General features: G+C 42.2%; 1 protein-coding gene across 2 annotated transcripts; it reads left to right on the top strand.

Moving 5' to 3' along the window:
• Positions 1 to 48,926: 48,926 nt before the first annotated feature.
• LOC128693890 (uncharacterized) lies at positions 48,927 to 140,738 on the top strand. Of its 2 annotated transcripts, none has more exons than XM_053783754.2 (2): positions 48,927 to 49,042; positions 132,502 to 140,738. In XM_053783754.2, exon 2 carries the CDS (start codon positions 133,199 to 133,201, stop codon positions 136,697 to 136,699), a length of 3,501 nt encoding a protein of 1,166 aa, XP_053639729.2. In that variant the 5' UTR covers positions 48,927 to 49,042; positions 132,502 to 133,198; the 3' UTR covers positions 136,700 to 140,738. The 2 variants fall into 2 exon arrangements, with proteins under 2 accessions (XP_053639729.2, XP_069935968.1); XM_070079867.1 differs by lacking the exon at positions 48,927 to 49,042 and adding an exon at positions 78,453 to 78,684.
• The last annotated feature ends 3,441 nt before the right edge of the window (positions 140,739 to 144,179 follow it).

The following is a 144,179-nucleotide window of genomic DNA, read 5'->3' as shown; positions in this document are numbered from 1 at the left end:
CTGGGGAACTATCCTGGGTACTCTCTTGTGAACTATCCAAGGTACTATCTGGGGAGCTATCCTGGGTACTCTTTGAGGAACTATCCTGGGAACTGTCTGGGAACTATCCTGAGTACTCTCTGGGGAACTATCCTGGATACTCTCTGAGGAACATCCTGGGTATTCTCTGGGGAACTATCCTGGATACTCTCTGAGGAACATCCTGGGTATTCTCTGGTGAACTATCCTGGGTACTCTCTGGGGAACTCTCCTGGGTACTCTCTCGGAAACTCTCCTTGGTACTCTCTGGGGAACTATCCTGGGTACTCTCTGGGGAACTATCCTGGGTTCTCTCTGGGGAACTATCCTTTTTGCTATCTGGGGAACTATCCTGGGTACTCTCTGGGGAACTATACTGGGTACTCTCTGGGGAACTATCCTGAGAACTCTCTGGGGAACTATCCTGGGTACTCTCTTGTGAACTATCCAAGGTACTATCTGGGGAGCTATCCTGGGTACTCTTTGAGGAACTATCCTGGGAACTCTCTGGGAACTATCCTGAGTACTCTCTGGTGAACTATCCTGGGTACTCTATTGGGAACTATCCTGGGTGCTGTCTGGGGAACTATCCTTGGTACACTCTTGGAAACTATCCTGGGTACTCTCTTGGAAACTATCCTGATTATTCTCTTGTAAGCTACCCTGGGGACTATCCAGGATACTCTCCTGGGTACCATTCTGGGAACTATGCTTGGTACTATTTTGGGAACTATGCTTGGTACTATTTTGGGTTCTATCCTCTGTAACATTATGGGTAATATTTACCTGGAGTTTACCTGGAGAGAGTTCCGGGGGTCAACGCCCCCGCGGCCCGGTCTGTGACCAGGCCTCCTGGTGGATCAGAGCCTGATCAACCAGGCTGTTGCTGCTGGCTGCACGCAAACCAACGTACGAGCCACAGCCCGGCTGGTCATTAACCGACTTTAGGTGCTTGTCCAGTGCCAGCTTGAAGACTGCCAGGGGTCTGTTGGTAATCCCCCTTATGTATGCTGGGAGGCAGTTGAACAGTCTCGGGCCCCTGACACTTATTGTATGGTCTCTTAACGTGCTAGTGACATCCCTGCTTTTCATTGGGGGGATGTTGCATCGTCTGCCAAGTCTTTTGCTTTCGTAGTGAGTGATTTTCGTGTGCAAGTTCGGTACTAGTCCCTCTAGGATTTTCCAGGTGTATATAATCATGTATCTATCCCGCCTGCGTTCCAGGGAATACAGGTTCAGGAACCTCAAGCGCTCCCAGTAATTGAGGTGTTTTATCTCCGTTATGTGCGCTGTGAAGGTTCTCTGTACATTTTCTAGGTCGGCAATTTCACCTGCCTTGAAAGGTGCTGTTAGTGTGCAGCAATATTCCAGCCTAGATAGAACAAGTGACCTGAAGAGTGTCATCATGGGTTTGGCATCCCTAGTTTTATTATTCTGGGTAATATCGTATGTACTATTCTGGGTACTATTCTGGGTAATAACCATGGTTCTATTCTGTGTACTATCCTATGACTATCTTGGATATCATCCACGGTACTATCCTAGATGCAATATACCATGTTAGGTACTATCATGGGTACCACCCGGGGAACTATCTTGGGCGCTACGTTGGGCACAATTTTAGTACTATTCTGAGGATTATCCATGGTACCATTCTATCTACTATCCCCCCCAGTATTATCCAAGGTACTAGACTCTATAATGAGCACTATCCTGGGTATTATGCAAGTCATTTGTGGGTATTGTTCTCTGAACTATATTGGATACTGTCCTGGTACCAACTAGACTTTTATTCTGATATGCAAATGTTACTACAAAGGATAGTACTCAGGATAATTCTCTGGATCCTGCCCAAGATAACGCACAGGACTACGTAGAATAGATAATACCTTGTTGAGTATATTTGCCCGTGTCTCAGACTGCTGCATTGTCTAAAGCCAGCCAGCCAGCCAGCCAGCCAGCCAGATAGCCAGCCAACAAGCCAGCAAGCCAGCTAGCCATCCAGCCAGCTAGCCAGTCAGTCAGCCAACCAGCCAGCCAATCAGCCAACCAATCAGCCAGCCAATCAGCCAGCCAATCAGCCAACCAATCAGCCAGCCAATCAGCCAGCCAGCCAGCCAGCCAGTCAGCGAGCCAGCCAGCCACCCAGCCACCCAGCCAGCCAACCAGCCAACCAGCCAACCAGCCAACCAGCCAACTAGCCAACCAGCCAAACAGCCAAACAGCCAACTAAGCTTGTGTCAAAGATGAGCTTGTAAATAACTAAGCTTGTGTCAAATATGAGCTTGTAAATAACTAAGCTTTTGTCAAAGATGAGCTTGTAAATAATTAAGCTTGTGTCAAAGATGAGCTTGTAAATAACTAAGCTTGTGTCAAAGCAGAGCTTGTAAATAACTAAGCTTGTGTCAAAGCAGAGCTTGTAAATAACTAAGCTTGTGTCAAAGCAGAGCTTGTGTCGAAGGTGAGCTTGTAAATAACTAAGCTTGTGTCAAAGAAGAGCTTGTAAATAACTAAGCTTGTGTCAAAGATGAGCTTGTAAATAACTAAGCTTGTGTCAAAGCAGAGCTTGTAAATAACAAAGCTTGTGTCAAAGATGAGCTTATAAATAACTAAGCTTGTGTCAAAGGTGAGCTTGTAAATAACTAAGCTTGTGTCACAGATGAGCTTGTAAATAACTGAGCTTGTGTCAAAGCAGAGCTTGTAAATAACTAAGCTTGTGTCAAAGATCAGCTTGTAAATAACTAAGCTTGTGTCCAAGATGAGCTCGTAAATAACTAAGCTTGTGTCGAAGGTGAGCTTGTAAATAACTAAGCTTGTGTCAAAGATCAGCTTGTAAATAACTAAGCTTGTGTCAAAGATCAGCTTGTAAATAACTAAGCTTGTGTCAAAGATGAGCTCGTAAATAACTAAGCTTGTGTCAAAGATCAGCTTGTAAATAACTAAGCTTGTGTCAAAGATCAGCTTGTAAATAACTAAGCTTGTGTCAAAGATCAGCTTGTAAATAACTAAGCTTGTGTCAAAGATCAGCTTGTAAATAACTAAGCTTGTGTCAAAGATCAGCTTGTAAATAACTAAGCTTGTGTCAAAGATCAGCTTGTAAATAACTAAGCTTGTGTCAAAGATCAGCTTGTAAATAACTAAGCTTGTGTCAAAGATCAGCTTGTAAATAACTAAGCTTGTGTCAAAGATCAGCTTGTAAATAACTAAGCTTGTGTCAAAGATCAGCTTGTAAATAACTAAGCTTGTGTCAAAGATCAGCTTGTAAATAACTAAGCTTGTGTCAAAGATCAGCTTGTAAATAACTAAGCTTGTGTCAAAGATTAGCTTGTAAATAACTAAGTTTGTGTCAAAGATCAGCTTGTAAATAACTAAGCTTGTTCAAAGTTAAGCTTGTAAATAACTAAGCTTGTGTCAAAGATCAGCTTGTAAATAACTAAGCTTGTGTCAAAGATCAGCTTGTAAATAACTAAGCTTGTGTCAAAGATCAGCTTGTAAATAACTAAGCTTGTGTCAAAGATCAGCTTGTAAATAACTAAGTTTGTGTCAAAGATCAGCTTGTAAATAACTAAGCTTGTGTCAAAGATCAGCTTGTAAATAACTAAGTTTGTGTCAAAGATCAGCTTGTAAATAACTAAGTTTGTGTCAAAGATCAGCTTGTAAATAACTAAGTTTGTGTCAAAGATCAGCTTGTAAATAACTAAGCTTGTGTCAAAGATCAGTTTGTAAATAACTAAGCTTGTGTCAAAGATCAGCTTGTAAATAACTAAGTTTGTGTCAAAGATCAGCTTGTAAATAACTAAGCTTGTGTCAAAGATCAGCTTGTAAATAACAAAGCTTGTGTCAAAGATCAGCTTGTAAATAACTAAGTTTGTGTCAAAGATCAGCTTGTAAATAACTAAGCTTGTGTCAAAGATCAGCTTGTAAATAACTAAGCTTGTGTCAAAGATCAGCTTGTAAATAACTAAGCTTGTGTCAAAGATCAGCTTGTAAATAACAAAGCTTGTGTCAAAGATCAGCTTGTAAATAACTAAGTTTGTGTCAAAGATCAGCTTGTAAATAACTAAGCTTGTGTCAAAGATCAGCTTGTAAATAACTAAGGAACTTCAAAATAGGTTAATAAAAAGAATAAAGAATTTAGCATAAAATACCTCAGTAGAGTCAAGCAATAAATGACTCACGATATTGTACTATCCTGGGTACTCTCTGGGGAACTATCCTGGGAACTCTCTGGGGAACTATCCTGGGTACTCTCTGGGGAACTATCCTGGGTACTCTCTGGGGAACTATCCTGGGTACTCTCTGGGGAACTATCCTGGGTACTCTCTGGGGAACTATCCTGGGTACTCTCTGGGGAACTATCCTGGGTACTCTCTGGGGAACTATCCTGGGTACTCTCTGGGGAACTATCCTGGGTACTCTCTGGGGAACTATCCTGGGTACTCTCTGGGGAACTATCCTGGGTACTCTCTGGGGAACTATCCTGGGTACTCTCTGGGGAACTATCCTGGGTACTCTCTGGGGAACTATCCTGGGTACTCTCTGGGGAACTATCCTGGGTACTCTCTGGGGAACTATCCTGGGTACTCTCTGGGGAACTATCCTGGGTACTCTCTGGGAACTATCCTGGGTACTCTCTGGGGAACTATCCTGAGTACTCTCTGAGGAAATATCCTGGGTACTCTCTGGGGATCTATCCTGGGTACTCTCTGGGGAACTATCCTGGGTACTCTCTGGGGAACTATCCAGGGTACTCTCTGGGGAACTATCCTGGGTACTCTCTGGGGATCTATCCTGGGTACTCTCTGGGGAACTATCCTGGGTACTCTCTGGGGAACTATCCTGGGTACTCTCTGGGGAACTATCCAGGGTACTCTCTGGGGAACTATCCTGGGTACTCTCTGGGGAACTGTCCTGGGTACTCTCTGGGGAACTATCCAGGGTACTCTCTGGGGAACTATCCTGGGTACTCTCTGGGGAACTATCCAGGGTACTCTCTGGGGAACTATCCTGGGTACTCTCTGGGGAACTATCCTGGGTACTCTCTGGGGAACTCTCCTTGGTACTCTCTGGGGAACTATCTTGGGTACTCTCTGGGGAACTCTCCTAGGTACTCTCTGGGGAACTATCCTGGGTACTCTCTGGGGAACTCTCCTGGGTACTCTCTGGGGAACTATCCTGGGTACTCTCTGGGGAACTATCCTGGGTACTCTCTGGGGAACTATCCTGGGTACTCTCTGGGGAACTATCCTGGGTACTCTCTGGGGAACTCTCCTGGGTACTCTCTGGGGAACTCTCCTGGGTACTCTCTGGGGAACTATCCTGGTTACTATCTGGGGAACTCTCCTAGGAACTCTCTTGTTAACTCTTTTTGTACTCTCTGGGGAACTATCATGGGTACTCTCTGAGGAACTATCCTGGGTACTCTCTGGGGAACTCTCCTGGGTACTCGCTTGTGAACTATCCTGGGTACTCTCTGGGGAACTATCCTGGGTACTCTCTGGGGAACTATCCTGGGAACTCACTGGGGAACTCTTTTTGCACTCTCTGGGGAACTATCCTGCGTACTCTCTGGGGAACTCTCCTGGGTACTCCCTTGTGAACTATCCTGGGTACTCTCTGGGGAACTCTCCTGGGTACTCTATTGGGAACTTTCATGGGTAATCTCTGGGGAACTATCCTGGACACTCTCTGGGGAACTCTCCTGGGTACTCTCTGGGTAACTATCCTGGGTACTCTCTGGGGAAATATCCTGGGTCCTCTCTGGGGAACTATCGTGGATACTCTCTTGGGAACTGTCGTGGGTACTCTCTGGGGAACTGTCCTGGGTTCTCTCTGTGGAACTATCCTGGGTACTCTCCTGGGGAACTATCCTGGGTACTCTCTGGGTAACTATCATGGGAACTTTCTGGGGTACTATCATGGGTACTCTCTGGATAACTATCCTGGGTACTCTCTGGGGAACTATCCTGGGTACTCTCTGGGGAACTATCCTTTTTGCTATCTGGGGAACTATCCTGGGTGCTCTCTGGGGAACTGTCCTGGGTACTCTCTGGGGAACTATCCTGGGAATTCTCTGGGGAACTATCCTGGGTACTCTCTGGGGACTATCTGGGGAGCTATCCTGGGTACTCTATTGGGAACTTTCATGGGTAATCTCTGGGGAACTATCCTGGACACTCTCTGGGGAACTCTCCTGGGTACTCCCTGGGGAACTCTACTGGGTACTCTATGAGGACCTCTCCTGGGTACTATCTGGGAACTCTCCTGGGTACTCTCTGGGTAACTATCCTGGGTACTCTCTGGGGAACTATCCTGGGTACTCTGTCGGAAACTCTCCTGGGTACTCTCTGGAGAATTCTCCTCGGAACTCTCTGGGGAACTATCCTGGGTACTCTCTGGGGAACTATCCTGGGTACTCTCTGGGGAACTATCCTGGGTACTCTCTTGGGAACTATCCTGGGTACTGTCTGGGAACTTTCCTGGTTACTCTCTGGGGAACTATCCTGGGTACTCTCTGGGGAACTATCCTGGGTACTCTCTCTGGGGAACTATCCTGGGTACTCTCTGGGGAACATCCTGGGTATTCTCTGGGAACTATCCTGGGTACTCTCTGGGGAACTCTCCTGGGTACTCTCTCGGAAACTCTCCTGGGTACTCTCTGGGGAACTATCCTGGGTACTCTCTGGGGAACTATCCTGGGTACTCTCTGGGGAACTATCCTTTTTGCTATCTGGGGAACTATCCTGGGTGCTCTCTGGGGAACTGTCCTGGGTACTCTCTGGGGAACTATCCTGGGAATTCTCTGGGGAACTATCCTGGGTACTCCCTTGTGAACTATCCAAGGTACTATCTGGGGAGCTATCCTGGGTACTCTTTGAGGAACTATCCTGGGAACTCTCTGGGAACTACCCTAGGAACTCACTGGGGAACTATCCTGGATACTCTCTGAGGCACATCCTAGGTATTCTCTTGGGAACTACCGTGGGTACTCTCTGGGGAAGTATAATGGATACTCTCTTGGGAACTATTCTAGGTACTCTCTGGGGAATTATCCTCGGTACTCTCTTGGAAACTATCCTGGATACTCCCTGGGGAACTATCCTGGGAAGTCTCTGGGAACTTTCCTGGGTACTCTCTGGGGAACTATCCTGGGTACTCTCTGGTGAACTATCCTGGGTACTCTCTTGGGAACTATCCTGGGTACTGTCTGGGGAACTATCCTTGGTACACTCTTGGAAACTATCCTGGGTACTCTCTGGGAAACTATCCTGGGTACTCCCTGGGGAACTATCCTGATTATTCTCTTGTAAGCTACCCTGGGGACTATCCAGGATACTCTCCTGGGTACCATTCTGGGAACTATGCTTGGTACTATTTTGGGAATTATGCTTGGTACTATTTTGGGTTCTATCCTCTGTAACATCATGGGTAATATTTACATGGAGTTTACCTGGAGAGAGTTCCGGGGGTCAACGCCCCCGCGGCCCGGTCTGTGACCAGGCCTCCTGGTGGATCAGAGCCTGATCAACCAGGCTGTTGCTGCTGGCTGCACGCAAACCAACGTACGAGCCACAGCCCGGCTGGTCAGGAACCGACTTTAGGTGCTTGTCCAGTGCCAGCTTGAAGACTGCCAGGGGTCTGTTGGTAATCCCCCTTATGTATGCTGGGAGGCAGTTGAACAGTCTCGGGCCCCTGACACTTATTGTATGGTCTCTTAACGTGCTAGTGACACCCCTGCTTTTCATTGGGGGGATGTTGCATCGTCTGCCAAGTCTTTTGCTTTCGTAGTGAGTGATTTTCGTGTGCAAGTTCGGTACTAGTCCCTCTAGGATTTTCCAGGTGTATATAATCATGTATCTCTCCCGCCTGCGTTCCAGGGAATACAGGTTTAGGAACCTCAAGCGCTCCCAGTAATTGAGGTGTTTTATCTCCGTTATGCGCGCCGTGAAAGTTCTCTGTACATTTTCTAGGTCAGCAATTTCACCTGCCTTGAAAGGTGCTGTTAGTGTGCAGCAATATTCCAGCCTAGATAGAACAAGTGACCTGAAGAGTGTCATCATGGGCTTGGCCTCCCTAGTTTTATTATTCTGGGTAATATCGTATGTACTATTCCGGGTACTATTCTGGGTAATAACCATGGTTCTATTCTGTGTACTATCCTATGACTATCTTGGATATCATCCACGGTACTATCCTAGATGCAATATACCATGTTAGGTACTATCATGGGTACCACCCGGGAACTATCTTGGGCGCTACGTTGGGCACTATTTTAGTACTATTCTGAGGATTATCCATGGTACCATTCTATCTACTATCCCCCCCCCAGTATTATCCAAGGTACAAGATTCTAAAATGAGCACTATCCTGGGTATTATGCAAGTCATTTGTGGGTATTGTTCTGTGAACTATATTGGATACTGCCCTGGTACCAACTAGACTATTATTCTGATATGCAAATGTTAGTACAAAGGATAGTACTCAGGATAATTCTCTGGATCCTGCCCAAGATAACGCACAGGACTACGTAGAATAGATAATACCTTGTTGAGTATATTTGCCCGTGTCTCAGACTGCTGCATTGTCTAAAGCCAGCCAGCCAGCCAGCCAGCCAGCCAGCCAGCCAGATAGCCAGCCAACAAGCCAGCAAGCCAGCTAGCCATCCAGCCAGCTAGCCAGCCAGCCAGCCAGCTAGCCAGCCAGCCAGCCAGCTAGCCAGCCAATCATACAGCCAATCAGCCAGCCAATCAGCCAGCCAATCAGCCAACCAATCAGCCAGCCAATCAGCCAGCCAGCCAGCCAGCCAGCCAGTCAGCGAGCCAGCCAGCCAGCCAGCCAGCCAGCCAGCCAACCAGCCAACCAGCCAACCAGCCAACCAGCCAACTAGCCAACCAGCCAAACAGCCAAACAGCCAACTAAGCTTATGTCAAAGATGAGCTTGCAAATAACTAAGCTTGTGTCAAAGATGAGTTTGCAAATAACTAAGCTTTTGGCAAAGATGAGCATGTAAATAACTAAGCTTGTGTCAAATATGAGCTTGTAAATAACTAAGCTTGTGTCAAAGCAGAGCTTGTAAATAACTAAGCTTGTGTCAAAGCAGAGCTTGTAAATAACTAAGCTTGTGTCAAACCAGAGCTTATGTCAAAGATAAGCTTGTAAATAACTAAGCTTGTGTCAAAGATGAGTTTGTAAATAACTAAGCTTTTGGCAAAGATGAGCATGCAAATAACTAAGCTTGTGTCAAACCAGAGCTTGTAAATAACTAAGCTTGTGTCAAAGATGAGCTTGTAAATAGCTAAGCTTGTGTCAAAAAAGAGCTTGTAAATAACTAAGCTTGGGTCAAAGATGAGCTCGTAAATACTTAAGCTTGTCTCAAAGATGAGCTTGTAAATAACTAAGCTTGTGTCAAAGCAGAGCTTGTAAATAACTAAGCTTGTGTCAAAGCAGAGCTTGTAAATAACTAAGCTTGTGTCAAAGATGAGCTTGTAAATAACTAAGCTTGTGTCAAAGATGAGCTTGTAAATAACTAAGCTTGTGTCAAAGATGAGCTTGTAAATAACTAAGCTTGTGTCAAAGATGAGCTTGTAAATAACTAAGCTTGTGTCAAAGATGAGCTTGTAAATAACTAAGCTTGTGTCAAAGCAGAGCTTGTAAATAACTAAGCTTGTCTCAAAGCAGAGCTAGTAAATAACTAAGCTTGTCTCAAAGCAGAGCTTGTAAATAACTAAGCTTGTGTCAAATATGAGCTTGTAAATAACTAAGCTTGTGTCAAAGATGAGCTTGTAAATAACTAAGCTTGTCTTAAAGCAGAGCTTGTAAATAACTAAGCTTGTGTCAAATCAGAGCTTGTAAATAACTAAACTTGAGTGAAAGCAGAGCTTGTAAATAACTAAGCTTGTGTCAAAGCAGAGCTTGTAAATAACTAAGCTTGTGTCAAAGCAAAGCTTGTGTCAAAGTAGAGCTTGAAAATAACTAAGCTTGTGTCAAAGATGAGCTTGTAAATAACTAAGCTTGTGTCAAAGCAGAGCTTGTAAATAACTAATCTTGTGTCAAAGCAGAGCTTGTAAATAACTAAGCTTGTGTCAAAGATGAGCTTGTAAATAACTAAGCTTGTTTCAAAGATGAGCTTGTAAATAACTATGCTTGTGTCAAAGCAGACCTTGTAAATAATTAAGCGTGTGTCAAAGCAGAGCTTGGGTCAAAGATGAACTTGTAAATAACTAAGCTTGTGTCGAAGATGAGGTTGTAAATAACTAAGCTTGTGTCAAAGATGAGCTTGTAAATAACTAAGCTTGTGTCAAAGCAGAGCTTGTAAATAACTAAGCTTGTGTCAAAGATGAGCTTGTAAATAACTAAGCTTGTGTCAAAGATGAGCTTGTAAATAACTAAGCTTGTGTCAAAGATGAGGTTGTAAATAACTAAGCTTGTGTCAAAGATGAGCTTTTAAATAACTAAGCTTGTGTCAAAGATGAGGTTGTAAATAACTAAGCTTGTGTCAAAGATGAGCTTGTAAATAACTAAGCTTGTGTCAAAAATGAGCTTGTAAATAACTAAGCTTGTGTCAAAGATGAGCTTGTAAATAACTAAGCTTGTGTCAAAGATGAGCTTGTAAATAACTAAGCTTGTGTCAAAGATGAGCTTATAAATAACTAAGCATGTGTCAAAGGTGAGCTTGTAAATAACTAAGCTTGTGTCAAAGATGAGGTTGTAAATATCTAAGCTTGTGTCAAAGATGAGGTTGTAAATAACTAAGCTTGTGTCAAAGATGAGCTTGTAAATAACTAAGCTTGTGTCAAAGATGAGCTTGTAAATAACTAAGCTTGTGTCGAAGGTGAGCTTGTAAATAACTAAGTTTGTGTCAAAGCAGAGCTTGTAAATAACTAAGCTTGTGTCAAAGATCAGCTTGTAAATAACTAAGCTTGTGTCAAAGATCAGCTTGTAAATAACTAAGCTTGTGTCAAAGATCAGCTTGTAAATAACTAAGCTTGTGTCAAAGATCAGCTTGTAAATAACTAAGCTTGTGTCAAAGATCAGCTTGTAAATAACAAAGCTTGTGTCAAAGATCAGCTTGTAAATAACTAAGCTTGTGTCAAAGATCAGCTTGTAAATAACTAAGCTTGTGTCAAAGATCAGCTTGTAAATAACTAAGCTTGTGTCAAAGATCAGCTTGTAAATAACTAAGCTTGTGTCAAAGATCAGCTTGTAAATAACTAAGCTTGTGTCAAAGATCAGCTTGTAAATAACTAAGCTTGTGTCAAAGATCAGCTTGTAAATAACTAAGCTTGTGTCAAAGATCAGCTTGTAAATAACTAAGCTTGTGTCAAAGATCAGCTTGTAAATAACTAAGGAACTTCAAAATAGGTTAATAAAAAGAATAAAGAATTTAGCATAAAATACCTCAGTAGTGTCAAGCAATAAATGACTCACGATATTGTACTATCCTGGGTACTCTCTGGGGAACTATCCTGGGTACTCTCTGGGGAACTATCCTGGGTACTCTCTGGGGAACTATCCTGGGTACTCTCTGGGGAACTATCCTGGGTACTCTCTGGGGAACTATCCTGGGTACTCTCTGGGGAACTATCCTGGGTACTCTCTGGTGAACTATCCTGGGTACTCTCTGGGGAACTATCCTGGGTACTCTCTGGGGAACTATCCTGGGTACTCTCTGGGGAACTATCCTGGGTACTCTCTGGGGAACTATCCTGGGTACTCTCTGGGGAACTATCCTGGGTACTCTCTGGGGAACTATCCTGGGTACTCTCTGGGGAACTATCCTGGGTACTCTCTGGGGAACTATCCTGGGTACTCTCTGGGGAACTATCCTGGGTACTCTCTGGGGAACTATCCTGGGTACTCTCTGGGGAACTATCCTGGGTACTCTCTGGGGAACTATCCTGGGTACTCTCTGGGGAACTATCCTGGGTACTCTCTGGGGAACTATCCTGGGTACTCTCTGGGGAACTATCCTGGGTACTCTCTGGGGAACTATCCTGGGTACTCTCTGGGGAACTATCCTGGGTACTCTCTGGGGAACTATCCTGGGTACTCTCTGGGGAACTATCCTGGGTACTCTCTGGGGAACTATCCTGGGTACTCTCTGGGGAACTATCCTGGGTACTCTCTGGGGAACTATCCTGGGTACTCTCTGGGGAACTATCCTGGGTACTCTCTGGGGAACTATCCTGGGTACTCTCTGGGGAACTATCCTGGGTACTCTCTGGGGAACTCTCCTGGGTACTCTCTGGGGAACTATCCTGGGTACTCTCTGGGGAACTATCCTGGGTACTCCCTGGGGAACTCTCCTTGGTACTCTCTTGGGAACTATCCTGGGTGCTCTCTGGGGAACTATCCTGGGTACTCTCTGGGGAACTATCCTGGGTACTCTCTGGGGAACTATCCTGGGTACTCTCTGGGGAACTATCCTGGGTACTCTCTGGGGAACTATCCTGGGTACTCTCTGGGGAACTATCCTGGCTACTCTCTGGGGAACTATCCCGGGTACTCTCTGGGGAACTATCCTGGGTACTCTCTGGGGAACTATCCTGGGTACTCTCTGGGGAACTATCCTGGGTACTCTCTGGGGAACTATCCTGGGTACTCTCTGGGGAACTATCCTGGGTACTCTCTGGGGAACTATCCTGGGTACTCTCTGGGGAACTATCCTGGGTACTCTCTGGGGAACTATCCTGGGTACTCTCTGGGGAACTATCCTGGGTACTCTCTGGGGAACTATCCTGGGTACTCTCTGGGGAACTATCCTGGGTACTCTCTGGGGAACTATCCTGGGTACTCTCTGGGGAACTATCCTGGGTACTCTCTGGGGAACTATCCTGGGTACTCTCTGGGGAACTATCCTGGGTACTCTCTGGGGAACTATCCTGGGTACTCTCTGGGGAACTATCCTGGGTACTCTCTGGGGAACTATCCTGGGTACTCTCTGGGGAACTATCCTGGGTACTCTCTGGGGAACTATCCTGGGTACTCTCTGGGGAACTATCCTGGGTACTCTCTGGGGAACTATCCTGGGTACTCCCTGGGTAACTATCCTGGGTACTCTCTGGGGAACTATCCTGGGTACTCTCTGGGGAACTATCCTGGGTACTCTCTGGGGAACTATCCTGGGTACTCTCTGGGGAACTATCCTGGGTACTCTCTGGGGAACTATCCTGGGTACTCTCTGGGGAACTATCCTGGGTACTCTCTGGGGAACTATCCTGGGTACTCTCTGGGGAACTATCCTGGGTACTCTCTGGGGAACTATCCTGGGTACTCTCTGGGGAACTATCCTGGGTACTCTCTGGGTATCTGGGTACTCTCTGGGGAACTATCCAGGGTACTCTCTGGGGAACTATCCTGGGTACTCTCTGGGGAACTATCCTGGGTACTCTCTGGGGAACTATCCTGGGTACTCTCTGGGGAACTATCCTGGGTACTCTCTGGGGAACTATCCTGGGTACTCTCTGGGGAACTCTCCTGGGTACTCTCTGGGGAACTCTCCTGGGTACTCTCTGGGGAACTCTCCTGGGTACTCTCTCCTGGGTACTCTCTGGGGAACTCTCCTGGGTACTCTCTGGGGAACTATCCTGGGTACTCTCTGGGGAACTCTCCTGGGTACTCTCTGGGGAACTATCCTGGGTACTCTCTGGGGAACTATCCTGGGTACTCTCTGGGGAACTATCCTGGGTACTCTCTGGGGAACTCTCCTGGGTACTCTCTGGGGAACTATCCTGGGTACTCTCTGGGGAACTATCCTGGGTACTCTCTGGGGAACTCTCCTGGGTACTCTCTGGGGAACTCTCCTGGGTACTCTCTGGGGAACTCTCCTGGGTACTCTCTGGGGAACTCTCCTGGGTACTCTCTGGGGAACTATCCTGGGTACTCTCTGGGGAACTATCCTGGGTACTCTCTGGGGAACTCTCCTGGGTACTCTCTGGGGAACTCTCCTGGGTACTCTCTGGGGAACTCTCCTGGGTACTCTCTGGGGAACTATCCTGGGTACTCTCTGGGGAACTATCCTGGGTACTCTCTGGGGAACTCTCCTGGGTACTCTCTGGGGAACTCTCCTGGGTACTCTCTGGGGAACTATCCTGGGTACTCTCTGGGGAACTCTCCTGGGTACTCTCTGGGGAACTCTCCTGGGTACTCTCTGGGGAACTATCCTGGGTACTCTCTGGGGAACTATCCTGGGTACTCTCTGGGGAACTATCCTGGGTACTCTCTGGGGAACTATCCTGGGTACTCTCTGGGGAACTATCCTGGGTACTCTCTGGGGAACTATCCTGGGTACTCTCTGGGGAACTATCCTGGGTACTCTCTGGGGAACTATCCTGGGTACTCTCTGGGGAACTATCCTGGGTACTCTCTGGGGAACTATCCTGGGTACTCTCTGGGGAACTATCCTGGGTACTCTCTGGTTAACTATCCTGGGTACTCTCTGGGGAACTATCCTGGGTACTCTCTGGGGAACTATCCTGGGTACTCTCTGGTGAACTATCCTGGGTACTCTCTGGGGAACTATCCTGGGTACTCTCTGGGGAACTATCCTGGGTACTCTCTGGGGAACTATCCTTGGTACTCTCTGGGGAACTATCCTGGGTACTCTCTGGGGAACTATCCTGGGTACTCTCTGGTGAACTATCCTGGGTACTCTCTGGGGAACTCTCCTGGGAACTCTCTGGTGAACTATCCTGGGTACTCTCTGGGGAACTATCCTGGGTACTCTCTGGTGAACTATCCTGGGTACTCTCTGGGGAACTATCCTGGGTACTCTCTGGGGAACTATCCTGGGTACTCTCTGGGGAACTATCCTGGGTACTCTCTGGGGAACTATCCTGGGTACTCTCTGGGGAACTATCCTGGGTACTCTCTGGGGAACTATCCTGGGTACTCTCTGGGGAACTATCCTGGGTACTCTCTGGGGAACTATCCTGGGTACTCTCTGGGGAACTATCCTGGGTACTCTCTGGGGAACTATCCTGGGTACTCTCTGGGGAACTATCCTGGGTACTCTCTGGGGAACTATCCTGGGTACTCTCTGGGGAACTATCCTGGGTACTCTCTGGGGAACTATCCTGGGTACTCTCTGGGGAACTATCCTGGGTACTCTCTGGGGAACTCTCCTGGGTACTCTCTGGGGAACTATCCTGGGTACTCTCTGGGGAACTATCCTGGGTACTCTCTGGGGAACTATCCTGGGTACTCTCTAGGGAACTATCCTGGGTACTCTCTGGGGAACTCTCCTGGGTACTCTCTGGTGAACTATCCTGGGTACTCTCTGGGGAGCTCTCCTGGGTACTCTCTGGGGAACTATCCTGGGTACTCTCTGGGGAACTATCCTGGGTACTCTCTAGGGAACTATCCTGGGTACTCTCTGGGGAACTATCCTGGGTACTCTCTGGGGAACTATCCTGGGTACTCTCTGGGGAACTATCCTGGGTACTCTCTGGAAAACTATCCTGGGTACTCTCTGGGGAACTATCCTGGGTACTCTCTCGGGAACTCTCCTAGGTACTCTCTGGGGAACTATCCTGGGTACTCTCTGGGGAACTCTCCTGGGTACTCTCTGGGGAACTATCCTTGGTACTCTCTGGGGAACTATCCTGGGTACTCTCTTGGAACTATCCTGGGTACTCTCTGGGGAACTCTCCTGGGTACTCTCTGGGGAACTATCCTTGGTACTCTCTGGGGAACTATCCTGGGTACTCTCTGGGGAACTATCCTGGGTACTCTCTGGGGAACTATCCTGGGTACTCTCTGGGGAACTATCCTGGGTACTCTCTGGGGAACTCTCCTGGGTACTCTCTGGGGAACTATCCTGGGTACTCTCTGGGGAGCTCTCCTGGGTACTCGGGAACTATCCAGAGTACTCGGGAACTATCCAGAGTACTCGGGAACTATCCAGAGTACTCGGGAACTATCCTGAGTACTCGGGAACTATCCAGAGTACTCGGGAACTATCCAGAGTACTCGGGAACTATCCAGAGTACTCGGGAACTATCCTGAGTACTCGGGAACTATCCTGAGTACTCTCTGGGGTACTATCCGGGGTACTCTCTGGGGAACTATCCTGGGTACTCTCTGGGGAACTATCCTGGGTACTCTCTGGGGAACTCTCCTGGGTACTCTCTGGGGAACTATCCTGGGTACTCTCTGGGGAACTCTCCTGGGTACTCTCTGGGGAACTATCCTGGGTACTCTCTGGGGAACTATCCTGGGTACTCTCAGGGAAACTATTCTGCATACTCTCTGGGGAACTCTCCTGGGAACTCTCTGGGGAATTCTCCTTGGAACTCTCTGGGGAACTATCCTGGGTACTCTCTGGGGAACTATCCTGGGTACTCTCTGGGGAACTATCCAGGGTACTCTCTGGGGAACTCTCCTGGGTACTCTCTGGGGAACTCTCCTGGGTACTCTCTGGGGAACTCTTCTGGGTACTCTCTGGGGAACTATCCTGGGTACTCTCTGGGGAACTCTCCTGGGTACTCTCTGGGGAACTGTCCTAGGTACTCTCTGGGGAACTCTCCTGGGTACTCTCTGGGGAACTGTCCTAGGTACTCTCTGGGGAACTCTCCTGGGTACTCTCTGGGGAACTATCCTGGGTACCCTCTGGGGAACTCTTTTGGGTACTCTGGGGAACTATCCTGGGTACTCTCTGGGGAACTATCCTGGGTACTCTCTGGGTAACTCTCCTGGGTACTCTATGGGGAACTCTCCTGGGTACTCTCTGGGGAACTCTCCTGGGTACTCTCTGGGGAACTCTCCTGGGTACTCTCTGGGGATCTATCCTGGGTACTCTCGGGAACTATCCTGGGTACTCTCTGGGGAACTATCCTGGGTACTCTCTGGGGAACTATCCTGGGCACTCTCTGGGGAACTATCCTGGGTACTCTCTGGGGAACTATCCTGGGTACTCTCTGGGGAACTATACTGGGTACTCTCTGGGGAACTATCCTGGGTACTCTCTGGGGAACTATCCTGGGTACTCTCTGGGTAACTCTCCTGGGTACTCTCTGGGGAACTCTCCTGGGTACTCTCTGGGGAACTCTCCTGGGTACTCTCTGGGGAACTCTCCTGGGTACTCTCTGGGGAACTATCCTGGGTACTCTCGGGAACTATCCTGGGTACTCTCTGGGGAACTATCCTGGGTACTCTCTGGGGAACTATCCTGGGCACTCTCTGGGGAACTATCCTGGGTACTCTCTGGGGAACTATCCTGGGTACTCTCTGGGGAACTATACTGGGTACTCTCTGGGGAACTATCCTGGGTACTCTCTGGGGAACTATCCTGGGTACTCTCTGGGGAACTATCCTGGGTACTCTCTGGGGAACTCTCCTGGGTACTCTCTGGGGAACTATCCTGGGTACTCTCTGGGGAACTATCCTGGGTACTCTCTGGGGAGCTATCCTGGGTACTCTCTGGGGAACTATCCTGGGTACTCTCTGGGGAACTATCCTGGGTACTCTCTGGGGAACTATCCTGGGTACTCTCTTGGGAACTCTCCTGGGTACTCTCTGGAGAACTCTCCTGGGTACTCTCTGGGGAACTCTCCTGGGTACTCTCTGGGGAACTCTGCTTGGTACTCTCTGGGGAACTCTCCTGGGTACTCTCTGGGGAACTATCCTGGGTACTCTCTGGGGAACTCTCCTGAGTACTCTCTGGGGAACTGTCCTGGGTACTCTCTGGGGAACTCTCCTGGGTACTCTCTGGGGAACTATCCTGGGTACCCTCTGGGGAACTCTTTTGGGTACTCTGGGGAACTATCCTGGGTACTCTCTGGGGAACTATCCTGGGTACTCTCTGGGGAACTCTCCTGGGTACTCTCTGGGGAACTCTCCTGGGTACTCTCTGGGGAACTCTCCTGGGTACTCTCTGAGGAACTCTCCTGGGTACTCTCTGGGGATCTATCATGGGTACTCTCTCGGGAACTATCCTGGGTACTCTCTGGGGAACTATCCTGGGTACTCTCTGGGGAACTATCCTGGGTACTCTCTGGGGAACTATCCTGGGTACTCTCTGGAGAACTATCCTGGGTACTCTCTGGGGAACTATCCTGGGTAATCTCTGGGGAACCATCCTGGGTACTCTCTGGGGAACTATCCTGGGTACTCTCTGGGGAACTATCCTGGGTACTCTCTGGGGAACTCTCCTGGGTACTCTCTGGGGAACTATCCTGGGTACTCTCTGGGGAACTATCCTGGGTACTCTCTGGGGAGCTATCCTGGGTACTCTCTGGGGAACTATCCTGGGTACTCTCTGGGGAACTCTCCTGGGTACTCTCTGGGGAACTATCCTGGGTACTCTCTGGGGAACTATCCTGGGTACTCTCTGGGGAACTATCCTGGGTACTCTCTGGGGAACTATCCTGGGTACTCTCTGGGGAACTATCCTGGGTACTCTCTGGGGAACTATCCTGGGTACTCTCTGGGGAACTCTCCTGGGTACTCTCTGGGGAACTATCCTGGCTACTCTCTGGGGAACTATCCTGGGTACTCTCTGGGGAACTATCCTGGGGACTCTCTGGGGAACTATCCTGGGTACTCTCTGGGGAACTATCCTGGGTACTCTCTGGGGAACTCTCCTGGGTACTCTCTGGGGAACTATTCTGGGTACTTTCTGGGGAACTATCCTGGGTACTCTCTGGGGAACTATCCTTGGTACTCTCTGGGGAACTCTCCTGGGTACTCTCTGGGGAACTATCCTGGGTACTCTCTGGGGAACAATCCTGGGTACTCTCTGGGGAACTATCCTGGGTACTCTCTGGGGAACTATACTGGGTACTCTCTTGGAACAATCCTTGGTGGTCTCTGGGGAACTATCCTGTGTACTCTCTGGGAACTATCCTGGGTACTCTCTGGGGAACTATCCTGGGTACTCTCTGGGGAACTATACTGGGTACTCTCTGGCGAACTATCCTGGGTACTCTCTCTGGAACTATCCTGGGTACTCTCTGGAGAACTAACCTTGGTACTCTCTGGGGAACTCTCCTGGGTACTCTCTGGGGAACTATCCTGGGTATTTTCTGGGGAATTCTCCTGGGTACTCTCTGGGGAACTATCCTGAGTACTCTCTGGGGAACTCTGCTGGGTACTCTGTGGGGAACTATTCTGGGTACTCTCTGGGGAACTATCCTGGCTCTCTAGTATATTGATGATAAAGTCTAAAGTGTCATTTGAAAACAGCTGAATTTGTAAATGAAGTGATAAGCCTATAGAGGCAGGTGCCAGAAGTCGCCAGAAACTTACCACAGGTCAGCTGTTTTTAATAATCTTCCTGGCCTGCTAGTGTACTCGCATATAATCTAGTGATACCAGTGAATAGCGCAATACAGTGTTGTAGTAGCAACTAACCAGAATTATAATGGTACTTAGTGGAGTGGAGTGACTTTCATTAGTTTCTTTTTTCTTGAAATACCAGACGTATACTGTGAATTTCATATAACCTGTAGTTACCAGCGGTCGCAATATACACAACGAGAAGCAATTATTACTACAGAAAAAGCGTCCTTCCTCCAAAATTTGCACCAGTCAACTATAGTGATAATATAGCATTTATTGTGGTGGAGACGGAAAAAAATAGAAAAGCTAGATACAGCGATTGATAAACAAGGGTGGAGGTCGACCGTTCGTCATTGTAGGAGTTGCCAGCAGTCACCGGCTCTCCAACACGCAAGTTATACTTTTATATCAATCAAATCACAGATTACTCGGGTAGATAATTTCCAGTAGATCCTTCATGTGTTAGCTCAAATCACCGACCAGTATGGTTTAAATAAGTGACCCACTGATCAGATCAGATCGACTGGTCCGAACTCTTGACTGGTCCGAACCCTGGACTGGTCCGAACCCTTGACTGGTCCAAACCCTTGACTGGTTTCAAACGGTTTCGTTGGACAATAAAGCAGATTGTATACGGATGGAGTTGTAGGCGCCCTTATAAACACAAACATTAAATATATACCAGGAACGTGCACGGTAAGCTGTCCAATATACAAGAACAGTTAGAAACAGAAATACAAATAGCTAGATCTTCATTTAAGGAGGTTATTAATAGAATATTCAAGAGGTTGCTAGTAGAATTGCAGTAAATCACCCATTCAAATCATTATGAAGCTGTGTGTAGTCTGTGGTCAGTCAAACAAACGGGCTTCCACATGCATAAATTGTCATTTTTGTGGAAATTGGTGTCACGCCCCTTGTGCAGATATCCAAGAACTAGCTACAAGCAGTATTAAAACAGGGAAGTGTTTTTGGGTATGCCCAAATGAGATAAATCTGTGGACTAAAATCACAAGGGTATTAAAAGAGGTCAACATCAAAGCTGCTTTCATAGAAAACCTGGAAGCTTTCTACAACAGATGGGAACATAAAAAGTCTGGGCTGAATGGTACTGCCCTTGATACTGGCCATGTAGTCAGAAACTGTAAGGCTGGAGATGATGACCTGGTAGTCAGTAAATGTGGGGCTGATAGTGCTGTCCTGGGAGACAGTAATGGTGAAGCTGGAGGTGCTGTCCTGGGAGACAGTAGTGGTGAAGCTGGAGGTGCTGTCCAGGGAGACAGTAATGGTGAAGCTGGAGATGCTGTCCTGGGAGACAGTAATAGTGAAGCTGGAGATGCTGTCCTGGGAGACAGTAATGGTGAAGCTGGAGATTTGGTCCAGGTAGTCGGGAATTATACGCAGGAAGGAATACATATAAATGACCTCATAGGGGACAGGAGCCATAGTAGGGAAACAAGTGTAGTCAAAGATAAGATAAAACCAATATTGCAAACTAGAAATACCGCAGGAAATAGCAAACAAGAGGACTCCACTAGCAATAGTGAGGATATATTACCAAAAACAACTGGTGGGAGCTCCATTGTTGGTGCTAGGGAGGATAGAAGTAAGACAGGGAAACATGCACCAACAGGGAATACAGTCACAGAAACCCAAGGCAAACGGAAACCAAGCCTGTGCACATACTATGCACTTGGCATCTGCTGGCATGGGAAATCTGGAAAAACAGATGGGACGTGCAACTATGACCACCCTAGAAAATGCCATGCCCATATGACAAAAGGAAAATGCAAACTCCCTTCCTGTAAGCTTTTTCACCCTGAACTGTGTACCTCTTCAGTACAGGAAAGACTGTGCTATAACTTAAATTGCCAGGCATACCATCTAAAGGGGACAAAAAGATACAAAACATCCAGGCCATGGGAAAACCTGGGTAGCCACAGCCACTCAAGAGGGAGAGGTTTTTTAGTGCCAGGAAGGAAAAAAAACTGGCAGGAAATGGCAGAAATCGTACACCAAATCCAGTCATTCCTGGAGTGGAACCACAGTCGATGGCCTCCACTCCAAACCAACAGATACAGATACTAATGCCGGAAAAAAAATCCCCCCCCAGTACCAACAATACCACCAGTCCGATAACATTCTTCTTGGCAAATATACAGGGTCTAAAGCCAGCAACAAACAACAAAATACCTTTCACCCGTGGACTGCTTGCAGAGGCAAAGGCAATGTTCGCGGCTTTCACTGAGACCCACATAAAGGATCACTTGCACAACGAAATATGGATCCCAGGTTACAACCTATACAGATGTGACAGAGTGAACAAGCAAAAGGGGGGGGGGGTTGGCCTGTACATTGCAGAGTCACTTGTTTGCACAGAACTGCTAAATGCCTCAAATGATGTAGTGGAAGTTTTAGCAGTAAAGGTCGAGAACCAAAACCTAGTCATTGTGGTAGTCTACAAGCCTCCGGATGCAACATCCCAGCAATTCCAGGAACAGCTGTTAAAAATTGACCACTGTCTGGAAAATCTTCCAGCTCCTGCACCCAACATCTTGCTCCTGGGGGATTTCAACTTAAGGCACCTAAAATGGAGGAATATAGCAAATAATATTGTTGCAGTAATAACACCAGGAGGCAGCTCTGATGAAAACTCACACTCACGCGAGCTTTTAAATCTCTGCACAAAATTCAATTTAAACCAGCAAATAATAGAGCCTACTAGACTGGAGAATACACTAGACCTCATCTTCCCTAACAATGATGATCTGATAAGAAATGTCACCATATCAAAAACAATATACTCAGATCACAACATAACTGAGGTTCAGTCATGTATGCGCGGAGCCCCAGACCGACATAATGAGATTAGTCACGAGGGAGCATTCACCAAATTCAACTTCAATAACAAAAACATAAAGTGGGACCAAGTAAACCAAGTCTAAACCTCCATAATCTGACACCCAATCAAAACCTATTGGAAAGCAACTGCCTTTATTACACAGCATCACAAGCCACCACTATCCTAAACAATGCTAAAAGTCTATCAGTACTTAACTACAACATCAGGTCCTTAAGCAAACACTATGATGACCTCCTAGCACTCCTTGAATCACTAAAGACACCCTTCTCCTGCATTATTCTTACTGAGACCTGGCTTAAGCAGGACACAATAGATATCTACCCTCTACCAGGATACACAGCAATTCACAACTGCAGAACAAACCAAGTTGGGGGTGGTATTGCAATCTATTACTCTTACCAATTATCTTGTCTTAGCACCACTTGCTTTAGTGATGAATATGGGGAATACATTTTTGCTAATTTTACTGTAAAAAACCTTAAGACGCCTATAACAATCGGTGCCATTTACCGGATACCTCACACAAACATCCCAAATTTCAGTGAGAAATTAAAGTCACTAATAACAAACAGACAAATGAATAAGCACCACCTTCTCTTAGCTGGAGACTTCAACATCAACCTTGGCTTACTAGATGATCAGCCTGTAACTGATTTCATCAACAATATGAACAACACACTTCTCATACCAACAATAACTAAACCAACCAGGCTCACTGAGACAAGTGCAACCATAATAGACCACATATGGACCAATATACTAGCCCCCCTTAAATCAGGGATAATCACAGATAGCACTACAGACCACTACCCTACCTTCCTCCTGACAAACATTAGTAAACCACCACTTGAATACAACAAAGTCTCATTTAGACTCCATGACGAGGCCTCAGTAAGGAAGTTCACAGCTGACCTAGAGACTGTTGAGAGGCCTACAGAATTCTACAAGGCCAATGGTATTGATGACCGGACAGACATCTTTCTTAACAAATTACTTAGACTATACAACAAACATTGTCCTATAAAAACAAAACAGATCACAAACAAACGGCTTGGTTGCCCATGGCTAACCAGCACCATTCTGAAATCCATTGACAAGAAACACCAATATGAAAAGCAATATAGACAGGGCTTAATACACAAAGATACTCTTAAACACTATTCATCAGCTCTCACCAAAGTAATAAAAAAAGCCAAACAACTATACTACTCCAGTAGATTCACAGACACTAGAGGAGATATAAAAAAGACCTGGAAAACACTCTCTCAGATTCTAGGGACCCACAAACTGAGAAAAACCAAGAATATTGTCCTAACTAAACCTAATGAAACACCACTACATCCCTCTGACACAGGTAACAAGATAAACGACTTCTTCTCAAACATAGGATCTAATCTCGCCAGTAAAATCCCACATACCAATGCCCATGCCGGGGACTACCTAGATGGAAATTTCCCTAATTCCTTCTATCTTGCACCAACTGAGCCCACGGAAGTCATTGAGATCATAAAGTCACTTAAAAATAACTCGGGGAATCTGTCTCATGTCCCACCATTACTGTACAAGCAAGCGGCCCATGTCCTTTCGCATGTTATTTCATTACTTTTTAACAAGTCAATAGAGACTAGCACCTTCCCGAAACTACTCAAGATGGCAAGGGTTACACCAATACATAAAGGTGGTGACCCTACAGACTTAAACAACTATTGGCCAATATCTAACTTACCATTGCTATCCAAAATCTTTGAGAAACTCGTGTACAAGAGACTGTATTCATTTATAACGGCTCAAAACATACTCAACCCCTGCCAGTTTGGATTCAGGAAAAATAAAAGCACTAATGATGCAATCATAAAAATGCTAGATCTGCTTTACACAGCATTGGAAAATAAGGAATATCCACTAGGAATTTTTATTGACCTAAGAAAAGCTTTTGACACAGTAGACCACGAAATCCTACTCCACAAACTTGACCACTACGGTATAAGAGGCCATGCGCTTGCTTATTTCAAATCTTACATTACTAATAGGTATCAGTACGTCACCATTAAAGACACAGCATCAGCAACACGGCCACTTGATACAGGAGTTCCGCAGGGAAGTGTCCTTGGTCCCCTGCTCTTCCTCATATACATCAATGACTTTCCAAACGTATCCCAACACCTGAAACCCATTCTCTTTGCTGATGACACGACTTATGTCATCTCTCACCCTAATCTTGCCACCCTCAACACCATTGTGAATGAGGAGCTGATTAAAATATCGACTTGGATGACAGCCAATAAACTTACGCTTAACACTGACAAAACTTACTATATTATGTTTGGTAGCAGAGCAGGAGATGCACAAATTAACATTAAGATTGACAACACTCTAATTACCAGAAATAATGGGGGAAGCGGCCGCAGCCGCAGCAAGCAGCAACAAGGCTGCTCCTACATCTTGCCGTCCCCTGGGCCTATCCGAACTCCAGTGATGGCCAAGTTGGCAAGTACTGCTGCAACAACATGCAAGGAACCTATAGTGACATAAAAACTGACGGTGACGACAACGAAATGGACTAAATATGACAAAAGAGGGACCGGCATTCAAGTACCAGACCTGCTGCCAGACGTGAACCAGACATGAGACGTTTTCCACTACAATGAAATAACTGACCTCCATATCAACTGCACCAGTGTTTAACGGGAAGACAACATGGCAGAAAACCTGATCAACTAAATCTCCAAGGAAATGACAGGTCTGTAGGACTTTTTTCTTCAGTGCCAAACGAGGGAAAGAATTGAGCATTTAAACATGGCTGACCGGCATCCAAACAGCCGCTACTGCCAGACGTACAACTAGCGAAGTGAAATTCTCATCTTTACTGACGTTCATCTGTTGACAGTAGCATCATATCTGTACCACCATCATATCACCTGTACCAGTGCTAACGAGAGGGAAACACAGGAGACATCGTCAAATCAACAGTACAAAACTCCAAGGTTATAGGTCGGATATCCCTCAGTGCCAGTCGTGAGAAAGAAGTGAATAGTTAAACAGTCAAGGTTAATGTTATAGTAGCTGACCTATATTCAGCTGACCAGTGTACAGTGAGAGAATCATAGCAGAAAACGCCAAATATATCTATAAACTCAAGGAAAGTCAGGTTGTAGGTGGCGTTACTCCCCTCAGTGTTTTAAAAATGGCTGAGTCAGCAAAACAGGTCAGGAGACAACAACACCACACAACCCCCGATAAATGGAACTGAGGGGGATTTGGAAGGATAAAACCAGGGAAAAGTGAGCAGTGAAGAGGGTTTTGAAGAGGAAATTTTACTAGTAATTCAGTGGTGATTGCTAAAGCAGATACTAAGTGTACTAGGGAAAGGAAAAGAGAAATAAATATTATTGTATATGAGTAAAAGAGCGAAGAGTGAAAATGGCAGGCATTAGGGGGGTACAGGCTGCCATAATTATATTTATATTTCTTCTTCAATTCCATGAAGAAAGTAATCAGTCATGGGGGCTGGAAAAGATGAATGGAGTAACAGCGCCCTGGACAGTAAAAGCCCAACAGTTGCCATCCTACCAGAAAAGTAAATGTCACTATCGCCGCAAGGTATGGCAACACCGCATACCTAAACAAAAACAGTGGCACACAGCTCTTATTGTAGCGCTCTTAAGTGGTGATATCCAAATTAATCCAGGACCTCAAACTATTGTGCAGAGGCAAAACAGACAGATAAATGACGGCAATAATGACGGTCTAGTAGCTAGGAATGATAACCTTAACTCCATATGTAATGCATACATAGGTCAATGTGAGACAATACAGCCATTATTATCTCAAACACTACCAAACAGGTGCATACACTGTACTAAAGTACGCATGAAAAACAGAAAAGGCACCTTATGTAAAATGTGTAAGGGGTGGGTGCATGATGGATGTATGTACAATTATAGCAACGGTGCCAGAATTCATTTTGTGTGTAACAAATGCACTTTGGCACAGTTACCCTTTAGCAGTGATGACATTGATTTACCTAATTTTAATACAAATGACCCATTGCCATATATTGATGATTATGATTGTTTTATGAAAACAGGCCTTCACTTTATTCATGTCAATGCAAGATCACTTCTTCCTAAATTGGCAGAGATTAGGATTCTAGCTAACAAAATTAGGGCGGCAGTTATAACCATCTCTGAATCTTGGTTGGATGATACGGTGACTGACGACGAGGTCAAAATAGATGGTTACAATATAAAACGCTTAGATAGGAACAGAAAGGGTGGTGGAGTATGTGCCTACATTAGAAATGACTTAGCTTACAACCCAAGACCTGATTTAAATAACAATAAACTGGAGATTCTATGGTTTGAAGTGCTGCTTCCTAAGACCAAACCCATCTTAGTAGGAACTAGTTACCGCCCTCCTACCCAGGACCAGTTCTTAGAAGACTTTTCCAGAGTCTTGTCCGGAGTTGAAAACAATTGCGAGACAATAATACTGGGCGACTTTAATATCTGTTTTCAGCAGCAAAATAACGGGCTATGCAAAAGGTATAAGCAAATTCTAGGATTAAATAGTTACACTCAACTAATTAATACTCCAACCCGGATCACACAGTTCTCAGCCACCCTAATTGACCACATACTTTGTAACCGCTCTGAGAACATTAGTCAGTCAGGCGTCATTACCACAGGTCTTAGTGATCATTTCATCATTTACTGCACCAGGAAAATAACTAGGGATAGGATAGGCCTACACAGGACAATAAAAATGAGGTCAACTAGAAACTACAGTAAAGAAACACTGGTAAATAGGCTACACAATTGTGACTGGACAGAGATAACAAGTTGCACGGACGTAAACGATGCCTGGGAAAAATTCAAAACAATGTTCACTACCATCCTTGATAATATTGCACCAGTTAAAGAGGTTAGGATTAAACGAAGAACTGAACCCTGGATGAATACTGAGATATTAGATAATATGAAATTCAGAGACCAGCTGCTAAAAAGATTTAAAGCAAACAGACAGGATATTGCAGCACTAAATGAATTCCAAAGGGTGAGGAACAGAGTACAGAGACTTATAAAAGGAGCAAAGGCAAAGCACTACTGCTCAAAAATTGAAGAGTATAAGCATAACCCCAGAAAGCTCTGGCAACAACTAAAACAGTTGGGGTATAGCCATAAGCCAGTAGATAGGTCTAACATAGTACTCACTATCGATAATGAGGTATGCCACGAAACATCTAAGGTGGCAAATTGCTTTAATTCCTACTACACATCTGTTGCATCAACACTAGTAAGTAAACTACCAGCTGCATCAAATACCTTTAACACAGACTCTGATAAGTTTCAAACATACTATACCAATAAAGGGGTAACCCCAAACAGTTGTCAACTAGTAAGTGTATCTCATGACTTTATTCAAAAAGAACTAAGCAGGTTAAACCCAACTAAGAGCACAGGCCCTGATAACATCCCGTCTAAGTTCCTAAAAGATGGTGCTTCTGAACTGTCAATCCCTATTGCTCACATAATAAATCTATCAATCACCACTAATACAGTACCGGAGGGGTTCAAGGAGGCCAGAGTCACTCCTATCTTCAAGAAAAATAGTAGGTCTGATGTAAGCAACTATAGGCCTGTTAGTATACTCAGTATAATATCTAAAATTCTAGAGAGGGCGGTGTATTCTCAAGTAGTTAAGTACCTTAATGACAACAACATTCTCCATAGCTATCAATCGGGCTTTAGAAGATCCTACTCAACCGACACCTCCCTTATTAATCTGATGGATTACCTGAGAACTGAAATGTCAAAGGGGAACCTCATAGGCATGGTAACCTTAGACCTGCAAAAGGCCTTCGATACTGTCAACCACAATATATTATGTAATAAACTTCAAGCTATTGGTATAGGTTCTGTAGACTGGTTTAAGTCCTACCTTAGCAACAGGAGACAAATAGTCAAAATCAACAAAACAGAATCAGAACCCCTGCCGATAACATGTGGAGTTCCCCAAGGTAGTATTCTGGGTCCCTTATTATTCTTATGTTATGTCAATGATATGCCTATCAGTGTCAAGTGCAAACTCCTACTGTATGCAGATGACAGTGCTCTGTTAGTGTCAGGTAAAGACCCACAAGATATTGCTAATGTTTTAACACTGGAACTGGAGTCCTGCAGCAAATGGTTAGTAGACAACAAACTATCATTACACCTAGGGAAAACTGAAGCCATTCTCTTTGGCACGAAACATAAACTGAGAAGGGTAAATAATTTTAATGTTCAATGTAATGGGGAGCCCATCACTTTGGTTTCATCAGTAAAATATTTGGGAATCCCCTTTGACCCATGCATGTCAGGAGAATTGATAGGGAACAGTGTAGTAAAGAAAGCGAATGCCAAACTGAAGTTCCTGTATAGACAAGCACAGTGTCTACCTACTGAGGCTCGCAGGACCCTATGTCTAGCCCTTATACAATGCCATATGGATTACGCTTGCTCTTCTTGGTACTCTGCCTTGACAAAAAAACTGAAAGATAGACTGCAAATCACCCAGAACAAAATCGTAAGATTCATCCTGGGGCTGGGACCAAGAGAACATGTAGGCCAGGATGAATTACAGCAGTTGGATATGCTGAATGTTGAAGACAGAGTAAAACAACTGAAGCTAAATCATGTTTATAAAATTGCTCACAAACAATGTCCAGAATATCTTGCTGTCAATTTTGTCAAGGTTGGGAACCAAAGCAATCATAGTACTAGGGGGAGAGAGCACAACTTTGTAGTACCCACAGTCAGTGGCCAGGCTTCAAACACCTTTTATTGTACAGCAATAAAGGAATGGAACAGACTACCCGCACATGTCAAAGCCAGTCATAGCGTGAACCAGTTCAAGAAGAGTGCCAAAAGGTGTCTGATGAATGTAGCTACAGAAAGGGAGGGGAATGATTTTCTATTTTTTAGCTAACATACGTGTAAATTTTACCTTATTCCTTGTAATGACCCTCGTATTGTAGATAGTCTTAATGACCTTGGTGTAGCAGATAGTCTTTTTAGTATGATAATAAGATGTTATCTTCATTGTAGAATAATAAGAAAATATTATAACCTTTATACTATAATAATAAGGTTCATGGAGTGAATGATGGTGAAAGTTTTTCTTTTTCGGGCCACCCTGCCTTGGTGGGAATCGGCCGGTGTGATAATAAAAAAAAAAAAAAAATAAGGTAAAAGGACCCCAATGGAAATAAGTCACTCTGTCTGACTTTTTGGGGTTATCCTAGGTTCCCTACACATATGCTGCTATGTATGATAATTCTATGTAACTGTATTTGTGTATACCTGAATAAACTTACTTACTTACTTACTATTATCTAAACTTACTCCCAGTTCAGTACATCCACACTTACTACTGTGCAATCTATATCTACAGGGCCTTAAACTCTAATATCAACCTTGACTTAAAACGCTTTCTTGATAGTTGTGACAGAACCCACAGGCATAACACCAGACACAAACATCTCTACGACATTCCCCGTGTCCGACTAAACCTTTACAAAAATTCAATGTATGTCAAAGGCCCTAAAATCTGGAATACCCTACCTGAGAACTCTAGAAATGCAGACACATTCATCACCTTCAAAACTACCATTAGAAAACATCTTATCTCCCTGATACACCCCGTCAACTAACTACACAAATACCACCTGGTGGTTCACACTTACACTCGCTCACTCATTTGACCATAAACAGAAATATTAATCTTAGTCTTAAAATAATGAATCCAGTGATACTCCAATACTGAAACTATATACTGTGCCAAAACAAAAGCATTCACATTGCTAAACTCATAAACTAGTATTTAGTCACTTAGCCATAATACCAACTTACCTCATAATTTGTAATATTTTACAATTAAGAATAAAACTAAGTATGCCCGAAATGCCTAGCCATGCTAAGCGTTCTAGTGGTACACTCTGTAATCACAACTTTACTACTTGTAAACCAAACAATAACCAAATTTCTGTAAACTCAGCATTGTAATCCTTATAGAGAATAAACTTTGAATTTGAATTTGAAAAGTCCTAACCGATATAAGCTGGGAAGATATACTAAGCAACACAGACCCCAACTTATGCCTAGAACAGATTAACTCGGTGGCACTCGATGTATGCACAAGGCTTATTCCTCTAAGAAAAAGGAGGAGTAGATGTAAAATGGAAAGAGACAGGCGCTCCCTTTACAGGCGACAGAAAAGAATAACAGAGCGGCTAAAAGAGGTCAATATATCTGAAATGCGTAGGGAGACACTGGTCAGAGAAATAGCAAGCATCGAACTTAAGCTAAAAGAATCCTTTAGGAGTCAGGAATCGCGGGAAGAACTAAAAGCCATAAATGAAATCGAAAGAAACCCAAAGTATTTCTTCTCCTATGCCAAATGAAAATCGAGAACAACGTCCAGTATTGGGCCCCTACTTAAACAAGATGGGACCTACACAGATGACAGCAAGGAAATGAGTGAGCTACTCAAGTCCCAATATGACTCAGTTTTTAGCAAGCCGCTAACCAGACTGAGAGTCGAAGATCAAAATGAATTTTTTTATGAGAGAGCCACAAAATTTGATTAACACAAGCCTATCCGATGTTATCCTGACGCCAAATGACTTCGAACAGGCGATAAATGACATGCCCATGCACTCTGCCCCAGGGCCAGACTCATGGAACTCTATGTTCATCAAGAACTGCAAGAAGCCCCTATCACGAGCCTTTTCCATCCTATGGAGAGGGAGCATGGACACGGGGGTCGTCCCACAGTTACTAAAAACAACAGACATAGCCCCACTCCACAAAGGGGGCAGTAAAGCAACAGCAAAGAACTACAGACCAATAGCACTAACATCCCATATCATAAAAATCTTTGAAAGGGTCCTAAGAAGCAAGATCACCACCCATCTAGAAACCCATCAGTTACACAACCCAAGGCAACATGGGTTTAGAACAGGTCGCTCCTGTCTGTCTCAACTATTGGATCACTACGACAATGTCCTAAATGCACTAGAAGACAAAAAGAATGCAGATGTAATATATATAGACTTTGCAAAAGCCTTCGACAAGTGTGACCATGGCGTAATAGCGCACAAAATGCGTGCTGAAGGAATAACAGGAAAAGTCGGTCGATGGATCTATAATTTCCTCACTAACAGAACACAGAGAGTAGTCGTCAACAGAGTGAAGTCCGAGGCAGCTACGGTGAAAAGCTCTGTTCCACAAGGCACAGTACTCACTCCCATCTTGTTCCTCATCCTCATATCCGACATAGACAAGGATGTCAGCCACAGCACCGTGTCTTCCTTTGCAGATGACACCCGAATCTGCATGACAGTGTCTTCCATTGCAGACACTGCAAAGCTCCAGGCGGACATCAACCAAATCTTTCAGTGGGCTGCAGAAAACAATATGAAGTTCAACGATGAGAAATTTCAATTACTCAGATATGGTAAACATGAGGAAATTAAATCTTCATCAGAGTACAAAACAAATTCTGGCCACAAAATAGAGCGAAACACCAACGTCAAAGACCTGGGAGTGATCATGTCGGAGGATCTCACCTTCAAGGACCATAACATTGTATCAATCGCATCTGCTAGAAAAATGACAGGATGGATAATGAGAACCTTCAAAACTAGGGAGGCCAAGCCCATGATGACACTCTTCAGGTCACTTGTTCTGTTTAGGCTGGAATATTGCTGCACACTAACAGCACCTTTCAAGGCAGGTGAAATTGCCGACCTAGAAAATGTACAGAGAACTTTCACGGCGCGCATAACGGAGATAAAACACCTCAATTATTGGGAGCGCTTGAGGTTCCTAAACCTGTATTCCCTGGAACGCAGGAGGGAGAGATACATGATTATATACACCTGGAAAATCCTAGAGGGACTAGTACCGAACTTGCACACGAAAATCACTCACTACAAAAGCAAAAGACTTGGCAGACGATGCACCATCCCCCCAATGAAAAGCAGGGGTGTCACTAGCACGTTAAGAGACCATACAATAAGTGTCAGGGGCCCGAGACTGTTCAACTGCCTCCCAGCACACATAAGGGGGATTACCAACAGACCCCTGGCAGTCTTCAAGCTGGCACTGGACAAGCACCTAAAGTCAGTTCCTGATCAGCCGGGCTGTGGCTCGTACGTTGGTTTGCGTGCAGCCAGCAGCAACAGCCTGGTTGATCAGGCTCTGATGCACCAGGAGGCCTGGTCACAGACCGGGCCGCGGGGGCGTTGACCCCCGGAACTCTCTCAAGGTAAACTCCAGGTACTCTCTTGGGAACTCTCCTGGGTACTCTCTGGGGAACTATCCTGGGTACTCTCTGGGGAACTATCCTGGATACTCTCTGGGGAACTTTCCTGGGTACTCTCTGGTGAACTATCCTGGGTACTCTCTGGGAAACTATCCTTGGAACTCTCTGGGAAACTATCCTGGGAACTCTCTGGGGAACTATCCTGGGTACTCTCTGGGGAATTCTCCTGGGTACTCTCTAGGGAACTATCCTGTTTACTCTCTGGGGAACTATCCTGGGTACTCTCGGGGGAACTAACCTGGGTACTCTCGGGGGAACTATGCTGTGTGCTCTCTGGGGAACTATCCTGGGAAATCTCTGTGGAACTCTCCTGGGTACTCTCTGGGTAACTCTCCTGGGTACTCTCTGTGGAACTATCCTGGGAACTATCTGGGGAACTATCTTGATTATTCTCTTGTAAGCTACCCTGGGTACTCTCTGGGGAAATATCCTGTGTACTGTTTGGGGAATTATCCTGGGTACTCTCTGGGGAACTATCCTGGGAACGCGCTGGGGAACTATCCTGGGTACTCTCTTTGGAACTATGCAAGATACTCTCTGGGGAACTATCCTGGATACTCTCTGGGGAACTATAATTGGTGCTCTCTTGGGAACTATCCTGGATACTCTCTGGGGAACTTTCCTGGGTACTGTCTTGGAAACTATCCTGGGTACTCTTTGAGGAACCAACCTGGGTACTTTCTTTGGAACTATTCTTGGTACTCTCTGGGGAACTATCCTGGGTACTCTCTGTGGAACTATCTTGGGTACTCTCTGGGGAACTATCCTGGGTACTCTCTGTGGAACTATCCTTGGTACTCTCTGGGAATTATCCTTGGTACACTCTTGGAAACTATCCTGGGTACTCTCTGGTGAGCTGTCCTGGGTTCTCTCTGGGGAACTATTCTGTGTGCTCTCTGGGGAACTATCCTGTGAACTCTCTGGGCACCTGGGTACTCTCTTGGGAACTATCGTGACTATTCTCTTATAAGCTACCCTGGGTACTATCCAGGATACTGTCCTGGGTACTATTCCGGGAACTATGCTTGGTACTATTTTGGGTTCTGTCCTCTATAACATCATGGGTACTATTCTGGGTAATATCGTGTGTACTATTCTGCACAGGATTACGTTGAATAGATAATACCTAGGATAGCATCCGGGACAGTTTCTAGGATAGAATTCAGGATAGTAATCTGGATAGTACAAGGACAGCATCCAAAATAGTTCTCAGAATAGTACCCATAATGTACATAGGTTAGTACCCAGGATAGCATAGAAGTTAAAACCCAGGATAGTAAATACCTGGAGTTTACCTGGAGAGGGCTTCGGGGGTCAACGCCCCGGCGGCTCGGTCTGAGACCAGGCCTCACGGTTGATCAGGGTCTGATCAACCAGGCTGTTATTACTGGCCGCACACAAGCTGACGTACGAACCACAGCCCGGTTGGTCAGATACTGACTTTACGTGCCTGTTCAGTGCCTTCTTGAAGACAGCCAAGTGTCTATTGCTAATCCCCCTTATGTGTGCTGGGAGGCAGTTGAACAGTCTTGGGCCCCGCACACTTATTGTGTTGTCTCTCAGTGTACTCGTGTCACCCCTGCTTTTCATCGGGGGAATGTTGCATCTCCTGCCGAGTCTTTTGCTTTCATAGGGAGTGATTTTCGTGTGCAAGTTTGGTACCAATCAATCCAGGACCTTCCAAGTGTATATTATCATGTATCTCTCTCGCCTGCATTCCAAGGAATACAGATCAAGGACCTTTAACCGTTCCCAGTAATTTAAGTGCCTTATCCTGCTTATATGTGCCGTGAAAGTTCTTTGTACACTCTCCAGATCTGCAAAGTCGCCAGCCTTGAAGGGGGCCGTTAGTGTACAGCAGTATTCCAGCCTAGAGAGCACGAGCGATTTGAAGAGAATCATCATGGGTTTGGCGTCCCTAGTTCTGAAGGTTCTCACTATCCATCCTATCATTTTCTTAGTGGATGAGGTAGATACATTGTTGTGGTCTTTGAAGGTGAGATCCTCTAACATTATCACTCCCAGGTCCTTCACATTACTTTTCCGCTATATTGTATGGTTAGAATTTGTCGTATACCCTGGTACGTTTTTAATTTCTTCAAGTTTTCCATATCTGAGTAGTTGAAATTTCTCCTCGTTGAACTTCATATTGTTTTGAGTGGCCCATTCGAAGATTTGGTTGATGTCCGCTTGGAGTCTCGCAGTGTCTTCGATGGAAGTCACTGTCATGGTGATCCGGGTGTCATCCGCAAACGAAGACACAGAGCTATGGCTTACATCTCTGTCTATGTCAGAAATGAGGATCAGGAATAGAATAGGAGAGAGTACTGTTCCTTGTGGAACAGAGCTTTTTACCATGGCTGCCTGGGACTTAACTCTGTTTACTATTACTCTTTGTGTTCTATTTATCAGGAAGTTGTAGATCCATCTACCAACTTTTCCCGATATTCCTTTATCCCGCATTTTGTGTGCTATTACACCATGGTCACACTTGTCGAAAGTTTTTGCAAAGTCTGTGTATACTACATCTGTATTTTATTTATCCTCTACAGCATCCAGGACCTTGTCATAGTGGTCCAGTAGCTGGGACAGACAGGAGCGACCTGCTCTAAACCCGTGTTGCCCTGGGTTGTGTAATTGATGAGCATCTAGGTGGTTGGCTATCTTGCTTCTTAGAACCCTCTCAAAGATTTTATGATATGGGATGTTAGTGTTATCGGTCTGTAGCTCTTTGCAATTACTTTATTGCCACCTTTTTGTAGTGGGGCTATGTCTGTTGTTTTTAGTGAGTGTGGGATGACCCCTGTGTGCATTCTCCCTCTCCATAAAATGCTGAAGGCACGTGATAGGGGCTTCTCGCAATTTTTGATGAACATGGAGTTCCGTGAGTCTGGGCCTGGGGCAGAGTGCATGGGCATGACATTAATTGCCTCTTCAAAGTCTTGTGGAGTTAGAATAATATCTGAGATTTTTTGGGATGATCAAATTTTGGGCTTCGTTCATAAAGAATTCATTTGGGTTGTCGACCCTTAGTCTGGGCAGCGGCTCGCTGAACACTGAGTCTTATTGTGATTTTAGTAACTCACTCATTTCTTGGCTGTCATCTGTGTATGTCCCATCCCACCTAAGCAGAGGCCCAATACTGGATGTTGTTTTTCCCTTAGATTTCGCATAAAAGAAGAATTTTTATTTTTTTTAAATTTCCTTTATGGCTTTTAGCTCTTCCTGTGATTCTTGTCTACTGTAAGATTCCTTCAGACTAAGTTTGATATTTGTAATTTCATTGACTAGTGCCTCCCTTTGCATTTCCGATATATTGACCCCACTCAGCAGCTCTGTGACTCTTCGCCTTCGTCTGTATAGGGAGCATCTCTCTCTTTCTAGTTTACATCTTCTCTTTCTTTTTCTTAATGGAATGTGTCTTCAGCAGATCTCAAGAACAACAGAATTCATTTTTACAAGGCAAATGTTTGGATCCGTGTTGTTTAGGATATCTTCCCAGCTTGTTTCATTTAGGACATGGTTTACTTGATCCCATTGTATGTTTTTCTTATTGAAATTGAATTTCGTGAAGAGACCTTCATGACTGCTCACATTTTGCTGGTCAGAAGCCCTGTGCATACATGTCTGTACGTCTATGTTGTGATCCCAATGTATTGTCTTTGATACAGTTATATCAAGTATTAGATCGTCGTTGTTAGTGAAGATGAGGTCCAGCGTATTTTCTAATCTTGTAGGCTCTACTATTTGCTGGTTTAAGGTGAATTTGTTGCAGAGATTTAATAGTTCGTGTGTGTGCGAATTTTCATCTGAGCTGCCTCACTGAGTGATCTCTGCTAAAACGTTGTTTGCTGTACTCTTCCATTTTAGGTATCTCAGGTTGAAATCTCCTAGTAGTAAGATGTTTGGGGCAGGAGTTGGGAGATTTTCCAGACAGTGGTGAATTTTCTCAAGCTGCTCCTGGAATTGTTAAGAAGTTGCATCTAGAGGCTTGTATACCACCACAATGACAAGGCTTTGGTTTTCAATCTTTACTGCCAAAACTTCACCCACATCATATGAGGAGTTCAGTAGTTCTGTGCAAATTAGCTACTCTGGTACATACAGTCCAACCCCCCCCCCTCCTTGTTGCCTGTTTAGTCTGTCGCATCAGAATAGGTTATAACCTGGGATCCATATTTCGTTGTCATAATGATCCTTTATGTGGGTCTCTGTGAATGCTGTGAATATTGCATTTGACTCCGTGAGAAGTCCCTTGATGTAAGGAATTTTGTTGTTTTTTGACGGCTTTAGACCCTGTATGTTTGCAAAGACAAATGTCGTTATATTGGTGGAATTTAGGGGGGTTTTATTCACTGGCTCTAATATCTGTTGTTCTGGAGTCGAGGCTCATGTCCGTGCCTCTGCTCCAGAAGTGTTTTCAGTTGGTGTAGGATTATTGTCATTTCTTGCCAATCTTTTTTCCCTCCTGGCCCTAAAAAAAAACCTCTGTCTCTGGAGAGGTTATGGCTCCCCTCTTTTGTTTCCCATAGCCTGGCTGGTCTGCGTCTTATAGTTCCCTTTAGGTTATGTGCCTGGCAGTATGCGTTGTAGCATTTTCTTTCTTGGATTGATGAGTGACACATTTCTGGGTGAAATAAGTTAGAGGAGGGGAAGTTGCACTCTCCTGTTGTCATGTCGGTGCGGCATTTATGGTCAAATGTTTTACCAGATATACCTTGCCTGCAGATACCCAGATATCCAGGACAGTATCCAATATAGTACCCATAATAGTACATAAGTTAGTGCCCAGGATAGTACATAGGTTTGTACCCAGGATAGTGCATAGGATAGTATGGGTACTATTCTGGGTACTATATTGGATACTGTCCTGGTACTCTCTAGACTGCTATCCTGAGTTCTTTCCTAGAAACTATTCCTGGTGCTTTTCTAATTATTATCTATTCTACGTACTGTTCTGCGCACTATCTTGAGTACTATCCAGGGTGCTCTCCTGAATACTGTCCTTGGTGCTAACATATGCACTATCCTGGGTTCTAACATATGCATTATCCTGGGTACTATCATGGAAACTGTTCTGGGTACTATCTACTCTCCTATCCTGAGTTCTGTCATGCATAATATCCTAGGTACTGTATGAGGTACTATCCATATAGGTACTAACTATATAGGGTACTAACCTGAGCACTATTCTGGATACTCTCACAAGTACTGTCCTAGATAATATAGTAGGTATTATCCATGTAATTATCCTGGGTAATTTCGTAAGAACAATCATAAGTACTATCCCGGGTACTTGCCTAGGCACTATCCTGGGTATAAGCTTGGGTACTATCGTGGGTACAGTCTCGGGTACTATATTTGGTATTACCCAGGGTACTTTCCTAGGTACTATTCTGGGTACTATCCATGGAAATATTCTGGGTTCTATCCTAGGTACCATCTTAAGAATTATTCTGGGTAGTATCCTGGATACAATCCATGGAAATATTCTAGGTACTATCTTTGGCTTTATCCTGGGTACTCTCCTAGGTTCTGTGGAGAAATTTTCTCCAGGAGGGGGGTATCAGCCCCCTTCAGCCCCCTTCAGCCCCCTTCAGCCCCCTTCAGCCCCTTTCAGCCCTGAGGGGCCACTCAGAGGGGGCGAGCGTCTTGTTTACTGCTAGAGTGAGTAATTGATCACAGATGTCGTATGCGTAATCAAGTGACCTCTGCTCCTTGCAGGGGTGTTGCAACGTGTATTTTTATAAGAGACAGTACATCTCTTACTTAGCAGGACAATTAAGGAAAATCCTGCTCCCACTTTATTACCATAGTAAAGATAGTGTACATTGTTGTTTATGATTAAGACAGCAAGAAACAAACATTCTGCTTTGCTTCATCGAGGAGGTGACAAGGATGCAAGGTACTAGGTCAGCGTTTTTTTTTTTTTGTGCTGGGGCCACTGACGGGATGGAGCCCTGTAGCGTCGGGCAGATTACTTTTGACTCTAGAGAGAGTCACACTGACGCCAGGATAACCAGCAAAGGACACTGATCTGTGCGTTAGTGTGAATAAAGTGTCTCACACAACACAATAAACACTTAGAGAAGTGTGATCAGCTTCTCTGGTGATACATTGTGAACAATAAAAACAAATCTTGTTGAACATAGTGTACCAGTGTGCGTTTCCTAGACAATGGAAGACGTGGACATCCAAGGACACTTCAGCTTCTATCAAGTCACCGATATCTGTCGAAGGTGTTGAGAACACCATAGCTCACGTTACAAAGAGCAAGGTATGTTACGAATTTCTTGTAGATCGGGGGATTGCGCAATTCTTGAGTCACAAGGAGTTTGTAATCAACCTATAATCGGCAGTAAGGTGTGGACTTTTGAGTCCAAACAAGTAAGTATTATGTCAGCCATCATCGAATGAAATATGCTGACATAACACCCCCTAGGGGTACTATACTTACAAATTGTATCTCTTGACAGCCCACTGTTGTGATGGTTTCGACAGCATCTAGACCTCGTCTGCAGGGACGGCTGTGTAGACGATTTGCTGTCATTTATCAGCTAAGTGTTCATTATATAATTATATCTTAGCTGGTAAGGCCAAATTCTCAACAGAGCTTTGGTCGTGCTCGAACCGGATAAAGACCACACTGTGGTCCAAATATGTTGCACTACAGTGTACAAATAACCTATGAGCCAAGGTCCTTCGAAAAAAGCTGTAAAACTAGCGTTTTACAATATAAATCAGTATAAATGAGTCCCTCCAGACTCAATCACAGAGAATGGGCAGCCAAAAGAAAACGGGCGCTCACCCAGCATTCACCCAAAGGAAAACGGGCGCTCACCCAGCGGACACCCAAAGAAAACGGGAGCTGGGTGACTCACCCACATCCTGCATCCACTGCTCCAATCTGGAGAAAATGCTGACTTAAGACAACACCAAGTGATGATGTTTGTCTGAGTGTATATACACACAGTGTTTATAATGTTTATAGACAGAAATTAAGAGACAAGATTGTGTTAAAGTTTGTTTCTTATAGATCTACCTGTTATATTAAAGGAACTTATATATAAAGTGTAAGCTTTCAAATATATATTAACAGTGAAATTTATATATGTGTAAGTAATATTCAAGTGTGATTACAGTTATACAGTGACATTTATAGTGTATAGTGAATGAAGTGTATAACATCGTTATTTACGATTAATCATCATGGTCAGGCTGACACAGCAAAACTCTAAGCATAAACACCAGACACATGTACCCTGTACCCTCATGGTCATTAACCCTGAGGTTAAGCTTAGTGGGTCAGTAGTGTCTGACTCGATTATTGCTGACTTAAGCATAACAAAAACTCAGCTGTCTATAGCAGTACAGTGTTTTATAAACACTCTAAGTGTGGTGCTAGAATTTTCAGTATACCATTAAAATGGCTTGTTTGAAAACTCAGTTTCAGTCTTTACAGACTAAGATTACACAATTAGAAAATCTAATTTCAGTCTGTCTAGGATTAACTCAAGATACAAACATAGATTTTGATGATCTTGAGGTCAAGTTTGAATTATTTACACAACGTCTGGAAATAATTAATTCAGACTATACACATTATGAAAATAAATTTCTTGAATCAGATCCATCTGAAGATGAAATTAAAAATGTTTTGGATACTTTTAGTGATCAACAATTAAGGTGGACAGGAGTACAGGCTATCTGCCGTAAAACTCTGTCACAGAGACCTACTACTAGTGGTCAAACAACGGTTACACCTGTAACAACAAGTGTCCCATTACCAAGCTTACCTACATTGTCATTACCTATTTTCCAAGGTCATAATTATGAAGAATTCATTAGTGGTTTTCAATCCATAGTAAATTCACGAACTGACATAGATGAGATTGCTAAGTTCAATTACCTTAAATGTCTTGTGAAGGGAGAACCCTATGAACTGATTAAGTCATATCCGGTGGTCAAAGGCAATTATCAACTAGCCTTACGTGTCTTAGCAGACAATTATTTTGATGCTGACAAGGCTAGAGTTAGACATGCAGTCTTAATATCAAGCTTGAAGCCACCCAAACATTGTTATTCAGACTTACAGGCATTTAGAATCACATTAGACAATAGTCTCAGATCTCTAGGTGCTAAATATGACCTAAGACAATGTGATTGGTTTATCAGTGGTATTGTACAAGATAAGTTGTCACCACAAACTATTGAACGATTAAATATTATGTTCAATAAACGCTATTTCACTTGTGAGGAAATTAGCAATGGTTTACAAACAATAGTTTCATGCATGCAAGCAACGAGACAAGATGAAGAATCCACAAATCCCGTGGATAATAAACCTTCAACTCAGTATAAAAAGAGTATACCTACTCCCACTAAACCACATAATGGGAAATCCCATATAGGCATTTATCAAGCTGTGAATACAATAGACAGTAAACAGACTGTCATACATAAACGTACTCCAAAATGTGTACTTTGTGATGGAACACATTGGGCACAGTATTGTAGTCAATACACATCAATGGAGGCACATAAACAACGTGTTCATCAGCTGAAAAGGTGCATCAAGTGTTTAGGTGAACACAAGGGAGGAAAATGCTCACTGAAGAAGTGTTTTAAATGCAAGGGTATGCATCATACAGCATTATGCCCAAATACTTTTGCTGAACAGCAGCAGACTTCCACAGAATCAGGAAGTCAACAAGCAACAGCATTAAATGTGAGAGATAAGTTTAAAGCAACTGCTCTCCCGATAGCTCGAGTTGAGTTATCTAATAAATTACACAAAACCAATGTGCTAACACTATTTGATCAAGGCTCACAAAGGTCCTTCATAAGAAGAACAGTGTTACTGAAACTGAATAAACAACCCTATGCCAAAATACAGTTAGATATAGCTGGTTTTTTCCACAATTCTGGTAAACAGACATATGACCTAGCCAAAATCACTGTTGGTCTAGGAAACAGGAAAAAGACAGTAGAAGCTGTGGTAGTAGATGATTTGCCTAAGTCTGTGCAGATCCAGGGATTAAAAGAAACAGTTGCAGCACTGAAAGCAGCTAAGGTCAAGTTAGCCTGTCCTGACATACAGACGGACACAATTAGTCCAATTGATTTAATCATTGGAAGTGATTATTATCACTGTTTTGTGCAAAATATAGTAAGTAAACATGATGTTCACTTGCTGAAAACAGCAGGAGGCCACATGATATGTGGTCCCATTCCCTCTCAAAGTGGGAAAGAAGCTGATATTGATTCAGTGGAAAATGTACTAGTTACGAGAATAACCGCTGATCATGTACCACAGCAAAAATTATCATTACTGGAAGAAATGAATGAACCAGTTGATAAGTTGTGGGATTTAGATGCGATAGGTATTGATGTAAATAAACCAAGCCCACCAGAGTCTCAGACTTATAACCAATATTTGGACACTGTCAAATATAAAGATGGACAGTATTGGGTTAGGTTACCATGGAAATTAAATCCACCACATCTGCCTAGCAATTATCGCATGGCTTTCGGACAGATGAAAGCACAAATACATGAGCTCAGGAAGAATCCAGAGCTACTGACTGTCTATGATAATATCATACAAGAACAGTTGGACAATAAATTCATTGAGGAAATAGTCGAAGATAAGTTGAAGACAAACGCTCATTATCTCCCGCACCATGGAGTCAGAAAAGATTCTGAAACCACTCCACTACGTGTTGTATATAATTGCAGCGCACGTGCAAATAAAGATGTAGCAAGTCTTAATGACTGTCTGATGACCGGACCCTCACTAACTGAGAAGCTTGGAGACGTGCTTATGAAATTTCGCACAAACCCATATGCCTACACGGCTGATATTTCCAAAGCTTTCTTAAGAGTAGGACTACAAGAAATAGATAGAGATTATACTCGATTCTTGTGGCCTGAAAATCCACATGATCCTCAAAGTCCTGTGAAAACTTATCGTTTCAAATCAGTATTATTTGGTGCAACATCCTCTCCATTCTTACTAGAAGCTACTCTAAATACACATTTGAAGAAATCTGAAAGTCCCTTCAAAGAAATCTTAAAGAAAAGTTTCTATGTGGACAATCTTCAAGGTACTGTGAATAAAGAGGATGATTTGAAATCCTTATACAGAGAAGCTAACAAGGAGATGAAAGAAGCAAATATGCCTCTAAGGATGTGGAATACAAATTCAAAGCAATTAAGGGAACTTATCAAAGAAGATTTCCCTGAAACTGAAATTCCTGATTGCAACAATATGCTGGGACTTAATTGGAACACACAGGAAGATACTTTGAGTCTCAAAAGGATAAACAATAAATCATGCAGTACACTCACTAAACGTAGTTTACTGTCAGAGGTATCACAATGTTTTGATCCTCTAGGACTCGTCTCACCAATTACCATAAAAGGTAAAATGCTTATGCAAGATGCATGGAAACTCAAAATTGGATGGGATGAGAACTTGCCTCTAGAAATGAGTCAAGCATGGGATGAAATATCCAAGGAGTTTAAACAACTTCATCAAATTAAATTTCCCAGACAAATAGGTCAAGAGGGAAACAAGTACACATTACATGTGTTCTGTGATGCGTCAACCAGAGGTTATGGCGCTGTAGCTTACATGAGTAATGCTGAAGGAAGTACACTAATTACTTCAAAGGCCAGGGTAGCACCCTTGAAGGTCAGAACAGTACCACAATTGGAACTGACAGCACTCTATGTAGGTACAAAATTAGCTGTCTATCTCAACAAAGTACTTGATCATCTCACTATTGAGAAAACCGTGATCTGGAGTGATAATGAAGCAGTTCTCCAGTGGTTAAGAAATAATAAGAGTAAGTTGGTCTATGTACAGAACAGAGTAGCAGAAATAAAAGAGATGCAGAGAGATTATCTCTTTCTTCACGTCTCTACCCAAGAGAATCCAGCTGACATGTTGTCACGTGGTGTCCCACGTAAGAAATTTGTGGATAATAAATTATGGCTCCACGGACCGAACTGGCTCTCTGATGAAAATAACTGGCCTCAGCAAAAAGCTCACATTATGCCAGAAGAAACAGTCTGCTTGAACACAGCAGAAATAAGTTGTGTAAATACTGCAGACACAACAGAAATAGTCATTGATGGATCTAAATACTCATCTTTGGGTAAACTATTAAGAGTTACAGCTCTTGTCTTTAAATTCATTAAAGGAATAAAACCTGATTATGAATGTCTTGAACCCATTAAATACTGGGTGAAACTAATACAGAAAGACGTTTTCTCTACAGAATATAAATTTCTAGAAACACAAGACAAATCCCCAAAGAAACCTGTTATGATTAATTCTTTAGGACTTTATCTCGACTCAGAAAAGATTATGAGATGTCGAGGAAGAATTCATAATTCTTCACTACCTAAAGAAGCCATACATCCAATATTGATCCCCAAGAATCATTGGCTAACAAAACTGATTGTGCAAAACGCCCACAGTAACGTGTTACATGGTGGGGTAGCTGACACACTTTGTCATATACGACAATCCTACTGGATACCTCAAGGTCGACAAAGTGTGAAAAAACAAATAAAGGACTGTATTACTTGTCGTCACTACGATATGCGAGTATGTCAGTATCCAGGTCCACCTCCATATCCCTCTGAAAGAGTTTGTCATGTCACTCCATTTGAGGTGACAGGTGTAGATTACACTGGACCAATAATTTTAACCAAAACAGTTGACAAAGTTCCCATCAAGGTGTACATCTGTTTGTTCACTTGTGCTACAACTAGAGCAGTACATCTAGAAGTAGCCACTGACATGTCTGCTGAAACTTTTATCAAATTATTCAGAAGGTTTGCAGCCAGAAGGGCATGTCCCAGACTGATGATTTCAGACAATGCAACGAACTTTGTTGCTGGTGCTGCTTATATAAGCAAGATCTTTGATCAACCAGAAGTACAACAGATGCTGAATCAACGCAGATGTCGTTGGAGATACATTCCTCCTAAATCTCCATGGCACGGCGGATTTTATGAAAGAATGATCGGCATTGTAAAACGTTGTTTAAGGAAGACTCTTCATCGTCAGAGAATAGACTTAGAAGAATTCTGTACAGTTGTGACTGAAATAGAAAATAGAGTCAACAACAGACCTCTAACTTATGTTACCGATGATCTGGACAATTTAGAAGTGTTAAGTCCATCTCATTTACTCCATGGCAGAAGGCTCGAACCTGTTCCTCCCATGAATGATAAAGAAATCATAGAGGATCCTACTTATTTGGAACCTGAGCAACTCAGACGTAAATTCAAACACCTTAATAAAGTGATTGAACGTTGGGAGAAAATTTGGCGAGAAGACTATCTCACCTCATTGAGAGAACACTTCTATGGAGCTGGTGTTCCTGAAAATCATAAGTCCTTAAGACCTGGTGACATAGTGATTATCGACAATGATGGTCCGAGGTCTCAATGGCCACTTGGAAAAATTGTGACCATATATCCTGATGCAAATGGAATCATCAGGACAGTTGATGTTTTGAACAAAGGTGTAGTGAATAAGCGGACAATAAATAAACTAGTGCCGTTAGAATTACACAGTGTTGAAAACAAAATTAGTGATTCTCCAGACACCACACAGACTAAAGCTGTTCAGAAAAGACAAGCAGCAGTGGTGGCGAGTGAGAAAATTAAATTAATGTTAAGTGATGAATAGTTCACCTGCAGCGAACCTCCGCCGCCCCCAGTGTGGAGAAATTTTCTCCAGGAGGGGGGTATCAGCCCCCTTCAGCCCCCTTCAGCCCCCTTCAGCCCCTTTCAGCCCTGAGGGGCCACTCAGAGGGGGCGAGCGTCTTGTTTACTGCTAGAGTGAGTAATTGATCACAGATGTCGTATGCGTAATCAAGTGACCTCTGCTCCTTGCAGGGGTGTTGCAACGTGTATTTTTATAAGAGACAGTACATCTCTTACTTAGCAGGACAATTAAGGAAAATCCTGCTCCCACTTTATTACCATAGTAAAGATAGTGTACATTGTTGTTTATGATTAAGACAGCAAGAAACAAACATTCTGCTTTGCTTCATCGAGGAGGTGACAAGGATGCAAGGTACTAGGTCAGCGTTTTTTTTTTTTTTGTGCTGGGGCCACTGACGGGATGGAGCCCTGTAGCGTCGGGCAGATTACTTTTGACTCTAGAGAGAGTCACACTGACGCCAGGATAACCAGCAAAGGACACTGATCTGTGCGTTAGTGTGAATAAAGTGTCTCACACAACACAATAAACACTTAGAGAAGTGTGATCAGCTTCTCTGGAGTTTACCTGGAGTTTACCTGGAGAGAGTTTCGGGGGTCAACGCCCCCGCGGCCCGGTCTGTGACCAGGCCTCCTGGTGGATCAGCGCCTGATCAACCAGGCTGTTGCTGCTGGCTGCACGCAAACCAACGTACGAGCCACAGCCCGGCTGATCAGGAACTGCCTTTAGGTGCTTGTCCAGTGCCAGCTTGAAGACTGCCAGGGGTCTGTTGGTAATCCCCCTTATGTGTGCTGGGAGGCAGTTGAACAGTCTCGGTCCCCTGACACTTATTGTATGGTCTCTTAACGTGCTAGTGACACCCCTGCTTTTCATTGGGGGGATGGTGCATCGTCTGCCAAGTCTTTTGCTTTCGTAGTGAGTGATTTTCGTGTGCAAGTTCGGTACTAGTCCCTCTAGGATTTTCCAGGTGTATATAATCATGTATCTCTCCCTCCTGCGTTCCAGGGAATACAGGTTTAGAAACCTCAAGCGCTCCCAGTAATTGAGGTGTTTTATCTCCGTTATGCGCGCCGTGAAAGTTCTCTGTACATTTTCTAGGTCGGCAATTTCACCTGCCTTGAAAGGTGCTGTTAGAGTGCAGCAATATTCCAGCCTAGATAGAACAAGTGACCTGAAGAGTGTCATCATGGGCTTGGCCTCCCTAGTTTTGAAGGTTCTCATTATCCATCCTGTCATTTTTCTAGCAGATGCGATTGATACAATGTTATGGTCCTTGAAGGTGAGATCCTCCGACATAATCACTCCCAGGTCTTTGACGTTGGTGTTTCGCTCTATTTTGTGGCCAGAATTTGTTTTGTACTCTGATGAAGATTTAATTTCCTCATGTTTACCATATCTGAGTAATTGAAATTTCTCATCGTTGAACTTCATATTGTTTTCTGCAGCCCACTGAAAGATTTGGTTGATGTCCGCCTGGAGCCTTGCAGTGTCTGCAATGGAAGACACTGTGATACATTGTGAACAATAAAAAAAATCTTGTGGAACATAGTGTACCAGTGTGCGTTTCCTAGACAATGGAAGACGTGGACATCCAAGGACACTTCAGCTTCTATCAAGTCACCGATATCTGTCGAAGGTGTTGAGAACACCATAGCTCACGTTACAAAGAGCAAGGTATGTTACGAATTTCTTGTAGATCGGGGGATTGCGCAATTCTTGAGTCACAAGGAGTTTGTAATCAACCTATAATCGGCAGTAAGGTGTGGACTTTTGAGTCCAAACAAGTAAGTATTCGTCAGCCATCATCGAATGAAATATGCTGACATAACACCCCCTAGGGGTACTATACTTACAAATTGTATCTCTTGACAGCCCACTGTTGTGATGGTTTCGACAGCATCTAGACCTCGTCTGCAGGGACGGCTGTGTAGACGATTTGCTGTCATTTATCAGCTAAGTGTTCATTATATAATTATATCTTAGCTGGTAAGGCCAAATTCTCAACAGTTCTATTGTGGGTACTTTCTTGGGTACTGTCATGGTTATCATCCTGATTACTATTCTGGGTACTATCCATGATACTATCGTGGGTATCATCGAAGATACTATCATGGGTACTCTCCTAGGAATTATAATTGGTACTTCTCTGGGTACTTTGTTGGTTGCCAAGCAGGATAGTATCCTGGGGGATAGTACCAATAGACCCCTGGATGTCTTCAAGAAGGCTTTAGATTAATACCTGAAGTCAGTACCTGATCAGCCTGGCTGTGGTTCCTATGTCGATTTACGTGCTGCCAGCAAGAGCCTGGTTGATCAGACCCTGATCCACCATGAGGCCTGGTTTCAGACCGGGCCGCGGGGGCGTTGACCCCCGAAACCCTCTCCAGGTATACTCCAGGTTATTATCCCGGGTGCTATTCTGGGTACTATCCTGGGCATTATCAAGGGAACTATTCAGGGTACTATACAGGGTACTAACCGTTTTGCTATCATGGATACTATCCTGGTTACTATCGTAGGTACTATTCAGGGTACTATCATGGATACTATCAAAGATATTATCCACTGTACTATCCAGGCAGTAAAATGATCAATAATTAAATAGTGAAGTCAGTCAGAAGAGGTGAACGATAATTTTGAGAGAGTTGCTTCAGTGGGGATCAAAATTTCTTACAATTTTCCTCATAAAATGGTCGGGTGTACGTCTTCCCACTCATATTTTACTCTGTGTGGTCGATGAATCAGCAGGGACCTTTTTTAAACTGTAGAATGTGATACGATCAGTGATTTAGACGTTATCATAGTCTTCCCAGGACTTTGATATAGATGTTATCATAGTCTTCCCAGGACTGTGATATAGATGTTATCATAGTCTTTCCAGGACTCTATGATTTGGTTCAATAACTTTGGCCATCGGTCCCATATACATGTCCATACTGACAAGACATTGACATGTCCATACTGACAAGAAACTGACATGCCTATACTGACAAGAAATTGACATGCCCATACTGACAATGGCTGGAAGGCAAGATATAAATATATAACTTACTCCCCAGATAATCCACGAAAGCGAGCGCTCACTGAAAAAAATAGAGAAAATAGCTATTTTTTTCAGTTTTATGGTGCATTACGGATGTATACCACAGTTACCCCGGGACTACACTACGTTTTCTTTAACATGAGTCCCAAGGCTGGGATAAGAGGATGGTAGATTGTCTCTTATCCTCTAGCGATAACGGTCCCTCAGGCCGACCTCGGTATTATGCCAAATATTATTCATTCTGAAGTATTTACCATGTTTCTATATTATTTATATTGTTTATTATGTCATATTAGATCAACTGCGATAGGTAAATAAGCCTTAATGTTTATATTAGCGAAATTACGAAACATTTTGCCGAGGCGAGAGGAATGCTTAGTCAGCAGTCTTCTCAGAACTTCCTGAATGCTTCTAGACAGCCAAATCGTGAATTATTATGTTTGGAAGAATAATAAAATAAAAAAAAATCTGAAAATTTACATATGAGCAGGCATGCTACGGTGGAGGAGTTTCCATATGTTATAAATGACTATAATTCCGTGTAGGAACATAGTACAACAATAATATTTATACCAGAGTGTTGCCAAAGTGTTAAGCTATTTTTCATAAGCGCTTGTCACACTATCTGGACTTTGTCACTTACCATTGCATCAGTGCTCACGTAGCAGTATGTTGGTACCTGAGTGTTAGCCACCTTACATCTGCTGCTGTCAGCGTTCACCTTGCAGTAAGTAATAATGTTGGTAGAATTACCGACAGTATGTAAAGCAAAAGGACACAAGTGCAATTAATGTGACATTTTTATTGTGGCAACATTCACTCTCTAGGGAGCACAACTGTCCTGACCCCCTGCACCTCTAAGTTTACATTCTATAGTGTTGCTGGCATACCAATGTTTCCTGTAGTGGCGATCGACACCATGCCTAAACCTTCCATACAGGATGGGTATGGGGTGCATAATAAACATATTAAACTAACTAACCTAACCCTTCTAGGGTAGGGTAGGTGCCTGAGCCCGAGCCTTTAGCTCATAAGACTCATTCCCATTAGTCCCCTTGGGGCGGGGATGGCAGACCAGAGAGGCCTAGCTTGTGGCTAGGCCTGGGGACAGTTAGTCCCAAAGATGAGGAGGTACTTGTGCCTCCTCCCATGGGAGACTTAGGTCTCAGACACTCCCTAAAGAGGGAGCCAAGGCCGGGCCACCACTTGGAAAAGGCCCGGGCCGGGAGAATACCGGTTAATCTTTAATAATAATAATAATAATCCTGTAGTGGCTTAGTTAAGAACAATTTATCGAGCATTGCAGTACTAGGTAGCTTCTTTGGCTACCCGAGATGGCTTTTTAAGTGGAACATGCTAGAGTTTCATCTATAAACATAGTAAGTTTGTGCTGATTTGCTTGTGCACAGAGTAAACATTCGTCTGTCATAAGTGTGCTAGAAGTGTTAAGTGCTGCAGGTTTGTTGTAACTATTTGCACGAGTTGATTTGGCTGGCCCAGGACATTGTGCAAGCATCAGTACCTACGTAGGCTTATTATGAGAGGAATGCCTGGTGGGTGACCTTGAGAATGGCACTATAGCATGCTATTTACACCCATACTGCATGTGTCTAGTGAGGTGAATGTCCCTTCCTCGACTTCCCTATTCACGGGTATCCCTTAACTCATCGCCATTAATGTCATATGGGATAAGGGCAGGTTTAGCCGATCCAGGCTGAACAGCACTCCAAGCCAGCCAGTTTACCTGGAGAGAGTTCCGGGGGTCAACGCCCTCACAGCCTGGTCTGTGACCAGGCCTCATGGTGCATCAGAACCTGATCAACAAGGCTGTTACTGCTGGCTGCATGGAATCCAACGTACGAGCCACAGCCCAGCTGGTCAGGTACCGACTTTAGGTGCTTGTCCAGTGCCTGCTTGAAGACAGCCAGGGGTCTATTGGTAATCCCCCTTATGTATGCTGGGAGGCAGTTGAACAGTCTTGGGCCCCTCACACTTATTGTGCTGTCTCTTAACATGCTAGTGAAACCCCTGCTTGTCATTGGGGGTATTACCTGGAGTTTACCTGGAGAGAGTTTCGGGGGTCAACGCCCCCGCGGCCCGGTCTGTGACCAGGCCTCCTGGTGGATCAGCGCCTGATCAACCAGGCTGTTGCTGCTGGCTGCACGCAAACCAACGTATGAGCCACAGCCCGGCTGATCAGGAACTGCCTTTAGGTGCTTGTCCAGTGCCAGCTTGAAGACTGCCAGGGGTCTGTTGGTAATCCCCCTTATGTGTGCTGGGAGGCAGTTGAACAGTCTCGGTCCCCTGACACTTATTGTATGGTCTCTTAACGTGCTAGTGACACCCCTGCTTTTCATTGGGGGGATGGTGCATCGTCTGCCAAGTCTTTTGCTTTCGTAGTGAGTGATTTTCGTGTGCAAGTTCGGTACTAGTCCCTCTAGGATTTTCCAGGTGTATATAATCATGTATCTCTCCCTCCTGCGTTCCAGGGAATACAGGTTTAGAAACCTCAAGCGCTCCCAGTAATTGAGGTGTTTTATCTCCGTTATGCGCGCCGTGAAAGTTCTCTGTACATTTTCTAGGTCGGCAATTTCACCTGCCTTGAAAGGTGCTGTTAGAGTGCAGCAATATTCCAGCCTAGATAGAACAAGTGACCTGAAGAGTGTCATCATGGGCTTGGCCTCCCTAGTTTTGAAGGTTCTCATTATCCATCCTGTCATTTTTCTAGCAGATGCGATTGATACAATGTTATGGTCCTTGAAGGTGAGATCCTCCGACATGATCACTCCCAGGTCTTTGACGTTGGTGTTTCGCTCTATTTTGTGGCCAGAATTTGTTTTGTACTCTGATGAAGATTTAATTTCCTCATGTTTACCATATCTGAGTAATTGAAATTTCTCATCGTTGAACTTCATATTGTTTTCTGCAGCCCACTGAAAGATTTGGTTGATGTCCGCCTGGAGCCTTGCAGTGTCTGCAATGGAAGACACTGTCATGCAGATTCGGGTGTCATCTGCAAAGGAAGACACGGTGCTGTGGCTGACATCCTTGTCTATGTCGGATATGAGGATGAGGAACAAGATGGGAGCTAGTACTGTGCCTTGTGGAACAGAGCTTTTCACCGTAGCTGCCTCGGACTTTACTCTGTTGACGACTACTCTCTGTGTTCTGTTAGTGAGGAAATTATAGATCCATCGACCAACTTTTCCTGTTATTCCTTTAGCGCGCATTTTGTGCGCTATTACGCCATGGTCACACTTGTCGAAGGCTTTTGCAAAGTCTGTATATATTACATCTGCATTCTTTTTGTCTTCTAGTGCATTTAGGACCTTGTCGTAGTGATCCAGTAGTTGAGACAGACAGGAGCGACCTGTTCTAAACCCATGTTGCCCTGGGTTGTGTAACTGATGGGTTTCTAGATGGGTGGTGATCTTGCTTCTTAGGAAATAATTTCCCAAAAATTATGCTGTATATTTCTATAATGTAAATATACCTGATTAATACATTGCTATTGCTCTAAAGAGTATTTTAAAGAAGTGAACCGACAGTGAAGCTGAGGAGCAGGGAGGAGACACCATTGTTTTTTTAATGTGGTACAGGCACGCTAATGTAATGTGCATAATTTTCGTCACTAGGGGTTATATTGGGCTTAAAACCTCTCAAATATGATCTGAAATTGTTGGATTTGCAGTCCTGCATAATGTGAGCATTAAGCAGATGGGCAGGACAGCTTCAGAACCACAGCTAAGTTATGTCTATTTTGTGTTGAAATTTTGGTTTGCATGCAGCCAGCAGCAACAGTCTGGTTGATCAGGCTCTGATCCACCAGGAGGCCTGGTCACAGACCGGGCCGCGGGGGCGTTGCTCCCCGGAACTCTCCAGGTAAACTCCAGGTATTAGACAGGGGGTTCTGTACATGACAGTAATCTCCAGACTAATTGGCGAGTGTTATGTTTTTAAATTCTCCTTCTCTTACCTAAATGTGTGTATGTAATCATTTATTAATTTTAATATTCAGTCCACAAATTTATATTAATGTTTACCATAATTCCTGGTAATGTATATTTCATTTGAAATTAATATAGGTCAAGAATGACTTGTCGATATGACAGTAGTAGGTATCGAAGGGGAACATTTTTTGTACCTAGATGTCCTAAAATTTGTACTCGTCTCCATAACTTTGGTATGTATCTGATGAGTTACATCCAGATAAATTTAATTTTCCACAGGAGGTTTGTTGCATCGTCTGCCGAGTCTTATGAGTGATTTTCATGTGCAAGTTCGGTACTAGTCCCTCTAGGATTTTCCAGGTGTATATAATCATGTATCTCTCCCGCTTGCATTCCAGGGAATACAGGTTCAAGAGCTTCAAGCACTCCCAGTAATTGAGGTGTTTTAACTCCGTTATGAGCGCTGTGAAGGCTCTCTGTACATTTTCTAGGTCGGCAATTTCACCTGCCTTGAAAGGTGCTGTTAGTGTGCAGCAATATTCCAGCCTAGATAGAACAAGTGACCTGAAGAGTGTCATCATGGGCTTGGCCTCCCTAGTTTTGAAGGCTCTCATTATCCATCCTGTCATTTTTCTAGCAGATGCGATTGATACAATGTTATGGTCCTTGAAGGTGAGATCCTCTGGCATGATCACTCCCAGGTCTTTGACGTTAATTTTTCGCTCTATTTTGTGGCTGGAATTTGTTTTATACTCTGATGAAGTGAAGGCCAAGTTAGCCTGCAGTTACATTTGTTCTGACCTCCAGCACGTCTTTATGAACGTTTTTCAATGTTCCAGCATGCCATTGTTTTTCCTGCATTGAGAAAGTTTGGTTTGATAAGACAGTAAGATAGAGATAGAGTAGAGTAGTTTTTGGTCTACCACCATCGCCCACATATCTCTCCATGCTTGTACATTGTACACTACTGCTCACAGACCAGATAAAGAAGGAAGACCTTCTGAGTGCCGACGACAAAGCCGCAGGCTCTGCGAGTCGTCAGAGCACAAATTCATCCCTCAGAAGTCAACTGTCACGATGCTGTGTAACTACATCAACTTTCTTTCACCTCTACACTAGGATTATTTCTGACCTTCAGCAACAGTGTTTCACTTTATAGACAGTTAATTGTCACTTGTAAGCCTGCATTAAGATTTTAAATGGCTCAGAGTGTATTTCAGTGTAGTGACTCTTACATTTATTAACTCTGTAATAAATGTTCTGCTCAGTGTAACAACTATTAAATGCGGTTACACAATCAAGTTGCTTGTCCTAGTGTCATTGCTATTTCCATTGTCATTTTTACAGACTATTGCATTTTTGCTGTAAACAGGCTTACTCCTGCATGATATTATTTCATGAATACTTTGAGTAATTCGGCCATACATGGTAACGTGTGCGAGATTGTTTGGGTACTGGTTCATTTACGTACCTCATGCTTGCATACATACATGCATGTATAGTAATGCGTGTTACCCAGGATGGACCAAGGAAGTCGGGCAGAGTGACTTACCTCACTGTCATTGCAATATAGCAGGTTTATTTGTTCTCGTGTTAATGTGCCATGGAAAGCTCATATTACATACTTACAATCATTTCTGTTCTAATGTAACCCATATATTGCATGTACACTCCTGGCATTATATGTGTGTATGTGCATGTATGTGTGTGTGTGTGTATATGCATATATATATAGTCTTAATCTGACTGATTCCTCTGCACACTAACAGCACCTTTCAAGGTGAAATTGCCGACCTAGAAAATGTACAGAGAACTTTCACGGCGTGCATAACGGAGATAAAACACCTCAATTACTGGGAGCGCTTGAGGTTCCTAAACCTGTATTCCCTGGAACGCAGGAGGGAGAGATACACGATTATATACACCTGGAAAATCCTAGAGGGACTAGTACCGAACTTGCACACGAAAATCACTCACTACGAAAGCAAAAGACTTGGCAGACTATGCAACATCCCCCCAATGAAAAGCAGGGGTGTCACTAGCACGTTAAGAGACCATACAATAAGTGTCAGGGGCCCGAGACTGTTCAACTGCCTCCCAGCACACATAAGGGGGATTACCAACAGACCCCTGGCAGTCTTCAAGCTGGCACTGGACAAGCACCTAAAGTCAGTTCCTGATCAGCCGGGCTGTGGCTCGTAAGTTGGTTTGCGTGCAGCCAGCAGCAACAGCCTGGTTGATCAGGCTCTGATCCACCAGGAGGCCTGGTCACAGACCGGGCCGCGGGGGCGTTGACCCCCGGAACTCCTCCAGGTAAACTCCAGGTACATTTTTTTCTAACGCAGTTTTCTTTACAATTTGTGGTTGAGTGTATCAGGTTGTCTTCAGCATTCATTGTGATGTCTGCAATATTATTATTTCAGTGAGGTATCACACTAGGCAGCAGTAGCCTGAATTGACACAAGGGGAAGTCATCATTGAATTTGAACCTGTTTAATGTGATATATGTCAGAATTCTAATTTTTATGATCAATATTACCTCTCTCTCTCTCTCTCTCTCTCTCTCTCTCTCTCCCCATCTTTGTAATTTGTAATAAGGTGCAAGACCTTGTTAGTACCATCCATTATATATACCATATTAACACACATAAGAAGTCTCTGAATGTATTTTTAGTGAGGTGTGTATTGTATTAAGTAGTAACCCGAGTTAAGTATAATTGGAAGTGTTCATTGAACTTGAACACTTGTGTCATATGATCTATTTTAGACTTCTGACTTTATAGTAAATATTTACTCTTGCATAAGCTGTAAGGGAAAGATAAGAGAGGAATTCTTGCATTGTGAGTCTTGCACGAGATATCACTGGCAAACATGGTAACTAGTCATAGAGGAACATTTCTGCAGTTGATTTAATTGATGATAGCTTCCAGACCTTTAAAAGTAAACAAAAGAGAAAAAGTGAGAAAGGACTAGAGCGCCGACGTAGTCAGACTCACTTGACTCGTAGACATTGTGAAACTAAAAGTCCTTGGTGCACACAGGAAGAATGTGATAAACTGAACTTCCTTGACAACACCCTGCTGTAAAGAAACATCCTAAGGCAAGGAACCAATTTAGGAAAAAAAAACCACAACCCTGTTTGTGGAACAGAATGAAAAACTAATCAATCATCTACTTAATACACCTTACGGGGTATTAAGCTGCTCCGATGTCCATCAGTGTTACGAACATAGTCAGTTGGTCCCTGGGTTATAGTGCTTTTCGTAACAAAAGCAACTTAGTACGTCTAGGGGGTCTTCACTTTGTAGAGGAAAAGGAATTTTCTTAGTTTCTATTTAATTTATTAATAATCATAATCACTTAAATCCACCTTCTCATATTTTGCACTATGAGTAGAATACTTTTACCATTTCTCATTAAAACAACACAGTACTAGGTCAAGTATTTATAAATGGCTCTGAGTGAGTCACGAAATATTAGTATATGTATATGCACAGGCACAGGCTTCACTTTCTCTAAGAGCTTCTCAACCGCCTCCTCCAACCAAGATAAGTCTTAGCAGTAAGTTCCCGAAAATTCCTGGGATTTTCTAGGGAGGCGAATGGTGGTTTAGAGGTGGATACTTCCCTCGACCTTTCCTGGTCCAGAGGAAGGTAAGAACTGAACAAAGTGAGGCTTTACCAGCCCACTTTGACTTGGTTGGAGCAGGGGTTGAGCAGCTCAAAACACTTACTGGTGCTTGGCCAGGTCACCAGCAGTTTGTACTAATTATATAACCTACCTATGTACAAAGCTAAGTAATACGACCAGATAATATTATAAAGTCGAGTAAATCCATTTTAGCTACTAATGAAATTACTCCTGAATATAATATTAAGTGAAGCAGCAAAAATAACATGTAAAAGTATACCATTGTGATAGTAACAAGTAGAAACAGTCTACTTAAACTGAACAAAAGGGTGTAACATCCCCTCCACACGACCAGATGTCGCACTGACAATAGGACAAAAATAACCCTGAATCTTTTAGATACAGTAGAAGAACTGAAATACAAATATAACAAGACCGGTAAACATTTCACCGCCAATTCATCCCAGACAATCTTCTTCATATGTTCTGAGGGTATTCAAGGAGGATATTTTTTTTTATATTTTATTTAAAAAGCACAATACATATTCATATGTATACTATGCATACGTTACATAAACTAAGACATGTTATCCATTAAATATGAAACAACAATTCCACATTCCCTATCCCAGCTCTTCACCTATACTTAAGAGACACACTTCAATTTAACATGATTGCCATCCCCAAAAATTCAATCATACATGTGACTACACAAAAGGCAACCCACACCCAAACATACAGGATGGTTTAATAAATTCAAAAATACAGTTTCTTACTCACAAAAGACTATATAATCCAAAGAAAATCACACGTAGTACATTATACATAAAAGGCTATATACAAAGTCATACCCATATAATCGGTTCCCTGCCCCCTCATTTTAACAACTAATACAAGAACGTATAAGTGATTAATAATAAGAACTATACTGGATATTATCAAAATTCCTCTACCACACATTCCAGAACTTAAATAACACGTTACCCTTAGGTGAATTACCACCATTTACACACCAATAACATGACCTACCAAACCCCTTTTTAACAAATTAATAAACCAGTGCATACAAAAAATATTTTCATGCACCGTTTTGACAAAAAAAAAAAAAACACCCTCAAGTAACCTAACAATCACAATATGCCCTTACCTCATAACCTAAATGAGAATTACAGAAATCAGTTATGCATAAACAACCAGAACAAAAATAAAAAAGTACATAAGAACACAGATATGTACATTATGTTACTACACGGACACACTTGTATAATTGGAAGAAAATACATCCACAATATTCCATATCAATAATAATAAAACAACAACCATGAAAATCAAACTGTCAGAACATCATTGTATAACATGTATTTTACACATAAATTAGAGGATACACTTCATGTTACCTCAACTTTAAACAACCTATGTACATATTTAATACCACTAACTAAATCCTATTTTAAGATCAAACAAAATTCTAATCTCCCTATCTGAAACACAATTAAACTTCCTTGACTAAGTCATATTCTTCACATTCTCTTGTGCCAAGGTATTACAATCCTTCTTTTATAAAGAAGTACCGTTATAAAGGAAATACTTGTATACTAATTATCTAAAGAAAGATTGACCTCATCGCTTTATTGCCGTGAGGTTGTGCTGCGCACACGCTCCTGGTTGAGAGGCCTTCCTGCGCAGATTGATTTTCACAAGATGGCGCAGACTATCAGAAGGTGCGTCAACACTGTGTGCTTTGATTTAGTGCGGGGTGTAGTTACGCCTCAGTCCGCACAGGTGCTTCTACCTTTGATTATTCGCGACACATACGGCATTGCTGATCAAGATTTGTATGGAGTATCGCTCAACGGGGCTTACTGAATATTCGTTAAGCTACGATCAACGGCAGTGTATGAGCGCCTGGTGGAGCAGTATCAAGATGGCTGTGTGGACGTAAACTCGGCAATACGAGTTCGTTTAATTGACGTGTCGCGACACTACACTTGGGTGAAGGTACGCAACGTGCCTTTCGAAGCTGACGAGGCAGATATACGGAACGTTTTTGAACGTTATGGTACTGTGCATCTGGCAACGGCAGGTACCTGGGTGGATGGGGCGTACGCCGGCTGGCCGGAGGGTACGTTCAACCTAAAGATGACGCTGAGGCATCCCATCCCGTCGTTTGTCATCCTGGACGACTTTAGGACGCAAGTGATGGTGTATTACGCAGGGCAGCGCAAGACCTGCAGGCTATGTGGTGCTTATGACCATATGGCAGCACAGTGTGAGAGGCAGCAGCAACGACAGGTTGCAGACAGAAGGACGGAGCGAGGGCCTGACCCGAAGGCGGGGCCTGCCAGCGGGACGCCTGTAAAGGGCCATAGTTCGTCTTGGAGCGAGGAGGTGGAGAGAGAGTTCCCGACGGTGGGGTCGAGCCCATCAATGCCTGTAGAATCTACAGTCTCCGCTTTGGTGGAAGGGGAGACCAAGTTGAGTGGAGGAGAACGAGCAGAGGATGTGGCTCTGGAGCAGTTGACGGAAAAGTTTTTGGAGACGAAGAGAGCTGGAGATGATGTACAATCGGTGGTGGGACCTGAGGAGAGTGAGGACGAGAGGAGAGACAGCCAGCTGACTGCAGGTGCCTCTTCTACGGGAATGGTGACCGTGGTCGAGGTGGCGGCGGAGGTGCATTGTGAGGCATCCCCCGACCAGACCATGGATGCAGAGAGTGTTCGGCGGAAGAGGGCGGCAACGCACTCTGATTCCGATGATGTCTTGACCCCGGCGCAAAGACCGGGGAAGAAACCGTGGGCTGATGTGGTGAGTGGAGGCGCCACAGGTGTGTCCGGTCAGGTGTTCGACCGGGGAGGGAATAGAGCTCACTGTGGTGAGCATGGTGGGAAAAATAGGAAGGCTGGTGACGTGTCTATGAAAGGAGTTACAGGGCAGCGTGTAAAACCCTTCAAGAAGGTTTCAGGTGTATGACTGTGAATGTAAATGGGTTGTGTATGAATGTGAAGCGTTTGTGGCTCCAGGGGTTTCTGAGGCGTCATGCCATAGATATTGTATTCATGCAGGAGCATAACTTTAAGGCGGGTCGGGATTTGAATGTGGACGTATATCGTGTGTTTGTGGCATATTCGGACCGTTTGAAAGGTGGGGTTGGAATTCTGATTCGGGAGACAAGCCCGTTTGTTGTAATTAGATGTGAGGGAGGGGAGGAGGGTAGGGTACTCTGGGTAGATGGATGGTGGAGAGGTGAGCGACTGGCAGTGGTTTGTGTGTATGCGCCGGCGGAGCGTGATGTACGGGTGAAGAATGAATTTGTGCGTGATGTTTTGGTTTATTATTTGAGATCTCTTCCCTCGGTAACAATCGTGGGCGGTGATTGGAATTGTATAGTACGTAGAAAGGATGTGGAGCCACGGGGGGCAGGGTGTTTTTTGGTTAGCCTAAGGGATCTTTTGCTGGGCGTGGGGTTAAGGGATGTTATTGGAGGTGAGGACCTAATGGTTGAGCATACGTTTCATAGACAGGGATACGCGGCCAGGCTCGATAGGTTATATGTGACGAGAAGTGTGCGAATGATGTGTGTGCATACGGTGGAAGCTGTTTACACGGATCATAGAGCTGTTTATACGGACTTGACTTGGGCCAGCTTACCTAAGAGGTATCCAGGGTATTGGAAGTTAAATGTGAGACTTCTTGGGGTGGAGGAGGCGGGGTTAGATTTTAGGACAATGTGGGAGAATTTGTGGGAAGAGGGTAGGGATGTGGGTGACTTGCTGGGGTGGTGGGATGGGGTAGCTAAGGAGAGGATCCGGCGGTTTTATGTGCGATGGGGAAAGTACCAGGGTTGGATGACGTACGGGTTGCAGCAGTATTTCGAGGGTAGGTTGCAAAGTTGTTATGAGAGGGGCGTGCAGGCAGGGCAGTATCCCATGGAGGAAATCGAGTTGTTAAAAGGAAGGATTCGTGATTTGCAGAATGATAGATTTGATGCGGTGAGAGTGCAGGGTGGAATTGAAGAGGCGGTGTGGGGTGACCGACCATCGGCCTGTGTGTTAAGGGGACAGAGGCAGCGACGTATGGCTATGGAAATTGATAGGCTGGTGGTACATGAGGACTTAGGTGGATATAGGGCGGGACACGAGTTAAGAACAACGGAGGCAATGAGTGATTACGTTGATAGGTGGTTTGGAAAAAATTTACTGAGTGTAGGGGTGGATGGGGAGGCTTTCGGGAGGTTGGGGGAGAATGTATCTTGTGTGCTAAGTAGCAGTGATCGCATGGCGTTGGGGGGGGATATTGAAGAAGGGGAGGTGTGGAGGGCTTTGGAGGGGATGGCACGTGGTAAGGCTCCAGGTCTGGATGGCTTGCCCTGCGAGTTTTATGTGAGCCATTGGAATGTGTTGAAGTCCTTCTTAGTAGAACTAATGAATACGATGAAAAGGGAGGGGAGGATGGGCAGGTTGCAAGGAACTGCGGTTGTGGTTTTAGTGCCAAAAGGTAAGAAACAGGACACGGTGCGGGACTTTAGGATAATATCATTGCTGTGTGCTGATTATAAGATTTTTGCAAAAATTTTAGGAAATAGGATGAAGTGTGTGGTGGATAGAGTGGTTGCGAGAGGACAATATGGTGTGTCTGGGAGGACGATGTATGACGGGCATAGTATTATAAAGAATTTTGTGGAAGGGTCGGGAGGGGAGCAGGGGGGAGGTGTCTTAGCGTTAGATTGGCAGGCGGCATATGATAGTGTAGAACGTGAGGTATTGTGGTACATATTAAGGAGGCAGGGTTTTGGGGAGGAGGTGGTGCGTTGGGCAGAGACATTGTATACAGGTGTGGGAGTGTGTGTACAGGTAAATGGGAAGTTGGGGGAGTGGGTATCCATGGGTCGGGGTATTAGGCAGGGTTGTCCCCTGTCTCAATTGTTGTTTGCCTGTTTAACAGACCCTTTCTATAGAAAGGTGGAAGCGTGTATGGAGGTGGATTGGGGAGTAGGAAGTGGAGTGCAGGGAATAATAGGGTATGTGGATGACACGACAATACTCGTGCGAACGCAGAGGAGTTTACGTGCGGTTGGAGATGTTATTGATAATTTCGCGGGGGTTACCGGGTTAAGAGTTAATGTGGAAAAATCAAAATTACTGGTCTTAGGAGATTGGGTGGGAAGAGAGAGTTGGGGAAGGAATGTACGTTGGAATATGGTGGACAGGATAAAAGTGTGTGGAATAGTGTATATGCGTAGTGCGAGAGAGGCGAGGATGGTTAATTCTGGACTTGTTGTGGATCGAATGGTGGGGCGATTGGATGGGTTGAGACCAACTCATTTGAAAGTACATCAGCGTGCGATTGTTGTGAATGTGTTGTTATACAGTAAAGTCTGGCACGTGGCTGCGGTATATCCGTTAGCAGGTCCAGATGTTACGAGGCTGTTAAAGAGGGTTTTCCATTTTCTTTGGGGTTCCGGGTGTTAATGGTTGAGTAGGAGTGTGGTTACTTTACCGGTCAACAGAGGAGGATTGGGGTTGATTGATTTACGGTTAAGAGTCAAGTGCATTTATTTGAAGTGGGGGTTACGCCGTGTGCGGGGTCATGCAGGGAGGGGCGTGAATGGCTTGCATGAAGAGGTGCGAATGTGGTGGGGAGGGTCGGAGATGAAAGTGTGTGAAGACGTGTTGCGGGCGTTGCTGCATGTACGGGACCCTAATAAAGTTCGAGTGGGTGTTTTAGAGTGTGTTGTAAGGGCGAAGGTAGTCGTGAAGGCTGAGAGTATCTACCCTATGTATGCGTGGAAGGATATATGGGAAAGATTACGGTTGATGCGCGTGCGTCCAAATGTGCGAGAGGTATTTTTCCGTTTTCTCCATGGTATACTGCCGTCGGGTGCTGCACTTAAGGAAAGAGGGTTGATGGTGGAGGGCGCGTGTCGGGTGTGCGGGGATGAGGAGACTGCGTTTCATGTAGTGTATTTTTGTGATAATTTGGGGAGTATCAGGGAATGGATGGGTAAGGTTCTGAGGACAGTGGGAGGAGGCGGGATATTAGTATTGAGGGCGTTAAGTTTGGACGTGGGAGGCGTCGAGGCGCCTGTGCAACGTGCAATCACGTATATAATTGCGGATTTTGTTTTTGTATCCTGGGCAATGAGAAGGAATGGGGATTGGGAGGTGCGCAAAAGGGTGTTGGCGGGGACCATTTATAGAACGTTGTGTTATAATCGGGAAATATATGGAAGTCGCTGGGACTAGGCTTTTTCAGCAGGGTACCGTAGTATGAGTGTGAGAGCATTGTTAACGTTGTGAAAGGGGGGGGGAGTGAATTTCAGGGGATGGAACGGGCTTGTCTCCGGGGTTGGGTATGCACAACAGCTGGTTTACTGTGTGTATCTGTGTAATGCATGGTTGAGGAAAATGTGGTTGTGTGAGTGGATGTGGTGGTGAAGTTATATGTGTTATAGATGTCTTAAGTCAGAGTCTACTGCCTTCTTTCTTTGTTGAAGTACTTGATGTACCTTTCGGCTATGGCCTGGCAAACGGGGCTTTATGTGTTTGTACTGAGCATTTTATTGCTATATTATATAATGTGTATAGCCTGTAGATGAGTGCGGAATGCTTATGGCTATTCTAGTTTTGTGGCTGACTCGTAAGACTTGTGGTAAGGCGAGTATGTGTGACTGTAGGGAACTTATGTACTGGGAGTTAGGTGAGTAAGAGTATGTACTTTGTTTTATCATGAGATTGTGATGTAGGTTCTTTCGGTTATCGATTTGTGTTGGATGTGAGTAACCGATATATTTATATATTTATCATAATATTCTTCTTATTGTATTGTATAGTGCATTGGCAATATGTCCCAGTATATTATGTAAATAGTGTATACCCGAAGGGATTATGGTTTTATTTATATTATTGAACCTGCTACAGGGGTCACCTACATGTTATGTTCTTGTTGTTGTTCTTGTGTACATAGGGTTAAGATTGCCCATCTTCTTAATGTTATGTTTTGTTACAAGCGATATTTTCTAGTATAATTGTGTAACCTCTTGTGTTTGTTAATATTGTGTTTGTTATTTGCTATTGTACGTTCTGAGAGATTGTGTTTCAAAATGTGTTTATATACAATGTGTATCAACCCTAGTTTAAGGGGTTTTTATGTTAAGCTATGTATTGTATTTTAAATAAAATAAAAAAAAAAAAAAAAAAAAAAATTATCTAAAGAAAAACTAATCCACAAGGGTAATATGGAAAGTACTTGCAGCTACACGTTAAAACTACTAAAAACAAGCTTCATTCTATACTAACGTACTTGACTACAGTGTTTACTTGCTTTATTTTATATTTTAAACCCCTTCTCAATGTTAATAAAAACAAATACTATAATTCACTGGAAAATCATTTTTTCACGTGTTCAGTACTACTTGGCCTAAAAAGCCATAACAGCCACTTAAACCACCTCTCCTCGATAGTGAGTGCAATAATATACCCAACCAAAATATGTAATGCAAGGCATTCCAATTATGACTATGTATCCAAGGTACTGAACGCCAATATCAAATATCTCTACAGGAACATAACCATTTCATAAATATATGCCCTCACTATTTCACCCTCACACCACCTTCCACACTGCTATCCTAACCTTACACCCCCCCCTCACAAAAAAGACCCTACCCTTGCCCCCCCCCTGTTCCCTTAGAAGCTGTGCTACAGAAAAATTACGATAACCTATCGAAAAACTTGAATCCCATCTCCCCCCATATATTAACCTATTCCTACACCTTGTCCTATAAAACCTCGCTGCTAACGCTTTTATCCTCAACTGCCCTGCAATCTGCCTCATACCCCAAGAAACATGCAAATAATCTGCCATGACATACATCAAAGCCCTACCCACCTCACTTGCTACCCCACTAACATCCATTGACAACGATCTAAGAAAAGACCAACTCTCCCCCCCCAACAGCCTAATAACCCCCGCCATCCAGACTCTCACCACTTCCAAAGATGAACAAAAATATACCACATGATATGCCGTCTCCTCCTCCCCACAGAATAAACATGTTGCCTCTCTAACAAACCCCATCTTATGCAACATATACTTAGATGCCACCACACCCATTAGAAAACGATACACCAACTCCCTAACCCTTGCTGGTATCCGAAGCGTCCTGAACTCCCTCCATATGACCCTCCAGTTATACATGGGGTATACTGCGACCCCCTGCAATGCACCCCTTCCCCACACCACACCCACCACTGCTTTTACCTTCAACCTTTTTACCTGCCCCACTGCCAACATGAATCTTATTACATCTTCACACTTTCTCAAATCGCTACCACTCCACCAGTTTCTAGCATCCCTCATCACCCTATCCACCCTAACACCCCTCTCCCCCCCCACCCTTAAATACCTCTGCTTAATATATAATACCATTACCCTAGGCCCTAAGTCCAACAAACCTAGACCCCCCCTTTTCACCTCCGTCATGACCACATCTTTGGACAACCAGGCCCTCCCAAACCCCCACACAAACCTCAACACCCTCCTCTGTATTTCCTGTATATCCTGCACCCTCAAAGGGAACACCTCCGCTACACCCCAGACCTTGCTATACACCACCGAATTAATTACTAACACCCTCTGCTGTAACGCCACTTCACTGGCCCTCAAACCTTTTAACTTGCCTATAACCCTACTCGTGACTGCTTCTGAGTTAATCCTCCTACATTCCTGCAATTGCTTCATATACCATATCCCACACACCTTAATTCTATCACAAACCGTCCATCCCATCTCCTCCCCCAATCTCCCCCCAACCCATGTTCCTACTTCCAATAACCTAGACTTTGCTAAATTAACTACCATTCCTGAAACATACCCAAAGCTCCTAATGACCTCTCCCACCCTACGTAAAGCCTCCCCACTCGTAACTAACACAGTTGTATCATCCACATAACCTACTATGCCCCCCATACTTCCCCCCCCACCTCCCTCAATTCCTCGTCCACAGCCTCAAAGAAAGGATGTTGCACGCATGCAAAAAGCAACTGTGACAGCGGGCAACCCTGCCTTAATCCCTGTTCCATCATCACCGCCCCCCCCCAGCTTACCATTAACTTGCACCCTCATTACAGCCCCTCATACAGCGTGCGCACCCACCTCACTACCCCCCCTCCAAAACCCAATTTCTCCAAACATCCCCACAAAAAGTCCCTCTTCACACAGTCATATGCCTGAGCCCAATCGAAGCCAAGGATGCCCCCTCCCTGACAGTTCTCTATAAAATCCCTTATCGCACTATGCCCATTCTTCATAGTCCTTCCCGGAATCCCATACTGTCCCTCATGTACTCTACTCCCAATTACCTTCTTTAATCTGTTCCCCAATACCTTCGCAAAAATTTTGTAATCCGTACACATTAACGACAACGGACGATAATCTCCCAAACCCTTCTCCTCTCCTCCCTTCTTTGGCACCAAGACAACGACCCCAGTTCTCTGTGTTTGCGCCATTCTGCCCCATTTCAACATATAATTCAGAACCTCCACAAGGCACTCCCTCAGAACCTCCCAATGCGCTTTGTAAAAATCATTAGGTAACCCATCTATTCCCGGTGCCTTCCCCTGACTCAACCCATTCACCACTTCCCCCACCTCCTCCCCCGTAATGCCTCCCTCCAACTCCCTATCCCTCTGCCCCATACCCTGCGGTACCCTAATCCCACTAAATGTTTCTATCCCACCTACCCCTCCCCTTCTCTTCCATTTCTCCGTAAACCAATCATCAGCATACCTACTGATAGAATCTGTGTCAGTGAGACCCTGTCCCCTCACATAACCCTCCCCACCCTCCACAACAATATGCGCCACGGTATTCCTCAACTGTCTGTCCTTGAATTTTCTGAGAACATACCCGGTTGGCTTATCACCCTTTAGTACGTCCTCCAATCCTGCCCTGACCCTGAGTGCATCAAAACGTTCATTATGCATCTCTACTAAACGACTCCTAAGCTCCCCCATAACTCCTTCCCCTCCCTCCCTACTCCCCCCCGCATAACAATCATTCAACTGACCCTCTAAATAATTCTGCAATCCAAACCTCCAGCGTGCCCTTTCCCTGCCCCTCTTCCTAAAAAATTCTACAATTTTCACCTTTGCCTGCAACTCCCACCAATCTAACAAATCCACCTCCTCATCCCTAGCCTCCCAAAAGCCTTTCCACCATGACTGAAAAGACCGACCTTGATCCTCCTCCTGTAAAAGCCTCACATTTAATTTCCAATAGCCCTGATATATTCTCGGAATACCATCCACCCTAAAATCAGCCAACACTGCTCTGTGGTCTGAAAAACCCACGTCTACTGTTCTAACTCTCTCCACTCCTATCCCCTGCCTCACATAAATCCTATCCAACCTTGCCTCATAACTCCCCTGTACATAGGTATACTCAACCTGATACCCCCCCCTGCCAACCACATCTACCACCCCGACATCGCACAATGCATCCCTTAAAACACCCAACACACACCCCGCCCCCCTAGGAACTACATCTACATGCCTAATCACACAATTCCAATCACCTCCAATTATCGCTATGGCAGGTAAACCCCTGAGATGATATAACAAAACGTCACGAACAAAATCTGATTTTATCCTTACGTTACCAATCGCAGGCATATAAACTCCCACAAAACATACCCTACTCTCCCCCCACCACCCATCCACCCGAACAACCCTCCCCCCACCCCCCTCCTCCCACCCCATTACTCGCAAGGGACTAGTCTCCTTTACTAAAACAGCCACTCCGCCCTTTAAAAGCGTTGCCATGCTCACAAACAACTTATATCCTCTCAATCTCAACTCACTACCTGACTTATAGTTATGCTCCTGTAGGAAACCAACATCAACGTCGTACCTTTTAAGGAACCACTCCAACCACACCCTTTTAACCTCAGTTTTTAAGCCATTAGCATTTATCGTTACACACCTGAATGGTCAAGGAGAGGCGGCTTACCCCTATGCCGCTGTGGCTTGCTCACACTTCCCTTCAAGCTGCTTACACTTTCCTTATTACTCTTTTTAATAGAACTTCCTACCCCCCCTTGTCTCTCCCCCGATTTACCCTGTACTCCCCCCCTGTAGGGGATTTGCGGACCACCTCCGCCCAAACCTTCTTACCTGGTCTTTGCCCAGGTGTTAAAACATCATCTAATTCAGTCAACCCCGCTGGTCTCTTCCTAGAGCTGCCTCCCAAAGCCACCTCTTCCTCAGGTACATCCTCCCTGTGTACCTCTGCCACTACAAGTGTATCCTTTCCAGTGTTCCCTACTACTTCCGACTTCTCACTCAGGCCTTGCAATTGCTGCTTTTCACTGATCCGTCCATCCATGTCCTCTCCTACCAAGGCCTCCTCCAAGAATTCCTGGAGCACTGACTCCAAGGACACCTCCTGTGTCGTCTCCACCACCACCTCAGATGTTGGAGAAGGAACTTCCTCCTCCACCGGGAGTGTGACACACGTCCCCATCTGTTCACCCTCCTTCTCCACCTCCTCACTCCATAGAGTAGTCCCATTCTTCGCCGCCGCCACCACACTCGCCTGCTGGACGTCCTCCACCGGGACTGACACCCCCGGGGCAACTCTACGTGCACATTGTGCCGCTATATGGTCAAAAGAGCCACAAAGACGACACGTTCTCCTTTGCCCCACATACGACACATATACCTGATTTCTGGTGCCTGGCAACATTACATACGAAGGTATAGGCGTCTTTAAAGTCATCTTGATGTTGTATGACCCTTCCGGGAGGCCCACATATGGTCCATCCCGCCATACCCCACCTCTGGCTTCATTAATGACTCCATACTTGCGAAAAACTTCCTGTATACCAAACTGAGTTGCCTCGAAGGGTACATTCCTCACTCGTACCCACGTGTAGAATGTAGATACGTCATGCATGCACACATCCATCGTCGAGTTGAGACACATTCGCCGTTCCTGGTACTCCTCCACCACACTGCTGTAGTAGCTATTCCTCAGGAACTTCACAAATACTCGTTTCATCCCATTAAGGGCCACACCATACAGTTCCTCATTAGGGATACCATATAAATCCCTAATAATTGCAGGTAGAATGACGTTCATAGTAGCAGGGCTCAGAGAACCCCTCAACAGCTCAATGCAAACTGTATTAATCCTCCTGCCGGTGTACTCCGCCATGTCTGAACAGTGAAAACTGCGCAGAAACCAGGTGTAGTGGGAGCTACTGCACAGTGCGTCCGCACGGCCCAACAGCGATGCGAACAATGACAAGGAGGATATTGTTTAGACAACAGACATCCGCCTCAACAGAATTGGGTTTTTCTCTTGGCCTCGGGTGACATGAATGCTCTCTCTCAAGCAAGATGTAAGGACACAGCAACTGGTCTCCAAGCTTCATCCTCCATAACTAAACTGTAAACAGTACTACTCATTCACATAACTGTAGGCAAAAAAGGAAATATTATGCATAAGTTAGAACAGGGGCATACTGGTGCAACCGGTTTTAAGGGTGGGACAAAGCATCTGCAATTACATTATGTTTGTCTTTATATGTAGGATTTTAATAGAAAAAGGCTGAATTCTAAGGGCCCACCTCTGTACTCTGGCATTCTTAGCCTTCATGGTATTAATGAACGTCAAAGGGTTGTGATCTGAGTATACTGTAATCTGATGAGGTGATGTTCCCAAGTAAACTTCAAAATGCTCAAGGGAGATAACCAGGGCTAGAGCTTCTTTTTCTACAGTTGCATAATTCTTTTGGTGTGGCTTTAAGGTGGAGGAATAATAACATATCAGATGTAGAATATCAAAGGAGTGGGAGGACTGCAGTAGTACTGACCCAGCAGCATAACTGCTGGCATCTATATGTAACAGGAAGGGAAAGCTAAAATCAGGGCTTTTCAACACTGGAGAGGAGTTCAATAATCGCTTTAACCTATTGAAAGCCATATTACATTCCTCAGACCAAGCGAACTTAATTTTAGAACTAGTTAGTGGGAAAAGGGGGGCGGCTATGTGTGAAAAGTTAGGGCAGAATCGTCTATAATACCCAGCCATTCCCAAAAATCTCTGCACCCCTTTTCTGTCTCTTGGTATAGGAAAGTCTGCAATGGCTCTCACTTTTGCACTGATGGGTGCCACCGTCCCCTGACCTATATTGAAGCCCAAATACTTAATCCTTGCTTGTCCAAATTTGCATTTGGCTAAATTGATAGTAGAATTATAAGCATCTAATTTCTTAAAAAGAGCCTCCAGACAGACTAAATGTGAACTCCACTCGTCACTAAAGACTACTAGGTCGTCGAGGTAGGCTTCAACCCCCTCATGGTTATAAGTAAGGTCATTCATGAGTCGCTGGAATGTGGATGCTGCGTTGCACAACCCGAATGGGATAACCAAGTAGTTGAACAAGCCTCCATGCACTGTAAATGCTGATATGTCCTTAGCTCGGCCCGTCAGGGGCACTTGATAGTAACCTCGCAGTAAGTCCAACCAGCTCACATACTTGGCTCCGGCAACCATATCGATTAAATCATCTACCCTAGGCAAAGGGTAAGCATCAGGAACTGTGACGGAATTCACCTTTCTATAATCCGTACACATACGATAGGTTCCATCTGACTTTGGGACTAACACACAAGGTGAGGCCCATGGGCTTTTGCTTCGTTCAATTAGTCCATGGGTCAGCAAAAAGTCGATTTCCTCCTTTAGAGCTTGGTGTTTAATAGGGCTTAAGCGATAAGGGGACTGCTTGATGGGCGCAGCTCCTTGGACATCCACGTCGTGTGTCCCCAATGTGCAACACTTAGGTATATCGCCAAACAATGATGGGTACTTCAAAATCACATTTTTCACTTTGGCTTGGTCACAGGCCAGATCTTTTAAAAAATCGTCCAGGGATCGTAGAACTTGAGTGTTTCTAAGACGGACTTCTATTCCTTTGGAGCAGTTCTCCAAATCCTCTGCTTCTTGCTGGGACTCTAGAAGAGTGGCAGTGGTCGGGGCTAACCCTCCATAATATTTCTTCAATTGGTTAACATGGTATGTATGGTCTGATTTCTTTTTCCCTGGGGTACGAACCAGGTAATTCACTTCACTTAGTTTTTTAATGACTTCCAAAGGTCCCTCATATCTTGGTTTCAGTGCATGTCCGGGCATGAATTTTTGAGCCAATACTTTATCTCCAATGTTGAAAGAGCGAGAGGCCGCATGTTCATCATATCGTAGTTTCATTTTAGCCTGGGCTTTCTTCAAGTTCTCTGCGGCTAGGTTCCTCGTGAAAGTGAGGTGTTCCTGCATCAAAGCCGGGCATACCTGAACTGATGGAGTACGTCTTCCCGTCCATACATCTTTCAATACTGCGAGGGGTCCACATACCGTATAACTATATATCAACTCATAAGGGCTATACCTTAGACTTTCCTGCTTGCTTTCCCTTATGGCCAGGAGAAGGAAAGGAATGCCCTCGTCCCAGTCTTTACTGAATTGTTCACAGTAGGAGTAGGAATGCATCATCACCTTCAATGTTTGATGAAACCGTTCCAATGCTCCTTGGGACTGGGGCCTATAGCTCGTAGCGAGGATAGATCTTATACCAAGGCGTGACATGGCCTCCTTGAAGATTTTTGAAGTGAAGTTTGATCCTTGATCAGACTGGATCTCACGAGGCAGCCCTACCTGTGAGAAAAACTTTATTCAAGTGCGGACTATTGCGCGAGCATTTATTTTGCTCATTGGGATGGCCTCGGGGTAACGGGTGGCAGAATCTATTATAGTGAATATGTACTGATTTCCCACCTTGGTCTTGAGGAGTGGACCAACGCAATCGATGATTAAATGGGGAAAAGGCTCGCCATCTGAGGCGATAGGACAGAGAGGAGCAGGAGGCGGGGTATGAGCGGGTTCACCGACGGTCTGACAGACCCGGCAACTGCGAAGATGTTTCACCATGGTTTCCCGCATTCTTGGCCAAAAAAAGTATTTTGACAACTTTACAATTGTTTTCCTTACTCCCAGATGTCCTCCCATTGGACTGTTATGGGCGACCTCCAATGCAAGCTCATGATAAGTTCTAGGTAGGATTAATACATGCTTGGCCTTGGCAAAAGATGCCCCTAGAGAATGTCTTCTGGTGGATTTCTTCATAAGTATACCGCTACTAGAATGAACACAGTCCTCTAGTTTCTTGGCCTCTTCTTCCATTACCACCAGCTTTCTTAATTTCTCCAACGAGGGGTCTTCCATCTGTGCTTGGATTAGATCTTCAGGTCTAAGCTTTTTAGCACCTAAAGAATCTGAAGTTGAGTCTAGCCCTGCAGACAGACGTCGCATCCTTGGGCCAGTGGGTCGCGCTAAACAATAGGTTCAAACCCAGATCAGCTTTGTCCTCTTCTTCCTCTGTTGATTCAGGAGGTAACCTGGTCGTTGCCATGGACCTAGTGACAACTCCCAGTGGAAATAATGATAGGTCCTTCCTATGAGCCTCAACCACATAATCCTCTCCCGAGGTATTTTCTATCACCAGAGGTTCTTTCTTGATTCCTTCGCAGCTTAGGTCATTTCCTATCAGTAGGTCAGCAGACTTAATAGGAAATCCTTCGTCTGATATACTGACAGTCGCATATCCTTGATAGCAACCCAGGTCTAGGTATATCCTATGGAGGGGAACTCTAGAGACTGCTCCTCCATAAGCCTCCAGAAGTGCATCTATCTTCGTATAAGTGCAGTCAGATAAAGAGAGGATTCCCTTTTTTAACAATGTCAAGTAACTCCCCGTATCCCTATAGGTTTTAACAGGTACCACTTGACACTCGTCAATACCAGCTTATCCTTCTGAAAAATATGGGCTCATTGCCTTTTCAATTTCTTGCCCAGAGATGGCCCTCATCTCTGGTCACCTTGGTGAAGTGGTCTTCGGTCCTGCCGGCTCTAGATATCCCTGCGTGAGGGCTACTGAAGACACCATCTGCACAGGAGCACCTTCTCGATACTTATATTTCCTATCCCTTTCCAGCTGATAACATTGGTTTCTCACATGACTTCCCTTTTAGCAATATGAAGAGGACAAGTTCTTCCTGGCTTTATACACCTCCCGGTTCTGTCGTGGCTGAAACCTGTCACCATTGCATGGCTTATCCAGGGTTCAAGAGGTCACTGCTTCTGAAGGAAACTTTTGGCGAGGTTCTGTTCTTGACTTAACTGGTCGAACCTTCTGGCCCAATTTTACTGCTTCCTTTCTGTATGTTCTATCGTGGATCAGCTGGCTGGAGATCTCGTAGCAATCGGCCAGTGCAGCGGTCTCCATCACATCAGGTGTTGGATGGTCGATCAGGAACTTCCGCAAATCCCTGGATATAGAATTATAGAAGTCCTCTTGTAGTATTAATTTGGTTAGGCTGCTTATGGTGTTGCTTTGTGAGGCTCTTTGCCACCTCTCGAAAGCTACCTTCTGCCTGGCGAAGTCCACCCAAGTTTGCCCTGGTAACCTTTGCAGAGTACGGAAGGCTTGCTTGTAGCTTAAAGGGAGTAGATCATAGGTCTCCAGTATGACGTTTTTGACGGAGTCCTATAGTATGTACTTTTCGTAAGGCAAAGCCGCGGTACATTCTCGAGCTTTACCAGTCAGCGTCGTGTGCAACAAGACAGCCCAGAATTTTCAGGGCCACTGCATAGCTCGAGCCTGATTTTCTAACGTATTGAAGTACGTATCCAGATCAGACTCGCAAAACTTGGGCACCAAAGATGCTGCTTTATGAATGTCGAAAGGATTTCTAGGGGCCTCGGGCCTCACAACTCCTTCCATTTGCTGCTGACGTTCGTAGAGTATGGTGACCCTCTCGAACTCTTCTGCATTCAGCTTCCTTTGTGCTTCTATTTGGGCCATTTGTAAAATAATAAGGTGCTCCATTCTTTCGAACTGGCTCTGTGATGTGGGCCCAGTCGGTAGTGGAGGAGTTGGAGGATACAAGTTTTCCCATCTTTCCTTGGGTCAAGCACCTGCGCCGGGTGCTTCTTGTGAACCAGGGTCAGAAACTGGGTGATTAGACGCCCCAATTTCAGGCACCTCTCCCAGAGATGTCAGCTCACCAGCAGCTCCCTTTGATTCTGGCTCAGCCACATCACCAGAGGGTAGGGAAGTTGGAAGGCCACCAAGATCAAGTACTTCTGCTCCAAGCGATCGGTCCAAGTCTTCAAATTGAGATACTAGACTTGCCTCATCAGTATCGTCAATGTCATCCACCTCTCCTTGTTCCGGAAACAGCACGTTTCTCAAAATAGATAGAATGGTCTCGGCGGTATAATATTTGTTATACTTCACTCCTAGGCATACAGCAATTTGCCAGCACTTCTGAAGTTTTAAAGACTTCAAATTCTCCAAGGTGAGCTCACATACTAACTGTTGTATTTGAGCCTCCATAGTTAATTTTATGGGTACCTGAACAGCTGCTCACTTTCATGGGATTGGCACTTACTTCCTAGGGCTGATATTTCCTCCAGCACCTTGGATCAGAGAGCAACTCCCAGACAGGCCCCCACTTTGTTACGAACATAGTCAGTTGGTCCCTGGGTTATAGTGCCTTTCATAACAAAATAAACTTAGTATGTCTAGGGGTCTTCACTCTGTAGAGGAAAAGAAATTTTCTTAGTTTCTATTTAATTTATTAATAATCATAATAATCACTTAAATCCACTTTCTCATATTTTGCACTATGAGTAGAATACTTTTACCATTTCTCATTAAAACATCACAGTACTAGGTCAAGTATTTATAAATGGCTCTGAGTGAGTCACGAAATATTAGTATATGTATATGCACAGGCGTTGCCTAAAAACTCGAACACATTAATAGATTTCTTATGATAAGGTTCACTTTACAATAAGTCCTCTTACACTACAGAGGCTTGCTCACTTGGCTTCACTTTCTCTAAGAGCTTCTCAACCGCCTCCTCCAACCAAGATAAGTATTAGCAGTAAGTTCCCGAAAATTCCTGGGATTTTTTCTAGGGAGGCGAATGGTGGTTTAGAGGTGGATACTTCCCTCGACCCTTCCTGGTCCAGAGGAAGGTAAGAACTGAACAAAGTGAGGCTTTACCAGCCCACTTTGACTTGGTCGGAGCAGGGGTTGAGCAGCTCAAAACACCTACTGGTGCTTGGCCAGGTCACCAGCAGTTTGTACTAATTATATAACCTACCTATGTACAAAGCTAAGTAATACGACCAGATAATATTATAAAGTCGAGTAAATCCATTTTAGCTACTAATGAAATTACTCCTGAATATAATATTAAGTGAAACAGCAAAAATAACATGTAAAAGTATACCAATGTGATAGTAACAAGTAGGAACAGTCTACTTAAACTGAACAAAAGGGTGTAACAATCAGACACTCTCCACTATAAAAAATGGGCCAGTATCATAATCTTTGGATACCCTCTCTACATGGACCCATCCCATCTGACTCTAAGTGAGCATATCATCAAGCAAACAGACTTAAAGGACGATCCCAAATTATTGCCAGTTGGGTAAGCCCTTGAACAGATCCAGACAAGTTTAATAAATATATGTAGTCACGATGATGCTCCTTAGTACGTTGATGATGTCAAAAGTGCATCAATCTCTGTTCAGTTTCAAGCAATTTGTAAAAAAAGTAGCCAGTGACTCTTGGCTTCAAAAGTTGCCTTGGATCTGGCTGCCAAGATGCCGAGAAATGCTTAAGGTAAAAGGTTCTGAAGATAAAGACGTACAAACTATGCTATTTTCTCTTACGTGTCTGCACACTGTAGTCAAAGCATAATAGTCTTACCATCTTATGAGCAAGAGATTGCAATAACTCACTACAATGGATACATTACAAATTTTTTCATGGAACATTGCTTCCATCAGGAAGCGGTTGCCTGACTTGCATCATATTAGTGCAACCAAGAATATTGATGTCATCTGTTTGCAGGAATGTAGACTGAAAGATGGAGCACCTCCACCAAAGTTGCCTGGATATGCAGCTTATAACCTAAGGTCAACCAACTGTTATGTGATGTATGTCAGAAAAAACTTGCCACATTCACTCCTTTCCTTGCAGAGTCGAGTAAACATGCAGTATCATGGTGTCAAAGTATATGCAGGCGATTTTTCCATAATCATTTTTAATCTCTATGCCCCAGCGAACCAGCTTCTACCTGATCTTGCACCAGATCGCATCAATAGTGAACCTACCATCATTCTTGGAGATTTTAATGCCAGACATAAGAATATTGGTGGGTCTATAACAAACACCAATGGAACTAAACTAGTGAAATTGCTAAATGGGCATGATAATGTTCGAACTGTGGGCTCTTTTAAAGTGTCCGCCGACCGTGCCCGTCGTGCCTCGTTGTGCTCCGTGTTTTTTTTCGTGTTTTCACGGTCTCTCTTACGTGCTAGAACTTTAATTTTTGCCAGTGATCTTATACGATACATCCCTCTAGCGCTTGGAACCAATCTTGGGGAGAAAATAGTATATACTGAGTCATAAAGAAGGATTAGTGTGCAATACCTAGCAGAGTATACTCCTAGAGGGAAATCATAGGCCTGTGTGCCGTGTGCAAAATAATAATAATAGAACTTTTCTTTGTCATGGGAAAGAAAGTGTTATTTAAAACAGGTGTAATTGAAATTGAAGTGATAGGCCTAAAGAGACAGGTGCCAGAAGTCGCCAGAAACTTACCACGCAGGTCAGCTGTTTTAATACTCTTCCTGGCCTGCTAGTGTACCTCGATATAATCTAGTGATACCAGTGAAGAGGAGAATACAGTGTTGTAGTAGCAACTAACCAGTAATATAATGATACTTAGTGGAGTGAGTTTCATTAGTTTTCTCTCCATTCTTGAAATACCAGATGTATACAGTGAAATTCATATAACCTGTATATGGAAAATTTTATAGGGGTTACCTGTATGTACCTCAACATTACATTCTTACAAGTAATCTCATTGAGAGACAACAACCATATTGTTTACCTGAGTCACCCGTTTAGACATGTGAGAAAACTTATCCACCCCTGGTCACTGCAGGTGGATCCTTCGACCTCACAATCTTACCCATATCTATCCGAGACCAGTGTGAAGTGGATAGCACCCACAAGTACGGCACTGCTAATTAATTGTGGACTGTAGAGATTATATTGGTTTGACTGAAGGAAAGGGGGGAGTAGGTTGCACACATATATATCCGTCAAAGGAAAACACTTGTATATAATACCACCACTTACCAGAATTTCTCCAGTGATCATTTGATGTAGCTGAATCACACACAACCTATCAATTTACAACATACCTAACTGGCCAGTATCAGTTTGCTATAACTAGAAAGGTTACTTAACTGTGGGTGATTGATGCTCCTTATTTCCTCCATCCACCATCTCATTTCGATGTCCTGCTACACCAATACAGTTCTTATTCCAGCAGGATGAGGCATCCGTTGGTTTGTCCCGGTTTAGAAGTCGTGACTCCATAAAAACTTCACTATCCTCGGGACAGGAACCACGAGGTAAACACGTGCTCACTCACTCTGGGAATGGCAGCTCATATCACTTCAACGATTCCTTAACTTAGTGTTATCATCACTGATTACTTCACAGCCCACCATACAGTTTAACATCTCATAACTAGTATACACGTTAGAGGTCGCTCTATTAAGATTTGAGACTGATGAGTAATGTTTAAACCACGGGTATTTTCCCCTGAACACACTCCATGGCATCTACCATTATTCACTAATTTTGCCACTTTATTACAGCGGTCCTGTAAATCACATTCCCTCACTCTTCACCAGGAACAGTTACGACACTTCCTATTATGAAGTGAGGCTTATATTAATCCTTAGGTCACTGTGAATGCCAATTTCCTGGTCCCATGCTTTGCCAGCCTCTTAACTCCATTCAAAAACACTCCCACCTCCTGATGCTCCGTCTCGACCTCCCCCTTCCCATCACCGCAGGCTCAGAGCTTCCCTCTTGGTTCTATTCCATTTTCAAATACATTTTTTGACCCACATCAACACATTGAACACATATTAGGCACTACAGCTTTGGAAAATTAAATATTTTCCACACTGAGGCCAGGCGGAGGTCATTGTTAGACGACTTAGATTGTGTCTTCCTCTAGGAGACGATTCCAGCCCGCTCTAGATTGCACGGCTGTTTTCCTAGTGGGTCTCACTACAGTTTACTCTTGTATCACTCGGTCAGTGTCTTCAATATCACTCGTGTCACTTTCCCTGAGATATCCATTTACACTTGATTGAACACCATTTAATTCTAAGGAAATTAATTTATTAATGGTACACAAACTTTCCTGACCACGACACAACACTTTGACGTTTCTGATATCACCTTGTGTATCTGGGTATAATGTAACTACCTTGCCCAGAGGCCACAATTTTCGATGTTGTTTAGTGTCAATTAACACAATGTCACCTGGTTGAATGTTCTGTCGATTTACTGCCTCTATCGCACCATAAAAGTATTCATGTAGTGTAAGAAGATATTCTTTACGCCACACATCGGACCATTGAGTAATTACCTTATTTAACATCTTGAACTTATCACTCAACACTGTCACATCATTCTAATCCTCATCACTTCCTTCGATTAGATTTTGCCACCGAAGTGGCTAGTTTATTGTGCACCCCATATCCATCCTGTGGACGGTAGCACGAGAGCATATGGATACACAAAAGGCCTAGGAACTAGGCCCCAAAGGGTTAACAGGAATACATATGGATTTATATTTACATATCTATAGTTCACTTATCTGTTACAAGCAAATTTAGGAAATTTGCTTAGCATATCTGGTATCTTATTTTCATTAATAAGATATCTTGACATGTCACATAGGTTATTATACTGTCTGTCTCTGTATTCCTCAGTAAGTGGACAATTAAGCACATAGTGTTCAAGACAGTGACCATATGCCTGATCACATAATTTACATTTAGTTTGATCATCATCTGTGTGTCTCCCAAACAGCCAGAAGTACTGATGTTGTAGCGGCCTAAGCCTGGCCGCTACAACATCAGTCAGTCTGTTCACATTGCAAGTTGCTCCATAAACATACTTATCTACGTTCATGTTATCATTATGGGTTATAGATCTACTCAGGCTTCTAACTGTATTCCTATAACAATCATTTTCATTATTTACTTCTCTCCTAATTTTATTCCTAATGCTAGACACAGTTATACAAAAGTTATATTCTACATTCTCCTTCTGGGTACTCTTCTTGGCTAACATATCAACTTTATCATGAAGGAGTAGTCCAATGTGTGATGGGATCCATAGCAATTGTACATTAATTCCTTTGTCCCTAATTTTTTAGTATCTATACCTGGCTTCTCCAATGAGCATGTTGTTGGAGTCATAATATGAGTCAAGAGCCTTCAATGATGACATAGAATCAGTAATGATGATAGAGTCAAGCTCGGTGTCATAGGTTAGCTTTAGCGTCATTAGGATTGCAAACAATTCAGTTTGCAGTGTAGACGCCCAGTTGTTAATTCTTATGCCTAACTCAACAAATTTATTATCGTTCTTAACTAGGGAGGTGGCATCAAGAGCAGATGCAGCCCTGCCAGAAGACTCCTGTTTAGATCCATCAGTGTATATAACTTGTGATAACTTATTACTACCAGCTAGGTGAGAAATTTCTTCTTGAGCAGTTGCTTTAACAAGTGATTTAAGGAAGGGATTACTAGCAATGAGCTTCTTGGGAGGGACTTGCAGGTATGTGATATTAAATGAACACATCTTCCATGGAGGGGTGAAATGCTCTTGTTGCCTACAGTGATACAGTTCATGCAGGTTATAAAACTTAATGCAATTGCACGTTTTCACAATCCATTTAGATCTGTGTGTATTTCCGTCTAGACACTTGGTAAGATTCATTGTAACAGAGTCTGGTTCATTTCTCAACATTCTAATACCGAGTACAGCGTTAATCTCAACAATCCTATAACTGATAATAGAAATACCAAGCTCCTTCCTCATATTAGGAACTTTTGTAGATCTGGGACAGCAAAGAATAATTCTGAGAGCTTCATTCTGCATTAACTCCAAGGGTCGGAGAGAACTTTCTCTAGCTAATATCAACATGGGAGCAGCATAATCAATTAAGGACCTAACATAGGCTATCTATGTACATAATTCTCACGATTCTCACATTAGCACCAAGGTTGGGGTTGTAGCCAGCAACAGCTTTGAGAGCATTTAGCCTATCTTTGCATTTCTTATTTAGTTGTGATATAGTGGATTTGTTAAAAGGTACATCTACACCAAGATATCTGTAAGTTTTAACGTAGCTAATGATTTCACCCTGCAAATAGATGAGTGGGGGATGTCGTTTGCTTGTTAATATCTTTGTTTTAGAGGAAGATATTATGAGGCCTAGTCGATTACAAATTGGTTTAGAAAGACACGTAAAGAAACACTATGACATATTTATTAGAAAACGTTTCGGTCCTGGGACCTTGATCACTTCTAACATACAGAGGTAGAAAGACATTATATATATAGGCGGAGAGTGAGATGTGACGCACGTGACCTGAGGAATGTCATAAGAACATAAGAATAGAGGAACACTGTAGAAGGCCTACTGGCCCATGCGAGGCAGGTCCTCATCAAAACAACCTCTACCTATGATGAGGACGGGTAGACGATGAAATCATGTTACTCCTGTGTTGTTGGGTTGGTGCTGCTTAAGTATCATGTATGCCAATGTTTTTGAAATTTTGTAGTTTCCAGTGTTGCATTCTATAGTGTCGGCGACGGCGATTAGTGAGGCTTCTAGGCACCGTCGGCGTCTGAGGTCTGGTTCGGTGAGAACGAGTTGTGCCTCATCGTCTCTGTTAGAGGCATTTCGATGCTCATTCAGGCGGACTGCAAGATCTCTGCCTGTCTCGCCTACATATTTCTTGGGACAGAACCCACAAGACATTCCTCAGGTCACGTGCGTTTCACCTCACTCTCCCCCTATATATATAATGTCTTTCTACCTCTGTATGTTAGAAGTGATCAAGGTCCCAGGACCGAAACGTTTTCTAATAAATATGTCATAGTGTTTGCTTACGTGTCTTTCTAAACCAACTTGTCGGTATTTATTACCAAGGTTTATACCATCTTGTCCGATTACAAATTGCTTGAGCTTCATTAAGAATGGTACTCATCTTCTTATGCCCTTTTGTATGGATCATGATATCATCAGCATAACTTATAGCTATATGTTTAGGTGAGCATTAATCAGAATATTAAATAGCATGGGACTAAGAACTCCTCCCTGCGGTGTACCTAAAGACATTTCTTTAGAATCACTTCTGAAGCCTTGGTAAAGGACAGAGGATACTCTGTTTGACAAATATCCTATTACCCAGCAGAGTAAGCTACCACCAATATTCATTTTGGCTAGTTCATGTAGTATAACAGTTCTGTTCGCAATATCAAATGCAGATTTTAGATCAAGAAAAGTGGTAAAACTAGTAGAGGTGTGTGCAGTGAGAAAGGTGGAAATACAGTTCTGCACACTTTTACCTTTCATGAACCCATAGAGGTAGAGGGAAAGTTGGTGTCTGATTCTGTAGTACAGTCTGTTAAGTATCATTCTTTCAAAAGTTTTACAAAGACAACCAGTCAAGGAGATTGATCTAAATGTATCAGGCTGTTGGGGCTTAGGGATAGGCACAATGAGACTATTGGTCCAGGAAGTAGGAAGAACGCCCTCAATGTAACTGAGATTATACAGTGCCAACAAAGGGTTATCAGGCACGTGCCTTAGAGTTCTGAGAATATCATAGGTTATACCATCCTCTTCAGGAGCAGTTGGCCGACCTTTAGTTAATGCATTATCTAATTCATACTCGGTAAAGAGGCAATCACTCTCATCAATATTTTGGCTCATAAAATTAATCAGTTTCAACATTTCTTCAGAAGTTCTCTCTAGGTTTGTTCTAATGTGAGATGGAAGGTTTTCATGCCTGGATGTTTTGGACCAGTCATTTATGAGGTCATTTGCTTTTTCAAGAGGAAATGGATGAGCAACATAGCCAGTCTTTTTCCTGGTTATTTTATTTATACCTTTCCAAGCCAAACTTAAAGGGGTGGACCTATTTAATCCACTAACAAATTGTTCCCATTCCTGTTGCCTAAGTTCTTGCTTTCTATTCCTTGCATTTGTTAGTGCAGCTTGGAACGTTCTGAGCAGGTCTGGGGTTCAACATTCACGGTATGCTTTACCAATCCTCCTAGCTGCATGTGTTAGATTGCGCAGCTGTAGATCATTATAGTATTTACATTGGTTTTTATTGTTATTTATAGTGGAGGATCTTTGTTTCCTATTCCTGCCCACTTGATCTGTGAGAACACTCTCAATAGTGGTAATTAAATCATCATTAAATTTTTGTGTGCCAATGGGCTCGTAATTCTTATACCATTGATCCAAGTGGTTAATAAAGTTATCTCTGTGTTCTTGGTTGAGAATAAGTTTCCTCCTTCTGAATTTAGCTTCTTGATTGCTGGAGATGTGATCAAGATTGACAGTTGTTAGTCTTGGGAAGTGATCAGATAGAAGATCATCAACTATGACAGAGTCATGCATCGTATATGATGTATTAAATCCAAGACACAGATCTAGTATGCCACCAAGGCAGGTGAAACTGCCGACCTAGAAAATGTACAGAGAACTTTCACGGCGCGCATAACGGAGATAAAACGCCTCAATTACTGGGAGCGCTTGAGGTTCCTAAACCTGTATTCCCTGGAACGCAGGAGGGAGAGATACATGATTATATACACCTGGAAAATCCTAGAGGGACTAGTACCGAACTTGCACACGAAAATCACTCACTACGAAAGCAAAAGACTTGGCAGACGATGCACCATCCCCCCATTGAAAAGCAGGGGTGTCACTAGCACGTTAAGAGACCATACAATAAGTGTCAGGGGCCCGAGACTGTTCAACTGCCTCCCAGCACACATAAGGGGGATTACCAACAGACCCCTGGCAGTCTTCAAGCTGGCACTGGACAAGCACCTAAAGTCAGTTCCTGATCAGCCGGGCTGTGGCTCGTACGTTGGTTTGCGTGCAGCCAGCAGCAACAGCCTGGTTGATCAGGCGCTGATCCACCAGGAGGCCTGGTCACAGACCGGGCCGCGGGGGCGTTGACCCCCGAAACTCTCTCCAGGTAAACTCCAGGTAATATATGTGAGTAGGCTCAGTAGTACCCACAATTCGAACATTATCATGCTCATTTAGCAATTTCACTAGTTTAGTTCCATTGGTGTTTGTTATAGACCCACCAATATTCTTATGTCTGGCATTAAAATCTCCAAGAATGATGGTAGGTTCACTATTGATGCGATCTGGTAAAGCATCAGGTCGAAGCTGGTTCGCTGGGGCATAGAGATTAAAAATGTTTACGGAAAAATCGCCTGCATATACTTTGACACCATGATACTGCATGTTAACTCGACTCTGCAAGGAAAGGAGTGAATGTGGCAAGTTTTTTCTGACATACATCACACAACAGTTGGTTGACCTTAGGTTATAAGCTACATATCCAGGTGGAGGTGCTCCATCTTTCAGTCTACATTCCTGCAAACAGATGACATCAATATTCTTGGTTGCACTAATATGATGTAAGTCAGGCAACCGCTTCCTGACAGAAGCAATGTTCCATGAAAAGATTTGTAATGTATCCATTGTAGTGAGTTATTACAATCTCTTGTTCATAAGATGGTAAAACTATTATGCTTTGGCTACAGTGTGCAGGCACTTAAGAGCAAATAGCATAGTTTGTACGTCTTTATCTTCAGAACCTTTATTTTTAAGCATTTCTCGGCAACTTGGTAGCCAGTTCAAAGGCAAGTCTTGAAGCCAAGAGTCATGGGCTTCTTTCTTACAAATTGTTTGAAACTGAACGGAGATTGCTGCACTTTTGACATCATCACCATACTCAAGAGCATCATCCTGATTACATATATTTATTAAACTCCCTCGGGATTATCTCTATAGATAGATGCAGCTTCTAACATTCGTCCACATATTAGGTGAGAGGGCGTCAGTATCTCCGCGTCAGGAGTGTTGCTCATGTATGACAGAGGGCGATTATTTATCCGATTCTCTGCCTCCACCAACACTGCATGGAATTCCTCCAAATTAATTCTCTTTCTGTGTAGCACTTTACGAAGACATCTTTTGGCTGTACCTATCATTCTTTCGTACAGTCCTCCCTGCCAAGGGGCTCTGGGAGTAATAAATTTCCAGACACACCCTCGCTGGGTCAACAGAGATTGTACATCATTACTTTTATTTAATTCCATCAAGTGTTGAGCACCAGCTACAAAATTGGAGGCATTATAAGATAAGATAAGATTTCGTTCGGATTTTTAACCCCGGAGGGTTAGCCACCCAGGATAACCCAAGAAAGTCAGTGCGTCATCGAGGACTGTCTAACTTATTTCCATTGGGGTCCTTAATCTTGTCCCCCAGGATGCGACCCACACCAGTCGACTAACACCCAGGTACCTATTTGCTGCTAGGTGAACAGGACAACAGGTGTAAGGAAACGTGTCGAAATGTTTCCACCCGCCGGGAATCGAACCCGGGCCCCTCCGTGTGTGAAGCGGGAGCTTTAGCCACCAGGCCACCCCTGAAATCGTTTGAAATCATCTGAAATCATCAATCTCGGACAGGATTTCCTAGGTGCAAATTTCCAGAACAGCTGTATGAACTGTTCTGCAGACAAGTCCTGAGCCACTTCTAGATGAACAGCCCTAGTAGCTGTACAAGTAAATAGACATATATACACTTTCAAAGAAACACCATCTGAAGTACCTGTTAAAATGATTCCCCTCAAGGAAGGTTCCTTGATGTTGATGAGGGGCTCTTGATTTAGGGAATTAGATCTGTGCTCCAGTTCCCCGAATTAAGCCTGAATGCCTTCCACATCCCCCCTCACCAGGCGCTGTATAATCCTCCGGGTTTAGCGCTTCCCCCTTGATTATAATAATAATAATAATGTTAAAATGATTGGCTCATTATAGTCCACACCTGTTACATCAAATGGTTTTACCAACTGCACACGTTCCTTGGTGGAGGACCTGGGTACATGTAGGTTCTGGCATCCACGCGGCGACATATTACACACGACTTGATAACCCTTTTTACACTTTGCCGCCCTTGTGGAATCCAGAAGGTTTCCCGAATACAATTTAAGGTATCCTGTACCCCACCATGCATCACGTTATTATGGGCATTAAAGACAATCAAGGTTGTCAGGTGATGAGTCTTGGGCAGCAAGATAGGGTGTTTAGCATATTCCCCCAGTTCAGCATTTTGTAACCTGCCTCCGCACCTAATTACATCATCCTTTAAATACAGCCCCAATTTCTCTATTATTGAGCCTTTCACAGTTTTTCCTTCCATCATTAATTTAATCTCATCCCTGTAGGTTTCTTCTTGCACCCTCTGTAGCCAGTATTTCAGAGGATGGGGGAAATTATATGAGATATTCAGCTTATTTATAAATTTAAACACTAACCTTGTCACGTTAATCAGCTTGAGTAAGGAAGAATACCTATTCATGTCAATGGCTAAGGAGGGACTACTGACTGGAGCGGTGCTCACCGTAATTTCGACAGAAGCAATATGTGCCTTTTGCACCGGCCAGTTAATTTTGTGCACCAGCCAACTTGGTTCTTTAAATCACGGTAAAGCACTCACAAATTTCTCATAAGTCAAGCCTCGGGACAAGAAGTCAGCCGGATTCTCGTCACAAGGGATGTGATTAATTAAAGGCTAATGTATGCTGACCCAAACTATTATATTTCTCTTGTATTTGATTTATTTCAGCGACTCGGTTTTGTATGTACACACTCTTACTGTTTCCATTACGAATCCATTGTAAGGATACGTCATTATCAGTCCAAATTGCGGTGTCGCTCATATTTATCTCTTGCAATTTATTTCTTGTAATAAAGTTGGTATAATTACCGACAATATGTAAAGTAAAAGGACACAAGTGCAACTAATGTGACATTTATTGTGGCAACGTTTCGCTCTCCAGGAGCTTTATCAAGCCATTACGTAATGGCTTGATAAAGCTCCTGGAGAGCGAAACGTTGCCACAATAAATGTCACATTAGTTGCACTTGTGTCCTTTTACTTTACAATTTATTTCTTATATAATTGGCTAATTTGACACCTACATAAATGGCTGTTAATTCCAACTGAGGCAAGGTACGTGATTTGATTGGAGCCACCTTAGCCTTAGACATAACAAGAGAAATAACACTATTACATTGAAGGTAAGCGACTGCTCCATACGCCAATTTCGAAACATCAGAAAAAATGTGGAGTACATTTTCTCCATCTTGACTGGCCACATTACGTGGGAACTCCAACATTGGTATTTTTACATAGTCACCTATTAGTTCTTCCCACCCTTTAACAAATTCCTCAGGTAGGGTTTCATCCCAAGCACACTTAAGCTTCCATGCTTCTTGTATCAACAATTTTCCTCTTATGGTAAGTGGGGACACTAAGCCTAGTGGATCGAAGTATTTTGAAACTTCCGCAAGTAAGACTCTCTTGGTTAATTTATTGGGCATGCTGTAGTTATTAGACTTTAACGATAACAAGTCTCTCTCTGTGTCCCAAGTCAGTCCCAGCACATTACTGCATCTAGGTACTTCAACTCCAGGGTTGTTTTTATTTGATCCCTTAAACTGGATCTATCACAATTTCTCAGGGATACTAATCTTACAGAGAATAAGTAAACAATGTCCAACCTAAAAGCCTACGTAGTGTAGTGTATGTTTTGCTACATTATTGTTCAAATTTCATTGTACAATCTCTTAGTAATTAAATAATCAACTACCTCATTATGTGATTTTACTAGTAAGCATAAGTCACCTTAGGTAATTTTCTTATTTACTATTGTTTGCTTAAATATTAGCTGAATTGATACTTTCTCTGTCCATATTACCATTTTTACTATCAGTACAATTTACTCTTAACATTTTTGACATCATTTAATTACCATTACTTGTCTAATTACCATAACCTGTTTTAATACCACATTTACTATCTTAGAGTACTCTTAAATACCTTCTACTGCCAAATAACCTCTAGTATAACTAACAGTGCAATATTGAATCCAAAAAACTGTTCTTAAAATTTAATACTTGAAACAAACATTACTTTTTCATTTTATTTTTATTAATTAATCTTTTTTGTAATCATTACTACTTACTAAATTTTTTTAAACACTATATTTACTACCAGTCAATTTTACTTTTGTACATTAATCATTATTTTATACTTTTCTTAACCTTTTGTTGCCAAACTTTGAAGTTTGTATATTCAACTCCAACCTTAATATTATCCTTTGTACCTGTGTACCTGTGTACCTGTGTACCTGTGTACCTGTGTACCTGTGTACCTGTGTACCTGTGTACCTGTGTACCATCTTACCATCATATTATAACCAAGTCATTGCCATTTTTATTTTTTTTATTTACTATTCTTTTGGTACTTTAATTTGTGAATTTTATTTTGTCAATTTAATTCTAGTTATACGCTTGATCTTGTTAACAACATATATCAGACCCTAGTGCAGTTGCAAGTACCATTTTAATTTGTATTTTTATATTATAAGTTTATATCTAGTTGTACTTTAGCTCATTCTAGCTCAATACATAGACAACACTAAATTCATTATATTAGACCTTAGTGTAATTACAAGAGTGAGTCTGGTGCCATTTGTAATTTTTTTTTATAGTATTAGTTTATACCTAGTTGTACTTTAGCTCATTCTAGCACAACACATAGACAATATCAACTTCATTATGTTTATTAGTGACTATACTCTATATGACCAAAGTGCTTTAGCTATATACTTGTCCAAACCTCCCACCACTACAGATGCCAGTATTAGAACTCACCGCACAATACAGGATATAAATAACCATAATTTAAACCTAAAAGATGAATGATCACGTCGACCCTGATCTAAACCTCCATAATCTAACACACAATCAAAACTTATTGGAAAGTAACTGCCTTTATTACACAGCATCACAAGCCAGCACTATCCTGAACACTGCTCAAAGTCTATCCGTTCTTAACTACAACATCAGGTCCTTAAGCAAACACTATGATGACCTCCTGGCACTCCTTGAATCACTAAAGACACCCTTCTCCAGCATTATTCTTACTGAGACCTGGCTTAAGCAGGACACAATAGATATCTACCCTCTACCAGGATACACAGCAATCCACAACTGCAGACCAAACCAAGTTGGGGGTGATATTGCAATCTATTACTTTAACCAACTATCTTGTATTAGCACCAATTGCTTTAGTTATGAATATGGGGAATACATTTTTGCTAATTTTACTGTAAAAAAAAACTCAAGACGCCTATAACAATCAGTGCCATTTACACAAACATCTCAAACTTCAGTGAGAATCTAAAGTCACTAATAACAAACAGACAAATGAACAAGCACCACCTTCTCTTAGCTGGAGACTTCAACATCAACCTTGGCCTACTAGATGATCAGCCTGTAACTGATTTCATCAACAATATGAACAACACACTTCTCATACAAACAATAACTAAACCAACCAGGCTCACTGAGACAAGTGCAACCATAATAGACCACATATGGACCAATATACTAGCCCCCCTTAAATCAGGGATAATCACAGACAGCACTACTGACCACTACCCTACCTTCCTCTTAACAAACATTAGTAAACCACCACTCGAATACAACAAAGTTTCATTTAGACTCCATGCCAAGGCCTCAATAAGGAATTTCACAGCAAACCTAGAGACTGTTGACTGGCTTACAGAATTCTCCAATGCCAATGGTATTGATGATTGGACAGACATTTTTCTTAACAAAATACTTAGACTATACAACAAACATTGTCCTATAAAAACGAAACAGATCACGAATAAACGGCTCGGTTGCCCATGGCTCACCAGCAGCATTCTGAAATCCATTGATAAGAAACACCAATATGAAAAGCAATATAGACAGGGCTTAATATACAAAGATATTCTTAAACACTATTCATCAGTTCTCACCAAAGTAATAAAGAAAGCCAAACAACTATACTACTCCAGCAGATTCACAGACACTAGAGGAGATATAAAAAAGACCTGGAAAACACTCTCCCAGATTCTAGGGACCCACAAACTGAAAAAAACAAGAATATTGTCCTAACTAAACTGATACAGCTAACAAGATAAACGACTTCTTCTCAAACATAGGATCTAATCTCGCCAGTAAAATCCCACGTAATGCTGACAAATTTCAACAAAACATCCGAAATGCTTAAGCTCGATCAAAAGTTTGTCGGACCTTATCGAGTTGTAGAACATATCTCTGGTAATAAGTATAAGGTTAGAGAAATTAGTACTGGTAAGTACAAAGAATCGCATTTAGATCATATGAAATTAGTATGCGATGTTGATAATATTGCTACCCAGACTAATGTGACAGATGCTGAAAATCCTCTTGACTCTGTACCCTCTACCTCAAATACTCAGTCAGATAACAAACCTGAATGTCGTTACTCCTTGCGTACTCGACAAGTAATGAGAAACCCACAAGTATCTTTTGTAGATACTCGTTCAGATCTCCCTCAGTCAAGGCATGTGTTAGCCATTGCAGGGGAATTCGATCCTCCCAGAGATGATAACCATTCTGCATATGTAAACCTCACCCTCACAGAATTGGGTTTAAATGTACATAGTCTGTATAACTAGATGTCCGAGATGAAGTAAATTGTCAACTGTTTGTTATTAACTGATTAGTTTTTTCAGAATTTTTCTTTCGTATTCACGTTCCCTCCATATTCTGAGAATTGACAGTAATAGTCTGAGTGCACCAGATGCCTTTGCTGTTAATTTCACCTTGTATATATATATTTATTCTTCCTCAGAATCCGTAGAGTGCATGAATACAGATCGATTGATCAGTACCATCCATTAGTTCTAAGTTATATATGAATTTGTTATTGTATAGAATCAGCCCAGAACCACCTGCCTGTTCAGCCTATAGATAGTAGTGTATGTTGAGACGACATACGTAACATGACCGAGCTGTCAACATAGTTGCTGATCCCTGTGTTATATAGCATAGCATATAGTATCATCCATGTGCTTTAGATAGGAGATCCCTTTTAGGCCTGTGACTGTTGTGTGACGTCACGGGATGCGCATGTGCACGTTCGTACCTCTGCCCCAGGCTCAGACGGCATGTAGACCTACAGGCGAAGACAGGCAGAGGCTGGGCTCCACATTCATCATCACAGTCTGACAATATATATGTTACCATCCAACAAGTGTGTCTACCTTCAACCCTCGATATCTCCATTAAGAACCCCTATGATAGGAGTGATCATGTCGGATGATCTCACCTTCAAGGACCATAACATTGTATCAATCGCATCTGCTAGAAAAATGACAGGATGGATAACGAGAACCTTCAAAACTAGGGAGGCAAAGCCCATGATGACACTCTTCAGGTCACTTGTTCTATCTAGGCTGGAATATTGCTGCACACTAACAGCACCTTTCAAGGCAGGTGAAATTGCTGACCTAGAAAATGTACAGAGAACCTTCATGGCGTGCATAACGGAGATAAAACACCTCAATTACTGGGAGCACTTGAGGTTCCTAAAACTGTATTCCCTGGAATGCAGGTGGGAGAGATACATGATTATATACACCTGGAAAATCCTAGAGGGACTAGTACCGAACTTGCACACGAAAATATCTCACTACGAAAGCAAAAGACTTGGCAGACGATGCAACATCCCCCCAATGAAAAGCAGGGGTGTCACTAGCACGTTAAGAGACCATACAATAAGTGTCAGGGGCCCGAGACTGTTCAACTGTCTCCCAGCATACATAAGGGGTATTACCAACAGACCCCTGGCAGTCTTCAAGCTGGCACTGGACAAGCACCTAAAGTCGGTTCCTGACCAGCCGGGCTGTGGCTCGTACGTTGGTTTGCATGCAGCCAGCAGCAACAGCCTGGTTGATCAGGCTCTGATCCACCAGGAGGCCTGGTCACAGACCGGGCCGCGGGGGCGTTGACCCCCGGAACTCTCTCCAGGTAAACTCCAGGTTGTAGCAACTGAGCCCACGGAAGTCACCGCGATCATAAAGTCACTTAAAAATAACTCGGGGAATCTGTCTCACGTCCCACCATTATTGTACAAGCGAGCGGCCCATGTCCTTTCGCATGCTGTTACATTACTTTTTAACAAGTCACTAGAAACTAGCAGTTTCCTGACACTACTCAAAACAACAAGGGTTACACCAATACAACTATAGGCCAATATCAAACTTACCATTGCTATCCAAAATCTTCGATAAACTCGTGCACAGGAGATTATATTCATTTATAACGTCACAAAACATACTCAACCCCTGCCAATTTGGATTCAGGAAAAATAAAAGCACTAATGATACAATTATAAAAATGCTAGACCTGCTTTACACAGCATTGGAAAATAAGGAATATCCACTAGGAATTTGTATTGACCTAAGTAAAGCGTTTGACACTTTTGACCACGGCATCCTGCTCCACAAACTTGACCACTATGGTATAAGAGGCCATGCGCTTGCATATTTCAAATCCTACCTTTCTAATAGGTATCAGTATGTCACCATTAAAGACACAGCATCATCAACACGGCCACTTGATACTGGAGTTCCGCAGGGAAGTGTCCTTGGACCCCTGCTCTTCCTCATTTACATCAATGATCTTCCAAACATATCCCAACACATGAAATCCATTCGCTGACAACACGACTTATGTCATCTCCCATCCTAATCTTACCACCCTCAACACCATTGTTAACGAGGAGCTGCTCAAAATATCGACTTGGATGACAGCCAATAAACTTACACTTAACACTGATAAAACCTACTATATTATGTTTGGTAGCAGAGCAGGTGTTGCGCATCTTAGCATAAAGATCGGCAACACTCTAATTGCCAGACATAATGAGGGCAAATTCCTTGGCCTATACCTCGACAACAACCTAAATTTCAGCACCTATATCCAACATATAACAAAAAAAAAGTATCCAAAACTGTGGGGATCCTCTACAAGATGCGATACTCTGTGCTGCAAACTGCCCTTCTCACACTATACCATTCACTTATATATCCATACCTCACCTATACTATCTGTGCTTGGGGTTCAACTGCAGCAACACACCTAAAGCCAATAATAACCCAACAAAAAGCCACAGCAAGAATAATCACTAAATCCAATCCCTGGCAGCACACTCCCCCACTCTTCATAGATCTAAACTTACTCCTTGTTCAGAACCTCCTCACTTACTACTGTGCAATCTACATCTACAGGACATTAAACTCCAATATTAACCTTGACCTAAAATGCTTTCTTGATAGTTGTGACAGGATCCACAGGCACAACACCAGACACAAACATCTCTATGACATTCACTGTGTCCGACTAAACCTTTACAAAAATTCAATGTATTTCAAAGGACCTAAAATCTGGAACACCCTACCTGAAAACTCTAGAACTGCAGACACACTCATCACTTTCAAAACTACAGTTAGAAAACATCTTATCTCCCTGATACACCCCGACAACTAACTACATGATAACCACCTGGTGGTTTACAATTACACTCACTCACTCACTGACTGTAAACACAGAAATACTAATCTTAATCTTAAAATAATGAATCCTAACTAGTCATATTTGCCTATGATACTCCAATATAGACACCTTGTATTGTGCCAAAACAAAAGCATTCACATTGCTAAACTCACAAATTATAATGTAGTCACCTAGACTTAATACCATAATCTGTAAGGATTTAATGTTAAGAATTAATCTAAGTCTGCCCGAAATGCCTAGCCATGCTAGGTGTCCTAGTGGCCCCCTCTGTAATTAGTATTTTATAACATGTAAACTACACAATATCCAAATCCTGTAAACCCCACATTGTAACCCTTATATAGAATAAACCTGAATTGAATTGAACTGAATTACTGCTCCACTCCCTCAGGGGCATATTTGCACCTTGCATTATTTCATTAGCCCCTTCATATATCCTCATTAGTTCCTCTTCAGTGGATGTCACCCCCAAGAAATTGTCTACATAAAATCGTTTACCCATTACTCCACTCAGTGGACCACCTGTATGACTAAGCCCTAAGTTGTGCATTTATCGTCGCCTGTAGTAGGAACGGGCTGGAGATAGCACCAAACAATGCACTTCTGAAGCGAAAGGTCTTCAGGGGACTAAGTGGGTCACTAGGATTCTCAGGTCATAAGAACCGTGTGCATTCCCGGTCCATCTCTTGCAAACCCACTCTCAGAAAAGCTTTACTTATGTCTGCCATAAAGGCATAATTCCTAACCCTTAAGTTTAATAATATGTCTCCCAGTTTTTCCATCAACGACGGACCTGTCATTAAACAGTCATTCAAACTAGATACATTTTTGTTACTCCTGGCACTACAATTAAACACAATCCTCAGAGGAGTGGTCTTAGAATCCTTCTTCACTCCTTGATGTGGCAAACAGTGACCATAAATCTTGGCTTGCTCGGGAGGTACCTCCTCTATGAATTTATTATTTAACTGTTCATTAATTATATCATTGTAAGCAGTCAACAGTTCTGATGTCTTGCTCAGTTCGCGTAGCTGAGCCTTTAATTGTCCATACACCATCCTGTAATTAGCTGGTAGGTCTGGATGGTTCAGCTTCCACGGGAGTCTCACCCAGTATTGTCCAGATTCAAATTTAACATCCTTCAGGTATTGTTCCTGAGTAAAGGAATCATCTGGACTTTCTTCATTTACATTGATCCCTATGCTGTCCAGTTCCCATAATTTATACACAGGTTCAACTTCATCCTCTATTGAAGAATATTTACACTCGAGTGATATTTCATGAGTAAGACACACCGTGACTGTATTTATGGCTTCCTCCAGTCATTCATTGTCAGTACGAGGAAGCCTGCCATACATCACATGACCTCCTGCAGTCCTTAGAAGGGTGACTCCGCATTTCTTTGTCAAACCCTTTACAAAGGAGGCCGTGGAAAATTAAATTTACCTGGATGTAACTCATAAGATACATACCAGTAAATGGTAACAAAGATAATTATTCTTTATCAAGGTTACAAAGACAAGTAGGAATTTTAGGACACCTAGGTCGCAAAAAATGTTCCCCATCGATACCTACCATAATCTATCTCTCCACAAGTCACTCTGGACCTATATTAATTTCAAATGAAATATGCATCACCAGGAATTCTGGTAAAAACATTAATATAAATATGTGGACTGTATATTAACATTAATAAATGATTACATCTACACATTTAGGTAACAGAAGGAGAATTTATAATCATAAGACTCACTAATTAGTCTGGAGATTACGGTGTGTCATACTCAAAACCCCCCCTGCTTAAATTTATGAAGAAAATACTGTCCAGAATCTCAACATAAATAGACAACTTACCTAGGGTTTCTGGAGCTGTCCTGTCCATCTGCTTAATGCTCACATTATGCATTACTACAAATTCAACAGTTTTGGCTCCTATTTTAAGCCCAATATAACCCCTAGAGTGGCGAAAATTTATGCGCATTTCATTAGTGTGCCTGTAACACATTCAAAACAATGGTGTCTCTTCCTGCTTGTCAGTGTAGGTGTAGAGTTTCCCTGTCGGTTCACCTCTTTAAAATACACTTTAGAGCAACAGTAATGTATTAATCAGGTATATTTACATTATGAAAAATATACAGCATAATTTTGGGGAAAATTATTTTCCACAATGCGGCCGGGCAGAGGTCGTTGCTAAACGACTCAAATTACTTCTTCCTTTAGGAGATGATTCCAGCCAGTTCTGGCTTGAGTGGCTGTTCTCCTAGTAGGTCTTACTACAATTTCATCTTCCTGCATCACTTGGTCAGTGTTACCTTCAATACCACTCGTGTCACTTTCCCTTAGATTTTCATATACGTTTGACTGAATACCATTTAATTCCAAGGGAATCAATTTATTAATTGTGCATAAACTTTTCTGGCCACGACACAACACTTTGACATTCTGGACAACACCTTGTGCATCTGGGTACAATGTCAATACTTTGCCCAGAGGCCACAATGTTTGATGTTGTTCAGTATCAATTAACACAATGTCACCTGGTTGAATGTTCTGTCGATTTACTGCCTCTGTCGCACCATAAAAGTGTTCACGTAGTGTAAGAAAATATTTCTTATGCCACACATTACACCAATGATCAATTACTTTATTTAACATTTTAAATTTATCACACAACACTGCTGCATCATTGTAATCTTCATCAATTTCTTCAGGATTATCTCTATAGACAGGGGCAGCTTCCAATTTCCTTTCACATATTAGGTGAGAAGGTGTTAATACATCTGTATCAGGTGTATCACTCATGCTCGAGAGAAGCCTATTATTTATCCATTTCTCCGCCTCCACTAACACTGCACGGAATTCTTCCAAATTAATTCTCTTCTGGTGTAGTACTTTACGGAGACACCTCTTCACTGTGCCTATCAGTCTTTCGTACAGCCCCCCCTGCCAAGGGGCTCTAGGAGTAATAAATTTCCAGGTACACCCTCTTTGGGTTAACAGAGATTGAACATCATTACTATTATTAAATTTTATCAAATATTGAGAACCTGCTACAAAATTTGTGGCATTATCCAAAAATCATCAATCTCAGACAGGATCTCCTAGCTGCAAATTTTCGAAACAGCTGTATAAACTGTTCTGCAGACAAGTCCTGAGCCACTTCTAAATGAACTACCCTAGTAGCAGTACAAGTGAACAAGAATACACACTTTCAGTGGAACACAATCTGAAGTACCTGTTAAAATGATTGTTACATCAAATGGTTTCACTAATTTTACACACTCCCTTGGCAATGGTGGAGGACCTGGGTACATATAGGATCTGGCATCCACACGGCGACATATTACACTAGATTTAAGCACTCTTTTTACACTTTGCCGTCCTTGTGGAATCCAGAAAGTTTCCCAAATACAATTTAAGGTATCTTGTACCCCACCATGCATTACATTTTTATTCGTATTTAAAACAATTAAATTTGTTAGATGATGAGTTTTGGGCAGTAAGGTAGGATGTTTAGCATAATCACCCAATTCAGCATTTTGTAACCTACCTCTGCACCTAATTACATTGTTCTCTAAATACAGCCCCAATTTCTTTATTATGGAACCTTTCACAATTTTTCTTTCCATCGCCAATTTAATCTTATTTCCATAGATTTCATCCTGTACCCTCTTTATCCAATAATCAAGAGGATGTGAAAACTCATATGAGATATTCATCTTGTTTAGAAATTTAAACACCATCTTAGTTACATTGATTAGTTTGGGTAAAGAAGAATACCTATTTATATCAAAGGCTGAGGAAGGACATACTATTGGAGCGGTGGTCACAGTAATTTCAACAGGAGCAATATATGCCTTTTGTACAGGCCAATTAGCCTTATTTACCAACCAGCTCGATCCTTTAAACCATGATACAGCATTTACAAATTTAGCATAAGGTAAACCTCGAGACAAGAAATCAGTTGGATTCTCCTCACTAGGTATATGATTAAATGTTAACATATGCTGACCCAAACTGTTATACTTCTCTTGCATCTGATTAATTTCATCGACTCTGTTTTGTACATACACAATTTTACTGTGATTTAATTGGAGACACTTTAGCTTTAGACATAACAAGAGAAATAACACTATTACATTGAAGGTAAGCAACTGCTCCATATGCCAATTTTGAAGCATCACAAAATATGTGGAGTATATTTTTCCCATCTGGATTGGCCACCTGGCCTGGGAACTCCAACATTGGAATTTTTTCATAATCACCAATTAATTCATCCCACCTGTTAATGAATTCCTCAGGTAGAGTTTCATCCCAAGCACATTTAGCTTCCATGCTACTTGTATTAATAATTTCCCTCTTATAGTAAGGGGTGACACTAAGCCTAGTGGATCAAAACATTTGGAAACTTCAACAGGCAAAACTATCTTAGTTAATTTATTGGGCAAACTATAATTATTAGGTTTTAACATTAACAGATCTCTCTCAGTATCCCAAGTTAAACCCAATACATTACTACATTTTGGTACTTCATCTCCAGGGTAATCTTTACTTATTTTGTCCTTTAATTTGGACGCATTACTATTCCATTCCCTCAGAGGCATATTTGCACTTTGCATTATTTTATTAGCCTCCTGATAAGTCATTAACAGTTCCTCTTCAGTTGACGTCACACCCAGGAAATTGTCATCATAAAATTGTTTGCTCATTACTTTACTCAGTGGACTTCCCGTATGTTTAAGGTGTGCATTTATCGTCGCTTGAAGAAGGAACGGACTGGATGTAGCACCAAATAATACGTTCCTAAAGCAAAAGGTTTTCAGAGGTCTAAGTGGGTCACTAGGGTTCTCAGGCCATAAGAAGCGGGTACAATCCTGGTCAGCCTCTTCTAAACCCACTCTTAGGAAAGCTTTACTTATATCAGCTGTAAAGGCATAATTCTCCACACTGATATTTAATACGATATCTCCTATTTTTTCCGTCAACGATGGACCTGTCATCAAACAGTCATTTAAACTAGGTACATTTTTGTTACTCCTGGCACTACAATTAAACACAATCCTCAGAGAAGTGGTCTTAGAATCCTTCTTCACTCCGTGATGTGGCAAATAGTGACCATAAATTTTGGCTTGGTCAGGAGATACCTCCTCTATAAACTTGTTTAATTGTTCAGTAATTATATCATTATAAGCAGTCAACAATTCTGGTGTCTTGCTCAGTTTGCGGAGCTGAGCCTTAATTGTCCAAATGCCATTCTGTAATTAGTGGGCAATTCTGGATGGCAAAGTCTCCACCAGCGTCATACCCAGAATTGTCCAGATTCAAATTTTACATCTCTCAGGTACTGTTCCTGAGTAAAAGAATCGTCTGGACTTTCTTCATTTACATTTATTCCAATGGTGTCTAATTCCCACAATTTATGCACTGGCTCAACACCATCCTCTATGGAAGAATTATATTGGGGCACGATATCATGAGTAAGACACACAGTGATAGTATTTATAGTTTCCTCTAGTCATGCATTATTATTACGAGGAATGCTATCATATATTACATGTCCTCCTGCAGTCTTTTAAAGGGTGACACCACATTTCTTTACCATACCCTTTACAAAGGAGGCATAGTAGTCACTACCTATCAAAATATTTATTTGGCCTACAGAATCATCATTTACACCAGAAGGTGCTAAATTTACATTATGTGAAAGTCTTTCTGTAGCTTTACTAAGCCCTACTGTAGATATTTTCTCTGGAAGTCTATCTACAATTACTGCATTAACACGTTTTTTCTCATTGCCCAACCTGACAGTTACATAAACAGTGTCATACAATTGAGCTCTTTTATCTGAGAGAAAACCAGATAATTTTAGAGTTGTAGGATCGCCCATTTGTACTTTCATCCCATTAAGACATTTACGTTTAATTAAAGTACGTTGGGATCCCTAGTCTAATAATGCAGTTACATTTTTTAATTTATGCCTTTTATCATCAATTTTTACCTGTAACACAGGTAAACCAGCAAAACCATCATTATTAAAATTAGCAGCAATTTTTACATTAGCCACTGTTGTGTCAGGATTGTCAACATTATCATACAGACCCTTACACATCACTATATGGTGTCTTCCTTTATGACATTGATAACAGTTGTTTAATTTGGCATGACAATCCTTTACATTGTGATTACCTAGACATCTGATACATCTGTCAGGTTCTTCCAATCTTTCAGCTTTATCATTCCATGAATTGTATACATTGCAATTCTTAGAAAAATGAGTACCCTTGCAGAAAAGGCAATCTCTCTTTTCTTTGATTGGTTTCTTATTAACTGGGCTACTCTTAGGACGGTACTTATTCTTCTTACCTTGTGGAGAATCATTATTTCTGATTCCTGCTACTTGATATGCACCTATGCAACTCTTTTTAGGAAATGAATTTTGATTATTAACATTGGGATAATTTTTCCCTTTGTGAAACTTGACAGATACCTCAGTGTTATTATGTGTTGTATCTTTAAAATGAGTTTGTTGGCTGGTCTGCAACTGAACAATTAGTTCTTGCAGACCTAGTCTTATTTCCTCCTGACCAAAATAACCTTTGTGATACTTGTTCGAGAGGCATTCAAGTGTTTTACAGCTTAATTTATTCTGTACAATGGCACTCAATAACCAGTCAGATTATATCTATTACTTAAGGTTTTGAGAGTGCTCTCCAGTTTAACTCTAAACTGCTGTAAACCTTTGAAAGTGTGATCTGGAGATTTTAAATTAACAATGATAGTCACTAGATCCAACCTAATTTGTTCTATATTACCATAAGTGACCTTCAACAAGTCAACTGCTTCCTTGTAAGAATCATATGCATTGGGAAAGGCTTGTATGAGTATGTGAGCATCTCCTCTTATCTGTCCATTGAGGTAAAATAATTTAGTTACACAGGCTAGGTCACTCCTATCATGTACAGCTGGTTTAAATAGTCCAAAATTCCTCCCAATTTTCTCTAGGATTAAATACAGCTAAACATAATTCTGGGAGTTTTGGCAAAGACATATTATTTGTTGGAATAGATTCATTAACTGCCTGGTTTACACCTTTTAATTTATTCAAGGCCTGACCTTTACAAGAAAGAATCTTTTCTTCTAATTCATAATACTGGTTAATCATAAGATTTACTTCCGTCTCATCTACACAGTTTGCTAACAAATATCCTTCATATTTGTTATAATATAATTTGTATGAACCATATCTATTCCCTAAAGCATCTAAATACAATTTTAAATCATCAGTATTCACAGATTCTTGATTCATTAATTTCAAACATCTATTGTATGCCTTGGTTACATGACCCTTTCTAGCCTGCAATGATGATTTTTTTTTCTCTAAATTCCATGTGTTTGTCATCTACATTAATATCCTCATTTTCACCCATGATGCAATGTATTAATTCAACTTAAATTAAAGCACTGATTATGTACTTAATTATGCACTTCAAAAAGGTAAATATTACAACTTACCTTGAATAAATCCTAGCTACTTGATTTTAGCAATTACATGTAAGGAAATTATTATATAAACTTTAAATATACATTGATATAATGTTAGCTACACTTGAGCTTAGCAGTTACATATGTAAGAAAATTAGAATATAAATTTTAAATACATTAATATAAATTCTAGCTACACTTGAACTTAGCAATTACATGTAAAGAATTTATAATATAAATTTTAAATGCACATTAATATAAATCCTAGCCAGACTTTGGCTTAGCAAATTTAGTATTGTAATAATTGTAATCCACTACACATTAAGTAAATTTGTAGACCTAACATCCACCTCCTGTCATTTCACATATAATTATTAAGTAATTAATTCACTAATTAATGACTTTACTAATTACATCCGGTTCGAAGGACAAACCGGCAACTAATTGTGGAAAATTAAATTTACCTGGATGTAACTCATAATGTACATACCAGTAAATGGTAACAAAGATAATTATTCTTTATCAAGGTTACAGAGACAAGTAGGAATTTTAGGACACTTAGGTCACAAAAAAAATGTTCTCCTTCGATACCTGTCATAATCTATCTCTCCAAAAGTCACTCTGGACCTATGTTAATTTCAAATGAAATATATATCACCAGGAGTTTTGATAAAAACATTAATATAAATATGTGGACTGTATATTAAAATTAATAAATGATTACATATACACATTTAGGTAACAGAAGGAGAATTTAAAATCATAAGACTCACCAATTAGTCTGGAGATTATGGTGTGTCATACTCAAAGCCCCCCCTGACTAAATTTATGAAGAAAATACTGGCCATAATCTCAACATAAATAGACAACTTAGCTGGGGTTCCTGGAGCTGTCCTGTCCATCTGCTTAATGCTCACGTTATACAAGACTGCAAATCCAACAATTTCAGCTCATATTTGAGAGGTTTTAAGCCCAATATAAGCCACAGAGTGAAGAAAATTTATGCACATTTCATTAGCGTGCCTGTACCACATTCAAAACAATGGCATCTCTCCCTGCTCTTCAGCGCAGGTGCAGAGCTTCCCTGTCGGTTCACCTCTTTAAGATACACTTTAGAGAAATAGTAATGTATTAATCAGGTATATTTACATTATGAAAAATATACAGCATAATTTTTGGTAAAATTATTTTCCACAGAGGCATAATAGTCACTACCTATCAAAATATCTAATGGCCCCACAGAATCATTATTTACACCAGAAGGTGCCAAATTTACCTTGAAAGCCTTTCAGTAGCATTACTAAGCCCTGTTGTAGATATTTTCTCTGGGAGCCTATCCACAATTACGGCATTAATACGTTTTCTCTCATTACCCAGCCTGACAGTTACATAAACAGTGTCGTATGACTGGGCCTTTTTATTCGAGAGAAAGCCAGATAACTTGAGTATAGCAGGATCTCCCATTTGTACCTTCATCCCATTAAGGCAATTATGTTTTATGAAGGTACGTTGTGATCCCTGATCCAGTAATGCTGTTACAGTTTTGGATTTACGCCGTTTATCATTAATCACCACATCCAACACAGGTAAAGCTACCTCAGCTAGGTCATCATTACCGACATTAGCTGCAATCTCTACGTTGGCTACTGTTGTGTCTGGGTTATCTCTATCAGTACTATTGTTACAATAATTAAAATTAGATCCACCCTTACACATAGTAATGTGGTGCCTTCCCTTGTTACACTGATAACAATGGTTCAAGTTAGCACGGCAATCCCTTACATTATGATTTCCTAGACACTTAATACATCTATCAAGCTCTTCCAATCTTTCCACTTTAACATCCCATGAATTATAGGCATTACAGTTCTTAGAGAAATGAGTACCATTGCAGAAGACACAATCTCTCCTTTCTTTGCCTGACCTCGTATCAACTAGGCTACCCTTATTGTGGTACTTACTCCTCTTGCTTTGATGTAAAGAACCACTATTACTGGTCTCTGTCACTTGATATGTGCCTACGTAACCCTTTTTAGTAGGTGAATTATGATTATTGACATTGGGATAAATTTTCCTTTTTGTAAAGCTTGACAGGTGCACTGTGGTATTCCTAGAGGTAATGGGTTGGCTGGTCTGCAGTTGGACAATTAACTCCTGCAGGCCCACTCTCATTTCCTCCAACCCGAAGTAACCCTTGTGATATCTGTTAGATAGCCACTCAATTGTCTTGTAGTTCAATTTATTCTGCATCAAGGCACTCAACAACCACTCTGCTCCCTCCAGATCATATTTATTACTCAAGGTCTTAAGAGTGCTTTCTAGTTTGATTCTAAATTGCTGTAAGCCGTTGCGATTGTGATCTGGCCAAAATAGCTATTAGATCCAGCCTACTTTGTTCCAAGTTACCATAAGTGACCTCCAACAAGTCAACTGCCTCACTATAGGAGTCATCTACATTTGGAAATGCTTGTATGAGAACATGCGCATCTCCCTTACTTGTCCTTTTAAAAAGCATAATTTGGTAACACTTGCAAGACCATTCCTATCATGTACCACTGCTTTAAAGATAGACCAAAACTCCTCCCAATTTTCTCCCGGATTAAACACAGGCATGCATAATTCTGAAAGTTTGGGTAGACACATCAGATTTTCCATACTAGGTTGACCAGCAATCTTGTTTGCACCCTTTACCCTATCCAAAGCCTTAGTTTTACAGAACACGACGTTGTCCTCCACTTCATAATATTGATCCAACAGCCGCTCCCTTTCAGCATCATCTGCACAATGCACCAGCAGATCTCTCTAGCTGTCTTTATACCACACTTTATATGACTCATATATATTTTCTAAGGCATCTAGGTGTAACTTTAATTCATCAGGGTTCACCGTTTCTTGTCCCATTAACTCCATACACGTGTATGATTTAGTAACATGACCCTTCTGAGCTTGCAATGATGCTTTCTTTGCTTTGGCATACATACACTTACCAGCGGCACTAACATCCTCAGACCCAGCCATGGTTAGGGAATTAATAATCACCGATTATACAACTTAAGTAGATGCCTTGTAAGAGTAATTCTTGCATTTTACTCTTGCATAAATCCTAGCCACACATGTGCTAGCAATTAATTGGGGTAATTATCATCCACCACACGCTTGATTAAATTTGTGTCCCCCCCAGTACCAACAATACCACCAGTCCGATAACATTCTTCTTTGCAAATATACAGGGTCTAAAGCCAGCAACAAACAACAAAATACCTTTCATCCGTGGACTGCTTGCAGAGGCAAAGGCAATGTTCGCGGCTTTCACTGAGACCCACATAAAGGATCACTTGGACAACGAAATATGCATCCCAGGTTACAACCTATACAGATGTGACAGAGTGAACAGGCAAAAGGGGGGGGGGGTTGGCCAGTACATTGCAGAGTCACTTGTTTGCACAGAACTGCTAAATGCCTCAAATGATGTAGTGGAAGTTTTACCAGTAAAGGTCGAGAACCAAAACCTAGTCATTGTGGTAGTCTACAAGCCTCCGGATGCAACATCCTAGCAATTCCAGGAACAGCTGTTAAAAATTGACCACTGTCTGGAAAACCTTCCAGCTCCTGCACCCAACATCTTGCTCCTGGGGGATTTCAACTTAAGGCACCTAAAATGGAGGAATATAGCAAATAATATTGTTGCAGTAATAACACCAGGAGGCAGCTCTGATGAAAACTCACACTCATGCGAGCTTTTAAATCTCTGCACAAAATTCAATTTAAACCAGCAAATAATAGAGCCTACTAGACTGGAGAATACACTAGACCTCATCTTCACTAACAATGATGATCTGGTAAGAAATGTCACCATATCAAAAACATTATACTCAGATCACAACATACTTGAGGTTCAGTCATGTATGCGCGGAGCCCCAGACTTACATAATGAGATTAGTCACGAGGGAGCATTCACCAAATTCAACTTCAATAACAAAAACATAAAGTGGGACCAAGTAAACCAAGTCCTAACCGATATAAGATGGGAAGATATACTAAGCAACACAGACCCCAACTTATGCCTACAACAGATTAACTCGGTGGCACTCAATGTATGCACAAGGCTTATTCCTCTAAGAAAAAGGAGGAGTAGATGTAAAACAGAAAGAGACAGGCGCTCCCTTTACAGGCGACGGAAAAGAATAACAGAGCGGCTAAAAGAGGTCAATATATCTGAAATGCGTAGGGAGACACTGGTCAGAGAAATAGCAAGCATCGAACTTAAGCTAAAAGAATCCTTTAGGAGTCAGGAATCGCGGGAAGAACTAAAAGCCATAAATGAAATCGAAAGAAACCCAAAGTATTTCTTCTCCTATGCCAAATCAAAATCGAGAACAACGTCCAGTATTGGGCCCCTACTTAAACAAGATGGGTCCTACACAGATGACAGCAAGGAAATGAGTGAGCTACTCAAGTCCCAATATGACTCAGTTTTTAGCAAGCCGTTAACCAGACTGAGAGTCGAAGATCAAAATGAATTTTTTATGAGAGAGCCACAAAATTTGATTAACACAAGCCTATCCGATGTTATCCTGACGCCAAATGACTTCGAACAGGCGATAAATGACATGCCCATGCACTGTGCCCCAGGGCCAGACTCATGGAACTCTGTGTTCATCAAGAACTGCAAGAAGCCCCTATCACGAGCCTTTTCCATCCTATGGAGAGGGAGCATGGACACGGGGGACGTCCCACAGTTACTAAAAATAACAGACATAGCCCCACTCCACAAAGGGGGCAGTAAAGCAACAGCAAAGAACTACAGACCAATAGTACTAACATCCCATATCATAAAAATCTTTGAAAGGGTCCTAAGAAGCAAGATCACCACCCATCTAGAAACCCATCAGTTACACAACCCAGGGCAACATGGGTTTAGAACAGGTCGCTCCTGTCTGTCTCAACTATTGGATCACTACGACAAGGTCCTAAATGCACTAGAAGACAAAAAGAATGCAGATGTAATATATACAGACTTTGCAAAAGCCTTCGACAAGTGTGACCATGGCGTAATAGCGCACAAAATGCGTGCTAAAGGAATAACAGGAAAAGTCGGTCGATGGATCTATAATTTCCTCGCTAACAGAACACAGAGAGTAGTTGTCAACAGAGTAAAGTCCGAGGCAGCTACGGTGAAAAGCTCTGTTCCACAAGGCACAGTACTCGCTCCCATCTTGTTCCTCATCCTCATATCCGACATAGACAAGGATGTCAGCCACAGCACCGTGTCTTCCTTTGCAGATGACACCCGAATCTGCATGACAGTGTCTTCCATTGCAGACACTGCAAAGCTCCCGGCAGACATCAACCAAATCTTTCAGTGGGCTGCAGAAAGCAATATGAACTTCAACGATGAGAATTTTCAATTACTCAGATATGGTAAACATGAGGAAATTAAATCTTCATCAGAGTACAAAACAAATTCTAGCCACAAAATAGAGCGAAACACCAACGTCAAAGACCTGGGAGTGATCATGTCGGAGGATCTCACCTTCAAGGACCATAACATTGTATCAATCGCATCTGCTAGAAAAATGACAGGATGGATAATGAGAACCTTCCAAACTAGGGAGGCCAAGCCCATGATGACGCTCTTCAGGTCACTTGTTCTATCTAGGCTGGAATATTGCTGCACACTAACAGCACCTTTCAAGGCAGGTGAAATTGCCGACCTAGAAAATGTACAGAGAACTTTCACGGCACGCATAACGGAGATAAAACACCTCAATTACTGGGAGCGCTTGAGGTTCCTAAACCTGTATTTCCTGGAACGCAGGAGGGAGAGATACATGATTATATACACCTGGAAAATCCTAGAGGGACTAGTACCGAACTTGCACACGAAAATCACTCACTACGAAAGCAAAAGACTTGGCACCATCCCCCCAATGAAAAGCAGGGGTGTCACTAGCACGTTAAGAAACCATACAATAAGTGTCAGGGGCCCGAGACTGTTCAACTGCCTCCCAGCACACATAAGGGGGATTACCAACAGACCCCTGGCAGTCTTCAAGCTGGCACTGGACAAGCACCTAAAGTCAGTTCCGGATCAGCCGGGCTGTGGCTCGTACGTTGGTTTGCGTGCAGCCAGCAGCAACAGCCTGGTTGATCAGGCGCTGATCCACCAGGAGGCCTGGTCACAGACCGGGCCGCGGGGGCGTTGACCCTCGGAACTCTCTCCAGGTAAACTCCAGGTAATACCTGTATGTACCTGGTCGTGAGCTGGCCTCCCTGGCACGAAGAATTCTCATTATCCGCTCTGTCGGGCTGAGCCAAACGTTTATGGTCGCCTGAAGGTGGATCTCCTCCGACATGATCACTCCCAGTCTTTGACGACCATTATTTTATTATTAATTTGTTTTGTACTTTCTGACGTTTAATTTCCTCGTGTTCATATCTGAGTAATTTCTCATCGTTGAACTCATATTGTTTTCTGCACCCAACTGAAAGGCGATTGATGTCGCCTGAGCCTTGCAGTGTGCCGTGGAAAAGTGCTGGCAATACGAACTAAGTGGCATCTGTAAGCTGTCTGTCTATGCTGGATATGAGATGAGAACAGATGAGGCAAATACTGTGCCTTGTGGGGCTGAAGCTTTCACCGTAACTGCTCAGCTACTCCGTTGACGACTTTGCTCTCTGTTCTGTTAGTGAGAAAATTATAGATCCATCGACAGCTTTCGGAATTTATTCATTTGCTTGCATTTAATCAGTCGCACTGTCGAAAGTGCTGAAATAACATATAACATCTGCATTCTTTTTGTCTTCTAGTGCATCTAAGTTCTTGTCATGTCAATAGTTGAGACAGACAGAGCGACTATTCTAAACCCATGTTGCCCTGAGGTGTGCTGATAGTTTCTGGGGTGTGAACATAATTTTATGATATGAGGACTGTTAGTGCTATTGATGCCTTTGCTGTTGCTACTGTTGCTTTATTGAGTGGTGACTATGTCTGTTGTTTTAATGTTGTAGGGCGACCCCCATCTCCATATATATAACAAGATGAAGGAGCTCGTGTGCTACAACGATGAACGCAGTACGATCTTACAGGGCAGAGTCTGTGGGCGTCATTATCTTGTTCCCGAAAATCGACTGAAATTAAAGAAAACATGGACAGGCTTTGTCAGGCAATGTTACAATAGCTCTCAAAGAACCATTTTGATAAGCTGGAAATCTCAATCTGGTTAACTATTTAAAAAACTAGTCATGTGAGACGAAATGTCACTCATTCCTTGCTATCGTGTGTGAAACCCATCATTTAGTGAGGGCCCAACTCACTGGGCTTGTTCTCATTTGTTGTAGAAAATGCTGGGTTTCTTTCGATTTCATTGCTTATGTTTTTCTTTCTGACTTTCCTATAGACTCGCTGCAAGCAAGTTCACGATATGCCAGCGGCATTCAAGATATTGACCCTCTTCTAGCCACTCTGTTATTCTTTCAAAATCGCCTGCTAAAGGAGTGCCGTAATCTCTTTTCTATTTATCTATGCTCACTTTTCTTGGAGGATAAACACTGTGCATGCATCGAAAACCGCAGAGTATCTGTTTGCAAACATGGTTGAGGTCTGTGTTGCTGTCTTCAGCTTATAGTTCTGTTGGTCACCTGTTTTGTGTGAGTTGAGCCAGTGAATCTCCCTCGTGGCTAATCTGTATGTCGGTCTCGGGCTCCACTACCTGTCTGAACTCAGACCTGTTAGCTGATCTGGTATGTGTTTTGATTTTTTTCCTTCCTGACACTAAAAAACCTCCCCCTCTTGAGTGGCTGTGGCTACCCAGGTTTTCCCATGGCCTGGATGTTTTGTATCTTTTTGTCCCCTTTAGATGGTGTGCCTGGCAATTTAAGTTATATCACAGTGTTTCCTGTATTGAAGAGGTACACAGTTCAGGGTGAAAAAGCTTACAGGAAGGGAGTTTGCATTTTCCTGTTGTCATATGGGCATGGCATTTTCTAGGGTGGTCGTAGTTGCACGTCCCGTCTGTTTTTCCAGATTTCCCATGCCTGCAGATACCAAGTGTATAGTATGAGCACAGGCTTGGTTTCCGTTTGCCTTGGGTTTCTGTGACTGTATTCCCTGTTGGTGCATATTTGCCTTTCTTATTCCTATCCTCCCTAGCACCAACAATGGAGCTCCCACCAGTTGTTTTTGGTAATATATCCTCACTATTGCTAGTGGAGTCCTCTTGTTTGCTATTTCCTGTGGTATTTCTAGTTTGCAATATTGGTTTTATCTTATCTTTGACTACACTTGTTTCCCTACTACGGCTCCTGTCCCCTATGATGTCATTTATATGTATTCCTTCCTGCGTATAATTCCCGACTACCTGGGCAAAATCTCCAGCTTCACCATTACTGTCTCCCAGGACAGCACCTCCAGCTTCACCATTACTGTCTCCCAGGACAGCCCCTCCAGCTTCACCATTATTGTCTCCCAGGACAGCACTATCAGCCCCACATTTACTGACTACCAGGACATCACCTCCAGCCTTACAGTTTCTGACTACATGGCCAGTATCAAGGGCAGTACCATTCAGCCCAGACTTTTTATGTTCCCATCTGTTGTAGAAAGCTTCCAGGTTTTCTATGAAAGCAGCTTTGATGTTATCTTCTTTTAATACCCTTGTGATTTTAGTCTGCAGATTTATCTCATTTGGGCATTCCCAAAAACACTTCCCTGTCTTAATACTGCTTGTAGCTAGTTCTTGGATATCTGCACAAGGGGTGTGGCACCAATTTCCGCAAAAATGACAATTTATCCATGTGGAAGCCCTTTTGTTTGATTGACTGCAGACTATACAGAGCTTCATAATGGTTTGAATGGTTGATTTACTGTAATTCTACTAGCAACCTCTTGAATATTCTATTAATAACCTCCTTAAATGAAGCTCTAGCTATTTGTATTTCTGTTTCTAACTGTACTTGTATATTGGACAGCTTACCGTGTACGTTCCTGATTTATATTTATTGTTTGTGTTTGATAAGGGCGCCTACAACCCCATCTGTTTACAGTCTGCTTTATTGTCCAACGAATCCGTTTGAAACCAGTCAAGGGTTCGGACCAGTCAAGGGTTCGGACCAGTCATGGGTTCGGACCAGTCGAGGGTTCGGACCAGTCAAGGGTTCGGTCCAGTCAAGGGTTCGGACCAGTCGATCTGATCTAATCAGTGGGTCACTTATTTAAAACATACTGGTCGGTGATTTGGGCTAACACATGAAGGATCTACCTGAAATTATCTACCCGAGTAATATGTAATTTGATTGATACAAAAGTATAACTTGCGTGTTGAAGAACCGGTGATTGCTGGCAGCTCCTACAATGACGAACGGTCGAGCCTCAACCCTTGTTTATCAATCGCTGTATCTAGCTTTTCTAGTTTTTTTTCGTCTCCACCACAATAAATGCTATATTATCACTATAGTTGACTGGTGGAAATTTTGGAGGAAGGACGCTTTTTCTGTAGTAATATTTGCTTCTCGATGTGTATATTGCGACCGCTGGTAACTACAGGTTATATGAAATTCACAGTATACGTCTGGTATTTCAAGAAAAAAGAAACTAATGAAAGTCACTCCACTCCACTAAGTACCATTATAATACTGGTTAGTTTCTACTACAACACTGTATTCTGCTATTCACTGGTATCACTAGATTATATGCGAGTACACTAGCAGGCCAGGAAGATTATTAAAACAGCTGACCACTGTAGTAAGATTCTGGCGACTTCTGGCACCTGCCTCTATAGGCTTATCACTTCATTTACAAATTCACCTGTTTTCAAATGACACTTTAGCCTTTATCATCTATATACTAGGGAGCCACTGTAGTATACACTATACACTATGTATACACAATGTTATCAGGGAGACTTTCTTTCCTCTGACAAAGAAAAGTTCCATTATTATTATATTGCACACGGATTCCCCTCTGGCAGTAAACTCTGCTAGGTAGTGCACACTAATTCTAATTTTTTGACTCAGTATATAATGTTTTCCTCCCAAGATTGGTTCCAGGTGCTAGAGGGATGTATCGTATAGGATTGATGGCAAAAATTAAAGTTCTAGCACGTAAGAGCGACCGTGTAAACACGAGAAAACCCGGAGCACAACGAGGCACGCTGACTCGCTGACATGCTGACACTACTCATCATTGTAGGACCTGCCAGCAATCACCAGTTCTTCAACACACAAGCTATACTTTAGTATCAATCTAATCACATATTACTCGGTTAAATAATTTCCAGTAGTTCCTTCATGTGTTAGCCCAAATCACCGACCAGATAGGTTTTAAATAAGTGACCCACTGATCAGATCCGACTGGTTCCGAACCCTTGACTGGTCCGAACCCTTGACCGGTTTCAAACGGATTCGTTGGACAATAAAGCAGACTGTAAACAGACGGGGTTTTAGATGTCCTTATCAAACACAAAAAAATAAATATAAAACAGGAACGTACACCGGTAAGCTGTCCTAATATTCAAGTACAGTTAGAAATAGAAATACTAATAACCAGATCTTCACTTTAAGGAGGTTATTAGTAGAATATTCAAGGGGTTACTAGTAGAACTATAGTAAATCAACCATTCAAATCACATTATGAAGCTCTGTACAGTCTGCAGTAAATCAAACAAACTGGCTTCCACATGGTGTCATGCCTCTTGTGCAGGTATCCAAGAACTATCTACAAGCAGTATTAAATCGAGGAAGTGTTTTTGGGTATGCCCAAATGAGATCAATCTGTAGACTAAAATCACATTGGTATTAAAACAGGATAACATCAAAACAGCCTTAATAGAAAACCTGGAAGCATTCTATAACAGATGGGGAAATAAAAAGTCTGGGCTGGATGGTATCACCCTTGGTGCTGGCCATGTAGTCAGAAACTGTATGGCTGGAGGTGCTGCCCTGGTAGACAGTAATGGTGAAGATGGAGGTGCTGTCCTGGGAGACAGTAATGGTGAAGCTGGAGGTGCTGTCCTGGGAGACAGTAATGTTGAGGATGGAGGTGCTGTCCAGGTAGTCAGTAAATGTACGCATGGGGGAATGCATATAAATGACCTCAAGGGAGACAGGAGCTGAAGTGCAGAAACAAGTGTAGCCAAGGACAAGATAAAACCAATATTACAAACTAATAATACCACAGGAGATAGCAAACAAGGGGACTCCACTTGCAATAGTGAGGATATATTATATTACCTGAAACAACTGGTGAGAGCTCCATTGTTGGTACTAGTGAGGATAGGAATGAGTTAGGTCAATATGCACCTACAGGGAATACAGTCACAGAAACCCAAGGCAAACAGAAACCAAGCCTGTGCACATGCTATGCACTAGGTATCTGAAGCCATGGGAAATCTGGAAAAACAGATGGGACGTTCAACTTTGACCACCCTAGAAAATGCAGTGCCCATATGACAACAGTGAAATGCAAGCTCCCTTCCTGTAAGCTTTTTAACCCTTAAATGTGTCCCTCTTCAGTACAGGAAACACTGTGATATAACATAAATTGCCCGGCACACCATCTAAAGGGTACAAAAAGGTACAAAACATCCAGGCCATGGGAAAACCTGGGTAGCCACAGCCACTCAAGAGGGAGAGGTTTTTTAGTGCAAGGAAAGAAAAAAAACTGGCAGAAAATGGCAGAAATCGTACGCCAAATCCAGACATTTCTGGAGTGGAACCACAGTCGATGGCCTCCACTCCAACCCAACAGATACAGATACTAGTGCCGAGAAAAAAAAGTTCCCCCCCAGTACCACCAATACCACCAGTCCGATGACATTCTTCTTCGCAAATATACAGGGTCTAAATCCAGCAACAAACAATAAAATACCTTTCACCCGTGGACTGCTTGCAGAGACAAATGCAATGTTCGCGGCTTTCACAGAGACCCACATAAAAGATCACTTGGACAACGAAATATGGATCCCAGGTTACAACCTATACAGATGCAACAGAGTGAACAGGCAAAAGGGGGGGGGGTTGGCCTGTACATTGCAGAGTCACTTGTTTGCAGAGAACTGCTTAATGCCTCAAATGATGTAGTGGAAGTTTTAGCAGCAAAGATCGAGAACCAAAACCTAGTCATTGTGGTAGTCTACAAGCTTCTGGATGCAACGTCCCAGCAGTTCCAGGAACAGCTGCTAAAAATTGACCACTGTTTGGAAAATCTGCCAGCTCCTGGCCCCAACATCTTGCTCCTGGGGGATTTCAACTTGAGGCACCTAAAATGGAGGAACATAGCAAATTTACACACATGCGAACTTTTAAATCTCTGCACAAAATTTAACTTAAACCAGCAAATAATAGAGCCTACTAGACTGGAGAATACACTAGACCTCATCTTCACTAACAATGATGATCTGATACGAAATGTCACCATATTAAAAAAATATACTCAGATCACAACATAATCGAGGTTCAGACATGTATGCGCGAAGCCCCAGACCGACATAATGAGATTAGTCATGAGAGAGCCTTCACCAAATTCAACTTCAGTAGCAAGAACATAAAGTGGGACCAAGTAAACGAAGTCCTAAACGATATAAGCTGGGAAGATATACTAAGCAACACAGACCCCAACTTATGCCTAGAACAAATTAACTCGGTGGCACTCGATGTATACTCAAGGCTTATTCCTTTAAGAAAAAGGAGGAGTAGATGTAAAATAGAAAGAGACAGGCGCTCCCTTTACAGACGACGAAAAAGAATAACAGAGCGGCTAAAAGCGGCCAATATATCTGAAATGCGTAGGGAGTCAATGGACAGAGAAATAGCAAACATCAAACTTAAGCTAAAAGAATCTTATAGGAGTCAGGAATCGCGGGAAGAACTAAAAGCCATAAATGAAATCGATTTAATACTGCTTGTAGATAGTTCTTGGATACCTGCACAAGAGGCATGACACCATGTGGAAGCCAGTTTGTTTGATTTACTGCAGACTGTACAGAGCTTCATAATGTGATTTGAATGGTTGATTTACTATAGTTCTACTAGTAACCCCTTGAATATTCTACTAATAACCTCCTTAAAGTGAAGATCTGGTTATTTGTATTTCTATTTCTAACTGTACTTGAATATTAGGACAGCTTACCGGTGTACGTTCCTGTTTTATATTTATTTTTTTGTGTTTGATAAGGACACCTAAAACCCCGTCTGTTTACAGTCTGCTTTATTGTCCAACGAATCCGTTTGAAACCGGTCAAGGGTTCGGACCAGTCAAGGGTTCGGAACCAGTCGGATCTGATCAGTGGGTCACTTATTTAAAACCTATCTGGTCGGTGATTTGGGCTAACACATGAAGGAACTACTGGAAATTATTTAACCGAGTAATATGTGATTAGATTGATACTAAAGTATAACTTGTGTGTTGAAGAACTGGTGATTGCTGGCAGCTCCTACAATGATGAGTAGTGTCAGCATGTCAGCGTGTCAGCGTGCCTCGTTGTGCTCCGGGTTTTCTCGTGTTTACACGGTCGCTCTTACGTGCTAGAACTTTAATTTGTGCCATCAATCCTATACGATACATCCCTCTAGCACCTGGAACCAATCTTGGGCGGAAAACATTATATACGGAGTCAAAAAATTAGAATTAGTGTGCACTACCTAGCAGAGTTTACTGCCAGAGGGGAATCCGTGTGCAATATAATAATAATGGAACTTTTCTTTGTCAGAGGAAAGAAAGTCTCCCTGATAACATTGAGTATACATAGTGTATAGTGTATACTACAGTGGCTCCCTAGTATATAGATGATAAAGGCTAAAGTGTCATTTGAAAACAGGTGAATTTGTAAATGAAGTGATAAGCCTATAGAGGCAGGTGCCAGAAGTCGCCAGAATCTTACCACAGTGGTCAGCTGTTTTAATAATCTTCCTGGCCTGCTAGTGTACTCGCATATAATCTAGTGATACCAGTGAATAACAGAATACAGTGTTGTAGTAGCAACTAACCAGTATTATAATGGTACTTAGTGGAGTGGAGTGACTTTCATTAGTTTCTTTTTTCTTGAAATACCAGACGGATACTGTGAATTTCATATAACCTGTAGTTACCAGCGGTCGCAATATACACAACGAGAAGCAATTATTACTACAGAAAAAGCGTCCTTCCTCCAAACTTTCCACCAGTCAACTATAGTGATAATATAGCATTTATTGTGGTGGAGACGAAAAAAAACTAGGAAAGCTAGATACAGCGATTGATAAACAAGGGTTGAGGCTCGACCGTTCGTCATTGTAGGAGCTGCCAGCAATCACCGGTTCTTCAACATGCAAGTTATACTTTTGTATCAATCAAATTACATATACTCAGGTAGATAATTTCCAGTAGATCCTTCATGTGTTACCCCAAATCACCGACCAGTATGTTTTAAATAAGTGACCCACTGATCAGATCAGATCGACTGGTCCGAACCCTTGACTAGACCGAACCCTTGACTGGTCCGAACCCTCTACTGGTCCGAACCCATGACTGGTCCAAACCCTTGACTAGTCCGAACCCTTGACTGGTTTCAAACGGATTCGTTGGACAATAAAGCAGACTGTAAATGGATGGGGTTGTAGGCGCCCTTATCAAACACAAACAATAAATATAAATCAGGGACGTACACGGTAAGCTGTCCAATATACAAGTACAGTTAGAAATAGAAATACAAATAGCTAGAGCTTCATTTACCTGGAGTTTACCTGGAGAGAGTTCCGGGGGTCAACGCCCCCGCGGCCCGGTCTGTGACCAGGCCTCCTGGTGGATCAGAGCCTGATCAACCAGGCTGTTGCTGCTGGCTGCACGCAAACCAACGTACGAGCCACAGCCCAGCTGATCAGGATCTGACTTTAGGTGCTTGTCCAGTGCCAGCTTGAAGACTGCCAGGGGTCTGTTGGTAATCCCCCTTATGTGTGCTGGGAGGCAGTTGAACAGTCTCGGGCCCCTGACACTTATTGTATGGTCTCTTAATGTGCTAGTGACACCCCTGCTTTTCATTGGGGGAATGGTGCATTATCTGCCAAGTCTTTTGCTTTCGTAGTGAGTGATTTTCGTGTGCAAGTTCGGTACTATTCCCTCTAGGATTTTCCAGGTGTATATAATCATGTATCTCTCCCTCCTGCGTTCCAGGGAATACAGGTTTAGGAACCTCAAGTGCTCCCAGTAATTGAGGTGTTTTATCTCCGTTAAGCGCGCCGTGAAAGCCCTCTGTACATTTTCCAGGTCGGCAACTTCACCTGCCCTGAAAGGTGCCGCCAGTGCGCAGCAATATTCTAGCCCAGATAGAACAAGTGACCTGAAGAGTGTCATCATGGGCTTGGCCTCCCTCGTTTTGAAGGTTCTCATTATCCATCCTGTCATTTTTCTAGCAGATGCGATTGATTCAATGTTATGGTCCTTGAAGGTGAGATCCTCCGACATGATCACTCCCAGGTCTTTGACGTTGGTGTTTCGCTCTATTTTGTGGCCAGAATTTGTTTTGTACTCTGATGAAGATTTAATTTCCTTATGTTTACCATATCTGAGTAATTGAAATTTCTCATCGTTGAACTTCATATTGTTTTCTGCAGCCCACTGAAAGATTTGGTTGATGTCCGCCTGGAGCCTTGCAGTGTCTGCAATGGAAGACACTGTCATGCAGATTCGGGTGTCATCTGTCATCTACAAAGGAAGACACGGTGCTGTGGCTGACATCCTTGTCTATGTCGGATATGAGGATGAGGAACAAGATGGGAGTGAGTACTGTGCCTTGTGGAACAGAGCTTTTCACCGTAGCTGCCTCGGACTTTACTCTGTTGACGACCACTCTCTGTGTTCTGTTAGTGAGGAAATTATAGATCCATCGACCGACTTTTCCTGTTATTCCTTTAGCACGCATTTTGTGCGCTATTACGCCATGGTCACACTTGTCGAAGGCTTTTGCAAAGTCTGTATATATTACATCTGCATTCTTTTGGTCTTCTAGTGCATTTAGGACCTTGTCGTAGTGATCCAATAGTTGAGACAGACAGGAGCGACCTGTTCTAAGCCCATGTTGCTCTGGGTTGTGTAACTGATGGGTTTCTAGATGGGTGGTGATCTTGCTTCTTAGGACCCTTTCAAAGATTTTTATGATATGGGATGTTAGTGCTATTGGTCTGTAGTTCTTTGCTGTTGCTTTACTGCCCCCTTTGTGGAGTGGGGCTATGTCTGTTATTTTTAGTAACTGTGGGACGACCCCCGTGTCCATGCTCCCTCTCCATAGGATGGAAAAGGCTCGTGATAGGGGCTTCTTGCAGTTCTTGATGAACACAGAGTTCCATGAGTCTGGCCCTGGGGCAGAGTGCATGGGCATGTCATTCATCGCCTGTTCGAAGTCATTTGGCGTCAGGATAACATCGGATAGGCTTGTGTTAATCAAATTTTGTGGCTCTCTCATAAAAAATTCATTTTGATCTTCGACTCTCAGTCTGGTTAGCGGCTTGCTAAAAACTGAGTCATATTGGGACTTGAGTAACTCACTCATTTCCTTGCTGTCATCTGTGTAGGACCCATCTTGTTTAAGTAGGGGCCCAATACTGGACGTTGTTCTCGATTTAAGGAGGTTATTAATAGAATATTCAAGAGGTTGCTAGTAGAATTACAGTAAATCAACCATTCAAATCATTATGAAGCTCTTGATAGTCTGCAGTCAATCAAACAAACGGGCTTCCACATGGATAAATTGTCATTTTTGTGGAAATTGGTGTCACACTCCTTGTGCAGATATCCAAGAACTAGCTACAAGCAGTATTAAAACAGGGAAGTGTTTTTGGGAATGCCCAAATGAGATAAATCTGTGGACTAAAATCACAAGGGTATTAAAAGAGGATAACATCAAAGCTGCTTTCATAGAAAACCTGGAAACTTTCTACAACAGATGGGAACATAAAAAGTCTGGGTTGAATGGTACTGCCCTTGATACTGACCATGTAGTCAGAAACTGTAAGGCTGGAGGTGTTGTCCTGGTAGTCAGTAAATGTGGGGCTGATAGTGCTGTCCTGGGAGACAGTAATGGTGAAGCTGGAGGTGCTGTCCTGGGAGACAGTAATGGTGAAGCTGGAGGTGCTGTCCTGGGAGACAGTAATGGTGAAGCTGGAGGTGCTGTCCTGGGAGACAGTAATGGTGAAGCTGGAGATTTTGCCCAGGTAGTCGGGAATTATACGCAGGAAGGAATACATATAAATGACATCATAGGGGACAGGAGCCGTAGTAGGGAAACAAGTGTAGTCAAAGATAAGATAAAACCAATATTGCAAACTAGAAATACCACAGGAAATAGCAAACAAGAGGACTCCACTAGCAATAGTGAGGATATATTACCAAAAACAACTGGAAGATAGCTAATGTGTTTCCTATATTCAAATCAGGGGATAAGTCCACTCCTATATATATATATATATATATATATATATATATATATATATATATATATATATATATATATATATATATATATATATATATATATATATATATATATATATATATATATATATATATATATATATACATATATATATATATATATATATATATATATATATATATATATATATATATATAATTATTATTAACACATTTGCCGATTTCCACCAAGGCAGGGTGGCCCGAAAAAGAAAAACTTTCATCATTCACTCCATCACTGTTTTGCCAGAAGGGTGCTTTATACTTCAGTTATAAAACTGCAACATTAACACCCCTCCTTCAGAGTGCAGGCACTGTACTTCCCATCTCCAGGACTCAAGTTCTGCCTGCCGGTTTCCCTGAATCCCTTCATAAATGTTACTTTGTTCACACTCCAACAGTACGTCAAGTATTAAAAACCTTTTGCCTCCATTCACTCCTATCAAATACACTCACGCATGCTTGCTGGAAGTCCAAGCCCCTTGCACACAAAACCTCCTTTATTCCCTCCCTCCAACCTTTCCTAGACAGACCCCTTCCCGCCTACCCTCAACTACAGATTTATACACTCTCGAAGTCATTCTGTTTTGTTCCATTCTCTCTACATGTCTGAACCACCTCAATAACCCCTCCTTAGCCCTCTGGATAATAGTTTTGGTAATCCCACACCTTCTCCTAATTTCAAAGCTACGAATTCTCTACATTATATTCACACCACACATTGCCTTCAGACATGACATCTCCACTGCCTCAAGCCTTTTCCTCGTTGCAACATTCATCACCCATGTTTCACACCCATATACGAGAGTTGGTATAACTATATTCACATCCATTCCCCTCTTTGTTTCCATGGACAAAGTTCTTTGTCTTCACAGACTCCTAAGTGCACCACTCACCCTTTTTCCCTCGTCAATTCTATGATTCACCTCATCCTTCATAGACCCATCTGCTGACAAGTCCACTCCTAAATGAATATCTTCACCTCCTCCATACTCTCTCCCTCCAATCTGATATCCAATCTTTCATCACCTAATCTTTTTGTTATCCTTATCACCTTACTTTTTCCTATATTCACTTTTAATTTTCTTCTTTTACATACCCTACCAAATTCATCCACCAACCTCTGCAACTTCTCTTCAGAATCTCCCAAAAGCACAGTAACATCAGCAAAGAGCAACTGTGACAACTCCCACTTTGTGTTTGATTCTTTGTCTTTTAACTCCACGCGTCTTGCCATGACCCTCGCATTCACTTCTCCTAAAAATCCATCTATAAATATATTGAACAGCCAAGGTGACATCACACATCCTTGTTACTGAGAAATACTCTCCTTCTTTCCTACATACTCTAACCTGCGCCTCACTATCCTCATAAAATCTCTTCACTGCTTTCAGTAACCTACCTCCTATACCATACAACTGCAACATATGCTTTTTCCAAATCCATAAATGCCACAAAAACCTCTTTAGCCTTATCTAAATACTGTTCACCTATATATTTCACTGTAAACACTTGGTCTACACACCCCCTACCTTTCCTAAAGCCTCCTTGTTCATTTGCTATCCTACTCTCTGACTTACTCTTAATTCTTTCAATAATAACTCTACCATACACTTTACCAGGTATACTCAACAGACGCATTCCCCTACAATATTTGCACTCTCTTTTATCCCCTTTGCCTTTACACAAAGGAACTATTCACTCTCTCTGCCATTCTCTAGGTACCTTACCCACTTCCATACATTTATTAAATAATAGCACCAACCACTCCAAAACTATATCCCCTCCTGATTTTAACATTTCTATCTTTATCCCATCAATCCCAGCTGATTACCCCCCTTTCATTCCACCCACTGCCTCACGAACTTTCCCCACACTCACAACTGGTTCTTCCTCATTCCTACAAGATGTTATTCCTCTTTGCCCTATACACGAAATCACAACTTCCCTATCTTCTCCAACATTTAACAATTCCTCAAAATATTCCCTCCATCTTCCCGACACCTCTAACTCTTCATTTAATAACTCTCCTCTCCTATTTTTAACTGACAAATTCATTTGTTCTCTAGGCTTCCTCAACTTATTAATCTCAGTCCAAAACTTTTTCTTATTTTCAACAGAATTTGTTGATAAAATCTCATCCATTATCTCATTTGCTCTCTTTTTACATTGCTTCACCACTCTCTTAACCTCTCTTTTTCTCTCCATATACTCTTCCCTCCTTGCATCACTTCTACTTTGTAAAAATCTCTCATATGCTAACTTTTTCTCCCTTACTACTCTCTTTACATCATTCCACGAATCGCTCTTCTTCCCTCGAAGGATGGCTTCTCTGCTGGATTAAAGGTTACCTGTCCAACAGAAAGTCGTCTGTGTTGTTCCAGGGACATTGAAGTATAACTAAAGATTTTGAATTAGGAACCCCACAGGGAGGTGTGCTTAGTCCCACCCTTTTCAATATTCTGATTAATGCCTTACTTATGCTATGCCTAGCCAGCCCCATCATATGATTAGTTTTGCTGATGATATAATGATTCACACCACCGGATTCTCCAACACCCAAAACATTCTTAATCATGTACTAGCCTAGTGTCAGGACCTGGGGTTAATAATCTCAGGGGATAAAACAAAGATACTCAACAGGCGTCCTCCTCGACAGAGAGGCACAGTTCGTCAGATCCAGTTGCATGATGGGTCTCTTCTAGGATATGTAAGCAGATACAGGTATCTAGGCTTTGAGGTTCCACTACTTGGACCTGTTGTAACGAGACTTTGTCGCCAATACAAAGAAAGGCTGAGAACATTTAGAGTTGAGACAGGTTTTCATCCCAGGTATGGTGCTAATGTTAAAATTGTGAAAATGATGTACAGTGGACCCCAGCCTTACGATATTAATCCATTCCTGAGAGCTCATCGAATGCCGAAATAATCGTAAGGCGAATTAATTTTCCCCATAAGAAATAATGGAAATCAAATTAATCCGTGCAAGACACCCCAAAGTATGGAAAAAAAAAATTTACCACATGAAATATTAATTTTAATACACACAAACTGAAGACATGCACAGTTAATACTCTACTAAGAATAGAATACATAACACTTACCTTTATTAAAGATCTGGTGATGATTGATGGGATGGGAGGAGGGGAGAGTGTTGAAGTTGCTATTGTTTAGAAGGGGAATCCCCTTCCATTAGGACTTGAGGTATCAAGTCCTTTTCCGGGGATACTTCCCTTCTTCTTTTAATGCCACTAGGACCTGCTTGAGAGTCACTGGACCTCTGTTGCACAACATATCTGTCCATCTCGTTCCTTTATGATTTGTCTAAAGTGGTTCACAACGTTGTCATTGTAATAGTCACCAGCGTGGCTTGCAATAGCTTTGTGAGGGTTATTTTCATCCATAAAGGTTTGCAGTTCAACCCACTTTGCACACATTTCCTTAATCTCTTTATTCAATTCCATACTAATTCTCACCCTTTTTACCAGAGGGATGGCCCTAGAAGCTTTTCTGGGGTCCATGGTAACTTATTTTGCAGTTACAAGCACTAAAACCACTGGGATAATGTGAAATGTACCGAATGTATGTGTAGATGCGACTACACTGGCTGGCTTGTAAACACTGGTGCTGAGGCCACACGTGGGACCCGTCCTGGACGAATCACGTAAGGCGAGTTTTTTAGCATGAGGCGAGGCAAAATTTCTGCATTAAAATGTATCGTATAGCGGATTTAACGTAACGCGATGCCATTATAAGGCAGAAGTCCACCGTATCTTGCTTATATTAGATCTTTGGTTTATTATGCGGCGCCACTACTTGCACTCATGTCTGACTGGAAGCTTGGAGGGCTGGGAAAACTGCAAAACGAAGCAATGAGGATCATCCTAGGATGCCCTCGTACTGCCAAAATTTTAAATATGCAGAAAGAACTTAATATTCCAAGCATTAGAGATCGTGTTACTGAAAGAAATATCCTTATTGGGGCCAATATGCTTAGGTTATCCCATTCAAACCCCTGCACAGAAGCCCTCCAAACTTTCCTCAGCACTGGTGAACATCCTTCCAGATGGATCGAAAAAACTGGAACCGACCTCCGCATGAACCAGCTACATGATCTATGTCAAGTTAGGCAACAGAGACACTTCCCTGCTTCATGGGATATTACCCCATTCCAAACTACCATTCCTCCATTTCCCGCAAAACTCTTCTTAACTCACAACCAAAGCTTCGTCTTGAAGCCAAACATGATGCCTTAAGCTGTATTGATAACTTAGTCACACAGAACAATCTTTCACAAATTATTTACGTTGATGGTTCTGTTCACCAGTCCACTGGTGCAGCTGGTAGTGCTGCTGTTGTCACACAGAGTGATGGTTCTCATAAAGAAATTGGAGCACGCATCAATAACTGGGCCTCTACCCTTCAAACAGAACTGTTTGCCATACTCCTTGCACTCAAATGCGTCCATGTATCTAAGGTTGACACGTTAATTGTAACTGATTCTCTGTCATCCATAAATGATCTCAACTCATTAAGTATAAATTGTGGCATGCTTGTGTCAGAAGCCAGACACAGGTATGGTAAGATTGTGGACAGTGGAGTCAGAGTGCACATGCTGTGAATTCCATCCCACATTGGTCTTCAGATGCATGATAGAACTGATAAATTGGCTAAGCTGTATGCTTTCAAAGAGGGGGTAGATAACAATCTTGAGTTGTCAGTTAGTAGTTTGAGAACAATAATACGAAAAGAACTTTAATTGAACTTTATTGACTTAAGACTTAGGGAGATTGACACCAGTCAGTCCATCTATCATCATTCCATCATGCAGGAGGAGTCACATGTCTATGGTGCCTCCAACAAAATAAGCAGACTCTTGGATGTCACTACCGCCCGGCTCCGGCTGGGTTATAAGTATCTATGGCAGGTTAAATCACCACCACCAGATGTAGACCAAACGAAATGTAAACTTTGCCAGATGGACTATTGTCACACCTTGCGTCATTATGTACTGGAGTGTGATCAAATTAATGAATTTAGAGACAACTCAGAAATGTTCAAGAAATGGCAAAGTATTTTATCCACAGTGGTATATTACAGACCATTCTGGAGAAATACCCTGACTTTGCTAGCTGTAAATAAAGCATTACCACGTGTGTGTGTGTACTCACCTATTTGTACTCACCTATTTGTGGTTGCAGGGGTCGAGTCTTAGCTCCTGGCCCCGCCTCTTCACCGGTTGCTACTAGGCCCTCTCTCTCCCAGCTCCATGAGCTTTATCAAACCTCGTCTTAAAACTGTGTATGGTTCCTGCCTCCACTACGTCATTTTCTAGGCTATTCCACTGCCTTACAACTCTATGACTGAAGAAATACTTCCTACTATCTCTCTGACTCATTTGTGTCTTCAACTTCCAATTGTGGCCTCTTGTTTCTGTGTCCCCTCCCTGGAACATCCTGTCTTTGTCCACCTTGTCTATTCCACGCAGTATTTTATATGTCGTTATCATGTCTCCCCTGACCCTCCTGTCCTCCAGTGTCGTCAGGCCTATTTCCCTTAATCTTTCTTCATAGGACATTCCCCTTAGCTCTGGAACTAACCTTGTTGCAAACCTTTGTACTTTCTCTAGTTTCTTGACGTGCTTTATCAAGTGCGGGTTCCAAACAGGTGCTGCATACTCCAGTATGGGCCTGACATACACGGTGTACAGTGCCTTGAATGTGTGTGTGTGTGTGTGTGTGTGTGTGTGTGTGTGTGTGTGTGTGTGTGTGTTTGTGTGTGTGTGTGTGTGTGTGTGTGTGTGTGTGTGTGTGTGTGTGTGTGTGTGTGTGTGTGTGTGTGTGTGTGTGTGTGTGTGTGTGTGTGTGTGCGTGTGTGTGTGTGTGCGCGCCTGTGTGTATGCATATATTTGTACGCTCGTACTCACCTATTTGCACTCACCTATTTGTGGTTGCAGGTTGCTGATTGCTACTAGGTCCTCTCTCTCCCTGTCCCATGAGCTTTATCATACCTCGCCTTAAAACTATGTATGGTTCCCGCCTCCACTACGTCACTTTCTAGGCTATTCCACTGCCTGACAACTCTATGACTGAAGAAATACTTCCTAACATCCCTTTGATTCATCTGAGTCTTCAACTTCCAATTGTGACCTCTTGTGTCTGTGTCCCTTCTCTGGAACATCCCGTCTTTGTCCACCTTGTCTATTCCGCGCAGTATTTTATATGTCGTTATCATGTTTCTCCTGACCCTCCTGTCCTCCAGTGTCGTCAGGCCGATTTCCCTCAACCTTTCTTCGTAGGACAATCCCCGTAGCTCTGGGACTAGTCTTGTTGCAAACTTTTGCACTTTCTCTAATTTCTTGACGTGCTTGACTGGGTGTGGATTCCAAACTGGTGCTGCATACTCCAGTATGGGCCTGACGTAAATGGTATACAGAGTCTTGAACGAATCCTTACTGAGGTATCGGAACGCTATCCGTAGGTTTGCCAGGCGCCCGTATGCTGCAGCAGATATCTGATTGATGTGCGCCTCAGGAGATATGCTCGGTGTTATGTGTGCATGTGTCTGTGCGTGCACCCTCGTGTGTGTATGTGTGTGCGCGCGCGCTCGTGTGGGTGTATGAGCCACTTAATATTTGTATTTATAACTCATTACAATTGTGACCAGGTGTGGACGTATCAGTGGTTCATTACTTTGTAATTTGTTCATGACTGTAACCATGTATAGGAGTGAGGCTGATTCATTACCTCTGTAACTTGCCATGATTGTGACCAGATCTACCTGGAGTTCATTACCTTTGTAACTAGTTCAGCTATCATAACTTTGGGGTCCAGTCACTGGACCCATTATGTACCTTTGTAATCTTTTGACTACCGCCCACAGGATGGGTATGAGGTGACTACCGCCCACAGGATGGGTATGAGGTGACTACCGCCCACAGGATGGGTATGAGGTGACTACCGCCCACAGGATGGGTATGAGGTGACTACCGCCCACAGGATGGGTATGAGGTGACTACCGCCCACAGGATGGGTATGAGGTGACTACCGCCCACAGGATGGGTATGAGGTGACTACCGCCCACAGGATGGGTATGAGGTGACTACCGCCCACAGGATGGGTATGGGGTGCATAATAAACATATTAAACTAACTTCCCTCCCTCACTCACTTTCCTGTAACCACAAACTTCTGCTGAACACTCTAACACTACAATTTTAAACCTACCCCATACATCTTCGACCCTATTGCCTATTCTCTCACTAGCCCATCTATCCTCCAATAGTTGTTTATATCTTACCCTAACTGCCTCCTCTTTAGTTTATACCCCTTCATCTCTCTCTTACTTGCTGCTTCTATTTTCCTTGCCTCCCATCTTCCCATCTGATATATCTGTGGCCCCTCTATAAACATGTACTTCCTGAAGTCTACTCAACAGTCTTTTATCTTCCAATACATAGTCCAACAAACTAATGTCATTATGCCCTACATCATATTTTGTATACTTATTTATCGTCTTTTTCTTGACATACGTATTACCTATAACTAAACCTCTTTCTATACAAAGTTCAATCAAAGGGCTCCCATTATCATTTACACCTGGCACCCCAAACTTACCTACAACACCCTCTCTAAATGTTTCTCTTACTTTAGCAATTAGGTCCCCTACCACAATTACTCTCTCACCTGGTTCAAAGGCTCCTATACATTCGCTTATCATCTCCCAAAATCTCTCTCCTCTACACTCCTCTCTTCTCCTGGTGCATACACACTTATTATGACCCACTTTTCACATCCTACTCTCATTTTAATCCACATAATCATCGAATTTACACATTTATATTCCCTCTTCTCCTTCCACAACTGATTCTTCAACATTATTGCTACCCCTTCCTTAGCTCTAACTCTCTCAGCTGCTCCTTACTTAATCCCATTAATTTCTCCCCACTGAAACTCCCCTACCCCCTTCAGCTTCGTTTCGCTTAGGGCCAGGACATCCAACTTCTTTTCATTCATAACATCAGCAATCATCTATTTCTTATCATCCGCACTACGTCCACGCACATTCAAGCATCCCAATTTTATTAAGTTTTTCTTCTTCTCATTTTTAGTGTGTACAGGAGAAGGGGTTACTAGCCCATTGCTCCCGGCATTTCAGTCGCCTCATACGATACGCAATGGCTTACGGATGAAAGATTCTTTTCCACTTCCGCATGGACAATAGAGGGGGAAAAAACAAGAACAAGAGCTATTAGAAAAAGAAGAAAAAACCTAGATGTGTGTATGTATATATATGCATGTACGTGCCTGTGTAGTGTGACCTAAGTGTAAGTAGAAGTAGCAGTTTTATGAGACAGAAAAAGACACCAGCAATCCTACCATCATGTAAAACAGTTACAGGTTTCTGTTTCGCAGTCACCTGGCAGGACGGTAGTACCTCTCTGGGTGGTTGCTGTCTACCAACCTACTACCTACACATATGCAAAACAACCACTGTGAGAAAATAGTGACATTCCAAGCACTTTCATGACTTCTCACATTATCAAGGAACTATAAAAACAATACATCAAAGGAAGGCATATAAAGGGTGAAAACTCCACCTCACCATCACATCCCACAACGAAGCAACACCTCACACATGCGTGACGACACCCGACTCTGTGTAACACACCAAATACTCTACCTAAGAATTAAGATTTATTACTTGTTTAATGAATTGTTAAATTCCTCCCATATTTTTTTTAATTATAAATGAATACAATTTATATAATCCAAATGAAATATTCATATTATTTTCAAAACTGCTTTTTATGAAAGATGATTCAATTATATTCCTGACTACCATGGACTTGCTTCATACAACTTTCTCAACTTTTTGAAAATCATTTGGATGGTTAGAGTCGGTCGCATGAAGAGAGCATTAGAATCTTGTCCAGTTCTAATGCTATATTTATGTTGTTTTAATCTTAGTTTGAGACTTTTACCAGTTTGACCGTAATAAACTTTATCGCAAATTTTACAAGGAATTTTTTTAGACACATCCATCAGCATTTTGGGGGAATTCTTTATCAAAAGTTTTTTTTACTGTATCAAGATTTTTAAATACAACTTTAATATTAAAAGTCTTAAGAGGAGAAGGCATATCAACCAAGTTTTCATGGTAAGGGAGAACCAACATATTTTTAGTTGAATAAGGCTGGTTGTCCCTTTTTGGGTTGTAAAAAGTATTTCTAGCAACTTTAAAAGATTTATCAATTACATTTCTTGGGTATTTCAGATCATTAGCTTTTTCATAAATTTTGGATATTTCTTCATCTATGAAGTCTGGACTACAAATTCGTAAAGCTCTCAAAAACATTGATGAGAAAACCGACAATTTAACTCTATCTTGATGTGAAGAATAACAGTGAACATAGGAACAGTTATTTGTAGGTTTTCTGTAAATTTTAAATTTAAAGTCATTATTACCCTTCATAATTAAAACATCTAGAAAAGGCAATGAGTTATTTTCTTCGAAATCAACAGCAAAGTTTATAGAATGGGCTAAGCTATTTAATTTAACAAGGAAATGGCTTATAACTACATTCTCAGGTATAAGACACAAAATATCATCAACATATCTGAACCAATTATCTCTATTAAGGAGGATTGTGTTAAGCAGTCTTGTTTCAAAAAAATCCATGTATAGGTTACTTAGAACAGGTGAAAGAGGATTTCCCATTGCCATACCAAACTTTTGAGTATAAAACTTATCATTAAATACAAATTTTGCATCAACAATGCAAAGTTTAATGAGTTTAATGACAGTAGGAACTAGCAATGGTAAATCATTATTAACATGTTCTTTAGATAAGAAACTTAATAAATCATTAACTGGAACTTTTGCAAACAAGGAAAGTGCTTGGAATTTCACTATTCATTCAGAGTGGTTGTTTTGCATATTCTGATATCACCTGTTTACTGTGATCTTATAGCACACACACACACACACACACACACACACACACACACACACACACACACACACACACACACACACACACATACACACACACACACACACACACACACACACACACACACACACACACACACACACACACACACACATATATATATATATATATATATATATATATATATATATATATATATATATATATATATATATATAAATATATATATATATATATATATATATATATATATATATATATATGTGTGTGTGTGTGTGTGTGTGTGTATGAATATTTCGCCTGCTCTTGCGAATTCTTTGCATTGTTAAAATCTCTAGTAAGGCTGATGCATGCAGGGGATGAGATGAAAAGCTGTAAGCCTTCTCCCTGAAAGCTGGCTGCCTTGGATCAAAACGTCTAGTGCAAGATGGACAGCAAGGTATTGGTCCAGTGTGGTGAGAATGGTATAGCACTGTGTACCTCGTTCCAAGGTTCGTAGGTTCGAGTCTCTTTCAGCCAGAGATCAGTATTTGTATATATATATATATATATATATATATATATAGATATATATATATATATATAGATATATATGTCGTGCCGAATAGGTAGAACTTGCGATCTTGGCTTAAATAGCAACTCTCATTATGTCATATAGGACAAGTGAAAATTTGTGTATGCAGTAATTTCGCCAAAATCATTCGGAACCTACCGAAAAAAATATATTTCACTGTGTTTGTTTAGTATTAAATTATTGTAACCGAATCTAAAATATATTTAGTTGCGTTAGGCTAAAATAAATTGCGCTTGTTATAATAAGGTTAGGTAAGTTTTCTAAGTTCCTTTTGGTGCAAAATTAAAAGTTTTTACATCAACATTAATGAAAAAATATATATTTAAATGTATGAGAGAAATTTTTAGAAAGGACTTAATTTTAAATGAGTTCTTGCTAATTGACCAGTTTTACATATTCGGCACGACACACACACACACACACACACACACACACACACACACACACACACACACACACACACACACACACACACACACACAAATAAAAATATATATATATATATATATATATATATATATATATATATATATATATATATATATATATAAAAATAGATATATATATATATATATGCGTAAGTGCATACACTCACGAAGCTGTGCACTTCAGTTTGTTCAGAAAAATATCCATTTTGACCCATACATGTCAGGAGAATTGATAAGGAACAGCATAGTAAAGAAGGCGAATGCCAGACTGAAGTTCCTGTATAGACAAGCACAGTGTCTACCTACTGAGGCTCGCAGGACCCTATGTCTAGCCCTTATACAATGTCATATGGACTACGCTTGCTCTTCTTGGTACTCTGCCTTGACAAAAAGAAACTGAAAAAATAGACTGCAAATCGTCCAGAACAAAATGCTAAGATTCATCTTGGACCTGGGTCCAAGAGAGCATGTAGGCCAGGATGAATTACAATTGGATATGCTGAATGTTGAAGACAGAGTAAAACAAATGACGTTAAATCAAGTTCAGAATATCTTGCTGCTAGTTTTATCAAGGTTGGGAACCAAAGCAATCATAATACTAGGGGCAGAGAGCACAACTTTGTAGTACCCACAGTCAGTGGCCAGGCTTCAAACACCTTTTATTGTACAGCTATAAAGGAATGGAACAGACTGCCTGCACATGTCAAAGTCAGTCATAGCATGAACCAGTTCAAGAAGACTGCCAAAAGTGCTTAATGAATGTAGCGACAAAAAGGGAGTTTGAGTCTGTTTCTCCGACGTTCCTTCACCTGCAGAGAGTTCCGGGGGTCAACGCCCCCTCGGCCAGGACTGTGACCATGCCTCCTAGTGGATCAGAGCCTGATCAACCAGGCTGTTACTGCTGGCTGCACGCAATCCAACGTACGAGCCACAGCCCGGCTGGTCAGGTACCGACTTTAGGTGCCTGTCCAGTGCCTTCTTGAAGACAGTCATGGGTCTATTGGTAATCCCCCTTATGTATGCTGGGAGGCAGTTGAACAGTCTCAGGCCCCTGACACTTATTGTATTGTCTCTTAACGTGCTAGTGACACCACTGCTTTTCATTGAGGGGATGTTGCATCGTCTGCCAAGTCTTTTGCTTTCGTTGTGAGTGGTTTTCGTGTGCAAGTTCGGTACTAGTCCCTCTAGGATTTTCCAGGTGTATATAATCATGTATCTCTCCCGCCTGCGTTCCAGGGAATACAGGTTCAAGAACTTCAAGCACTCCCAGTAATTGAGGTGTTTTATCTCCATTATGTGCGCTGTGAAGGTACTCTGTACATTTTCTAGGTCAGCAATTTCACCTACCATTAAAGGTGCTGTTAGTGTGCAGCAATATTCCAGCCTAGATAGAACAAGCGACCTGAAGAGTGTCATCATGAGCTTGGCATCATTAGTTTTGAAGGTTCTCATTATCCATCCTGTCATTTTTCTAGCAGCTGCAATTGATGTAATGTTATGGTCCTTGAAGGTGAGATCCTTCGACATGATCCCTCCCAGGTCTTCGACGTTAGTTTTTCGCTCTATTTTGTGGCCGGAATTTGCTTTGTACTCTGATGAAGTTTTGATTTCCTCGTGTCTACCATATCGGAGTAATTAAAATTTCTCATCGTTGAACTTCATATTGTTTTCTGCAGCCCATTGAAAGATTTGGTTGATGTCCGCCTGTAGCCTTGCAGTGTCTGCAATGGAAGACACTGTCATGCAGATTCGGGTGTCATCTGCAAAGGAAGACACGGTGCTGTGGCTGACATCCTTGTCTGTGTCAAATATGAGGATGAGAAACAAGATGGGAGCGAGTACTGTGCCTTGTGGAACAGAGATTTTCACCGTAGGAAATTATAGATCCATCTACCAACTTTTCCTGTTATTCATTTAGCACGCATTTTGTGCGCTATTACGCCATGGTCACACTTGTCGAAGGCTTTTGCAAAGTCTGTATATATTACTTCTGCATTCTTTTTGTCTTCTAGTGCTTCTAGGACCTTGTCGTAGTGATCTAATAGTTGAGACAGACAGGACCGACCTGCTCTAAACCCATGTTGCCCTGGGCTGTGTTATTGATGGGTTTCTAGATGGGTGGCGATCTTGCTTCTTAGGACCCTTTCAAAGATTTTTATGATATGGGATGTTAGTGCTATCGGTCTGTAGTTCTTTGCTGTTGCTTTACTGCCCCCTTTGTGGAGTGGGGCTATGTCTGTTGTTTTTAGTAGTTGTGGGACGACCCCCGTGTCCATGCTCCCTCTCCATAGGATGGTAAAAGCTCGTGATAGGGGTTTCTTGCAGTTCTTGATGAACACGGAGTTCCATGAGTCTGGCCCTGGGGCAGAGTGCATGGGCATTTATCGCCTGTTCGAAGTCATTTGGCGTCAGGATAACATCAGATAGGCTTGTGTTTACCAAATTCTGTGGCTCTCTCATAAAAAATTAATTTTGATCTTCGACTCTCAGTCTGGTTAGCGGCTTGCTAAAAACTGAGTCATATTGGGACTTGAGTAGCTCACTCATTTCCTTGCTGTCATCTGTGTAGGACCCATCTTGTTTAAGTAGGGGCCCAATACTGGACGTTGTTCTCGACTTTGATTTGGCATAGGAAAAGAAATACTTTGGGTTTCTTTCGATTTCATTTATGGCTTTTAGCTCTTCCCGCGATTCCTGACTCCTTTAAGATTCCTTTAGCTTAAAATCGATGTTTGCTATTTCTCTGACCAGTGACTCCCTACGCATTTCAGATATATTTGCCTCTTTTAGCCGCTCTGTTATTCTTTTTCCTCGCCTGTAAAGGGAACGCCTGTCTCTTTCTATTTTGCATCTACTCCTCCTTTTTCTTAAAGGAATAAGCCTTGGGCATACATCGAGTGCCACCGACTTAATCTGTTCTAGGCATAAGTTGGGGTCTGTGTTGCTTAGTATATCTTCCCAGCTTATATCGGTTAGGACTTGGTTTACTTGGTCCCACTTTATGTTTTTGTTATTGAAGTTGAATTTGGTGAAGGCTCCCTCGTGACTAATCTCATAATGTCGGTCTGGGGCTCCGCACATACATGTCTGAACCTCGATTATGTTGTGATCTGAATATATTGTTTTTGATATGGTGACATTTCGTATCAGATCATCATTGTTAGTGAAGATGAGGTCTAGTGTATTCTCCAGTCTAGTAGGCTCTATTATTTGCTGGTTTAAATTGAATTTTGTGCAGAGATTTAAAAGCTCGTGTGAGTGTGAGTTTTCATCAGAGCTGCCTCCTGGTGTTATTACTGCAACAATATTATTTGCTATATTGCTCCATTTTAGGTGCCTTAAGTTGAAATCCCCCAGGAGCAAGATGTTGGGTGCAGGAGCTGGAAGATTTTCCAGACAGTGGTCAATTTTTAACAGCTGTTCCTGGAATTGCTGGGATGTTGCATCCGGAGGCTTGTAGACTACCACAATGACTAGGTTTTGGTTCTCGACCTTTACTGCTAAAACTTCCACTACATCATTTGAGGCATTTAGCAGTTCTGTGCAAACAAGTGAATATTTTTTTTATTTTTTAGCTAACACACATGTAAATATAAATAACTCATTTCATCTTATTCCTCGTATATCTCCTGGTGGATCAGACTCTGATCCACCAGGAGGCCTGGTCACAGACCGGGCCGCGGGGGCGTTGACACCCGGAACTCTCTCCAGGTAAACTCCAGGTATTATCTCCTTTATAGTATAAGAATAAGGTATTAAAAGGACTCCTATGGAAATAAGTCACTGACCTTTTTGGGTTATCCCAGGTTCTCTACACATATGCTGCTATGTATGATAATATTTATGTTACTTTATTTATGTATACCAGAATAAACTTACTTAGCAGTGTGTGTTGATACTCAATGCCAATGGAACGCGCAGTTCACCAGCAGAGTTGTAGAGATAGTCTGGACAAGTTTTGCGAGGTATACTCAGTCACCAAACACCTAACTTGCGTCTGTGGTATAACCCGCCAGCACTGCAACAGAACACAAACAGCACCTTTTGCAATACACTCGATAACGGACACAAATAGCTTGTAGCAGTATCACACAACAAGTTAGCAGGTTTGCACTGCAACGATGTAGGCAGGGGCCCGAGACTTTGTAGAGACGCTGTAGGAACAAGCAATGCAGACAATACAGCCGACAACGGTTTCAGGACAGGCATCCCATATTATGAACACAGGTGTAGTCTTGTGGCCTGTCCACTTGCTTGACACACAAATAGCTTGTAGCAGTATCACACAACAAGTTAGCAGGTTTGCACTGCAACGATGTAGGCAGGTTTGTAGAGACGCTGTAGGAAACAATGCTGACAATACAGCCGACAACGGTTTCAGGACAGGCATCCCATATTATGAACACAGGTGTAGTCTTGTGGCCTGTCCACTTGCTTGTGAATGAGCCAGTGCTATGAACAATTAGCTATGTAAGGCCAAGCAAAATACAGCAATGAATGACTTCTTAGTTACATTTTCATTCACCAAAGATATGTGCAAGTTATGTACACTATATACAGAGAACTTGTATAAGACACAGTTAAACCATCTCCGACCAGACTTGGAGGTAAGTCTACCAATTCTCCTTTGAGTCCCAGACATATCTTCAAAGAATTATTGAGCATTTCCATAACTTGCTGGATGATCTGAGTAGTTAGCATAACAGCAGGACCCCGAACCTCTTTGCTATTTATTGCTGATTAGTTGGCCGGGAGGGCATACCATTATGGGCATGTGACATATGTGGAATGAGATGTAACATATTCTTTGCATGCCACAGCTTATGTGAATAAAACATAAAAATTAAACAAAAAGAGAATCATGTATAGAATAATTAAAAACATCGTTAATTATTTAGTTAACAAATCAAAATGTTTTGTAATTTTCTCTCATTTTATACTTCAGTATAGTTTTTTCAGCATCATATAATAAGTCTTAAATATTTCAGTTGTGAATGATGCTGCCAACATAGTGACCAAGAGCTATAGTCTAACTCCCAGGCCAGAATGTGAGTACTGTGTCACCACCACCAACAACAACAGTGACCAAAAACTACAGAGTTTCAGACCAGCAGTGTGTGAGAACTACACCTCAGCAGTGTGTGAGGACCACACCATCAACACTGTCAGAACAACACCATCAACACTGTCAGAACAACACCATCAGCAGACTGTCAAAACCATACTGGATTATAAAACTACTGTTACTGGGTGTCAAACCCACTCTTGCTGGCTGTTAGAACTACTGTTACTGACTTATAGAACTACTGTTGCTGGGTGTCATACCCATTCTTGCTGGCTGATAGAACTACTGTTGTTTAGCGTCAAACCCACTCTTGCTGGCTGTCAGAATTACTCTGCTGGGTGTCAAACCCACTCTTGCTGGCTGTCAGAATTACTCTGCTGGGTGTCAAACCCACTCTTGCTGGCTGTCAGAATTACTCTGCTGGGTGTCAAACCCACTCTTGCTGACTGTTAAAACTATTGTTGATTAGTGTCAAACCCAATCCTGCTGGCTGTTAGAACTACTGTTGTTTAGTGTCAAACCTAATGCTGCTGGCTGTTAGAACTACTCTGCTGGGTGTCAAACCCACTCTTGCTGGCTTTCAGAAGTACTCTTGCTAGGTGTCAGTTCTGGAATGCAAGATGAGTCCTGCAGGTGATAAAGTCCTCTCTATCCCTGCGCTCGGCCGTCCATTTCGTCTCGGAAATCTTTATGATTGTGTAAATGAAAATTTAATCCCAGGAATAACTCTCTGGGACCAAACAACACTAAAGGGAAAAACAATTCAACATCTTGAAACCTCGAAATTCTCCATAATTGCATCTGATTCATTGGAAAAGAAAAGCAATGCTCTTGATATAAATGCTGAAATGAAGCTAAGTTTTCTTGCCGGTCTGGTTGAGGTCTCGGGGTCTGCAAAGTACTTAGACAATGAGAAGTCTTCTAGCAAACAAGAAAGAGTCACTCTACATTATAAGTGTACTACTAAATCGGAAGAGATGACGATGGAGCAGCTTGGTCCTGGGAGAGTGGAACATCCTGAGGTATTTGACAAAGGCACTGCAACACATGTAGTCACTGGAATAATATATGGGGCTCAGGCTTTCTTTGTTTTCGAGAGAGATTGTTCCTCCTCTTCACATGACAAGGAAGTTCATGGAGATCTGAATGTTATGGTTAAAAATTTACCGAAAATTAATATTAATGGGAGTGGAGAGCTAGACATTTCCGAGCATGATAAGAAGAAAGTAAAGAAATTTACTTGCAATTTCGATGGAGATTTTCTTCTTCCTGAAAATCCATGTTGCTACGAAGATGCTGTTAAGGTTTATAAGAAATTACCACATCTTTTAGGAGAGAAAGGAGAGAAAGCTGTACCAGTCAAAGTTACCCTGTATCCTCTAACACTGTTGGATAACAAAGCCTGTAAACTTGACCGTGCCATTAGTGCAGATTTGACCATTAAAACAGAAAATGTATTTGAAGAATTCCATTCGCTGACTGTGCGGTGCAACGATTTAGATAATACTCCTGTAGTAGAAGCAAATAATGCCATGCAAAGGAAAATATCTGAATTTAAATCACTGATTACTGCTTATAAGTTGAAACTACAAGGGGATCTGTCAGAGTTACTACCTGGAATCAGAGGTGGTGGTACCGAGGAATCCCGTCTAGCTGAACTTCTTATGAAAAAAGAAGCCTCTCCATATAGCTACCATAACTTAGACACTTGGCTTAAAGATGAAGAAAAACGTGTCAAAATTCTCAATGAATATATCAAAATGTTTGCAGATATAAAGTTTGCCTCCCAGCCTAGTGATTTTGACTCCATAATTATGAGTCCTGAGAATGACTACGTTATTTGCTTTAGATTTCTTCTGCCACAAGACAACTCTCAACTTCATAAAATGAAATTATATAATACAAGAGAATATGACAGTAAAAGTGACCATACTGATGAAGGAAGGAAACCTGAGAACAGCTTGTCGACAAAAGATGTACCTGGAGTAGATGTAAATGATAAAATCTCCATAATGGAGAAAGCCATACTGTTTAGAAACTTTCATGGCTCTAATAAAAGACGAACAGGAACTGCCTTCGTAGTGGAAATGGAATTTTCTAATATGTTACAATTTCAGGCTCATATTCAGTGTTACAGGTATGGTCGTCTCTTACATGAAAACTATGAACTTCCCTCTGCACCTGGAATACCTCAAGCCGACAGTGCACAAAGTACTCACAAGAGTATTTCCATTCAGTGGAAGTCACCAGACTATGGCGCATCAGTTGTCCAGACATATGAAATTCTTTGTCAACGAGTCAATAAAGACAGTTGTCCTGTGAGCTTTACGACAAGTGCTGAGACTCGCAGATTTACTATTCCAAACCTTGAGCCCAGTTGTGCTTACCTTGTGAGTGTACAGAGTATTTGTGAGGCCGGAGTTGGTCCCTCCAGTAAGGAAAACACAGTCTCCACTCGACCAACTAGCCCTCCAGGTAAACCAGAAGTGTATCAGATTTCAAGAAAAACTATAGAAATACGTTGGTCTGAGCCACTCTGCCGTGGTTCAGACTGTAGCATACAGAGTTATGTAGTGAAGATGCTGAAAGAAGAGACCAACACATGGGAAGAAATAGAAAAAACTAAAGCAGAAAAGCTTTTCTGTAGAACAGAAGTTACACCAAACTCTGTCCCAAGATTTAAGATAGTTGCTGATTGTGGCAATGATGGATGCAGTGTGGACAGTGATCCTAGTGATCTCTTTACAGTAAATACTAATAACAAGCTTACAAAAGCTAATAACAATAAAATATCGAAAGAAAACTTATGTGGTAAATTAAATCCTGTGGCTGGAAGTACTCCACGGATTTATATGCTCCATGCAAAGTTAGTTAATGACAACAAGGAAGATTTAATCCGAAAGTATGAGCTAGGAACGCCAGAGCATAATAGTCAGGAAAAAGTAATCTTACTAGTTGGTAAGACAGGAGCAGGCAAGACAACTTTGATCAACAGTCTCATCAATTACGTGTTTGGTGTTAAATGGAAGGATGAATTTCGCTTCAAACTGATATCGGAAGACACTGGTGGATGCCAGGGCAAGACTCAATATATTACTTCTTACACTATACACCATCAAAAGGGTTTCAGCTATCCCAACACTCTCACCATTATTGATACTCCAGGGTTTAGTGACACTTACAGAGTGATGATAGATAGAGAGTTTACCAGTCTGATACGCACCTTCTTTAAGACCACAGGCACAGGTGGTATTAAGACCACAGGTACAGATGATATTAAGACCACAGGTACAGGCGGTATTAACCACATTGATGCTCTAGGCTTTGTGTGTCAGTCGTCACAGTCACAATTAACTCCAGCACAAAAGTTCATTTTTAACCAAATGTTCTCCCTGTTTGGCAAAGACATTAAGGATAATACTTTTTTGTTTCTCTCTTTTGCTGATTTGCAAAAACCACAAGTTCTTAGTGGAATTAAAACAGCTGATTTACCATACCGAACATACTTCAAGTTTAACAACTCTGCTACATATGCTAATAACACTGATGATACTAGGAACACTGATACTGCATATGACAGTGATAACGAGCATGAAATGCTGAATGTTGATCAAATTTTCTGGCAGATGGGAGAGGAGAGCTTCAATGTATTTACGAAGCAGTTGAATGTAGCTCAGAGTAAATATCTTCTACAGACTGAGGACGTTCTTAAAGAACAAGATAACATCGCAGGAATTTGTACAAAACCATCACACACAAAAGAAGCAGTCAGATACCACCAATCTAACATAGTCACTGCCACTGAAAACTTGAGAGAGCGCTATGAGAAAACTAAAAACCATATCTTAAAAATTAAGGATGAATATGAAGAAGTTCGTCAGGAAGTTATGGAACTGACTTTATCACTGAGAGAGTCACTAGCGAGCATACAGGGGACGTCTCTCAGGCCAGTCTCTCTCACAGCATTGCAACATATTGACACGTTAATTTCTAAGGAGAACATACAAAAACCCTTAGGTTGGAAGATGGCGGTTAAACAGTTGGAAAATATCAGAAAATGCACAGAATTCCTACAAGAAATTGCTGATGATACGTTTAACCCATTTGAAGATTTCAGCTGAAAATCGCAATATATAGCAAAGGAAAACTGTAGAAAAGAATTGCGATATTCTGTTATATACTTTTGACGTATTTTATGGGGTCTACCCTTGCAAGGATGCAGTAAAACAGACTTTCATGTTGATCACCTGGTCTACCAAGTTGTTGTAGCTAGCAGCTTGTAAACCCACATTGCCAAAGGCAATAGCAGAAACATTATTAGTTCTACGGTACGTAATGCTGAGTTGTTGAGGGGTTGTTGAGGTGGTTCAGACATGCAGAGAGGATGGAACAACATAGAATGACTTGGAGAGTGTATAAATCTGTAGTGGAGCGAAAGCTGGGTAGAGGTTGGCCTAAGAAAGGTTGGAGGGAGGGGGTAAAGGAGATTTTGTGTGTGAGAGGGGCTTGGACTTCCAGCAAGCATGCGTCAGCGTGTTAGGAGCAAATTGAGACAAATCGTTTTTAGGACTTGACGTGCTGTTGGAGTGTGAGTAAGGTAACATTTATGAAGGGATTCAGGGAAACTGGGAGGCCGGACTTGAGTCCTGGAGATGGGAAGTAGGATAGGATGTTAATGTTACAGTTTTATAACTGTAGTGTAAGAATGCCTCTGACAAGACAGTGATGGAGTGAATGATGAAGAAAGTTTTTTTTTTTCGGGGCCACCCTGCCTTGGTGGGAGACGGCCAGTGTGTTAATATAATAAATATACAGCAGGATTCTTTTGTCGAATACAGAGAAGACTATGGAGCAAAACTCTTCTCCAGGCTGAGGGACTGACCACCTCAAAACTACGCCTTCAAGGGTGATGGACTGATTACATTGTCTTTACATCTCTACTTCTCATGCTGCCTCCTCGGTATTCGACTGAAGAAGCCTACTGTGTAGGCGAAACATTTTGGAATAAAGATAACTAGGTCTTGCACATATGCCTTACTTATCGAACATTTATAATAAGTGTCATACGATATATAATATCGAAAACAAATGTTCAGGTTTAAAAGTTACAAAAATTTGCATTTAAAAAATAACTAACTGACCAAACGCTCAAATTTCAATGATACAAAACATATTTTTATAGAATTTAGGTTAGATTAAGTAAGATTACTCAGACAACAGGAGAATTGTTTCCTGACACTCTGGTCTTGGTCATCTGACGGAGACCTTCCACTGGCTTACCCCTTCACTACTTGAAAAATATTATTTTATATAGAATTTATTCTACTTTATAAAGTATATAAAGTTTACTTTAACAGGTGTTTCACAAAATATGTCAACTTTAGAATTTATAATAAAAAAGTCTAACTTATAAATTGATAAAGTAAATAATTTAAAAATATAATTTTTAGTGTTTAAAATTTTACTGAAAATTAAGTAATAATAAAAGATTTTAGTAACTGGTGGAATAATTTTAATAGTTAATCAAAAAATGTCATGATTGGGACTTGTTTTCCATGGATGAAGGTTCAATATTTGAAACAATCCATGAACTAGTTGTACAAGACAGGTATAAAACACCGACAAGATGAACGTTAAGACACATGTGCAACATGTTGCACATGTGTCTTAACTTCATCTTGTCGGTGTTATATACCATTCTTACACATCTGGTTATCTTGTAGTCAACACTAACTCCAAGGCTGAGGGACTGATTACCTCATCTTTTGTATATAGTTCTTCAGTTTTCTTATTATGCCCAAAGAATCTGTATTGATAAAGCCACTGGAGGGCGAAACGTCTACAATAAAGATAACCAGATGTTGTACAAGTGTCTTAACTTTCATCAATCCATGTACTGGCAAGTGTAAATTATTTCTAGTCCACCTTTGTATTTATTGCCGTTTAATTAAGAGAAATTTCCTTCATAGAGATATATTGTAATTATTTAAGACTCATGTGACTATTTCAATGTCTACTTTTAACATCTGAATCCAGAGAAAAATAAGTTCACAAATAACTCACACATATGAGAATGGAATTTATGGTGGATTTTCAGACAAACTTGGAGCAGTAACTGGTGAAGGTGAGGAAGACAGTATATACAAGGAAGGAAGTAGTGAAACAACAATAGTAGTATTGTAAGTAGTGCAACAGTGAGAAAGATGGCAATAAGAGCATAGTGGTAGTGACACAATAACAATGAGTGGAGTGTTAGCAAAGTAATAGCAGCTCTAGTAATAGTAGTAGTAGAGGTAGTCCAAGAACAAGATAGACAGTAGCTCTACAAGAACACTAATGGCTCATGAGGGTGGCACAAAAACCTAGTGACATAAGATATATATTAAAACTTTTATTGCTTTATGTACACTAATATGCAATGCATTTCTACCAAATTAACCCAAGTTCTTAAATAACATTTAAGATTTTAATATAGACAATTAAGTAGGATTTCTTACAAAGTTAACTACAATCATATTAACAATAATAAAGGTAGGTTATAATCAGCTGGAACAATTTCAAAAGCACGATTTATTATTTCAAAAGTATTCAGTGATCTTCAGTTCTGTGGAATGATTGAGCAGATGAAGACACAGCAAGTTACTTAGTTATGTTGTAAATACAATGATTGAGCAGATGAAGACACAGCAAGTTACTTAGTTATGTTGTAAATACAATGATTGAGCAGATAAAGACACAGCAAGTTACTTAGTTATGTTGTAAATACAATGATTGAGCAGATGAAGACACAGCAAGTTACTTAGTTATGTTGTAAATACAATGATTGAGCAGATAAAGACACAGCAAGTTACTTAGTTATGTTGTAAATACAATGATTGAGCAGATGAAGACACAGCAAGTTACTTAGTTATGTTGTAAATACAATGATTGAGCAGATGAAGACACAGCAAGTTACTTAGTTATGTTGTAAATACAATGATTGAGCAGATGAAGACACAGAGTTACTTAGTTATGTTGTTAATACAATGATTGAGCAGATGAAGACACAGCAAGTTACTTAGTTATGTTGTAAATACAATGATTGAGCAGATGAAGACACAGCAAGTTACTTAGTTATGTTGTAAATACAATGATTGAGCAGATAAAGACACAGCAAGTTACTTAGTTATGTTGTAAATACAATGATTGAGCAGATGAAGACACAGCAAGTTACTTAGTTATGTTGTAAATACAATGATTGAGCAAATAAAGACACAGCAAGTTACTTAGTTATGTTGTAAATACAATGATTGAGCAGATAAAGACACAGCAAGTTACTTAGTTATGTTGTAAATACAATGATTGAGCAGATAAAGACACAGCAAGTTACTTAGTTATGTTGTAAATACAATGATTGAGCAGATAAAGACACAGCAAGTTACTTAGTTATGTTGTAAATACAATGATTGAGCAGATAAAGACACAGCAAGTTACTTAGTTATGTTGTAAATACAATGATTGAGCAGATAAAGACACAGCAAGTTACTTAGTTATGTTGTAAATACAATGATTGAGCAGATAAAGACACAGCAAGTTACTTAGTTATGTTGTAAATACAATGATTGAGCAGATAAAGACACAGCAAGTTACTTAGTTATGTTGTAAATACAATGATTGAGCAGATGAAGACACAGCAAGTTACTTAGTTATGTTGTAAATACAATGATTGAGCAGATAAAGACACAGCAAGTTACTTAGTTATGTTGTAAATACAATGATTGAGCAGATAAAGACACAGCAAGTTACTTAGTTATGTTGTAAATACAATGATTGAGCAGATAAAGACACAGCAAGTTACTTAGTTATGTTGTAAATACAATGATTGAGCAGATAAAGACACAGCAAGTTACTTAGTTATGTTGTAAATACAATGATTGAGCAGATGAAGACACAGCAAGTTACTTAGTTATGTTGTAAATACAATGACTGAGCAGATGAAGACACAGCAAGTTACTTAGTTATGTTGTAAATACAATGGGCCAAGATGTTGCTAAGCTGTTCTTTATCAATGGTTATTCAGACATTTAAGACACGTAAATTTTTCTTTATTCCATAAAGTTAATTTATATATGTTAATTTACCTTGTATACTCTATATCACTTTTACAAAAATAAAGTTTATATGGTTATCTATTCTTCATTATCATACCATTCACTTACAATATAGCAATGCAGGAAACTAAGACCAAAGATCTGAGAATATGATATACCAGTGTATAAAAAAAGTGTACTTTCATTCAAGGTTCTTCTGGGAAAAGGATCCAATGAATGCAATAAGATATACCTTTAAATGGGATAGATAACAATGGAGTGCAATTTAGGTTCCTGTAAAGAGGGACAAACCGGAGAAAGCTGGGAAAGCCACACCTGAAGCTCACTTCAATTATCCCTGAGGCCTCAAATATTCCACTGTAAATAAGTCAAGGATTGCAAATAGATGTATACCGGCAACATTAAGCAGTAGGTGTCTACAGACTAGTAGGGTTAGTAAAGTCTTCATATAGAGATAGTGGATAATTAGTAAGGTGCAAAGGACTGAAATGCTGCAAAGGACCTGTGTAGAAGGTTGAGTAAGGTGTGGAGGAGGAGTGATGGGAGGTGGATCAGCATCAATTATAGGTTTTGTCTCTTTGATGTATTCGGAGATGGCTTCAGGCATTTCAGATGACCAGAAAGCAGCTGACAGAACAATATCAGAGGTAGAAGGTAGAAGTTGAGCAAAGGAGAGAATGGAAGTTATCACAGAAGAGTAAAGGGATGAGAGGTTCGAGGGAACTTGGGAAGAAACTTGGGAGGGGAGAGGAAGGAACTTGAAGTGGGGACAGGAGAGGAAGGAATTATATGAGGGGAAGGATGAACTTTCGCACCTGTAACAGATACAACAAGAGGTAAAGGACTAGGTTCAAAGATAGAAAAAGGAAAATGTTTGGGAAGTAGGGATGCGAGGTAATGGTGTGGTTGTGGGAGGCCGTGTAGATATTGAAACATGCAAGTGAAAGAATGGAAATGCAAGGACAGGAGGAGTCAACGAGGTAGATACCTCAGAGTGCCACTAAGGTTGGAGGCTGTCGAGTAACTCTAAAATAAGAAACCATTGAAGTCTTCCCTGGAGGCGGAGATGGGAGATTGCAGTGGTGTAAGAGAAACCTTCTTTGAAACAGTGGATTTCCCATTCCTTTAAGACCTGACAACGGCAAGAATAAGCCGGGTGAACCTCATTACAATTAAAGTAAGAGGAAGGTTGGCTGCAGAATGTATTGGTATGGTCAGCAGCACCACAGACTGGGCATTCTTCCATGAACCTGCAATAATTTGCCAGGTGGCCAAATTATTATTATTAGTAGTAGTAGTATTGTTATTATTATCAAGAAGAAGCACCAAACTACAAGGGCTATACAGCACTGCAGGGCAGTGGATAGTGCAGGGGTTGAGGGTAGCAAGAGATTGAAGCAGAAAGGACTGAGGGGAATGCTGAAGGTATCATCATCAGAGTTTGTGGAGTAAATCAGTTGTTGTCAAAAAATCAACGAGAGAGTCCAGATTAAAGAGCGAGCAGTCCAACAGAATGTGGCCCCATACCCATGTGCACCCCATACCCATCCTGTGGGCGGTAGTCAAAAGATTACAAAGGTACATAATGGGTGCAGGGACTGGACCCCAAAGTTATGATAGCTGAACTAGTTACAAAAGTAATGAACTCCACAACAGATACTGGAACTTGACAATTTTCACAGAGATACCCATGAGTAAGACGAGTGTGGCCAATGCGAAGATGGGTGAGAGTAGTCTCCCAACCTCGACACTGATGGTAAGAAGACAGCCAGTAACCTACACTCGGTTTAATAGAATGAAATTTGTTACCGAGCAGATTAGACCAACGTTGTTGCCCAAGGGTGTGAAGGTGGGCAGCTATTACAGCAAAATAGTCCATAAATGGAACACCTCTATTTGAAACTGGTAGATCATGTACTGCTGACTGCACAGCAGTGTCTACCTGTTCATTGCCCTGTGTGTCAACATGACCAGGGACCCAACAAAAAACAATATTTATGTGCTTAGTAGAGATACGGCGTAACCAAAGTAAAGCACTAATTGAGTCTGAAACAACCACAAATGGTGACACAGGCAGAGATGCAATATGGGTGAGTGCTGCAAGAATGGCATACAATTCAGCAGTAAAAATGCTAGCTGAGGATACTAAATGCTCTCTCACGACACTGTCCGGAAACACTGCTGGGAATCTGACGCTGTCACAAGACTTAGAACCATCTATTCCTACCTTGTCTCACACAACATATTAAACCCTTGTCAGTCTGGATTCAGGAATAATAAAAGCACAAATGATGCTATCGTACACATGCTAGAACTGATGTATACCGCACTCAAAAAAGAAAGAAGTCCCGCTGGGCATTTTCATTGATTTACATAAAGCTTTCGATACAGTCGACCATGAACTGCTGTACTCCAAACAAACGCACTGTGGTATCAGAGGCCACTCCTTCAACTATCTAAAATCATACCTTAGTAACAGAACTCAATATGTGTATGCAAATGGTGCAAACTCTTCCACCCAACCAATCACAGCAGGAGTCCCACAAGGAAGCGTCCTTGGACCACTCCTCTTTCTCACCTACATCAATGATCTACCGAATGCATCACAGCTACTCAAACCCATATTATTTGCAGATGACACTACATATGTCGTGTCCCACCCAAACACAGTCATACTTGCAAACGGAGTCAATGCCGAATTGCAGAAAATATCTGCCTGGATGATGACTAATAAACTTACCCTGAACACTGACAAAACCTATTTCATTCAGTTTGGAAACAAAGCTGCAAATGATCCAATTAACATAACGCTAAATGGATCATCAGTCACAAGACTCACAGAGGGAAAATTCCTAGGTATCCACCTTGACAGTAGCCTTAAGTTCCAAACACATATACAACAAATCACCAAGAAAATCTCCAAGACTGTAGGAATACTATCAAAGATAAGGTACTACGTTCCACAATCAGCTCTCTGGCACTGTACCATTCACTCATATACCCTTATCTTACATATGGAATTTGTGCATGGGGATCAACAACATCCAATCACCTAAGACCTCTAATAACCCAACAAAAGGCAGCAGTCAGAATGATAACAAATTCCCACTCCCACCAGCATACTCCACCAATTTTCAAAAGTCTGAATCTGCTCACCATTATGAACATCCATACTTATTCATGTGCCTACTACATACACAGAACAATACGTGAGTTGGTAACCCAGGTGTCCACACACTGAAAATTCGTCTTTCACTCCAAGACAGGTGTGCTAGAATTTTTTGCAAGTTGGAGTAACAATCTGTACAAATATTGCAGTGTTTGGTAACTCTTGAGAAGTCTGCCTCAGCCTGTGACCTTGAGCGAGGCACTGCATCATCTGCCTGAGACTTTCGCCCATATTGACTATGTGAATAAAGGCGAATGTGCGTGCTCAGTTACCCCTGCTGTTCTCCTGTATCTACAACAGTCCGCCTTTAAACTCAGCCGTTCGCCTCTATCAACGACGTGC

Source organism: Cherax quadricarinatus, unplaced genomic scaffold, assembly GCF_038502225.1.
Source record: "Cherax quadricarinatus isolate ZL_2023a unplaced genomic scaffold, ASM3850222v1 Contig31, whole genome shotgun sequence".
NCBI lineage: Eukaryota > Metazoa > Arthropoda > Malacostraca > Decapoda > Parastacidae > Cherax > Cherax quadricarinatus.
Note: the sequence above shows the minus strand (reverse complement) of the source record. Positions and strands in the feature narration are given on the sequence as shown.

Excerpts from the sequence above, each read along its gene's own strand:
- LOC128693890 (XM_053783754.2), top strand. The coding sequence starts at position 133,199 with ATGAGTCCTGCAGGTGATAAAGTCCTCTCTATCCCTGCGCTCGGCCGT.